At 41.8% G+C, this 144,179-nt stretch overlaps 3 protein-coding genes across 8 annotated transcripts in view; all 3 read right to left on the bottom strand.

Moving 5' to 3' along the window:
- Positions 1 to 9,599, bottom strand: part of eif2ak3 (eukaryotic translation initiation factor 2-alpha kinase 3) — a 43,497-nt gene extending 33,898 nt beyond the window's left edge. For both annotated transcript variants that reach the window (XM_086152449.1, XM_086152439.1), the window contains exon 1: positions 9,140 to 9,599. In XM_086152449.1, coding sequence (XP_086008575.1) covers positions 9,140 to 9,444 — 305 coding nt within the window. In that variant the 5' untranslated portion in view covers positions 9,445 to 9,599. The remainder of the gene's footprint in view (positions 1 to 9,139) is intronic.
- Positions 9,600 to 12,620: 3,021 nt separating this feature from the next.
- Positions 12,621 to 18,027, bottom strand: rpia (ribose 5-phosphate isomerase A (ribose 5-phosphate epimerase)). Its single transcript, XM_086152426.1, has 9 exons — positions 17,753 to 18,027; positions 16,670 to 16,730; positions 16,287 to 16,342; positions 14,727 to 14,786; positions 14,402 to 14,466; positions 14,243 to 14,311; positions 13,450 to 13,591; positions 13,159 to 13,258; positions 12,621 to 12,950 (listed from the first exon to the last, which is right to left on the bottom strand). The coding sequence occupies exons 1-9, from the start codon at positions 17,939 to 17,941 to the stop codon at positions 12,853 to 12,855; spliced, it is 840 nt and encodes a 279-aa protein (XP_086008552.1). The 5' UTR covers positions 17,942 to 18,027; the 3' UTR covers positions 12,621 to 12,852.
- Positions 18,028 to 23,853: 5,826 nt separating this feature from the next.
- On the bottom strand, positions 23,854 to 141,699 carry slc4a11 (solute carrier family 4 member 11). Of its 5 annotated transcripts, XM_086152406.1 has the most exons (22): positions 141,679 to 141,699; positions 141,433 to 141,478; positions 86,955 to 87,005; positions 79,749 to 79,865; positions 72,577 to 72,620; positions 69,645 to 69,873; positions 60,223 to 60,255; positions 54,407 to 54,488; positions 54,113 to 54,236; positions 50,294 to 50,503; positions 46,517 to 46,601; positions 45,825 to 45,950; positions 45,185 to 45,298; positions 44,200 to 44,332; positions 43,105 to 43,178; positions 39,038 to 39,296; positions 38,270 to 38,376; positions 35,700 to 35,865; positions 33,513 to 33,686; positions 30,592 to 30,787; positions 28,756 to 28,925; positions 23,854 to 26,628 (listed from the first exon to the last, which is right to left on the bottom strand). In XM_086152406.1, the coding sequence occupies exons 2-22, from the start codon at positions 141,455 to 141,457 to the stop codon at positions 26,562 to 26,564; spliced, it is 2,586 nt and encodes an 861-aa protein (XP_086008532.1). In that variant the 5' UTR covers positions 141,458 to 141,478; positions 141,679 to 141,699; the 3' UTR covers positions 23,854 to 26,561. The 5 variants fall into 5 exon arrangements, with proteins under 5 accessions (XP_086008532.1, XP_086008506.1, XP_086008515.1 ...); XM_086152380.1 differs by lacking the exon at positions 141,679 to 141,699 and having other exon boundaries at positions 141,433 to 141,589; XM_086152389.1 differs by lacking the exons at positions 141,433 to 141,478; positions 141,679 to 141,699 and adding an exon at positions 114,099 to 114,327.
- Between the last annotated feature and the right edge of the window lie 2,480 nt (positions 141,700 to 144,179).

Genomic DNA, 144,179 nt, shown 5'->3' with positions numbered 1-144,179 from the left:
GTTGGTTGTCAGGTAATTTTTTTTTCACATTTGTTTGTTTTACTTCTTAAGGAAATTTGATATAAATTGTTGGAGATTTCTAAATAATTTTTGCTCATTTATAATAACATTTTCATCCATTTACCCCCGCCTCCCAGGGTTTGATTTTTTCTGGCTTGAAAATTGCAATGACTATATCAAGACTCATTTAAGTTTTTCCAGGGTTTGTGGGAGCCCTGCTTATCTGCTAGACTATAAGTATATTGAACGCTGGTATCACCCACCTCTTCCATCACTAAGACTAAAGAGGAAACTGCTACCTCAAGGAAATAATCCCATATTGATTTAATCTATTGAACATCTCTAAGTCATGGAGAGTGAACATGTTCACCCTTAAGACATCTGAGACCCGGATTGTTCAACAGAGGAGGGAGATCTATATTAGGAAGGTTTTTCACTGAAGTGACTTAAACACTTGCTGCTTTGGATCAGTCAGTTGTTTTATCTCTAACCAGAGTTAGGGAGTTTTTACATAAAAATGCAAATGGGATCACTTAACAGTAATGAGCCATGTGTCTTTCGGCACCATCAAAGCAAAGATTATCTCCCCAAAACTGCTCTCAGCATTATCAGACTCGTGGTTGAACTGACGACGGCTGGAAAAAAAAAAAAAAAAAAAAACATTGTTTTTCTCCTCTCAGCTGCCAATAAAAAAATAAAAAAAAACAGAGTGCTAAAACATGCTTGCACAAAACGCGATTGGCTCCTGAGACTTTACCAAAATATTAGGCCCATTGGTTGTTGCTAAGCAGTCGGCTCGCTAAGAGGGTGGACGCTTTCTACAGGCTTGCTCTCGGCTCGGCTGGGCTCCTCCCTCCTCCCAGCCATGCTGGGAATGTAAAAGAGCGAGAAAGAAGAAGTCGCTGAGAGCATCGAGTTCAACTTCACACTCTGGAAGAGGGTCAGAGAAGAGATAGAGGGAATTCATTCTGTGAGAGAGAGATCAAAAGCTTTGGCAGATTCTTTGTACTCTAGCGAAGTGGGGGGAGCAGAAGGGGAAGGCACTTCAGACTTTAGTATCAGGATTGTAATGGATAAAATGAACAGCAGCAAAAAAAAAAAAAAAAAAAAAAATTGAGGAAGGGGCTGAAAATAGTCACAGAACCACAACAATGAAAACAAGTGAAACAAAATAAACAGCCCCAGTGTATCATGTATGACTACAGGCAATTTATTTTCCACGTCTGAGCCCCCGGGATGCTGCCGCTCGACTCGCCACCAAAGGGATACTGTGTCGCCCTGCGGGGCTGCTACTGCCGCTACAGCAGAGTGTGACAGATGCGGTGCCGGAGATACAGAGGAAAGATGTTGGGGAAGCGGAGGATGAGGAGGAAAGAGAAGCGAGGGCTGCCAACGAGCTGAGGGTCGTTAGCGTCTTTGGCTGTTAATGCTGTCAGACTGTCACAACAGTACAGACTGTGTCTTCCATCACAGTGAGTGCGGCAAAGCGGGGAGCCAATTAGCCTCAGTCTCACAAGCCTCCAAGCTCCTCAGAGACACCGGGCTCAGTCTGCGCACACCGGCCACACTGAGCTGCTGGTAAACACACCCCACTGAAACACAACCAGGATGTTTACACAGCCCGAGTCTCCAAGGGGCATGAGACACGGGCCACCACCAATCCAAACAGCCAGCTACTTCGCAGCAGCCAATGACCGCAATGTTTTTCTCAGCACTCAGCCAATGAGAGAGCAGGACAGTGTGCTGCAAGCCAATGGCAGGAGAGGACTGCTTGTAACCATGCAACAGCGAAGTGATAGACGCGCGCCTGAAAGAGTAGAGTTGTGCTGCCGCACAGCTGCCGCGCGGCCGAGGAGAGCGGGAACAGAAATACGAGAGCGTGGGGAGCACGTGGAGGAGAAAAGTTATGGATGCAGCAGTGGAGCAGCCGCGCCCTGCATCGCCAGCTGCACCTGCAGGGGAGGGTGGCGGGGGTCTGACATGTTAAACCAGGGCGAGGACCTGCTGTGTGTTTTCAATATCCAATCCTCAGTTTTATTTGTTTGTTAAATGCTAAAGGTTTGGCAGCAAAGTCTGGAAATATTTCAAGTCCTTCTAAAGACAATCAATTGGCTTAATCCCATAATTCATGGCGGGATATTTTAAGGTTTCAAAAGGACCTGAAAATGGATAGAGGAACAAAGCATGTATCTAGAACACTGTCACAAACATGCAATCAGGATATCTGGCTATAAAGGGATGAAATATTTCAGGTGTCATGTGACCTGCTCTTCTGTGTATATTTTGACTTTGTACTGCTGTACATTTGAGGGAACAGTCTTTCTTCAATTCATGCACTGTGTAGGAGAAAAACTTAGCTGATCTTGAAATTTGTCCTTGGACATTGAACTAGGGCTGGGCAACATGAAGAAAAATAATGTGAATAAAAATTCTGTATGTCATTCTGTACATATGGAATAACAAATATTGATTTTAGATTCACTTTATTGCCAATTATTTTTCAGATTCTGACTAATTTGGGGGAAATTCTTGTGATGTTTTTTTTTCTGATAACATAATTAAAAATTTTACTTGTTACTTCATTATGATTTTTTGTTTGTTTTTTAATTAAGAAGAGAACATTATACTGTCCTAGACATTTTTGCATTGCTGTTGTTTGCCAAATGTTTTGCGCTGGATGCACTATTGTCCTTCAGGGGTTTAAGAATTGTCACCTTTCCCTGAACACTCAGAAATCAAAAAGTTACAATGTCTGAGGTTGAGCTTGTTGACATGTGACTAGAGGCTGCCATCAGTTTACCCTTCTTAGGTGATAATCACAGCTTCCAGAGTGCAGCACAAGGCTTACTGAGAGCTGAATGTTTATATAACCTGATAACTGATAATTCTTTAGAGCCTTTGTCAGAGCAGATCAAGTCTGAGTGCCATGTTCAGTCCATTACGGATATCACCCTCGCATCTATCAGGGTCACTGCAGTGCAGGCCCCCCTCTGCAGAGGGAGAAAGAAGGGAGTGGTTTTAGGAGGGGGGAAAAAAAAGACTTTGCATGAAAATCACACACACACACACACACACACACACACACACACACACACACACACACACACACACACACACACACACACACACACACACACACACACACACACACACACCATTTAGAAAGAGTTAGAATCCCACTCTCTCTCTCTCCCTCCTTGTGTAAGTACACTCCATTCTGCAACCCTGTATCATCTCACACGTGGTAAAATCCAAACTCCACGGCGCCACACTCCAGCCAACCAATTGGCAGAGCCGCAGCTCCCACTCGACGATACTATTGGTTGTTGCTAAGCAGTGGGGAGAGTGAAAACAAGACAGCATGGTCCTAGTAACTACCATACAACTCCTTGTTTTTCTCTCTCTCTCCCTCTCTCTCTGAGTATCCCACCTATTTTTTTTGCCCCTGCCCCACCCATACTGCAGTGCTGCAGGATGGGTCCTGTTGACCTACCATGAAATAGCCCTCAGTCATTCCTGTTGATGGTGATGGGTAAAGAAAACACATTAACAACACAGTGGGTCCCATCTAACAACATGCCGTTATGAAACAACATTTACTGTGACCTGGGTTCCAGTGCGGAGAATATCAGGATGTCAACATCTTCAAACTGAACTTTATGTAACTTGTGAATGAGGGCTATCAGACAGTGGATAATCAGGGGTAGCAACAGACACACAGTTTTAAAATATGGTTATATCAGGAAAAGCTGATATGGAGAGGACTAAAAAAAAAGTAGATAACAGGGATTCAGTGGCTTAACACATCTCTTCAGTATAGGGATATTTTAAAGAACAGAGCTTAAAGGGCTTAATTAATACTTTCCAGAGGGAGCTCAATCATCCGCATCTTCCTGACCTGTTATTTTGGGGACAGTTTCTATTAATAAAAAACCCACAACATCTCCCTGGTTACAGAGAGCAGATTACTGAAACAAACTCAGAAGTGAACTCTCCATGAAAAAAAAAAAACTCTTCTCCACCTCCTCTACCTAACTATAGCCAGACCCATGCGGCCAGCTCACTCAAATTCTGAGCACTAGCCGGATCCTTTGACGCAATTGGCTGACAAAGTCGCCTGGCTTGGCTGATTGGCTGTTGCTAAGCAGTAGGCTGGGGGGAGCCAGCAGGCAAGCAGGGCGGCCCAGAAGAGTTGTTGCCGCTTCAGGGCCCAGGGGGGGCCATAGGGGGTGTTGGGGGGGTGGGCATAAGGGGTTGGAGGCTCGGGGGTGGGTTAGTGTCAGCACTATGGGGGGTGGGGGGCAGGTTCAAACAAAGATGCTGTCCTATCTTCTCTCACCTCCAAGTGATCCCCGAGGTACTTTAGGCCCCGATGGAGTGACTGCTGGAGGAAGCATCAAACCTGCAGTGCTGTCACACACACACACACACACACACACACACACACACACACACACACACACACACACACACACACACACACACACACACACACACACACACACACACTTCATGGAGGTGAGCATACTCCACATAAACCTGTTCACACACACTCTAGAGAGGCGTTGGTATAGAATAGATGGCGGCGAGGTGACAGCCATCAGCTGACATGACAGCAACTCCCTCACAGACTGAGAGCCGGATCAAACAAACATGTAGAATATTTATAGATTACAGGATACAGGAGGCGGAGGATGCCCGAATTATAAATCTACAACTGACACAAGCTTAAAAAATGACACCTGCGCGGGAACACATGCTTGGCATGTCCGCATTAAATCTCCTGCCCTGAAGTAAAATCCTCAGGTTTTAAACGGAGCCATAAAGAAATACAGATAATAAATGACAAAAGATTTATTGGTCATTAACACTAAAACATCATGATGATAGTCTAATAACTGAATTTATTTACATTTTCTTTTTGCATATAAATTCAAGTCACATAGTTGTACTGTCTACATCCAGAAACAGATAGCTCTCTGTCTCAATGTTTTAATTTTCTTAAAAATTTGTTTCTAATCTTTTTTTGTCTATGTATAGAGTATAATGCCCTTTTTCCCCTTCAGCAAATGTAAAATAGTTTTATAATTAAAATTGACAGGTGGCTAAAATAATAAATAAATAAATAATTCGAGATGGGGAAGAAGTCCTTGAAAAATAAATAAAAAAACAACAAAATAAATAATATTTGAAACAAAAAAAAAAAAAGAAAAAAAAGAAATACCAAGAAATGACTTGAAAATATCAAGTAAATTCAAAAAATTGACAACACTCCCAGAACATATTTAAAAATCAGCAATAGAATGTCTGAAAAATCAGCAAATAAATTCCAGTAACAAAATCAAATATAAGGCAATAAGAATTACAACACAATCTGATGTGGAAAAAAAAAAAATTGTAGCTATTCTGGGTAAACATCACCAGATACTGTGATACATGTAAAAAAAAGCTTGTGAATATGGTGATATTGATTTTTTCATTCTGTCAACCTCTACTTTCTTCGGTCTTCTAGCCTGCAAACAATCTTTCAAAGGGTGTGTTCGTATTCATATCAAAGACCAGGCTCTTATCGCTCAGCCTGGTCACTTCAGCTGCCTCAGGTAAACATCACTAGAGGAGCAGGTGATAATATCTTGTGAGATTTTCAACATTTTTTAAATTCATATTAAAAAATCAATCAAAAAGAAGTCACTTCTATAATTTTGGGGGTAATTTATGTGTACTTTGCGAGCATTTTGCAAAACATTAACCCTTAACTGTTCTCCAAGTTTTACGAAAATATGACTATGAAATGTAAAATGTGGACCAATATGACTGAGCATCTCTTTTGCTCTTAACTTTGAGCAAACAATGTTCTCAGTGAGTAGGTTAAAGAGTTCACCATGGCTCATTTGGAGAAAACTCATCAAACTCATGTTTAATTTCAGGTGTCAGTGATCAAGTCCAATGGTAACTCCCCTACAGATGTCTAGAAATGCCAAGGGAGGGCATTCAAAGTGTGTGTGTGGGGGGGGGGGGGTAAGAGAGAGTTAATACAGGGCAAGAGACAAAGGGAGCGAGTTGGCTGATACGTCATCATCATTTTCATTCCATTATTATTTCAGCAAAAAATCTGTCACATCGTTGGTCCTTGTATTACAGACATTACATCAATAATTCACCCGTTCATTCTTGTTTTATCTGCCTTGTGAAAACTTTATCATGTTGACTTTTAAATATTAAAACTCTCAGGGCTTGTTGTTGGAACGGTGTATATATATCTGACATAAACATAAAATGAATTTTACAAAGAATATTTCCATTTGAATTTCATTCCTCTTTTGGGGTGAATACTTGAGATTTTAGGTCCTTTATCACATATTTTGATTGTTTTACTGTTTCTGATTATTTTAGTTTTTTTCTTATGATTTTCATGTGTTCTCATTAAACCAAAAAAAAAACAACATCAACTGAGGGACTGATTAAGAAGTTTTTGCAAGGCAGTGACAGTTTGATTTTCTAGAATAATAAATGTCCAGCAATTCAAGGGGTCCAAACCCAACTACCATTACTTGTCTCATCATCCGTATGAGTCAAATTTGAAAAAACAAATAGCAGAAATTCCATTATTTGAGTTCATGTTTTACACATCAGTGAAATTTGAGGTCGTCGCATTCAGCTTTAGAAAGAAAGATTTGCATCTTATGGACCAATCAACTAATGGCTGAGACAATTGAGGGATTAATCGATATTGAAAATCATAAATGTAGTCTCTGCACTACCTCAGAGTTAGATAATGTGCCACGAAAGCAGAGAGTGGGGATAGTAGTGGATATCTGGTTCTTGGGAAAAAAAAAAGGCAAAATGTGGAGTTTGTGATCCAGAGGCAGAGGGAAAGAATGCAGCAGCAACAAACAAAGTGGGGGGTGGAAGCTCCTTGGATGGGTAGAGCAGTGGCAGGGTGAAGCTACAGAGTTTCCCTCAACTGCTGATAATTTGCATACACACACACACACACACACACACACACACACACACACACACACACACACACACACACACACGCACACACACAAACACACAAACGTATGTGTGTGTGTGTGTGTGTGTGTGTGTGTGTGTGCACGTGTGCGTACATGTGCATATATGTGCGTGTGTGTATGTGTGTGTGTGTGTATGTGAGTGAGTGACTGTATGTATATTGAAATAAAGTATAAATAAAGTTTTTATATTTTTAATTTTTTTGCCAGTTTGCTTGGTCAGTGAAATAAATTAGAAAAAAGTGATTCCCAAATCATTAGAATGGTCAAAACAAAGATATTGGCAGTCGCACGAGTCTGGAACAACATTTTTCTTTCTATTTTACAGTCCCCAGTTCAACAATATCCGTTATACTGTATATAAAAGCCCAGACTGGCCGAAATTCCCATCGCACTACTGGGGAAAAAAAAAGAAAGAACAAAAATGTTCTCACCATTAAGATGGAACAGTAGCAACAAGGCTCAGTAACATCACAAACCCCAAAATTCAGGCAAGGTTTCCAATTTCACCAGAGATCATGGTCCGCCTCATGCCCACCGAGCCAACAGCATGTTTAAAATACTACAGAGAGAATTATTTAGCGAAGTCTTCGACGAAGAAGAGACACAGGAATCATGAGGATAAAGTCTAAAAAGCTTGATGGGAATGAATGGGAATCAGAGGGAGATGGCAGAGAGCAGACTGCAAGGTGGGCGTTTAACCTCCTGTTTACCAAGGAAGACTAAATCACGGCCCTACCCACTGCACCAAGACCCATCTCAGCTGCAGCTTCAACACCTGTGACTGAAGTCAAACTTTGCCCGGCAGGGGGACTCCTGCATTCCCTGACATAATGACATGCCGTCAAGAATATAACCCGCCTTGTTATCGGCCATGAAACAAAAACATCATCTTCCCCTTGTTTTGATTTGTGGTCGTTGTTGATACGTTGCAGTACATGGTAGAATATTTGCCCTTCGAATTTGACATTTGCTCCCCAAATCTGTGCCAAAAACACATCACCTCCAAGGGAAGAGGGGATTCAAATCTGAAAAAAACAACTGACACTTTCTTTGGACAGTTCCTGTGTTAAGTCTGTTTTTGTCATCTCACTGTTTTTGACTCTCACTTGGAATGATCTTTTATAAAAACCCACGATGTGCACCTCTCTCCCCATAGTTAAGGAGGCGAGCAAAGATTGAAATAATCTGAAATTCAAATTTGGACAAATTTGAACCAGCACTTGCAGTCATTTTGGGATCTCAACGGAAATGACAGAATCCAAGCCCGGCTTTTATTTTGAAGGCGGCACGGAATGGCACACGAAGACAACAACGGCGGCGGGATACAGACTGTCAAATGAAACGTGTATTGACGAACAGTTTGCGAGCCTATTTCGATATTTCGTTCAATAAACCGGACCTTTAAGAGAGGAGGTTTGGGTTAAGCGTTTCAACCGGTTGTAAACGAGATGCGCCGCGGAACTCACAGAGTATCCGCTCGAAAAAGTGGGACGTCTCACTAGAACGAGTCAAGTTAACTTTATCTGTACACCACAATATGTACACAATATTTCCATAATAAGAGTTTGTAACGGTCTAGAGCAGGCTTTTGCAGTCAATGCACCTAACTGCACTTTTATTACATGTAATCAAGTATTTTTGTGAAAGTCAAAGCCATATTTTCGACATCCCTACATCATTGAGGGGAGAACAATCGCGCTCGCACCGAGTCCCATTATCGGACACGAGGGAAAACGCTAACCATAAATACGATTTCCCTGCAATTTGGGCTTTTGACAGTTTCTTGGGTCGCCTCTTTAACGAGAACTGATCGTAAACATGGGCGGCTGAGCTGGAAAATATATAAATAAACAGAGTGCCGGGAAAACTGAATTCATGACAAGTTCTGGGCGCAGAGTTTGGAAAACTATCAGCCAACAGTGAAAGACGATGCAAGCGAAGCATAATGTGCGAATGCTAGCTTTAAAAGTTTAGAGCTACGACAAGAAAAATGAGTTCATATTTCAGTTGTCTGATGGAGAACTGTTGAGTAGTTAAAGGTGAGTGCAATGTCAGTTACACTTCGAACTGAAATAACACAATGTTTCGTTGTGAGAGCCTTTTTTAGGTGCCGTTACCTTGTTGCCGCGCCGTTTCCGCCACTTTCCCCGTAAGTTTCATCGTTCTCCCCCGCAGAACCGTTCTCATCGTCCTCCACGGTAACATCTGCTCCTACGGTCTGGGCACCGACGTTCTTCAAGCCCCGCTTCATGATTCTGGACCCATCCTCAACGGTGCCTGGGCCCCGGGCGGCGATCTGCGGCTCCCTCCCGATGACGGAGCCCCGAATTTGCGGTGTCCCGAATTCGATGAGCACGTTCAGCAGCAGCAGCAGGAGCACAAGGGTAATGCTCACGTTTCCAAAGTGAAACCCCCTTTCCATTTGTAAGACTGGCACATTAGTGAAATATGAGATTTACATGCCAGTGGCCTTGTAAATCTGAAAAATAAAAAAGCTGAACTGAAAGAAAGTGCAAACGAAAAGAAAATGCCGCGGTTTCTCGTAAAACGCCCTTTACCTCTATTCTTTATGTAAACATAAACAGCCACTGGGGTACCATGTTATTCCCTTTATAAATGACTCACTTGCCTTGGTTACGATAAGTCCCGCCTTGTTTCTACACAAGGATTGGACGGCGAATCTCTGACGTCGCTTAAAAATGTATGTCCACGATTCTCATTGGACAGAATGCTGTCAATCAAACAGAGGGGCATACTAAGCAGAACGTCATTGCGTCATTCGGCTGTCATTCACACGGACAGCCCACAAACTGGTCAGCCCCCCCAAACAGTGCATCTCATTCGCTGAGCCACCTAGCAGTCATATCCGCGCAGGCGCATTACTCACTGCCACACGACAGGAGCGAAAGGTGACGCAAAAAAGTCCCCGATGGCGAATTCTGTCGCGGTGGCGTGATTGGTGGGATGTGTCATCGGCCGTCCAATTAGAAAGGTGTACTGATGAGCAGTAACACCATTGGTCGGTACAGGCCCGTGCACAGCTCACTGAAAGTCCCGGATTGGACACCTGAGTTCACCGCTGGTTGACAAGTCAGTCGACGTTGAAGAACCACGTGGCTTCCGCGTGCATTACAGTTCCTGTTCCTGATCACGAGTTAAGGTTTCAACTCTGATGTTTTTCTTTTCTTTTTTTTTTCCAAACAACAATTCAAAATCACGAATCAATCCGAAAATTATAAGGTAATATAGAATAATAAAATGACATTATAAACTAACCACTTACTTCTGAAATGAAATATCTAATCATAATGAAATAACAACGTAACTTAGAAAGATGTTAAAGAAGGCTTTCTCTAAGACTATTTCACTTGAACAGCTGTGTAACTTCAATAAAACCTTTAAAAAAACATACGCGCACAGATATATGCATGTGTGCATGTCAAGTGAGAACAGACTATTCATGTTTTTGAACTTCTGTAAAACTAATATGAAAGAAATGAGTGTGAAAAAAATTAGTAATTGTTAGATCCGAGCTGCTGTGGTTCAGTTTGTAGAGAACAGCTGTTTGCTCCTTCAGCACTTCCATGCGGCGGAACCAGGGAACTTCACCAGGATGGATCAAACATGCTGGTCCATCTCGTGGCCATAGAAAGGACTGCACTGGAGGATTTTCGTCTTTCTAATTGTGTGAAGAATGATGTCTACACAGGGGATAAAGTATAAACTTGACATTTGCAATTCTTCTAAAGCAAAAGTGTTCAATAATTCGTTGAAAAAGTTATATATTTCAAAATAATTCCTAACTTTCTATCTCTCTAAAGATATGTTTATGAATCCTTGAACCAGTTCAAAAGTTGTCTAAGGCTGCAACACTAAACATACAATGTCATTGTGTTTACAGTTCAAGAATGTGAATTTAAATGATCCGTGTGAAATTGGTAGTACATCCACAGCTTTGACTACAAATATCCAGACAGTGACAACGTTTAGTCTCCTCTTCAATCGTGTGTGTTACCATCTTCTGCATAGATGTCCATAATACCATTTGGATTATTGATGGAGGTTTGTGGTCTGTTGCCATGCAGATCTATGAAAACAGAAAACCTCAGACCCGCAAGTGGATCACACAGTTCCGTCAAAACGAGACGTCTGATATCAAACTTCATTTTAGATGATGTCATGAGATATGATGTCCTCCCTCACCTTGCTACCACCTCATTATCCCACTGGCACCAGAGGGGGCACATACCAAACCATGGGATCACAAAGTTTGAGATTCCAACTTCAACTTTGGAATCGCCACAATAGTTTGCAAGTGGTAAATTTTTTACAAAATTTTGTCTGACACAGCTTATTTCTCCATTAATTCATTCAGGTCATTTTGGTATGGTAGTCTAACATTCAAACTTCTGATTTCTTTCTGAATTCAGTCCTTGAGATGGAAAATTTGTTTCAGATAAAATGATGATTCACGTACTAACGTTGAATTAAAAAAACCTACAATACAATACAGACAATATTGCCAATACACACATCGACAAACTACAAAATCATGTGACCTTCAATCGCCAGAGGTAACACTAATACTTCAGGATAATTGAGTCAAACAGTGAAAAGCAGTGGATTTTATTCCAAGTGAATTGACAGACTTATTAGGTAAGAGAAGAACCATAGCTTTTAAAAGTGGAAAATAAAACAAGAGTCAGTCCTTAGGACCAGCATTTATCCACCTTCACAACCTGGACAAACAACAGTGGCCTGTAGAGTTTTGGTCAGTGGTGTTTGGGAAGTGACAGATGATGCACTACACATTCCTACCAGCATAGTCACATTGCTCTTGCACTGACAGGACCCGAAATGTACCATTATATTCTCAATAAAAAACAAAACAAAAAAAAAGGGCTGTGGCAAAACAGACAAAACTCCTGGAATCAAATGAGAACTGATACAGGAGGTATACTTTCACACTAAGGTGACAACACCATGACACTTGCCATCTTTCTCAAACTCTTAGCAGATAGTTTGTTCCACTTTTATTGTGAGCACCACTGTGTAAAATGTGTGAGATGGTTCGTTTTTCAGTCACCCTTTTGATTTCAGCGTTGAACCAGGTAACCTCTGCTGGTACTGTTTTTCTTTGTGTAAAGATCATGATTAAAAAAAAAAACAACTAAATGTCTGCTGTTGATCCTGCCCTCAGTGTGACTGTCTCATGGGATTACATCAAGCCTGTTCAGTTCGCCTAGATGATCTCAATAACAGGCAAGTCTCTACAGTCCTGTTTGAAAAACCACAACTCGAAAGGCTTTATGATTTTTGTAAATTCAATACTTTGGTGGTATGGAAATGTTGCCATGACATCACATTTGTTAAAAAAGACAAAAACGTACACACTGTCATAAGGCTCAGGTCCAAGTGAATGAGATGATGAATTCATGGTTCAGGTCCATTCAATCAATTTCTGTACCCTCTGTTTTTATATGCATATTAATGAGGACATTAGGATCTTTGGGAACAAATGAAGCTGCTCTGCGTTCACACTGAGGTCAAAACACTGAAATAGCTTATTTATGGAGGGAAAAAAAAGTCACCAAGGCATTTAAACCAACTCCAGCTGAAGATTTTACTGCAGCCAAGATGGTGCTGATGTTCAGACACAAATCGAGTTGGAACCATTAAGTCAAGGCACATCTCGGCAGGATGAGGACAATCCGGTGATTCTGTGGCAAAATGGTGTGTTTGAAACACAGTCCAACTGGCTGTAAATAAACAACGCGGCACTTGTGGCAGGAGAGGACAAAGGTCACAGACAGTAGGGAATTGGGACGCTTCAATGGACTTTGGCTTCTCGAAGCTGCACACTTCCATCCTCCATGCCAAAATAGGCCCAGTTGGCCATCCCAACAAAGAGCCCCGTCTCCACCACACCTGAGGAGGACATACACTTGAATGAACATCAGCATCTCCAGCTATGCAGGTATAGATTTTCAGGTTTGGTCTTGGTCACAGAGCCTCGATGACTGTTGAAAATTGTTTTTGGTCATTTGTACTTTCACACAGTTGTTTCCAAAATCCTCTATAAAGCCAGTGACTGAATTTTTAACCAGATATTTAAACTGATCAGCGAGACGCTCACCTGGGATCATCTTGATGGCAGTGTTCACCTCCTTCCAGTTCTGAGCTCCCTCAAACTTCCAGTCCAGGATGAAGTTGCTGTTGTCCGTGACAACAGGACCCTATGAGCCAGAGGCCAGTTAGACATGAATCAACACTTTACTAAAAAGAAATTTCCACCAGGGTTACTCTAGCTGATTTAGCTAGATAGCACAGAAAAAGTCCTCGGCACACATCATTATGAGAGACTGGGTGGTGAAGAGACCCGACAAGCAGCTACCCAGGCAGTTGTTCGGAACCAGTGGGTTCTTACAGCCTTACTGACGGCCATCCTCAGGTTGGCCTCCCCTCCGAAGTGTCGGACAACAGCCCTGGAGACAGGAACGTAGGCCATGGGAATGACCTCGATGGGAACCCCCTTCTTCCATTGTTGGCCCAGAGCCGACGAGTCCTTCCTGTGGGGAGGGGGCAATGTCGATTGTCTCTTTTAAATTAAAATATTCTAAACGAAATTTTTGTATTTCCTTGAATAGCTTGTCAATGTTCTAACTAATGCTGAGAGAGCCCTCCAGCCAGTGTCTTTTGTTTTTGGTGATTTGAAATTCAGTTCTTGATGATTTTAGAAAGTTTCTTGCTGATTTTGAGAAAAATTATTTCTAACATGTTTTGTGGAAAATAATCTTTTGCTATTTCTAAATAATTCACAGCATGTGATTTCTGAGGGCCCTGTGCCCTGCCACTTAATTTCACATTCTCACAACAGTGCCAATTACAGACACTGAGGACATTGTTTTCAATAACGGGCGCAGTAAAACTGAAGTTGAATTATCATCCACTGCCAGGACAAGACTGATGATGGGAGCGTGCTCACAAGGCTGCAGCTGAACATCAGTATAAACCTTTCACTTAGTGCTGATCTCAGCTTTTTGATGTGGAAGAAAAGAGGTCTGACTTTGGAGACGCTGCCTGAGAATCTCATTCTAAAAGGCAAACCCTTGTCTTTTCCTGAGTGCTGAAACAAAAGACACTGGCCTCAGAAAAAAAGTCTCATGACAATGATTCCAGTGCCGAGGGGCTGAACATGGTGAACACACAAGAGAGCAAACCTGAAATCGGCTATGACGATGAACTGTTTGGCACAGCCGGCGACAATCTTCTCCTGGGTCAAGCAGCCCCTGTGGGACAGAGATGGCAAGGAGAGTGAGGGTGATGGAAAACGAAAAAGGCCACAGTCGAATCAACAAGGAGGTCCCTGTTCTGCTCACCCTCCACCTTTGATCAGGGTCAGATCAACATCCACCTCATCTGCACCATCGATGGCCACGTCCAGCTGGATTAAAAGTAGAACACAAACGTTAGTGGACCACGACCAGGGGTCTTCAGGCATTTCATTGAAGCGTTTAAACATGAGAAAAAAAATCTCTTTTGTATCAGCACAGTAACCGCCATCGGCTCCACTCTAGTCTAGGAAACAGCTGCAGCCAGCTTTCATTGCAATATGTAGGCGCTGACAGGCCTCTGAGGCAGAAAGATTTGGTCATGCTGGCTGCTGCACAGCCTTCACTTCCATTAGTGGCGAGTGTATCTCACCTCCGGGTGTCGGTCCAGATCAGACAGTGTCAAGCCGTGTTTTAGAATCAGCTGACGGGCCTGAGGGGGGGAGGACAAATAAGATGAGGAGATGACAACATGAGACAGCCTGAGACAAAGCCGGGTAAGGAATTCAAAACGTTATACTCTCTTTTTAAACTGTTTGTGCAGTCTTAACTTCCTTCACAGTGGTGGTCTTAAGGGTCAAACGAGACCCACCTCTACTTAAACTGTGAAATAAAGCAGCCTAATTGTGTTTTCAACCCAAAACCTTTTTTGCATGAAGAAACAACTTGTTACCCATAGCATACTACAGAAAATGAGTTTTCTCTTTTCCGAGTGTCGAAAGACTGAATTTAGTCTGTAGATAACATTCAATGTTATCTCAACATGGCGATTTCTTTTTACCTCCTGGTTTTTCTGCCCTTACACATGCCAAACAAGTCATTTTTGAACCTAAAACCACACAGGGGGGAAATTAACCAATTCCAGGGTTTCCATTCTGTTCCAGAGATCATTTTCAGTATAAATGTAGGATTTAAAAGAAAAAAATATAAATATGTTTTGGATATCCTGTTAAAACTTGGTATCCAGCCCTCCGTGGGCCCCTTACTGTGGTCAAGGGGTTTGCGTGTCCCAGTGATCCTGGCAGCTATGTTGTGGAAGGGTTTGTGACCCTGGAAGGGCAAACAGCTCCCAGGTGAGGCACCAGACAACAAAGTATGGCTCAGAAGACACCCCATGAAGAGGAAGATCATTGGAGCCAGTTTTCCCTTGCCCAGACACGGGTCACCAGTCATCGTCCCCCCCCCCGAGCCAGGCCCAGGGACGGGGCTTGGCAGCGAGCGCCTGGGGGCCGGGTCTTTATTCGTGGGGCTCGGCCGGGCACAGTTCAAAGGAACGACACCCTGGGCTCAGCACCCACAGGCAGGGCCAAGGGGGCTGGGTGCAGTGTGAGCTGGGCGGTAGCCGGAGCCGGGGACCTTGGAGTGAGAAGTTCGGTCATCCGGGAGGAGCTCGGAGTAAAGCCGCTGCTCCTCTGCATAGAGAGGAGTCAGATGAGGTGGCTCGGGCATCTGGTCAGGATGCCCCTTGGATGCCTCCCGGGGGAGGTATTCCAGACATGTCCATCTGGGAGGAGACCATGGGAGAGTCCCAGGACAGGCTGATGAGACTATGTCTCAAGGTTGGCCTGGGAACACCTTGGGGGAGAGGTGAGGTCTGGGCCTCACTGCTCCAACTGCTGCCCCCATGACTTGACTCCGGATAAGCAGGGGAAGGTGGTAGGATGGATAGATGGACATGGAATCCACATGTGTGGACAACACGTGTTCTATAGAAATTCAGACAGTATTCCCATAGGTGGACAACAGATTTCTCAAAAACTACATTCAAAAGATGATGGTTGTTTTGCATCTTGTCACTTTATTAGTTACAGTTAAAAGGACTAGGATATATAAAAAAAACATTGCAACATTGAAATTGAGCAATACAATCCTTTTTTATATAGATTTTTTTTTTTTTTTTCGTAAAAATCCATTTCGAGCATGTTAGACTCACCTGGAAGGAGGTGGGAACACACACAATGTTGAGTTTCTCTTGACGCACTTTCTCCGCTGCAATAAACAAATTTATGTTATAGTAGCAGAGACATATAATTTTATATAATTTTTCCTGGGAGGATGTTTTTGGAATTGATGTTGTGGCAATTTAGAAAGTAATGTTTGTCACACTACTCCTCATAAAAATAAATGAAAGTTACTATAACTCTCTATGGCAAATTTTTTGGCCATCACAAGTCAAGGGTCTAAGGGCTGATTCTTAAAAGATTGATTGCCAATAAACACTGACAGAACTACTATCAACTCTCTCTAACACACAAAATATTTCCAAGCCTTAAGTGGCTACAGTCTAAATTAGCATTTTCTGAAGGTTTCACCCACCTAGCCTGTCCACAGCATAAACAATGGTCGAACCACTGCCAACTCCAACCACCTGGTTGTTCTGTTGAGAAAAAATTACAACTTAAATCACACACAAATTTCAAGGCAGACAATTGGTAGGTGGATCAAAGCAGAGTTGAGTCTTGAGCTGCTATTTAAGTTACTTCATCAGGAAGAAGAAAAGAATAATATTAATAACATCTTTCCTCTGGATCTTGAGTCAAAGATCCAGAGGCCCTAACAGAGGCCCATTGAAGATAAAGCTTTGAGAAAAACACTCTAAATGCAATAATACAAATGATCAATCAACCTTTAATTATTTGTAAATATTTTTAATGCGTCTTATAACATCACATCTAAGTTGTTTAGTTTAAACACTACAGTACATATTTATTTATTTAGTTCTAACCATATAAACCAGGTGATTTCTGGTTGTATTTAATATTGTGTATGAATTACATGACAATAAAATATTCCACGCTATTCTAGAGGCCTAAAATAAAGTCCCAATGTTTATGTCACAACCATAATCTATTAAGATGGGGTGTTTTCAATTGGTTATCAAATTCTTTTTATTACATTACTACTATCTCTGTTTTTTACCTCATCAAGTAACTTTTTGATGCCAATTTGTTTGTGTTTGTGTGTGTGTGTGTGTGTGTGTGTGTGTGTGTGTGCTCCCCCACGTGGAATCACTTTGCCTGCATAATGTCGTTCTTTCTGTTCCCCTTCCTCGTCCATGCTCGACTACAACCTCCTGTGTCAAAGCTGTTGCAAGATGTGTTCTGTGTTTCTGCTCACAGGTGTCTCTCGGGGAGAGCTTGGGGAGCTAATCTGGCTGGTTACAGATTACACTTATATTTAGTGCTAAATATATTTAGTGCTTTGGGGGCTAATTCCCTCCAATACGCGCGGGTTAGGTAACTTAGCAAGAAAGGGCTAAAGGGGGAAGCTAACTTAGCTAGCTACAACCACCCGGATGTGGGTAGTTAATTTGAAGGGAATACCGTTATGACTGAGCTGAATGTTGACTAACGGACTTCCCGGCGTGTGTGTGTAATAAAAGTGAATTTTCCTTGTCACCTGGACGTGTTTGTCCACCGCGGTATACGCCGCTAGCTTCTTCGCCTCTTCTGCCATGACGTTAGCCGCCGACGGACCGGAGAGACGCGAGCGTGTCGGGCTTTGAGGAACCGCTAGAATCCGGTTCGCCGGGTAGGCGAATCCGGCTGCGAGTTGAGAAACGGCGAGTACCCTCCCCTTGGATCTCATGACCCGGCCCACCACAATACGCAAGACACGTCACTCCAACAGCGGGAAGCGGGAGTGGGCGCGTTTCAGTCCGGATGTCTAGAGTCCACGCCACGCCATTGTGTTCGACTGTCAACAGATCATTGGTTTTGCCCGCTGCCTCGATGAGGGGCGGGACGGCTGCGCATGCGCAGACCGTAACTTCGCCAAGGAGGGAGGTTGCACCTCCTGGCAGGAGATAATGATGAGAGCCATCATTAATATTATATTTGTAAACACATCAACTACAGTTAACGTGCCTATTCACCAAGCACTACCCCACTAATCGCACTTAGCCCCCCCCCCGCAAAAAAAACAAAACAAAAAAAAACCGAAGAAATTAATGTATGTATGTATATGGTTTTGAGATGGCTATTTGGTAGAATGGTGACTTGCGACTACTGGTACTTTGGATCTTCGGTATTGAATTGCAATTTTCAATTTTGTGAGTCGCTTTGGATCAAAGCATCTGCTAAATTATTGTAATGTACAGTGGATTGACCGTCTGTATTCAGTTGCCATGACAGTGTAAGTGGACATAGAATAAGGACATTATCTACATCAGAGAAATAATGGACAAAAATCTCATAAATGAGCACATATGTGTCTTGGGGTAACTCAAGAGTATCTTAAAAATGGCAGTTAATTCAGCAAGGATTTTCTTGAAATAAGCAACAGATTACCAAGAAATAATCAAGAATCAACATTAATCTTGGCATTAAATGGCATAAAATGAAATAAGCAGTTGCACTGTGGATAATGTTAACAATTTTATTTTTCATACAAAAGCCAGATTATTCAAATCAAATCTTTAAAGTGATGAAGGGCGTTAAACTCAGATCTGGACAAACTACAAACTGCTGTAGATGTTGAGTGTCTGACGTGATTTTCTGTGGCAGGAAATTGATTTCCAAAAAACAACATGCACCAATTTCCTCACATCTTGAGTGCGAGATAATCCATCATATCCTGAGAACAACAGACAGATAACAAAATCAAACAAAACAAACATAGAGAATACAAACCGAATACTCAATATTAAAATAATCGCTTTCTCTAATGCAGCCTCAGGGTGGCACGGGCCAGTGTCTCCCTGAGCCGGTCCCAAGCCTGGATAAATGCAGACGGTTGCATCAGGAAGGGCATCTGGCGTAAAACTTTTGCCAAAACCAAACATGCGAATCAAACCTAATAATGTCATACTGGATCGGTCAAAGTCTGGGTTAACAACGACCACCCCGATGACCCCGATGACCCCCGATGTTACCCCGATGACCTACAGGGTAACAGTGGAAATTGGGCAACTGTGGGTCGAAAAAGGAAAGGGGGAATGCATTTCGGGAAGGAGGGAGAGAAGAGGAAAGACAAGAGCCTGGGACTGAGAGAAGGGACTTTGAATATCGGAACTATGACAGGAAAAGGAAGCGAGTTGGTCGACATGATGCAGAAAAGGAAGGTGGATATACAGTGGGGCAAAAAAATATTTTGTCAGTCACCAATTGTGCAAGTTCTCCCACTTAAAAAGATGAGAGGCCTGTAATTTTTATCATAGGTACACTTCAACTAAGATAGAATGAGAAATAAAAAATCCATGTTTCCACGCCATGCTTCCCAGTAGGTACGGTGTTATTCGGATAAAACTCAGCATTCTTTCTCCTCCAAACACGACAAGTCGAGTTTTTACCAAAAAGTTCTATTTTAGGACATAGGACATTCTCCCAATCCTCTTCTGGATCATCCAAATGCTCTTTAGCAAACTTCAGACAGGCCTGGACATGTACTGCTTTAAGCAGGGGGACACATCTGGCACTGCAGGATTTGAGTCCCTGGCAGTGTAGTGTGTTACTGATAGTAGCCTTTGTTACTTTGGTCCCAGCTCTCTGCAGGTCATTCGCTAGTTCCCCTCGTGAGGGTGTCTGGAGTAGCAGAGAAGTATGTTAGACTGGTGCAGGACATGTATGCTAGCTGTGAGACAGTGGTGAGGTGGGCTGTAGGTGTAACAGAGAAGGTCATGCTGGAGGTGGGGCTTCATCAGGGATCAGCTCTGAGCCCCTTCTTGTTCGCAATGGTGATGGACAGGCTGACAGATGAGGTTAGACAGGAATCTCCATGGACCATGATGTTTGCAGATGACATTGTGATCTGTAGTGAGAGCAGAGACCAGTTTGAGGAAAATCTAAAGAGGTGGAAGTATGCTCTGGAAAGGAGAGGAATGAAGGTTGGCCGCAGCAAGACAGAGTATATGTCTATGAATGAGAGGAACCCGGGTGGAACAGTAAGGCTACAGGGAGTGGAGATGTATGTATGTGGAAAAGAGGTGAAAAGACGAATTCAAGAAGGTTGGAATGGGTGGAGAAAAGTGTCAGGGGTACTATGCGATAGAAGACTATCAGCCAAAATGAAAGGAAAGGTGTACAACACAGTGGTGAGACCGACAATGCTGTGTGACCTAGAAACAGTAACAATGATGAAAAGATGCTGAGGTTCTCTTTGGGAGTGACCAGGACGAAGTCTATCAGAGGAACAGCACGTTAGATATTTTTGAAAGAAGGTCAGAGAAGCCAGACTGAGATGGTTTGGTCATGTACAGAGGAGGGATAGGGAATAAATTGGTAGACGGATGCTGGAATTGGAGCTGGCATGCAGGAGGTCTTGTGGAAGACCAAAGAGAAGATATGGATACAGTGAGAGAGGATATGATAGTTGGTGTGATAGAGGAGGATACAGAGAAGATACAGAAGATACAGAGAAGAGGGTTAGATGGATAAGGTTGATTTGCTGTGGCGACCCCTGAAGGGAAAAGCCAAAGGAGAAGAAGAAGAAAAAAAAAAATAATGATTTTGTCTGGAAGCAGAGATATAGCCTTTTGATTTAGGAATCAAAGATGCAGTGAATGTTTTGTCCTGATAGTGGCGTAAGAGGACTACAGATAACTGTCCTTCCTGTATGGTGAGCTGTTACATGATTCCAAGTTTGCTGTTTTTTTTTAAATAAAAGCTCACCTCCTACCTACACATGGCCAACTGCATAAAGAAACTGGGCCAGGGCCTCTTCATTCTGGCGTGAACGTGATGATGGCAGTGGACAGTTTTTGCCTCTCAGTGCTGGAAGAGACAAAGGTCAATGGCATAATGTCAGAAACAACGGCTCGCTTGATGAAGATCATCCTGATTGTGATTTTAGAGGTTCGACATAAGGAGGTAGAATTTCCTCAAAATGTAATACTTCCTGTATTAAAATCACACCATTGGGATTTTGAATACATAATTTTAACTAAAACGGAAAGAAAATCACTGCCTGATTTTCAAATATACCACCATGCGTGTTCCTCTAGTGCTGACTCATTTCTTGATATTACTTATGTAACATCTTGGTATATTTCAGGGTCATTTCTTACTCATTTTTAGGTAATTAATAAAATAATTTTTCCCGGCCTTTTGATATGTGACTTCTTACTATTTGTCTTGCAACTTGAAATTTTCAGTAGAATACTTGATTTTTTTTGTTTTAATTGTATTTATTTATTGATTTCTTTCTTTTTTGGGGAGGGGCATTTTCTTGTTTTTTTTCATGGTAACATTTAGAGGGGCTGAAGACCAGGTTGCCTTGATCAAACTAAGGTCTTCATTTTCTGCTCAGAGAGACATCTGATGGCTTTACGTATAAATAATTAAGCAGTGTTATTTACAACAAAGAAAATCCCTGTCATTGTTGCAAAGGGGGTTTCCCCCCATCTGAGGCCAGAGCCGGAAAAAAGGTCAATATGTGAACGTCTCCAAGTGGTCAGCTTTCAGATTCCGGGAGCCTGTCAGTGATGGTGACAGCAGGTTGGATGGTGAGTCTTTGGTGTTTTTTTTCGATTGCAGTCTTGACAGGCTCCTCAGAAAAAAAATCTTTATTTCACGGTGTTCCAGTCCAAACACATCACTTTCCAGGACCCCTCAAGGACATTTAGAGCCGTAGACCAGACGGTTTTTCAGAAACTAAAATATCCTTCTCTCTCTCTGCAGACATCTCGCACAACTAACATGTCCTCTGATTATCAGCAAACAAATTTCTAGGTAAAGAATTGTTCACAGAGGCAGTTACTGTTTTTTATTTTTTATTAATAATTGTTAAATAACTTCTTGTTAATAACCAAGTTGATCTTTTTCAACCACTTAAGATTTTCAAAAGCTTTTCTTCATTTAAATAAAAATAATTCCCTCATTTTCAAACAAAAGATGTTCACAAACTTACAAACCATTTTCTTTCCAGCAACATAATTACATGTGATTTCCTTCTGAAATTTTTCAGGATTTATTTTTGAAAAATGTATTTTCTAGTAATCTTTAATACTCAGGTGTTTTTCTTTAAACCACTAATGTTTTTCTTTCTTTTCCAAAAAATCAATTTCCAAGTCATTCATTGTTCATTCAAATAAGGGTGTCTGTAGTCTTTTGAGGCCATTAATGCGGTTTCTCCAATTTTCTCATGACTAAAAAATCTGTCATATCATCTCCCTGGTTTTTCTAGGAGACTTGGGACAGCTGGGTTTTATTTGCAGTAAAAAAATACAATAAAAACAATGATTACACATGGAATCTTACATCACTACTATTTATTTGGCAAACAGCTTGAGATAGTCTTTCTTTTCCAGTGTACAGTATATCTATATATCTCTCTCTCTATATATAGATATGCTGTCGTAAACCAACACATACTGTTTGATTTTTCTATTTTTTTTTCATATTACAGCTTACAAATATAGCTGATCTTTTTGACAAAATTACAGATTGTTTTGACACCTAAATTAGTATGCTATATAAAAACCCACACAGCTTACATTCATGAATAGAAAAAAGTAGGCTATATGAAATCAGGAGCAAGGGGAAAAAAGCAGAAGAAATAAAAATCAATTAGTACCCAGAAAAAAAAAAAATCAAAAACCACTTGACGAGATTTTTTTTTATTTTATTTTATTTTTTCAAAAGGAATCCAATCAAGGAGGGGAGAGTCAAGGTTACACAAACAAAGAGGCTCTCACTGTGACACTAATGTAAAGTCCTCTGTGAGAAGATTGCTGCTAGAGAGGGGAAAAAAGGAGGGGGGGGGGGAGAAAATCATCGGTACAGAGAAAATATCAAGGAACGACAACAATACTGTCATGTAAGTAGAAGTGTTTTAAATCTCTGCACTCCAGTCCAAAGTTAGAAACTAAGACCTTTTCGCCGGGTTGGATTATGGTGATTATAAGTCGATAAAAACTAAAACTCTGGCACTGCAAACTGTACATGTCCCTTCAGCCTCCCCCGCCCCCCCATTCTCCCACCCCCTCATTCTAACCAGTGCCGCCTTTTAAGGCTTAAAGTCCGAGGATTATGCAAATAAGCCCTCGCCATCCTTTTCCCGCCTCACTATCTCAGCCATGAATCGGACATCTTTCTTTTGCATCTGCCAGACAAAAAGTCAGGAGCAGTGAGGGAGCTGCCGTTCAGAGGTGGAGGGTGACAGGAATGGGGTGGGATGGGTGAGGGGGTGAGTGACCCCTCAGTTAGAAGCGATTATCTTTTTTTAAGGTATGCAATAACGGATTATTTTTTTCTTGTACCATGAGGCTGCACTGAAAAATGGCCATTGTTTTTTTCAGTTTGTTTTTTGTGATTTTTTTTCTTAAAAAAGTACAGCTGGCCTGTTGTGGTAGTTTGACCGGATCTCTTGTGGCTTTATACACAGTATTGCTGAATATTGAGCGCTGCATTCGGTTATTACTGAGATCTCACGTTTAATTTTTTTTTTATCTGTGTGTGTGTGTGTGTGTGTGTGTGTGTGTGTGTAGAATACGCATGTCCGTTGGCATCACATTTTGTATCAAAAAACCCAGATGAGACATGCTTCAGAAATCTGTGTGTGCATGAGTGTGTGTGTGTGTGTGTGTGTGTGTGTGTGTGTGTGTGTGTGTGTGTGTGTGTGTGAACAACAAGATAATCTCTCCAGATTATTACATGACAACGTCTGCAAGCATTGATCTAATCATAACATCTAAGGAGAAAACAAGACCGGATTACTCTAGAGCTCACCCTTTAAACACTTGTCCACGTAAAACGAAATCAAAATATAAGAGAAAAAAAAATAGAAATCAATCAGGATGCAATTTGTTGATTCTAAACTCCTTTTTTTTTAATTTCTTTTTATTGTTTTTCTTTTTTTTTTTTTTTTTGGGATTTTTGAGTAATTTCCTTGATTTAACCTGCACATGTTCATGTCTTCAGAACTGCAGAACTGCAATAAGACTTTGGACATGGAGCTGGAAGGGGATTTTTGAGACATAAACACTGATCAATGTGCAACCCTCCCCCCCCAAAACAATCTTAATGTGGAATGTCAACGGAGCAAAAATAGATTATATACTGAATTACATTTAAAAAAAAAAAAGTAAAACAAACAAAAAAAAAAAACATTACCATCCAGTTTGGGGTAAACACACATCACTCGTCTCCATAAATAAATATTCTATTTTAATCCAAACCTAAAATATATATTTATATATATATTCATTTTTATTTACTGCCATTAATATATTCTACTATCTTCAGAATTTGATAGATTATCTGTGTTTTGGTTTGTGCTGTCACTCTTAATAATTACAGAAACTATAGACTGGTGGAATGTTTTTTTTTCTTTTTCCCAGCACTTCAATTCCACCTTAAAAGTTAAGACAAAAAAAATTAGGACTTCTAATGGGGCAACGGGACCAGACAGGACAGATTGACATACACACACATTTAGACACCAGTCTCTTCCTCCCCTTGAAAGGATTATTCCGGTGTTATTGTTTTTTTTTTTTTTCCCAAACTTCTGGGGAAAAACGCTGGCTTTTTCCACTTTTCACACCCCAAGGGTGACCAACGTTATTCCATACTGGATTAAGATTAAACAGAGCTGGAGCTAAGTTATCAAGGTCCTCCAGATCACCGATGTTATCGTGACTGTCCTTTGGAACCCTGCAGGCGGTCCGTCACCCCCAACCTTCCACCCCAGCATGTAGCTAGGCTATCCAGTGGTTGGCAAAAACAAATAGTGTCATGAGTGATGTCAAATTGGGTCAAAAGTAATTTTCAAATTACACATGCCCAGTCAGATTTGGGGTGGGCAGGTTCCCTGGCTCCCCTGCCCCAAGACCACCCTGTATTTGCTCTGGAAATTATTGGCCATTTCAGCGAAAGTGAGGAAGACAGTCGCTGCTCGTGAAGGAGGTTCAGGTGTCTCAGGGAAGGGGGGTTGTGGGCTCAATGGGATGACCTCTATGGCGCCAGCAGGGGGCTTTGTCCCCTCAGGAGGTGCCGTTCTGGTGAAAAAGAGCTGAGCTGGAAGACAAAGCTCTCGGTTTTAACCAGTTTGTTTTTAACTCTTTCCTCAGTGACTTTTAGTTTACGCTCGACAAACCCGATGACTCTCCGTGCTGTCAAACCAACGGACAGCAGTCCCCATGTGACAACATCACTGCCGGTTCCATCGCCCCCCCCCCCCCGGTGCCACGGACACCCCCAATCACTTTCAGGTACCGGTCGATCTCGCTGACCTGCTCAGCTCTCGTTCCAATTTTTTGTTTTCGCGGCTTCATCCAAAAACACCAGAATGATCCTTTTGAGTTGATTTCACTGGAATGATCTTAAAAATTAAACACCTCCATCCTTCTTGAGGAAAAGAACAAAACAAACAAAAAAAGACTGTTGTTTCTTAAAACTGCACAGGCACAGAAAGATAGAAAGATGCGACGCAAGCGCAGTGTTCCTACCAGCTAACACACCCATGGAAAAGTATTTAAGTACGCATCAACACAGTGTAAGCATGTAGAATATACCCATATATACATATGTGTGTATATATATATGTATATATAGATAGCTTCAGATAGATAGATATCGATATATATATATATATATATATATATATATGTATGTATATATATATATATATATATATATATATATATATATATATATATATATATATATATATATATGAGTGTAACAACACAATGAGAGGGCAGAGCGATAAAAGGTAGAGGTGATGCCGACATTGTGGCGTTACGCCCTTCTCAGGACCGGACACCAGCCGTTTCATGACTTACACTGTATCAGCCAGTAATTCAAGTACTTGCCCACAGGTGGGGAACACAGGGGAGGACGCTGCACTTGGGGCAGAGTCGAGAGTTATAGCACAAAGAAAAGGGAGGGAAAACATGGAGGTATGCGGGGCCGAGCGGGCAGGGTCGGATGGAGGCGAAACAGCGGGAGTCCTGGATTGACCAGTTATTCCAACAAAAGCTTATCCTCGCAGAGTCCGAGTCGTTTCGGTGCTTGACGTCTCGTCCTCGTCAACCCCAAACCCCCAGCATCCCCGGCAACCCCTGCACCCCGTTTCCAGTGCTTCACCTGTAAGAGTGTCCATATCTGATACAAAAATCTAGCAGTCGTTTTTTTTTCTCCTTTTGGCTTCCGTAACAGTTTTGCATTGAAAAATATGTTTGCTTGCCCCCCCAACTCCCTCTCTTTTTTTAAACTTTTTTTTTATTCCAAGTGTCTTATTCTGTGGATCCAGAACGCGACTCCACCTGTGGCTACATGTGTTGGGCATCCATTATGTCCAGGTATTTGGCCTCAATTATATGAGGAAGCACGCTGATCCTAAACACACAAAGCAGAGCCGGTTAGAGCTGGCTACAGCAGGAATCAGAAGGACAACATTACACTGAGAAACACCCGCAATGTCTGTCGTTAGAGCTGGCCGTATCGTACACTTAAAAATAGCACTTTTTTTTATCTTTATCATAAAAAAAAAAAAAAACACAACACAAAATGTTTTTCCGTATTTTTTCCCTTGAACGTCCCCTCCACATACCATTCGGAATGACTTTAATGAAAATATTCACTTAATGATAAGTCTAAATTGTTCTCATGCAGATGTTTTGAAATTTGCAAATTCTTTTCAATTATTATCATTTGTTGTGTTTTTTGGAAATCCAGATTAAGTTGTATTTTAGTCTGAATATGGAATTCCGAAATTACATTTCTCTTGATTTATTTTTGAGATTCATTTGTGCTGCTTTGTATTCCCATCATTAATTGATCACTTCAGGCTGAATGTGCAATTATTCATCGTGAAATACAGTGAAAGTTGCATTTGAGGAGGGGACGGATTGGCTAAAATAAATAAAAAGTAAAAACAAATTGAGCTAGGGTGAGATGCAATCACAAAATTCTGGAGCCACTTTAAAATAATGATACATGTCCTTTGATTTAAAAGTATAAATAAAACAATATCCTTTTGGGCCATAAATCGGTTAAAAATCTTAAGACAATGAGGAAAGCTCATTTTCTCTGATATCCACTAAAGAAAATATACTTCCAAAAACCACTAAACCTGTAAATTTCTTTCTGAAAAGTAACAGGAATGTGATAATCAAACATACAGTGGGGAGAACAAGTATTTGATACACTGCTGATTTTTCAGCTTTTCCCACTTGCAAAGCATGTTGAGGTCTGTCATTTTTATCATGGGTACTCTTCAAGTGTGACGGAATCTAAAACAAAAATCCAGAAAAACACATTGTATGACTTTTAAGAAATTAATTTGCTTTTTATTGCAACACAAGTATTTGATACATTAGAAAAACAGAACTTAATATTTGGTACACAAACCTTTGTTGGCAATTACAGAGATCAGAAGTTTCCTGTAGTTCTTGACCAGGTTTGCACACACTGCAGCAAGGATTTTTGCCCTCTGCTCCAGACAGATCTTCTCCTGATCCATCTTTCCACTTTCTTATAATTGTGCCAACAATTGTTGCCTTCTCACCATGCTGCTTGCCTATTGTCCCTAAGTCCATCCCAGCCATGTGCAGCTCTACAATTTTATCCCTGACGTCCTTACACAGCTCTCTGGTCTTGGCCATCGTGTACAGGTTAGAGTTTGTTTGACAGGGTGTGGACTGGTGTCTTTTATACAGGTAAGGAGTTCAAACGGGTGCAGTTAACATAGGTAATGAGTAGAGAACAGGAGGGCTTTCTTAACGAAGAACTAATAGGTCTGTGAGAGCTGCAATTCTTACTGGTTGGTAGGTGTTCAAATACTTATGCAATAAAATGCAAATTAATCATTTCAAAACCATGCAATGTGTTTTTCTGGATTTTTGTTTTAGATTTCGTCACTCCAGGTGGAAGAGTACCGATGATACAAGATACAGATCTCTAAATGCTTTGTAAGTGTGAATGTTGAAAAATCAGCAGCGTATCAAACACTTGTTTTTCCCGCTATATAGTTTTTCCATGTTTAGTGTGACCATAGTAACACAAGAGGGTTTTGGCCAAAACCAAAAAAATATCAAAGGAGTTGGATGGACTGAAAGGGCTGAAAAAAACTGTTGAGTGAGATGGAGTTTGTCCTCTTGTCAAATAGAGACAAAGGTTTTTAAAAGCATCATATGTTGATGGAGGTGAGTAGGTGAATTGACTCAAGAAATAAATCTAAAGGCTGTATTAGATGGGAAATGGCTGCAGAATCTTCACGTGCTATAGACCACGTTACATGTGCACGTGTGCGCTTCCCCATCTCTAGTGACCACAGCGCCAGGGATGGAGAAGCAGTACCATTCCAGTGCCCACCCCAATTAACCAACCCCCACAATGCTGTGGTGGACAGCAACGCCTGCTAACTTTAATTTCCTTTCGCGGCTTTTTCTAAAACCCCCGTGTAATTTGGTGAGACACACACACACACACACACACACACACACACACACAAAGGCGGCGTACCTGATGGGGATCAGCAGGATCATGAGCAGAGGGAAGATCATCTTCATGTAAGGGATGGGGTACATGCCGAAGGAGCAGAGCACCAGCAGCTGCATCATCTGCAGGAAGGTGAAGTAGTGGATCTTCCTCTGCGGCACTTTGCGGATGTAATGGGTGGGCGGGTAAGATGTCTGCAGGAGGGCAGAGGATTTGCCACAGATTTACAAAAAAAATCTCTCTTAATGTAGAGGCAGATTTCCTCAAAAAAGTGAAGTATGGATTACAGATTTGGTGAATCATCAGCTGGGTAAAAAAAAAAAATCCAAATCTGATTTCAAAGAAGGATGGCGCCTCATTTTTTAATTCCATTTAACAACAGTTTCTGAATCAGGCTAAAAAATAAAAAGATATGCTAGGCAATGATTCAAACAAAGTATAATAAGGCATCACCTTATTGTGTAATCACACCTCCATTGTGTAACACCCGCAAAATGTGCAGCACATTCTTATAAAGACCTTAGAGGCAAGATCCCTACAGTTTGTTATTGCATATTTAAATGATTGCAATAAAATGTGTAATGTGCTTTTCAAAGGCCTTCAAGAAAAAGTAATAATGATGTTATAACCAGGCAATATAAAAATATGTTCTTTAAAGACTAGTTCTTTAAAGTGGATCCCACGTCTGAAATATAAAATGGAGATTATATTTATAATTCCAACCAGTGCCAGTCAAAAGAGACACTCTGTGACACTAAAATACACTTCAAAGTGCAATAAACTGAGTTTTTTTTAAAGTAGAAGTCTTAGAAACGTGATGGATGAAACGGATCTCTGTCGCCCCACCAGCTGCCTCCATCCTCCAGTGCCTCTGCGCTTTTTGTGTTCTCGGCCACTTGAAGGCGCTGGTGTCGTGAGCTAACCGAGCAGCATTGTCTTCATACAGGAGTAGGATGAGAATTAAGATTCGCAAACGTCAATCGAATTCTAGTACGGTGTCTGGAAAAATCTAGAGAAATCCATTACATCTTTGAATGATCAGGAGATCATGGCTGTAAAATAACTGAAAAATGAGCCGGGTATCATCTGGAAGTTTACCCTGATAATGATATATCGGGTTTGAGATGTGTGAATATAAATTTGAAATTCATTTGAAAATTTATAGGAAATCACCCGAAAATCAGAAATGACCTAGTTGTTCTAAGAATTCAAGAAAAGTCATAATGAGCCATTATTAATTAAAGGAGCAATTGCAATTCAAAATGTGGACAGATGGCAATAAATTACATAACAATTATGAAAAAAAAATCCCTAAAAATGATCTGTGAATCAAAAAAATAGTCAGTTGCAAAAATAAAACTAAACCAAAATAATATGAAAATACAGAGAAAAAAAAAACTTTAAGATGCCTGAACAAACAGGTTGCAGGAAAATAATACAAAAACATATAGTGCAGTTTTTTGGGAATAAATAAATAAGATAAAACTACAACAATCTGTGAAGGATAAGGCACCAAGAATGAAAAAATTAACCTTTGTAGATCAAATATCCGTATGACTGATAAGACTATATAAAGAAAGAGTGGTCGTTTATTTATTGGTGATTTGTATTAATATACGTCTTATTGTGGTGACGTTAGTTGGCGGTGTCCTCTCCGGATTAAGTCCCGCCCCCCGGGAGATTCCTATGGTACTTCAGGATGGCTTGCTGATGGCTTAAGCGTTTGATCTGCAGAGCGCCACAATTCGCATATGGCAACATCACACCCACCCGCCCACACCCACACACACCCACACACCCACACACACACACACACACACACACACACACACACACACACACACACACACACACACACACCTGCTCCTTGAGGAGGAGGGCCATGCGGTCGCACATCTGGTTGCCATCGATGGAGGTGAGCGCGATGTAGAGGAAGAGGCCGTACAGGACGGGCTTGGGGATCCACTGCAGGGGAACGGGCAACAACAGCACCGACACTCCGATGAAGATGTTGGCCGTCAAGGAGGTAAGCCGGGTCTCCTTCACCTGGACGATGCTGAGGCAAAGTGGGGAGGGGAGGGAAGGTGCACGATGAGATGGAGCAGTTACCGTAAAGCAATGACTTACGATGAAACCGGTAATTTGTTTTCCACATCTTTTCATATCAGATCTACAGCAAAGTGTCTTTTACTTAATTTATTTTTCTATTCACTAACTTGAAGGAATAAAACTCCTGGGGAACAATGTTTGGAAGAAACAGGCTCATTATTTTAGAATAAAACAATAAGAGAGGATTCGTAAACTATAGCCATCATAGTTCATAAGAGACTGATGTAAAGATACCAATTGTTTTTTTTGATGCAAATCTTTCAAGTCAATGGGTCACATGACATGAACATCCAATCACCACTGAGTACTGCCATGTAGGTTTCGCAACAATCTTTTTGTGAGAAATAAGTCCACAAATAACACCTCCCTCTTTTTTTTTTTTTAACTTCACACTGAATTAACTCAGTCGATTAATTATTAAAATTACAATAAATGATAATACTGCACCTTGGTTGGGACTAACTAACATAAATAAATAAATTACTTTAAAAAAATAGGTAAGAAAATCTTATTTAAAACAGCTTCGACAAGAAACAAAATAAATCAAGACGCTTCTGTGAAACAATCGTCAAACAAATGGGCAAGTTGGATGGAGTTGTGTGTGTGCATCCTTTCGCGGGCACACACAACATTTGCAATCCTTGACTCATCATCTCAGTGACAAAAGTGACGGAGTGAAACAGACACAGAGAGACTGATGTGACTCATTTTCAATAGGATTAAAGTGGATGTATGACTGTACGTGCATCTATGTGTGAGTGTATGTGTGTGAGACAGGACAGATAACTTATTGAAAATTTTGAGGGGCAAGTTCCTTATCAGGCACGTTAAATGTATGTGGCTCCCAGGCCAAAACAGACCATGCATTTATTTAGGTGGTCTTGGCAGCCATTTTTCAAATGGCTGCTTCCATCTCTTTGGCGATAACATTTGCACACGCGTGAAAATGAGAAATAGCCTTTGCGCCGACTTCCCCAGCCCCGGGGCCATCTGCCATCCACCCCACAGGGTGCTGGCGGGGAGGCTGTGTGTGTGAATTTGTATCTGAGTCTGTGTGTGTGTGTGTGTGTATGTGAGGAGGGGCGGGAGTGGGGGGGGAGCCGCCGGCCCTCCATCACTTGTGATGCAACCGGTCTGCTGCTGGTGTCTTTGATTTATAGGGATCACAGAGAGGGGAAAAAAAACCCTGAAAAAAACAGCTGCTGCTCAGAACAGCAACATTTCTAACATCTGGGTGTCTTCCCAGAAAAAATAAATGATAAAGTTTTAAAATTAATAAATCAGCGAACCAGCTCCTGAGGCTGATGTGGCTCAAGAGTTTGCCATGGTTTCAAGCAGATTTTACATTTTCTTACAAGTCAAACTTTGACACATAATACGTTTCTATTGTTAGGTGGATTCAAAATTACATCTATTCTGATCGTTGTATTTGACAATGAAAAAATATGTACCATCATTCAAGTTGTATTTTCCACATTATTCTTCTGACAAAATGGCACTATTACACTGGAAGGTAATCTCCTATTATGGCAAAAATAATAAATGTAAAAAAAAAAAAAAAAAAAAAAACTGCTGAAAAGATAGGAAAAATCATTGTGGGACAAAACATCCAGGTTCCATTTCCTCCTGCAGGTATGTCCTGCTTGCATCCCCAATACAGAGCCAATCGCAATCGGGTGGGATGGGAATTAAAACGGCCTATATCAGCTTGTCAAGAGATGATGGCTGACGCATTAAACAACCGGGCCGGTTCATTTACATTTTGTCAACATCTCTCCTTTCTTTTTTCACATTGGCTATCTAGTCCCATGTCTCTGTACTGTGACTGCTTGTAGGTCGTCCAACGACAGACGGCCTACGACCTTTTTTTTTTTAGAAATAGACATAGCAATCCGTGGATGACTTGAAAATTCTGTCTTTTTAGTGTTTGAGGATGTGCAATGCTGGCAGACCGAATAGAGATTTGAAAAAAAATCTGCACGCCAAAAAGTGCTCCAAAAGTAAAGACAATTTATTCTACATATAATACAAAAAAACGTATTCTCTCTCGACGTTCGAGCAAACACAGGCTCTTTTGACCAGAGATATGTGTTAACAAAGATGTTATTGGGGCGCCATTTTTAAAGGAATGATCATGTGATTGATTCTCTTCTTTTTTTTGCACCTCTAGTAAGATATGGCCTGTCATTTTTAACATTATAACATTATCTGCACCATTTTTCGAGATCAGACCCTAGACTCAGCTTCAATGACGGCATACTACAATTTCCTTTGGCCATCACTGATTGTGATAAACAAATTCGCAGGAGTCTGTGTCCAGCTCTTCATATTTCACGTGAATTGTGTCAGTACAGGTGAATTATCCCTTCAAGACATGTGTTTATAAACAGAGAGCAATTTACTCCTGATTATCCACTACTTTATTAGCTGCAAGTATATTCTGAGTCTAATTTTTCCCATTCCAGGGCGATGAACTTAATCCTCTCATCCTGTCTAAGACCCCACCTCCTCACCTCCTACTCTTTTGGCTAGAATGCCGTTAGCCACCTCGTCATCATGCACTTAGGGAGGAGCAGGGCATGGGAGCATAAATTACAGCCGCAGCCCGCAACTCCACAGACGACCTTTCAACGAGTGCCCGATTAGCGGCCGGCGGGGAGGAAGGAACTTACGTCTCGTAGAGGTGGCCCCCTTCCACCCGCTGCTCCACGAAGGCCAGCTGGCGCACATGGAGGGTGGAGTGGGGGAAGGCGGCATGCATCCAGGGCAGCCCCAGCACGGACATCAGGATGTTGATGAGGCCGGAGAGCATCAGGTCCCAGTGATACGCAGTGCCCTTCAGCAACCTGCGGAACACAAACGGAAGGTGACACACCGGGAAGGATGTGCCAGCGACCCAAAAGCAATCGATACTTTCACCAGACTGGTCACACATACACACACTGATAGAGATATTAAAAGGATGACAAATTTTGCAGCAAGTGCAAACACACACACACACGCCTGCTCGTGTGCACACATAAAAAGAGCATCCTCCTCCTGAGGTGAGTGGTGCCCTTCATCACAACCTGAATCAACTTGCTCACATGTTTTGATAATCATCTCTCTTAATTTACAAAGAAAAACCAAAACCATTCTCAAACCCTCTCCCCCATCTTCTGTACAGAGTTTTTACAGGTCGGCGCCAACCAAATAAATAGCAGGGCAGGATGTTAAAGCTAATCTTTGTGAAGCCACTGCTGTGCTGCTTTTTCCATTTCTTCAGTTGTTTTCGCACAAGGGTGATATGTGTGTGTGTGCGCTTCCGCGTGTTGGGAGGGGGGGGGGGGGGGGGGTTGCTGTCCTTTTGAGTAGCTCAAATGAGATTTGGCGCAGATGTTTGTAAATACCACAGTGCCATCATGATACATTAAAGCCCCCCTCCAGCTGAAGTGTATATTTTCACATTAGTTATTGAAAGATAATGTTGTTCCTGTAATATTTCACTTATATCACTGTGATATTTCTCAGTAATAGAGTTGAGGTGGATCCTGTTCCATTACTAAGAAACACAAGTGTGACCTGGAAACCGGCTGCAGGTAATGAAAAACTGAGCGGTGCAGATGCAACCAACTGATCAGGTCTTCAACAAAATATTGATCAGTAAGAGTTCATACACTTCATACATTAACATCGATCGATTTGTGAGCATCTGACATGTTTAAAACACATTAGTTAATCGATAAATGTTACTTGATAAAATACATATCACATGTGTGACACTGAAATGTCTCACACAGCAATTAATGTTCACTTGTCTTATTTTTGCATAATAACACATAAGTAACCAACTGATCATCCAAATCATATGTAAAACATTGATCTGCAATACTGCCATCAGCCAACACATGCAGCTACACTGAAAAATCAGGTGGAGGCAAATATTGACTCTTTTCTCCACTGTTTTCATCCTGACTTGCTGTTGACTTCTTCAGTTCTGAACTGAGGAAGACAAAAAGATTTTGACAAGAATTCCTGGTATGTAATGAGAAAATATTCATCATAGTTCCCTCTTTCTGGAAAATTCTTAACAGTATTCTGTCCTTCCTGTTAATTTATCGGATGACCCTTCAAAGGGTCTGGGTCTGGACACTTTTGGAACAGCTGTCCCCACCCGGACACATATTCATCGCTCTCGCCAATGAATCAAAACCCTTTCCTTCACCCGCTGTCCTGCTGACATGCCCTTGAGCCCGACATTGAAATCCACTACAGCCATAAATAAGTCTGAGCACCAGATTGCGGGGGGAAAAAAAAGACAAAGCGAAACCTGAAAAAAAAGCATAATAATTTATTCAATAGATACTCCCAATGGACTGAAATGGACTGCATCGCAAAATTTCTGAGAATAAGGCATCAGAAACACACAGACAGATGGCGTAAGAGCAGATAAAAATAACCTGGTTGCTTCAATAATAACCGTCGGCACGACAAAAACGAATTAAAACAAAGAAAAGACGATGCCAGTCTAGGGAAAAGGACGACGAGAAAAAGGAGGAAGGTTTGTTTCTTGTCAAACTGCAACTAATTAAATCTGCGCTAACCAGAGTGCCCCCATTGACCAGTAGAGGAGGATAACAGGAAGTAGAGGCTGGTCAACACATCTGTATCAGTGTAGGTGATCAATACTTTACAGGCCAAAGAACCGATCAGTTTGTCCTATTTTCACTCCCAGCTGGACGCCAGTGTTGTTAGAACAATTACATTATGTTGGACGTAGGTTGTGACATTGGATTTACATTCAAGCAATAGTTGATGTTGATATAAAAAAAAAGGCTGTGCAGAGGAGAGGGACACTCGCTGGGAACCAAAAGTCTTACCTGTTCTCTGGTGCGTTGGTCAGCGAGACGACGATGTTCTGGTCGATGAAGATGAGGAGGGCCAGGAGGAAGCCCAGGCCCATGGCGCTGACTACATTCAGGGCAGAGAGCCGCTCAAACGGTGCTACGTTGAAGATCGGGCGGTTGTGAACCCTGAAGACTGGAACTGATCAGAGAAAACGGATATCGATTACTGATATTTCATTGATGGCTGTATATTGATAATTGTTTATTTTCGCCCAACTAAAATATCATGGGGTTTTTGCCGTAATAAAATAACTCTGATCCAATTACTATTTTCAAGCAACTTATATTGGTTGAAAATTAAATGTTTTAAAAATACAACATTTTATTTTTTTCATTTATAGGTTATGAAAAGGTGGACTTAGAACATTTTTTTTCATTTACACACTCAATCTTTTTTTTTAAAAAAAAAGGCATTTGCATACATTTTGCTTTCCCAACATATTACTGGTGTTCTTGAGACTCAAAAAAACAAACCATGATGTGAAATCATCAACATCGGCTTGTGAAGTTTATTTTCCATTTTAATCAATTCTTTTTAATTCTTGTTATTTCAAATGTTGCTGTACTTTCCTTTGGCTCACTTTGCATTCACACAGCACAACACGGACCAAACCATGCCAATAATATTATGTGGGGGGTGACAATCGCTGGCCTGTACAAGTGATGCATCAACCAGCTGGATTACCTGCCGTCAATAAACACCAGAGAAAAACGAAGAAGAGAACTGTTCATCTCTTCTTCGTCAGTGAAGAGAACTGTTCGTCTATTGGACAGAACAATGAGGAGCACTTCAATCTCACTGGCTTCCTTGTACCGTTCCCCGGAGAACAGCTGCTGCCTTGGCAACCATGAATGGAGGCTCCGTAAAAAAGGTAAACAATAGAAAATCTTCAATATGTCTTGGCCTGAGCCGTAATGACAGACAATAAAAAATGAAGATTAAAAAAAAGGTTTGGCGACCCTGTCTGGGGTGCATCTTCCAGCCATTCAGCCTAGTTTAGGCTGGAAACTAAATCCTTATAGTGTAAATGTTTTCCAAAATGGCGCATTAAACACACAAACAAGAGATGTCCTGTAAACATTACAAGACCCCTATACACACACAAACACACATTCATGCAGACGCACACACACATTCATGCAGACGCACGCACACATTCATGCAGATGCACACACACTTGGCTTGTCTTTCTTCATTTTTCCCTTTATCTGTAATGATGTTGAAACTATTATGCAACACTTTAAGAAAAATCTCAAGTATTTTCTTATTTTAGAGCAATGAAATGTCACTTACTCACTAACCCCACACCATCCCCCAACCTTGTTGTAGCGGAGAGATAAAAAATTAATGCTCACGCAGATGCCAGATCTACTCCCCTCCGTCGGCCACGTTTGCCCCAGTTAACACCTTCACCAGTTCATTAAAAACTCTTCTGAAACCCTGGTGGCCCCATGTGTGGTTGTGTTGTTTTCAGTTTCCGGGGGGGGCGATCCCATCTCTCCGGGGACGCCAAGCCTTTCGTTTTTTTCACTCTGGAGACCTCCGAAGTTTCGGATGAGGCCCTGAAACAGTCTTGGGGGGATCGTGATGAACAGTAACACATGAGTTGCCAGCTTGTGTTGATAAGAAGGAGGGAAGTCAAGTAAGGCTTCATGGGGGCCGTCATCATGTGCAAAGTTTGCAGCGTCCCACTATTTTGGCTCAATGAATGGTTTCGACTTACTGTAGGCAAGGCACTACAGTGATGTTGAATGGCGACTGGCAATGCAAAGTGAGAAAAATAACAATCCTGTTTTCTACGAGGGGCATGAAAGACACTAGGATAGTCCAACTGAGTGGAAATACCCAATGGAGAGGAAAAAAGATGCAAAATTATGGCAAAAATAATCACAACATAAACAAGATGGAACCAAATATTACAGTTTGGTTCATGCCCAGGAATTTTTGTGCTGGACTAAACCACACTAAGGGCCTAGTCTGAGTCATTTGTTTAATCAATAAATATTTGGAGAATGGTTCATTTTAAAAATTTTGTGTTCACAATAATACTGTGTTCAAATTTATGATTCTGACAAAAAAAATCCTGTTAAAATCGCAAAATACAACAGCACAGTGGCACGGTGGTTAACACTTCACTTCACAGGGATGTGCCTGGTTTGATTCTGATATGGCAACTTTGTGTACTGACTTATATACTCAACTGAATTTAAAGTGAACACTCAACTGAATTTAAAGTTAAAAACAACTTATCAATTAAAAAGTGTGCAATTACATTGTAATTAATAGAACCATAGTTATAGTGATGTTCTTGCAATTTTTTTCTGTCAAATATTGATGTGCAGATTATAAAAATATATATTATTTGATCAGATTAACATTGAATATACACTAAATACTTCATATACTGTTAGTTTTATTTTTGTCCTTTTTTAACAGCCAACTATGAAGCAAATAGATTCAACTTGAGTTTCCTGCTTTATGAACCCCGGCAAAAACACCTCTGATAGTCAGTGAGTCAGAGAAAAAAAAAAAAGATACTAACGCTCAATATCGCTGAAAAGGTAGGAGCCGATGAAGGAGAACAGCAGCACTGATATGGGCAGGGCGCAGTCTGACAGCACCTCCCTCACTTTGGCATGCAGGAATGGACTGAAAAAGAGAGAGAGAGTGAGATCATGGAGGGATACAATTACAGAACAAAGACGGGCCTATCTGTTTTGCTTGAACAGTCCATTTTGGCTGGTAGATAGATTAGGGCAAATCTTACCCTTGTCGATTTACAATATTCTGATCTTATGGTGGTGATAGCGATATGACAAAATGACAAAAAAACAACAATGTGAACAACACATGGGGATGCTTCTGGGTGTCTTCTGCCATGTGCCAGAGTCCCAAGAGTACAGTTCAATACGATATGATGCGTTCAGTGCATGCATGTAATGTAGCTTTAGCGAGTGTTGTTGTCAATGCTGTCACAACATTGTAAAAATTGTGAAAAGTTTTTAGAGCACATGTTCAATTAAATTGCAGTTCATACAGCCTGAGAATGTCCCTTTTTTTTTTATTGTGCTGGTACTTATACGGCATAAATACATATTTAGTTTATGCCTCTTGACTTGCACTGGAAACGCTGTGACGCGTCTCCATGGTAAGGCAAGAACTGTTTATATTATTGCTTATTAAATCACAGGCAGGGAAACCATGTGCTCTGTGAGAGCCTGTGCTGGGAAAAACTTCGATGCTATCCCTGTTGAGCTGAGATCTCACTTCCAAACACCCCTTCTCTTTATACGCAGGGCGGCGTCCATACCTGCGCTTGAACTGGTAGAGGGTGTAGCCCATCCACAGGGTCCCCATCATCAGCAGCAGGCAGAGGACGGGCTGTTCCCGTGTGCACTGGATGAGGGTTTCGGGGAGGCCGTTCAGAGTCGGACCCGGCATCGCTGTCGCCCCAACCGCTGCTGCTGCTGCCTTGTTGCTTCCGTTCCCCCCGAGAGGGACGCCGCTCTCTGGGAAGTCGGCTATACTCCTGTTGGTCAGCATTGGGGGGTGGTAGTATCTCTGAAAGACTGAGGTAGCACCCATGGAGGTTTGATTAGCTGGGCCATTCATGAATCAGATATCATTTTTTTTGTCACTGAAGTGCAAAGGGCTAACACTGGGTTAGCATTCTTTGCGGCGTGAACCTGCAGCTAAAAAGACTAGAACTAAAACATCCAGCTATTTTCTTTGCATCATTTGACCTTGAGCAGCTATTTCCAGAAGAAATAAATGAGGGAATCATATCTATGGGCAAACAGTCGAAAGTTACTCTTGTTCACATAATAGCATGCTCCTAAGCTAGTTTTTAATCACAGAAGCTTTGCCCTAATTTTAGAGCAAAATGTGCAAAAAATCCAATGGAAAGACAGCTGCCATTCTTGTATCCATGCTACAGAGACCCATTCCTGCTAATTAGCTTAGCATAACGAATGAAAACTAGTATCTTCACGTTGTCTCTTGACATACTTGAAAATTGTAATGAGTAATTTTTGATGACGACAATTCTACCAAATTTACTGATTTTTTTCCTTATGTCTGAATACATTGTGAATAGGGAGCAGCCTTTGAAAAATAAGAATTTGGCAGAGAAAGCCATTGTCTTATTTTCTTTCTTCTTCATTCATTCACTATCTATACCGCATACATTGCACTCATGTTTTTGGATTATGGTTATTATTATTATTATTATTATTATTATTCTTATGTAATTTGATTACACTATTAATTCCCCCAGACACTGGTAAGGCAGAGGACAGTAATATTAAAAGAAGTACTTTATGTACTGTGTAAAAAAACAAGACAGAGCACAAATACCAGTGTTATCATTCAAATAATGCAGTTCTATTCTTGATCAAAAAGTGTGAAATGCATACATGCACACAAAATTCCATCAAACAAGAGGACGTTACAGGGCAAACAAAGTTGCACAGCAGTCTAGATACACTCGCTCATATTGCCAGGAAATATTTGGGATAAAGAGTGTCATCAAAAATAGCACGGGTTAATGTTATGGTAATGACAGATGAGCTCCCAGTGTATTTTACAAATGAAAATTGAATCGCTGCACTGGCAATCTCTAAAACAGTTGCATTGGCAATAAATTACATTTCGCTACCGTCACCTCATTTTTGGAAATTAAATTGTTTTTGAATATTTATGACTGACCAGGGCGGGGGTGCAGTATAGGCAGTGTGGCTGAGAAGTAGCTGTGGGCATGGTGTCGGAGACCAGATTGATTTATTTTGCGCTCAGTATCTTGGTCTGTGTCTTATCACTCTGCTGACCCACCAGAGGGACAGAGTGATAAGTCCCATCCTCCCCCCCATCAAGGAGGCTTGTGTCTCACTTCTGTGCCGGACAATTTGCACACTTATTCCAAGTCACGGCAGATCAAACCCCTAATAGAAAGGACTGTTCTAATAACGGACGCCAGCCGGATCTGGGGATGGCTTCAAATTGTTCGATCTATTCCAAATGTCTGGACAGCCCCCCCCCCCCCCCCCCCCCCCAAACTGGCGTCAAACTCATATTTCTGTAATCTGGTAAAAAGCAATTGGTCTTGGACATGAGAGGAGGAGGAGTTTGCACATTAAACAGGCTCCCGGATTTTAGGAATCATGGATATTTTTTTTTTCCAGCTAACTCCCAGTGGCTCTCGCATCTTATAAAAATCCATGACACGTCACTTTCGATCCCCGCATCCAGGCGAGGCAACAGATGAATTTCTCATGTCCTTGCTGTGCTCAGAGTTAGAGACACTCATTTAGCTACAGTGTCCCCACATAACAGAAAATGAGGTTTAAATTATTTAATATCATATATTGTATAATAGGCTCCAGCATTCCCCGCAACCATGAGTGCAGGATAAGCGGCAGATGATGGATGGATGGATATACGTAGACATATAAACCTTTATATACATATGCAAAAATATGTATACACAAACACACACACAGTGGGGAGAACAAGTGTCTGCTACGCTGATGATTTTTCTGCCTCTCCCACTTACAAAGCATGTAGAGGTCTGTAATTTTCATCATAGGTACTCGACTGTGAGTGATTTTATCTAAAACAAAATTCCAGAAAATCACATTATATGATTTTTAAATACTTAATTTGCTTTTTATTGCATGACAACTATTTGATCACATACCAACCAGTAAGAACTGCGGCTCTCACAGACCTATTAGTTCTTCGTTAAGAAAGCCCTCCTGTTCTCCACTCATTACCTGTTTTAACTGCACCAGTTTGAACTCCTTACATGTATAAAAGACACCGGTCCACACCCTGTCAAACAAACTCTAACCTGTACACAATGGCTAAGACCAGAGAGCTGTGTAAGGACTTCAGGGATAAAATTGTAGACCTGCACATGGCTTGGATGGGCTTCGGGACAATAGGCAAACAGCATGGTGAGAAGGGAACCACTGTTGGCACAATTATTCGAAAATTGAGGAAGTTCAAGATGACTGTCAATCTCCATCAGTCTGGGGCTTCATGCAAGATCTCACCTCGCAGGGTATCAATGATCAAGAGGAACGTGAGGGATCAGCCCAGAACTACACGGCTAGACCTGGTCAATGACTTGAAGAGAGCTGGGACCACAGTCTCAAAGAAAACCATTACTGACACACAATGGCGTCATGGATTAAAATCCTGCAGCACACACAAGGTCCCCCTGCTCAAGGCAGCACATGTCCAGACCCGTCTGAAGTTTGCCAATGACGGTCTGGATGATCCAGAGGAGATATGGAAGAAGGGCATGTCGTCTGATGAGACAAAAATAGAGCTATTTGGTCTAAACTTCACTCGCCGTGTTTGGAGGAAGAAGAAGGATGGATGAGTACAACCTCAAGGGCAGCATCCCAACCGTGAAGCATAGAGGTGGAAAGATCATTCTTTGGGGATGCTTTTCTGCAGAGGGGACAGGACGACTGCACCGTATTGAAGACAGGATGGATGGGGCCATGCATCGCAAGATCTTGCCCAACAACCTCCTTCCCTCACTTGTGGCTGGGTCTTCCAGCATGACAATAACCCAAAACACACAGCCAGGGCAACTAAGGAGTGGATCCATAAGAAGCATCTCAAGGTCCTGGAGTGGCCTAGCCAGTCTCCAGACCTGAAGCCTACAGAAAATCTTCGGAGGGAGCTGAAAGTCCATATTACCAAGCGACTGCCCCGAAACCTGAAGGATTGGGAGAATTTCTGTCTGGAGTGGAGGGCCAAAATCCCTGCTGCAGTGTGTGCAAACCTGGTCAGGAACTACAGGAAACGTCTGATTTCTGTAATTGCTGACAAAGGTTTGTGTACCAAATATTTAGTTCTGTATTTCTGACGTATCAAATACTTGTCATGAAATAAAAAGCAAATCAATTACTTAAAAATCATACAATGTAATTTTCTGGATATTTGTGTTAGATTCTGTCACACAGTTGAAGAGTACCCATGATAAAAATGACAGACCTCAACATGCTTTGCAAGAGGGAAAAGCTGAAAAATCAGCAGTGTATCAAATACTTGTTCTCCCTACTGTATACACAAACATATACATGTGTTATTTAAATGTTTGTGTATAAAGTGGGGAGAATTTCATGCAACATTTCTATCAATAAATGTTAGAGATTTTTTAAACTATGCTAATCAACACGAATAAAGAAATGAAATTGTATATGGTTCCAAAATGAAAAAAAAATAGGGTCTGCCTCAGGATTTGGGCAGCGTGTGATCTGCAACATTAGGCTTCATTAGTCAGAGCTGAGTCATCGCAACCAACGACGGAAACAGAACAGGGCATGTGTTTGACTGCATGTGCACATGTGAGGCATTCCTTACTTTTCACTGTGCCTTTGACGGCATCCACCACAAAGGCAATGGAGATGAAGAGGGCGATGACCTCCTCCGTCGACCTGATGAGACAGCGGGACAAGATGGAGGACATAGGACTTTACATCGTCGTCTTTACATCTGGAAATCCAACATGTCAAAATGCATGTGGTTACAACTTCATTTCTGCTATTATCTAAATGATCCAAAATTTGACATCTGACACTAAATCAATAACCTGACATTTAACAGGAAAAGCTACAAAGGGTCAAAAAAATTCTAGTAATTTCTTCATGCCATGAAAAAAAAATGCATTCAATCTCTGTTTGATTGTTTTTGACTATTTTGTATTCAAGTTAATTCCTTTGTTATTTTCATTTCATTTCTATTAAGTTTTTAGATCATTTGTAATTGCTTATTATGATTTATTTATTATTTATTTATTTATATCAATTGTAACATTTTTCAACAAATTTTGTTATGTTTATTTCTCACCACAATAACTCAACAGTTTTTTAAGCAGTGAATGAGCTGTATCCATCTGTCAAGACATGCTTCCCATATGATGCATTGTTAGCATAACAGATACTTCTACAATGTGCAGATCTAATTGTACAAAACTAAAACAACTCATACTCATGAGAACTCCATCCAACATCCAAACTATTCTTGAATCCTGATATTTCTCACAAGATTCAAAAAATGAGCCCATTTATTCCGACACAGCCTTTCATGTTTCACATGACCGTTCGGGGACAACCGGAACCAAAATCACAACCTCCGATCGGATCTGAGAGCAGAAATGATGCTCGAAGAAGCCAATTTTTAAATGTGAAAAGCCACAAGAGGCTTTATTTAACCTTTCACAAGCAGACGAAACTGATCCATTTGAAATTGAACCCATATCGCGGCCTTTTTTTAAAACGGCAACATTGATGGCAGCCAAGTTGAGCTTTAATTACCGTGCAGCAACCATGTAAAACAGAACAACAAGGAGAACAAAAAACAGCTTTAAATACCCAGACGAGTCACGGTGCAATCATGAAAACTGGCGGGGAAGGGAAAAGAAAAATCAGCCGTGAATTTGTCAAGATTCTGACTTACCTTTTAAAGAGCTTCATGAGCAGGCTGAGGTTGAAGATGCCTCCCAGGATGAGAAAGAGGCAGTTCCACAGACCGATGCAGGCATAGAAGGCTGGGAAGTCCAGGTTGTAGTCATCGCAGATTCCTCGGATCACTGAAAGTTTCCACGTGGAAAGATTCCATCAGCTGATGCCACAAAACCACTCTTCATCTCTGTGTCTTAATTAATGGCTGCCAAAACCGAGGTTCCCAGTTGTTGCCACGGCTACACCAGACATGACCAAAAGAAAAGGTTAATGAGGGGTCGTCTGATGGTCACTACTATTGACTTCTTGTGATGATTTAATTTGCGTCACTTAAAAAAAGCAGGAGGTCTTAGCAAATTCAAAGGATGTCCTTCCAAACATGAAACCATCTCCAGATATTACAGTACCAGAAGTTTGGATTATCTCACATATCATTAATGGCTATAAGGTCGCTCATCTATAAAACCCTCACTCTTTCATGTCTACACCGCATCCTGCCCTCTGGAGTCGATCTTGGCTGTCACAGGGGCGAAAGGCAGGATTTAACCTAAATGGGTTGCCTATCAATCACAGTGCCACAAATAGCAACATTCACACCTACAGACAGTTCAGAGTCTTCAGTGAACCTGCTGCCTGCTTTTGGGCTGAGGAGGGTTGACGGAGCCCCTGGAGAGAACCCATTGAGACCCTTCTTACTGTGAGGTGGCAGAGCAAACCCCTGAGCAATAAATAAATGACTTTGGGTAGTCGACATACAAAGTACTTGTATTTCTGATACTTTTTAATAGTCCGCTGACAGAACTGTCAGAACTGATATCGGTTTGCTAGCTCAAGAGATTGGATGAGGACACAGAACTCCTTCCCAGCCGAGGGGAGCTTGCCCCTACTCATTTTTGACGTAATCTTCTTACCCCGCCTCCCACACCCACTGACAAGATAAGTGTTCTGTGGCTGAGCTCAGCTCGGCAACTGAGACCTACCACTGATGAAGATGGCAAGGGGGGCTGTGGTGAGAGGGATGACCAGCGGTGAGCCAGCAAACAGCGAGTAGATGACCCCTCCGATGCTCTGGCCGATAATGGTCTTCCGGACATCTGAACGCCAGGGGACACACACACACGCAACTCATCAAAATACTGCAGTTGTTAATAATAACAAGGGACTCGCATTCTACACTTCCTCTTCACATCTAGTTCTTGTTCCCTCAAGCATGAAAATAATCTCCGCTGCAAAAGTTCAACTTTTTAATTCGTTGAATGCTAGAGTTCCACTCTACTGAAACCCTTCTAAAGGATTTAAAACAGAAAAAAAAAGAATACAACTCCACCGATGAATTTTTTTTAATAATACAAAACAGGGCTTGTTGACATATAAAAATGATTGGGATGCAAAATCAAACTGCCCTTTTCTCCCTTTTCCCTAATATCAATATAAAATAATATTTTAAGGCCAAATTCCCTGGCATGAAATGTGTATTTGTGATGTACTTTATTGGAATTATCTGAATTTACCATTGATAATTCTAAATAATCTTAAATAATATCTAACACATTAACAGCACACGCTAAAAGTGGAAAGTGGAAAAACATCAGACTGAGTGGGTGTTTCTTGCTGATGTACCAATCTCGCCTCGTGTGCTCTCGTCATTGAGCGAGCCGAAAGCAATGGCGGGCAGGAGGATGGCGATATAGAGGAAGATGGCCGTGGTCATGTACTTCAGCAGGGTTTTGTTACTGCCGACGATACCTGGGCGGGCGGACACACACACAAACACACACACACACACACACACACACACACATACGAACACACATACGAACACAAACACGAACACACACACACACACACACAGAGTGAGTCATGCTTATTGCTGCGATAGAGTGGAGGAGGCTCCTCTAATTGTCTGAGTTCATGGCTGAGAGCCTCCACTGTAATGCAAAGCTTCCTGCTGCCCTCTGGAAACACCAATAATCCGCCCCATTTTTTGCAAAACAGTGGCAGACTAAACCAAATGACGGATGAACCTGATCAGGGAACACTCAACATTGAGCCAACAGGAATACGGTAACAATTTGGTTTTGCAATAAAACGCTATGGGAACGTTCAGCTGAGGGGTCCGTGCTGGACCGCTGTGGTGTGTGTGAATGTTCCCATGGCGGCACGATAACACCTGACAATGTGTGGGCTTTCAGCGAGGAAAAGCGAGCTCATGGACACGGCTGCAATACGCCCGTGGCAAACACAGCTGTTTGACCAATGGCAGCTATCAATGGCAGCTAAGGAAGATGGGTCCAAGTCCAGTTGTCACCCACCATCGGTGAAGTCAGATGCGTAGAGGGGCAGCCTGCGGCACAGGTCCTCATAGATGCCCCGGCCGGCTTTGAAGAAGTCTTTACACTGTGGGCAGAGGGGGAAGAGAAGGTGGGGCAGGGGAGTTAGAAAGAACAACTACATGCACAAATAAAATAATCAACAAAACAAAAACCAGCTTAGACTTCAGTCTGGCAGCCATGATCCATTATTCAGTCATTAAGAGCCACGGGCCAAATGACAAGATCAACCACACACACGCGCACGCACGCACGCACGCACGCACGCACGCACGCACGCACGCACGCACGCACGCACGCACGCACGCACGCACGCACGCACACACGCACGCACACACGCACACACACACGCACACACACACACACACACACACACACACACACACACACACACCACGAACCACATGGACAGACATATACTGGCACACAACCATATGACCACACATATGCCTGAAAAAAAATGAAACTTCTGTTTTTTTTTTAATTATTATTATTTTTTTCAATGTTCAATTTTCTCCTCAGAATGAAGACTTAAAAACAAAAAAACAAAAATCTACAGAACGTGAACGTTCCTAGGGCACGTCACGCCTTGTTTTTCATCGGAGCGGAAAAAGAAAGACCGTGCGGTGATTCTGTAAACAGGTTTTACACACAGTATTCTGGGTACGCTGCAGTGCACACACATGCGCAAACAAACTCATATACCAAAATAATATATATTTCTATTTCATGTAAATAAATATTCATCCTGCATGTTCACCGGCAGCAATTATGATAATGCCTGTCAAACTCCATAAACCGAAGTAGCTAATGGAGCGTCTGTCGCTTGCATGTGTTTCACACACACTTCCTGTCAGCACGGCGGCGGCTTAAACCACCTGATTAAGGCAGTGGAGCAACAACTTGGGAGAGCGCAACGTTCTCTTGTTTTATTTTTAATTTTTTAACAATGTGCTGATTACTGTTTATCAAACGGCTTATGACTAAGTCCCAGGAATAAATCTGTATTTATTCAAAACTCCAAATCCAAGGAGTTATGAAATTTTTATGACTGCACTCCAAATTAATTTGTTTTACTTTGTGTCTGACTCTAGAAGGGACCTTGCTTACATAATCATGAGGGTACCTGGAATGAAATAAGCAAATAACATTAAACGCAGCAGGAAGACATGTAAATTTGGCCCAAATTACATAACCTGAACATCTACAAGACTTGTGCGAGATCTAAGATCAGAAAACATGTGGAAACTCACTGTCATTGGCTTACTGTTGAGGCTCGACTTAGCCCGGATGGGCCACCTGTCAATCACAGGGCCATATATCTACCTATCCAACCATTCAGCCTCTCTTTCATACCTCCGGACAATTTACAGTCAACAGTGTTTTTGGGCTGAGAAGCAAAGACAGAGAACCAACCTGGAGAAAACCAACAGAAAGAACCCAGTTATCCATGGGATTTGAACCCGGAACCTTCTTTCTGTGGGGCAAAGATGCACAATACCGCACCACTGTGCAGCCTTAAAGTGGTCCTAGATATTATAATATTCTTTTTTCCACCCTCATTCATGTTTTTCCTCACCCGACCCTTGAACACACATGTCCCGATCTCCAATCAACGAGACCAATCGGTTCTAGACGAGGACCTCTAAACAATGGTCCCCTGCATTTACTTACTTCTTAGTTAATTATTAATCATCTTTACAAATTAAGGTAAGTTAAAACACGCAGCCCTTAAGCGGAACTGTTGACAAACACATTGGGCCGTATACTTCTCTGCTTTGGGACCTTTGGGGAAATAGTATGGTGAATTGTAATGGGAAGTCATTTTTTAGCGTCATCTTTCAATCAAAGTTGTCTGAACAGAGCTGAGAGCGAGACAAACGTCTCAAGCTGAAGCATCACGGACAATGCGGATTTAATAACGATCCTTGTGTCTCTACTGTGACAAACAGCGATGCTCAGGCTAATAAACACAGCTGACAATGGAAGAGTTGTGAAATGTCTCCATAGTATATCCAGGAAAAGTAAAACGAAAGGTTCTTGCTTCTTAGACTGGCTTCAGAAGCAGGTTAAATTATGCGGGTCTTCGTCAGAGGAATGATCTCCAATTACCCGACTTTTTGTTTCCCTTGTTGACCGGAGAGCTACGCAAATACAAGCAGCAGCTGCGTGTGTGTGTGTGTAATGTAAACAACACTGAAACAAGCCAAGGCATCAGCTGGATCTCAGCAAAGGAACATGTGACTTGTCAGTGTTTATCCATTGAATCCCGGTGCATCATGGAGTCATTTATAATTGCACGTGTGTGTGTGTTTCTTTGTGTATGTGTGTGCATGTTCTATAAACAAACGTCTCAGAGAGGAATTACTGTCCGTCTGTTTGCCATTCGATCTTAACACAGGCCAAGGTTGGCCCTTTAAAATCGCAGTGCAGTCCTGTTTCTGACACAAGGGGGGCGCTCCCTCACTCCATCACCCAATTCCGGCTTTCTCCTCATTTCTCTCTCTCGCTCCTTCCCTCTGCACCTCCATCTGTCTTCCTCTATACATCCCTCTTCCACTGAATGACACTGAGCCCTGGGATAAACAGCGAACAACATGCTACGCTAGGAAAAAAAAAAAATTGAAAGCACAATGTGGAGATGTCCGCGAGGCGCAGCCTGTCAATGACAACATTAAGAGGAGATATTGGTCCATGGTCCTTCCTCTTGTAGCTTTGTATGTGTGTAACACACATACAAAGCTACAAGAGGAAGGTGTGACAGGAGTGTGAGAGATGCAAGGTCGTTCGCCCGCTGAGACGGGCTGGTAGAAGCAGATGCCGATTGATTCAGGGGTGAGAACGAAGAGCTCAGCCCTCCCACCGAGAAAGTCCAGGGGGGGGGCACACTGAGGGAATTTTCTTTCATTTTAGCCAAAACGTTGAAACCCTAGACCATGTCAAAGTGTGTGTGTGTGTGTGTGCGTGTGTCTCCCATCGAGAGGTTTGGAGCAGGTTCAAGAGGAGACCTAACTGACGCAGCGGTGTACCGGGTCGACAGAAGTTTTATTCAGTATGCAAGTTCTGTCAAATCCCAGCTTTTTGGGCTGCACAGCAACTTGTACTTTTCAAATTAAACCATGAATCCCAGCAGAAAACATGGATTTTATTTTGAAAAAAAGAAAAGGCTGACTTCCTGTTCCAGCCGTTCCGCTGCGGACAAAGCCAGCCTCGTCAATCCTTGGCAGGGCACTTTTTTTTTTTTTTTTACTTCAAAAAGCTCGTGACCTCGTCACCAGCATTGACAAATAATGCTGCAAGACAGTGTCGTTATGGAAACAACCGCCATAATCACTCTAACTTGGCAACTTCTTGGAAATTCAGAGACGTTGAAGATTTTTTTTTTTCCCCGCCGCATCCAGTCTGCTCTGATTTTGAGAAAATGGGATAAATCGACTTGTTGCAAGGGGGGTGTCAAGATGAAGGCCATCCTCCTCCTCATTCGATCATTTGAGTTATTCACCAACAAACCCTCCTTCCCAAAGTATCAGTGCGTCAGGATGTTCATTTTGTATATATGGCACGACTTAAAGGTATTTTACTTAGTGTTACTTCATGGCATCCACCCCCTGTCATCCAAATATGGTCATTTCTGTTATAAAGACCAAGCTGGCGAGGGGAGGACTGCCGTGTCAAAAAGTTTCCCTGGAGGTACTTTACTTCTGGGTGGCGAGTCTTTTTACATGGCGGACATCATTTTAAAAAGAACGAGAGGCTCACCATGAGGGGTTTGTGGCTGCTTGGGTCTGTCTCCTCCTTCCCCAGAGCTGTGGGCTGCTGGTTGACCGCTGTCAGCTGGTGCCGCTGGAACACCAGCGCCTCCTTGAACTCCTCCTGAGTCTTTGTCTCCAGTAACTTCTGTCTGAAGGAGATGTCGGAGAAGAGGGTGGCAAAGGTGCGGCCCAGCTCCATTGCCGTTTTGGTACTTTTCTGAGGATAAAATGTGGAAATGTTGCAGGTAAGAAAAACAACAACAGCCAGAAATCCAGCTTGGTTTGCTCAATGGTTATTAACTGATTCTTAGGGTATAAGTAATCAGTTAACCAAGCATTAACACAAGCAGGTGGTTATTTTATTTATCTTTTGTGGTTATTTCTCCATGTAGCAGCCACAAACCAGGCGATTTACCCTCCGGGTTTTTCACCGATATTCTGACATCGAAGCGATAAGTCGATCCTCAGGTCGATAAAATGCCTTTCCTGACAACCTTCTAGCATCTGAGCAAGGTCACAGTCACTCAGAGAAAGATTTCTTTTTTTTTAGAGTGAAAGTATCACCTCTGTTTGAAAGAAAAAAGACAAAACACGGAGGTGGAGCATATTTCAAAATTAGTTTGAGAGATGGAGGACTTCCAGCGTACCAGCTCAATTGACAGGGAATTCATCCTGTCTGTACTGAATTTCTCTGTAAGAACCTGAAGGCATCACTGTGACACTGCAGTAATAGGAGATGGATGGAAAACCCTAAGAACAGGATGTTCTAAATTTAATCCCCCCTATTATAACACTTAAATACCAATTATGGTCTTTTTTTCAGTTTAATGAAATTCATCAATCTTTTTTTTTCTTTAACAGAGCCTGAAGAAAATTATGTTTCAGTGCAGTCGTTTTTTAAAATGTCCACTTTTTGCTTAAAACTTGAATGTGAAAGGATAAAAGCCAATCAGAAATGTGGAATAACAAACAAACAAACAAAAAGCGGATTGATTTATTATTTGTCACTGGTAGCATGAAAACCCCCAAACAACAAGTCCAGTTTACACCATGGATTCATGAGACCGCCACATAACTATAGCAACAACTCTTTGCACTTCATTTTTGAGTGATTAATTTATCGCCCCTTTTTAGTTGCACCCATTTTATCAGTTCGACACACTTTGTTCCCAAAGAAAGGGAAACTGCAGTGGTTGGAGATAAAAGCTCCGCCTCCCCCCGCTGTCAATCATTGAGGGACTTAAAGAACACAAGTCCATCATGGGGATATCTCAGATGCTTGAAAGCGTCTGTCGCACTGAAACTCCAAAGGACAAGTAAGTCCAAACAGAACTTCCAGGCACTGAGAGGCTACCCTGGATCTGACTACGATGACGATGACGACGACGACGAGGCCCTTCTCTGCCTTCTCATTTAGACACAAACCAAACAGAGCAAAATTCTGGGGCAAAATTCACGAGGTACTGCATGGATTGTAAGACGTTAACAATATCTTTCATTCTTGTTGAAAGGCAACTGGTGACTTAAGACATATATAATAAAAGTTTGACTTGTCCTGTGGCATATTCCAGCACTGTGGGAGGTTTATCTCCTTTTGAGATCAGAACTCGGCCAAACGCTGACCAAAAAAACAAACTAATGAATGAATAAGTGAATATGTAATCCCCCAACCCCCACCCCTTCCTGAGCGGGCAGTTTGAAGAAATCCCTTTAATTTTCTTTTTTTTTTATTTCAGATGGTGGTGGTGGGCGGCGCTAGAGGCCGGGAGGGCGGATCAATGGTTTGATGGGATGGAGCAAGGGTGCAGGAGAAGGTGCTGGGGGTGGTGGGGGAGAACCACTGTGTGTTAACCTAAAAGATCTGACTCATTGACTTCAAATCTGGAGCTGTTCGACAAAGACTATTTTGGGGCAACTTGAAACTCTAAGCACAGGGAGAAAAGAGCTTCAGGTTTTCGGAACAAATCCTCTGTCACGTACACATTTTTCTGGACAATTCTTGTTTCTCCTGTAGTTTTATTTCTCTGGTTGCAAGAGATGATGTTTGGGTAACCAGTTATTTTGTTTTTCATTTTTTCCACATGGCAATACCAAACCAGAATGACAAAACAAAAAAAAAAAAAAAAACAAGGCCTCTTTGATATACCAATCAGTTTGTTTATCCTTTTATTAATTCCTTTATCCTTTGCCACACTTATCCCTACGTTCAGTTAATGAGAGGCGGAACTTAGCCTGGACTGGTCAGCTGTCAACCAATCACAGGGCCACATATACAGACATTCAACCATTCACCCTCACTTTCACACCTACAGGCAATTCAGTCTTCATTGAACCTGCTGTTTTTGTCCTGTGCAAAGGAGATGGAGGAAGAAGTTATTGCTATTACTTTGCGATTATTTTTTGATTTCCTCTTTTGGTTGTAGCATATGATACCAAACCCTGAAGTCAAACCTAGTCAAATCTTTATGCTTATTTTTTTTTTTTTAAATGTATCGTTGCGGTTGTAAAGAATTGTACCCTAAAAAGGAAAATGAAAGTTTCAGCTTTGATTTGTAATTGAGCTGATGTCACTACGTCAGTTTGGCGAGGTGTTCAAGTACTTTCAAATATCAATATTCTTTACCAGCCCTGAAAAATATTGACCCCAGCTCCAGCTTTTTGACACAAGTGACATCATCCATAATGTGACGTCATCGCTCATCTGTGAAATTCACGATGAAAAACGAAAATGTCTATTTTCTTTCCACCTGCCCTTTGTTTTGTAAATGAGCAGATTCTTCATTTTCGGACTCAGATTTAATGAGCGTCTGCGAAGTCTGAAAACTTCCGAGGACGAGGCAACGAAGCGCAAACTGGATGTACTTTGCTTTTTATAAACACAAGCTGGAGGAAAAAAAAAAGAAAAGAAAAAGGAGAAATAAAAAATAAAGCCAGAGGATGTTTAGCAATTACTGGAGTCACAGCAGCAGGATATTTCCACTGATCAGATGTCAAGGAGGATCGCACTAATCCATCAAACACAATGGGGGGGTTGGGGGGAGTGAAGATGAAAAAACCCCAACCCAAACAAACATCCCCTCTCCTGCGACTCCTCCTGTCTAACTGCTGGTGAATACAGTAATGATTTGACGGAGGAAGGACCAATTGGACGGAGCAGCAAACGACCAAAACAAAGGTGCCGCCGTGGGGGGGTTGGTCGTTTGTTTCCGGGGGTAATATATACATATTTTATGAGAATGTGGACATTCAAGAACAAAAAAAATAAAAATCAAATCAAGATGACATCTATTTTAAGTGATAAAGATGTTGATTTAACCGCAGACACACGGGTTCGGGGTACGAAGGAAGTACATTTAACGGCAGCAAGATGTTGATTTAACTTTAGACCGATGTCGATTTAAGGTCATAGAGAAGTGTATTTAACAGCAGACGGACAACGAAATTAACTTTCAACAGACATCGATTTAACGGTAGACAGATGTTGATTTAACGTCAGAGAGACGTCGATTTCTAGTTTTTTAGACCCACTTCGCTCCAGGCAGATGCAGCCTAAATTCAAATGGATCTGTTTTCATTTGAGAGAAATGAAAATTAAAACAGACAAAATTAAAAGAAACATTAACCTTAGCTGCATTCTTTTTATTTGCAACCAACAGGTTGTTGTCCAGAGACTGAGACGGACACTCCCCTCGACCAAATATCACTATCCAAACAGCCGAGGAAGAACGAAGAGACTGTTTCCATCAGCTCACATTAACCGATAAAATCCTGCAATCAATATGTGGGGTGGAGCAGCATAATAGGTTGGGGCGGGCGGGGCAGGTACCATTTTCAGTGGAGCCAGTATCAGGATGACATATCGGACCTCGCAGCAGTTTTCACCCCAGTTCTGAGGCCTTATCAGGCGGGAGATGCAGACGTGACGCCGCTGGAGGTTCTTCACGTTACAGCTGTGACCAAAAGAGAAGGGAAGAAAAAGGGAGAGGGAGAACATGGGAATACCTCCTCCAACAACTGAACTCCTTTGTCAGCAGTTTTGCACGATACTTGTGCATGAGACTCCAAGTGTGCATGTGCAGGTGGATGCACCTGCACAGTACACGTGTACACACACACTTACAGGATGCAGAGCCAGGACTGCTGGTACTGGACCCCGGTGGCCGTTGCCGTCACCCCCTGGATCGTCTCTGACAGCAGGTGAACTGCAGGTCAAAGGTCAAGAGGTCAAACTACAACATCTGCCAAAGCCAAGTGTGTGCCAAGTGTGTGCGTGCTCATGAGCATGCACGCACGCATGCACACCTGTAACCTAGAGCATTACGGCATCTGCCCGTGCTCAGAAAAGCAACCTGCCACAGTTACATTTATGCAACCTAATGGTTTCTGTCAAAAATCTTCATTAGAAATCCTGAGTGGTGAGTAGTGGTGTCTTGTCATGTGATGTCCGCATCAGAAGCATCTAACGAGCCCATGCTGGTCTCTGCTGTGTGCCGAGGTCCCCTCCCCCCCCAAGCTGATAATGATGGTCAGCGCTCAACCCACAGAAAAAGAAAAACAAAATAAGTGGCGCTCACGTGCTTACTTAACAGGAACCATAAAACACAATCACGTCCCGATAAAAAGGAGTCTCCACTCAGACTCCTCGTGCTGAGGGTGATGAAGAACAGCTTTCTGTCTGTCTGTGTGTGTGTGTGTGTGGGGGGGGGGGGGGCGTCTTCCCCAAAACCCCTCTAGAACACTCTTTGGCGCCGAATTGCCGCCACTTAGCAAATTATAGAGCAGAAATATTTACTTTTGTGAGCGGAATCTGTGTGTGTGTGTGTGTGTGTGTGTTAGTTAATTTGTATATCACTCATATCCCCCCACTCTCTTTCTTTGGCGCTCTCTCTCTCTGTCTTTTGTCTCCCACTCTGTCCCTTTCCCTCTCTCCGCCATGCTGTCTCATCAATAAACTATCTTCCATTCATGTCAGAAAATGATGGGCATCACCATGACAACAGTATCAATGCGCTCAAAGAGTGAGCGGGCATTGAAGGTGGTGGTGGTAGTGTACAAAGGATAGAGGGAGAGAGAAAAGGCAGAAAAAAAAGGATGAAATGAAGAAGTGGTAGAAAGAGGGAGGGAGACAGAGGCAGAGAGAGAGAAAGAGAGGGAGAGGGAGAGAGAGACAGGAAGAGGAAGAAGTAGAAAGAGAGATGGAGAGAGAGGGAGAGGGAGAGAGGCAGGAAGAGGGGGATATGGAGGTAAAGAGGGAGAGATGGAGAACAAGAAACTGGTTGAGGGGGAGAAAGAGGTCATTACAAAAGGTGGATAAATAAGATGGGAGGCTCGGTGAGGGAGGCAGCGAGAAAAGACAAAGTCAATGAGAATAACAGAGAGAAAAAGAAGGTGGACCTGGGGGGCTTGAGAAAGAGAGAGATATGGAGCAGTGAATTAACAGCGCTGATCCTGACAGACAAGAAACAATCAAACACCATTCTGGTCCTCACTGACGTCAGGGGGGAAGAGAGGGATGCAGATGCAACAAAAGGAGAGATAAAAAGATAAAAAAGAGAGGAGAAAGGGGTTAACAAAAAGGCAAAGAGAGCGAGGTACACTGTGTGTGTGTGTGTGTTTGTGTGTGTGTTTGAGACATGGTGTCAAACAATCTCCATAGATCTGCTTACCACAAATGTTGACAGCCCATGTGTGTATCTATGTGTATGTTTCTGTGTTTTTGTGTTCAGTCCAAAGCTACAATGTCTATAATGCCCTCTGGTTTGGCTGTACACGGAACTTCTGCTTTTTTTCCTTAAAAGCACAGAATCACCAAAACACAAACAATTTAAAATGTTGTTTCAGTAGTAATAATAATAATAATAATAATGAATATGTTTATTGTATTCTTTCCATGAAATTGCTGTTCAATTGATGAAGAAAGAAGGCATGAAGACAGATGGAATGAAATACACATTAAGTGTTTTCTGCCTCTCCTATAGAGTGATTCAATGGAGCTAGAGGCTAACAGTATTGTATATAACTTACTGCATGTTTTTGGACTGTGAGAGGAAACCAGGAAGAGAAATAGCCCTTGCGCCAAGAGTCTTTTTCCAGACCTTTGTAACACACAGAAGGCTAGAAACCTGGGAGTGCAGGGTATGCCCGGGCATATGAGACTTAACCAAGTTTCTAAGTTGAAAGAAGGTGACTCTGGTGACCTCTTTAAGATGAAGGTCGGAGGAAATCTTCCTGTCGTCCAAGGCCAGAGAGAAATGCGGCAAAGATGGCACAGATAATCAGTTCTGTCTTGGTGGAAATCAGAAGCAGGAAATGTGCCAACCAGCTCTTAACCAGCTCTGAACAATTAACGTCGATTCACATGTTTGTCACTGTAATTCTCATTTAGCAAAAATAAATATGCATCGAAAACATTTATTTTTTTGTCACATGACCAAACAAGGAAAAAAATGTACCTAATTAAAACTGCAAGATCAAGGCAGACGGAGGGGAAACATGTCTTTTACCTTGAGGAGATGTATCCAATGTTTCTTTATTTTGGTTTAATTATCTTTCTTTGCCTCTGGAGTTTAACTCACCATTGAGAATGATCACCGTTACCATGACAACAGCAGCCAAGCAGGCTTTGGGGGAGCGCTAGTCAAACCTGACTTCTCCCTTCTTTTTTAACCAAGCAAAACACACTGACGCTCAAAGGCATTGCTAGGACTAGACCAACTACATTTCCTTTTAAATTGAGATTTAGCATTTGTCTTTGCAATTTTACCATTTCAATTTTCTTCAAATTTTGATATATATATATATATATGTATATATAGTATATATAGTATAGTATATATATATATAGTATATAATGAAAACAAACAAATAATAAAAAACTCTGCTCACTACTGCCATCCATTTTCAAGGACACGACATTTCAACAAATACAATCTGAACCTAAAAATGACACAGATCCCGTGCATGCTTTTGTATGTGTGCGTGTGTGTGTGTGTGTGTGCATGTGTGCGTGCATGTGAACACACAGGACACGCAACAATAGAACACAAGTACCTTGTACAACCTTTAAGTTTTTTTTTGTTGTATTTTCTTTGGAGGATTCTATATCCCGCCCCCTCTCGGAAGAGAACACACCACATGTTACATCACCAGCTGAGGTGAATGAACTCGATTTAAGATGTCTGTGTGTGTGTGTGTGTTTGAGAGAGATCGTCATTGCGATCGCGCAGAAGCTCAATTAAGACCGACGCATTTGATACTTGTCAGTCGTGTGAAGATTTCTGCTCAGTTTCATCAGATTTCCACTTGGAAAACGAGTCGGGGTGAGAGAGTGGGGGGAGAATGTGACAAACGTCAATGCGAGCGGTGGAAAAACTTGGGGAAGGCGAGACGAGGCAAGGCGGGACGGCGGGATCGCCCTCTTTGATCTTTGGGTAGGCTTGGCCAATTCTTTTTAACTGTCTGATCCGAAACATTTGCTCTGAGGGGGTGAAAGAAAATCTAACCAAACAACAACAACCAACAACAACAAAATAAACAGGGCGAGATTTCTGCAAAGCACACAAGGAAAGGAAAAGCCTTTGCTTTGAAGGGAAGGGATGGATTGGAGAATGTGCCAACAATTTGGGGTCAGAGTGTTTTGACATCAACAGGAGGAAATTTTAGGAGATAGGGGTGTGGGGGGGGACTAAACACCTGCCCCCCACCCACCCCCCTCATTTCTCATAACTAATTCATAAATCAGTTCAACATTTCTTCTCTGGTTTCAGAGTAAAGCCCCACCTTTATTGGGAAGTTGGGCTGTGTCACATCTCCTGATTGGTCCCCTGAAGCTAGCTCGCGCATCGACCCACACACGTAACTTTTTTGTGCTTGTGTGCTTCAAGTGGACTCAACATCCTGCTATTCTGACTTTCAGTGCAGCAGATGTCGGAACGGATTGAAAGTTAATTTCAAGGCAGGGTGGTCTGCAGCCCCTAAGGGGGAGGGTCACTTGAATGGACCTGTTCCTTGAACGGGGCCCCGGAGGAACTAAGATTTATGGCTCGGAGGCCCTTTTGTCAAGGAGAGTCCTTACATCCCGCCAAGAGATGACCTCCATAAAACCACGCTCATCTTATCGAGCCCGTGGGCTAAACCAGATGCGAGCACGCACACGTACACAAACAATGAAATGATATGTTGGGTTGTGTAGGAGGTTCTGAAGAAGGTATACAAAAAAACACAGGTATGACTTTCAATATGAAACACAATGTAAATTAGCTGTACATCATAGATAATCATCATGCAGCACACGCAGGCGATGATGTCGCATGGTGATGGGAGTCTGTGGGTGTGTGTGTGTGTGGAGTGGGTGATAGGGGTCGCGAGGAACTGGGTCATCGGCAAAATCTTGTTAACTTGAGGACTTGGTGAGGCTGAGCCGCCACTGAGGCGGCGGTTACGTCAAGTGCAAAGGCTAAATTGCGCAGAGGTCGAGCCCTTGTTATGTAACGGGCTGAAAAAGACATAAGGCGCGACATCTCCAAGACAAGACGTAAAGAGACAACAAAGAATAATTAAGTAATAAGACGTCGCTTCAGTGTGTAATACAAATATAATATCCTACATTATGCAATCTACAGCTGAAACGCTCAATTTTTGCATTGCTTTTGTACATAGTGCATGATTTTATTTTATTTCAATGTCATTTTGACAAAATAGAGTTGGTTTTGATGAGATGAGAGATAGTCTCAGCAAAATTAAATGAATTTAAAACAGTTTTTTTTTTTTTGCAGAAGTAAAATTTCTGCCATTCAACTTTATAGGTTGATGTCATTCTTGGAATAAATATTTGCTATTTAATTCCACAAAATAATCCCATTTCACTTTGACAAAGCTTATTTTGCAAATCAGCTGCTTATAAAATCCTGGCATTGTTTTGTGACAACGTTTTTTTGTGAATTTTTTCAGAAGTGATGCGTTGGGATTACATGGCCATTGTTACAGCAAATAATCTCAATGCCGATAACCGTAAAATTTCAAGACAATTTTATCTAACTCAACACTAAGGTTTCTCTTTATTAGATGCTTAATTTTGTACAAGACAACTCAGACAACTAATTAGCCTCTGCTGTAAAAATAACACTTTTTGCCACATTGTTGCTCACTGCTCATTGCAAATCAGGAGGTCATTGCTTGCGGATTACAATCTTTGATTCATTTTGCTCAGTAAGCGTGCCATGCAATGCTCTCAAAAGGTATGAAAACACTTTAACAAAACAGATTACATGTAGTTCTCAGTCTGTCCTACACTGCAAACACTGCATTATATTGACATTATAAGTAGGTTAAACAGGAGTAAGATTTTGGGCTTGTTATAAACAATACTTTAATGCAGATAAGTAAGATTAGATTAGTAAATTTTTAAAAGGACTACTACTAGTGTTTATAAAGGTTTTAAAAGCTCAAAGATTTATTTGATGATCAATAATGACAAGAACAATGTAAATAACCATGTTATAGGATGTTAGTGTCACCTAAAAAAAAAAGCACTTATTACGAGCGCCCGCTGTATGAAATGTAAATAAAGTGTTGCGAGATCACTGTGATTATATCCATCTAATCTCAGTCTGATTGTTTCATTCATTTTATCACTTTCAGCTCGACCTTGCGGAAAACAACCCCCCCCCCCCACCTTGTTTTCTTCCTCATGGGGCTTTAGATAAGAACTAATGGCAGCGGCCCTGTCGTTGATTTGAGGGTCGGCTGAAGAGGCATCGATATTTGTGACCTGGGGAGGGGCCTCCAGTGTTTGTAATCATTTGACAACTCGATGATCGACCCAGTCCCAAGCGGCGGGCACAGACACAAGGCTGATGGTGATTGGTACACAAGCAAACCACTGATTGCCACGACAGTGGCGGCAGATGACATTTTCATCCAATTAGCAGAGCTTACCGTCGTCAAAGAACACAAAACTTTGAGACTTGTCTGCATGTTGAGGGGAAAAAAGAACAGAAAGTCAGTTTATCCATTTTATGTTTATATTTAACCGCCAAGAAACATGTCAGTAATGACAGATTTACCTCGGTGTACAAGCACGCACGCACACACACACAAAAACTCTGCAGCTACCAGGCGTGCACATATCTCCGTTGAGCAGAAACTTCATTTCCTGCCCTCCTTTTACTTCATGCATATTAAATATCATTTTCCACCCAAAAATCCCTCAATGTCTCGTCTTTTGTCGGCCATCTTATCTTCATTACTGTCTCCACGGGCTATTAGGGGTAAGAGGAAAAAAAGAAAATGTGATCGTATCAGTGATAGAAGAAGAAGTCTGGCGACGAGAAGAGAAATCCCAAAAATGTCGACCGGGATGCGAAAACGAGGGGTGCTGTTTCACCTCGTGGTCGTAATCACAAAGGAAAAAAAGCTTGAATTAAGTAAAAATTTTTTCGAGTGGGTTTGATATCTCAGCCATTTGGCTACAGGAGCCGACAGAGTAGAAAGAGAGGAAAAGAAAAACAAGAGCCAAAAATGGGAAATTATGCTGGGTGTGTTTATGAATTCCTGAGTTTTAATTTTTTTTTCAGATTGTGCGAACATCTTGGAAACTCCAGCTCAATAAATGTTTAATGTGAGTAGTTTAATATACAGCAAATGTCCAGAGGGAAGTAGAGTAGCTGCTGCTGATTGGCTCCCTCACATTGCCTTTGGCCATTTTCACCTTCCTCTGTGACGCCGCCGGAATGAATCCCAAACGGGGATTCCTACACCGGTAATCATGAAGGGGCAGGACATCCCTGATATCCTTGCCAATCACAGGAGAGAAGTGGAGCGGAGCCAAGACAGTATCCAAATGCATCACAATACAGACTGTCAGGAGGGCTCAACAGCGGCTGTACTTCCTGAGGAGGGTGAGGAGGTTCGTCATGTCGCCGAAGATCCTCAGCAACTAGTACAGCTGCATTGTTGGGAGCATCCTGACCAGCTGCATCACTGTGTGGGAGGGCAGCACCACTGCTCTGGACCGCAGATGCATACAGTGAGTGGTAAAGACTGCAAAGAGGATCACCAGAACCCCACTGACTTCTCTGCAGAGCATCTACCACCGCAGAGTCCACGGGAAAGCCGCCTTCATCGCCAAGGACCACGCCCACTGCCAACATGGACTATTCACACTCCTACCTTCTGGCGGGAGGTACAGGAGTGTGAAATGTAGAACAACGCGATTAAAGAACTTGTTCTACCCGACTGCCATCAGTCACTTAAACAGCTGACAATCATTCTTCTCCTTGCACAAGTTAAGTCTACTTTAACACTTAATCTGCACTCATCCTTGCACCTGCACTTTATGTTTTGCACACCAAGCTGCACTCAAAAGTCTTATTGCACTATATTCTACTCACTGTTCCATTGCAATGTTCACATTCATATCTATAATCGTACACTTCATGCTAGCACATATCCCAATGCACTGCAGACAGCAAAGTGGGAATTGCACTGTACAGGGAAACACATTTCTACACTGTACATGTGGCAATAAACGGTTTGAGTCTTTGTTCCAGTGGTAACCAGGACCTTTTATTTATTTTTTATTAATGAAAATATGCTGTAAGTAAAAACTACCCCAGCATCACCTGACATACCTATAAGGTGTATTAAGATTAAGTATTCAGTCACACACACACACATTTTTTATATATATATATATATATATATACCCACACACACACACACAAAACCATTTCTCTATACAGTGTGTGTGTGAGTGAGAGAAAGCGAGAGAGCGTTTGTAAAGTATAGTTATTTTTAGTAATTTAAAGTATATTTATTTATACTTCCTGTTGTATTCATTACGTATTCTCATCTTTTCTTAAATTCGTGTTAATCCTTTTATTTTGTGCGCCTCGAACGCTAAATGGGTGAAAAAAATATTTAGGAAGAAAAGTTCCTTCCTCTTCCTCTCATTTAGGATAATTTCTGTCTGTCTAGCAGCCTGATTTTCAGCTAGCGAATTAAAAAAAAGACAGAGGGATTATGCAAATCGGTGTAGTGTGAAAGTGTGTGTTGGGGGTGAGTGCGATCAAAGGTGACAGCAATTTAGGGAGAAGTTATGGTGGTCGCCTGTGCACAATCGTTGTGTCGCTTGCCATCAAGCAAAAGTGACAATCCTTAGAGGAAAATTACTAACAATTAATCCTCCTGTGGCATCACCTTCTGCATATCATTATCATTAATTGGCCAGTTAAACCTAGGATTATCAAGTTGGATAGGCAATTTTATTTACATGGCCTCTTGGGACCATTGTGAAATGTATACTTCCTCCAACCTTCTTATTTTTTCAATCAAAGACTTGCGATCTATAATTTAACTGTTTTATATCTCAGTCTTGAATTACGTCAATAAATTGGTTGCCTTTAAAATAATTGAAAAATTACCAATATAAAGTAAAGGAGGTACCTAATAATTAAGATGCGGTTCTTCTCCTAATGCATTGATAAGTGGATTATATTATTATCATTGACAAATTTGGGAGAAATTAGCTTAAAACTGTCTCAGCTAGTCAAAATGTTTGATGGCAAAAGGCTGCAGCGTGAATTATGCTGAGGAGAGGAGACGGCTTTTTCTTTGCAGATGATGTTCTGATTTAAATCAAAAGCTGGCTTTGGAGAGCGGGGGCGTTAAAATTTCCTCCAAGTCGTCCGGAACCTCATTCGTACAAAAGTCTTTGATTTTTTTTTTTTTTAAATGATCAGTGCATTGCATCATCAGCAGGGCCGCTGGATAGTACCCCATGCACAGAGTGTTAGCTCGTGTGTGTGTGTGTGTATGTGTGTGTGTGTGTGTGTGTGTGTGTGTGTGTGCGCAGTGTTCCCTGGCGAATCCCAAGACAATGTGGAGGAAAACCAGAACAAGTTGGCCTCAGAATAAAAAAAAAAAAAACGAATAAAAAAAAAAAAACCTCAGTTCAGTCGGCACTAATTAGCTTTGTAGGCTTTCATCTCAGCATCTTTGTGATCCTGCGTTGTATTTTTTCTCAAGACTGTTAACACAGTGCATGCACATACACACGCATACAATTACACGTGCACACATGCTGCTGCCACGGTGACGCAGATACGAACAAGAGTCCATGCCCGAGGAGATACCAACGACAAGCTTACCTATGATAACCATTGCTTCCCCGGGAGCACAACCTCTTTGTCCACCCCACCCACACCCCGATGTGTGTCTATAATTTTTATTTTCCTGACAAGAAGGCGAATCACCAAATTTGCAGAATCATCATCACAACACTGTTGTGTGTGTGATCCATTGTGACCATAACTGTTACGCTGCTGTGACAAAGGAATTTCTGCTATGGGGATCAATAAAGTTGATCTTATCTTATCTTAAATAAAACCCAGAGCCTGGGTTATTTAATGTTTGATAACCAACTTTCAAACTAATACAAAACCCAAACACGCAAAAAAAAAAAAAGCTGATAATATTTTGTTTCAAACTCTTCTTGAAACACACAGGTGTTTGGTCTAAGGATTATTGATCAGGTGAAATTTTGATCAATATTTTGAAAGCAAATTTAGGAAATAAAACAGCGTCAAGAGTTGCCAGTTTGTCGTGATGGGGGGGATGGTAGACTCCCTCTTATAGGTAATTATGTTTCTTGTTACTGCACTTTTGTTTATTTCATGGCTTTTCGCAAGAATATTTTTCTGAATTGATTTCAGGTACCTTTGAATTCTTATAACAGTGGTAATTTTTCACTCAATTCTCCTTTACAGTGCTGGAATAATTCTCATTGATTTTGAAGGCACATTTCAATTGTCAGGTGATCTATATATAATAATAATAATAATTATAATGATAACAATACATTTTTATGAAGGTGCCTGTCTTGAAACCCAAGGACACCATACAGGCATGCACATACAAATGGCATTTCCTCATTATTTTGGGGCATTTCTAGTTGATTCTTTGGATCATTTTTAAAAGTATTTTTTGGTTATTTTCATCTTGATTTGGTAATCTTGTCATTCCTTTGCTACTTTCTGGTAATACTTTGCTGATTTTTACTCATACTATTACAAAAAAATGTATTTAGGTAATTTGTTCAGCTCAAAAAAGGTGGCAAAATAAGTTTCACCAAAACCGAAATTATATAATTAAAAGTTTTTTTTGTATGGTCTCGGAGTGTGATAGCTGCAGTACCCCTTTTGGCCACACATGGGCACTTATCTGGTTTCTCCAGAACTTTTAATAGATGTAAAACTGTCTAATTGTCATTTATAAGTCTTTGTGATGTCAGTACATCAAAGCAACATAACACTTTAGAAATGCAAATGTATTGTATCTTGCATTGTCATCAAATATTAATAATAATAGTAAATTAATAAATAGTAAATTAATTTTAAATAACCAATTTCAAATATTGAAGTCACTTGCATTTATTTACTAGTTGTATTAATTTTGTGTCCATCCAGCCATTATATATATATATATATATATATCGATCTTATTTTTGAATCAAGATGCTAGCTCATCACCTGAAGCAAAAGGAAAAACGTAAATGACTGATATACAGAAGAAGATCTTTATGGAAATTTCTCAAATGGTAAAAAAAAAAAAAAAAAGTATTAATCCGAGGCAGGAATTGCATTCACACACTTAGTTAGTTTGAAATCAAATAAAAAAAACAGAAGCGTGTTCACCGAAAAAAATAAGGCCGGGAAAAATTGCCGGAAAACAAGGCTGCCTGGTGGATTAATTACTGATTCATTAGCTTTAATGAAAATTCAAAATCGAGTCCTTTTTCATTTGTTTGGGTCCTAAACCATTTCAAGAGCAGCTTGAACCCACAAGGGAGAAGTTTATTCCCCACCAAGGTCACTGGCCTCTTTGGGCTGTGTTCTGGGTGGAAGTGAGTGAGGCTGCCAGCACCATTACTCCCACCATTGCAATGACTGCCATCGCTGTGATTGCCTTCGCAACAACTCCCATTGCCACTGCCACAGCTCAAGAGTCTCGGAGCGCCGTTTGAGATGCTAAGTGAGTGATCGATGACACAAGTCAATTATCAGCCTGGGAACACTTAGAGGTGTGTGTGTTTGTGTGTGGGAGGGATCTCCCACACACACACACACACACACTTAAATTCATTGACGAGCTGCTGACAACCACGGACAGGAAGACAACGGACATGCTGCAGATGACAAGTGGCGAATGATCAGCAGCAACCTCAGCTCTGCCCTTACCTTGGCACGGCCAGCAAACAATGTAGGGCAAAATGTGCATGCATGTATGTGTGTGTGTGTGTGTGTGTGTGTGTGTGTGTGTGTGTGTGTGTGTGTGTGTGTGTGTGTGTGTGTGTAAAGCAATGTGCAAATTGTTCCTGACACATTTGCCACATTGGAATGTTCTAATTTTTAGAGGTGATTGAAAGTAGATTATACGTTTAGATTAGAAGTTTCATAAACAGATACCTATTGATCTGTTCAAGGCTGATCTGGATCAGAACCAGAACCCCCGTCATCATCGGAATCACAATCAGTATCAGAATTGGGTTTGGAATTATAACCACTCTTAGATTTACAAGTAGGGTCACAACCAGGATCAGAACCCATATCTGCATCATAACCAGGACTGATATCAGAATCCCATCAGGTTAATGATTTGGGTCAGTGTCAGAATCAGAATCAACCCTGGAACAAATATCAATATGAAGTTCGGGGTCACAATCAGAATTACAATCTGAGTAAGAACAAAGATCAAGATCAAGATCGGTATCAGTATCAAGGTCAGGATCACAATCAAGATTGAAATATGAATTAGATCAGAGATCAGGATGAATACCAATATCAGAGTCCAGATCAGGATTACAATCAATGACAATTTAGATTGAGATCAAGATTAAGGTCAATATTTTTTCACATATTTCCACACGCTCCATTGCTCTGGTCAGTTGACCCCAATTACAAAAAATTCCCCACCTATTTATCGCTACTACCTGTATCCTCAACACTCCACTTGGCTCCCTCTCATTCACACACATGTATTCTGGCTTGCTGCAATTAACCTTCATTCCTCTCCCTTCAAGAGCATACCTCCACCTCTTGAGCTTTTCCTTCACCATCACCCTGCTCTCACTAATGATCACAATCTCATCTGCAGCATCATCTGTCCATGGCAATTCCAGTCTAACCTCATCTGTCAACCTCTCCATCACCACTGTAAACAAGAAAGGGCTCAGTTCTGCCCCCTGATGCAGTCCTACCTGAAGTCCAGACTTCTCATAAAGTACCAGTTTCTCTCTGTTGTATGCTTTTTCAAAATCTACAAGGATACAATGCAGCTCCCTCTCACCTTCTCTCTACTTCTCTACCAGCATTCTTAAGACAAATACTGCATACTGTAGTACTTCCAGGCATGAAGCCATACTGTTGCTCATAAATGCTGACTTCTCCTCTCAGTCTAGTTTCAACTACCCTTTCCCAGAATTTCATGTATGTCTCATCAACTTTATTCCTTTATATTTTCTGCTGTTCTGCACAGCTCTCTTTTTCTTAAAATTGTCACTATCATACTTCTTTTCAAATTACTCAGGCATCCTCACACTCTGAGATCCTGTTGTATAATCTAACCAGAAATTCTACTAATGCCTCTCCTGGACACTTCCATACCTCCACAGGTATATCACCAGGACCAACTTCCTTTCCACTCAGTTCTTGACTCAATTCATTCATCAATTCTTCAAAGAACTCTTCCAGCTTCCCATCACTCTTCTAGCAATACATTTCCCTCTCTATCCTTAATCCCCCTCACCTGCTGCATGTCCTTCCAAACTATCTCTGTTTTACCCACCTGTATAAATCATTCTCTCCCTTCTTACTGTCCAACATAGCATACAAGTCATCATGCGGCCTTCGTTTGGCACTGCCACCTCAAGATTTACCTTGCGCTGCATCTCCCTGTACTCCTGTCTGCTTTCTTCAGTCCCCTCAATGTCCCTCAGCCTCTTTCTCAGTACAAACTCCTAAACTTCCTCATTCACCACCAAGTCTCCTTCTTTGCAGTTGTTCCACGATACACACAAAATGCTCTCTGATCTGTCTCCATGATCAGATAAGTGACAGTTGTCTAGTCATCTGCAAGGTCTCTCTGACCACCCAGAGCCTTTCTTAACTCTTTCATGAAAACTGTACACTTCTTTTTCAGCGTTCAGCACTTCATCCTCTGGTCTGCATGGGTCTTCTTTACCTTCCTTGTCACCAGATTCATGCAACAAACCACATCCTGCGTTGTTTAGCTACAGTCTCACAGACCACTACTTTACAGTCACTGATCTCCTTCAGATTACCTTGTCGATACAAGGTGTAGTCTACCTGCGTGCTCCCACCTCTGCTCTTATGAGTTACCCCATGTTCTTAAATCTTCTGAGCAAAAAGTATTCACTACAGCCATTTCCATCCTTTTTGCAAAGTTTACCACCATCTGACCCTCTGTGGTCCAAACCTGCCCATCATTTCTTTTGACCTACGTGTCTACTGAAGTCTGCATCAATTATCACTCTCTCACCTATTGGAATATTTTTCATCACTGTCTAACTCACTCCAGAATTTTCCGTTCTCCACTAACTCCCATCCCACCTGTGAGGCATAGCCACTAACACCACCAATGGTGGTCACTGTTAACCCAGGCCTTGACCAATCCAGTATGGAGGTCCTAGGTTTGATTCACATAGACGTTTTTTGGCATCAGTTTTATGCCAGATGCTCTGTCTGGCACAATTCTCTGCATTCATCCGAGCTTGGGACCAGCTCAGAAAGACACTAGCTCATGCCTGTCTGAGGCTGCGTTTTGTCGGGGTCAAAATCAGGATTACGATCAGTCATTACTTAAATCAAGATCAAACTCTTGATTAGAGACAGAATCAAGATCAGGATCACGGTCAGAACCGGAATTCAGCTCAGGGTCAGAATGATGTTTAAAATCAGAATTGGAACTATTGAATAATAGGATCAGGATCACTATCAGCAACAGGATCAATATCAGTCAAAATCAGGATAACAACCAATTAGCACTGTGATCAGTATCAGAACTAAAGAAGAATAAGAAAAGACCTAACATGTGTCCATATTAATCATAGCATCAAATGACTGCTAGCACTGAAGTTTCTTCAGGAATATTAATTAATCCCAATAACTATTATTGATTATTTGACGTGAGGATTAAAATGCCGGGAACCATTTTCAGTTCTTGTGATGCATAGCCGTTTGCTTTCTGTCCTATCTCCACCTTGAACTGACAAGGCATAACACAAAGCGTCACATCCAAAGTCCATTTAGCGCATTCCCATATCGCCCCATGTTGTTACACTGCAGGGTCTGATGTCTGCTGCCACGGTTGGCGCGCGGCGTGGCCAAACGCTGGGCCTGAAGAACTGCCGTCTGGGTCTGAAATTAATTACTACATTGAAAGTGCAATACGAGTGTTCTACAGAGTCTTGGGTCATCTTGGACCCTCCGAGCTCCAATTAACCTGGGATTTTCGGGTCCGGGAGATTAGTGCATCTGCACGCTGGAAAAATAGGAAATAAGCTCAAGGCGAGGAGAAAAATGCAAAACTCCGCAGTGTGAAATAATTAGCCTGTGTGGAATCAAAATGTTTTGACTTATTTGCAAGCAGAGCTGCCACAATTTAGCAATAACACAGTAATTCATGACTGCGTTACACTTTCCAGAACACTCGAGAAATAGTTGATCGGGGGAAAAAAAAAAAGAAATCAAGTTACTTTCATTACAACCTGCAAATTGAAATCATCAAATTAGATCTTGTATTATTTCAATTATTGATGTTTGTACTAAACTGTATTTTATGGGAGTGAATTAGGATTTTTTCACATTATATCAAAGGGATGATTTTATTTTTATCAAACCGTGGATTCATTTTTCAACATTTATGTGAAATAAAATAACTACACCCTAAAAACCAAATGTATCCTCTGTGTGTAGATACTTTTGTTTACATATGGCCAAACTAAAGCTGCAAAATAGTCACGTTATTTTCATTGCCCTGAAGTCTCAATAACATACTTTCTCCTTCTGTTGTGTCTCTTAGCGTCCATCGACCAAATGACATCACTTCCTGTTTTTCCAATGATAGAACACAGCTCACCTGTGAATCGATAAGCAGCTGTCTGCCAACCTCTGACCTAGTGGTCACATGTCGCACCATTAAAATGGCAGCCATTCAATTATGTTTCTAGCTAAGGCTACATGTTTTCAGAGCTCTGCTGGATCTAGCTGTGCGACGAGAAGAATAAACTCACAAATAACAGACACACATACACGCAACATCCTCGCCACATCGCCACTCACCGTTGACGTCTTGGGTCCCCGCGTCTGTGAAAAGCAAACTCATCACCTCCTCGAAGTTGCAGCTGGGCTCTGAGGCGTGGCATTCCTGCCCCACATGGTGCAACATCCGCTTCAGGACGTCGTCCAGCGAGGCCGCCGTCTCATCAAGCAGGATGCTTGCCCGTGCTAGGAAGCCGTCGAGGTCCCGGTGGGCCCGCACCTCCTCCTCGAAGTTCATCAGCTTCACATACTGGGGATAAAGGTCAAGCAGAGGTCAGAAAGAGGTCAGGCAGATCTTGAGAGCGGTTAGACAGAGGCCATATGAACAACAGAGAGGGTTCAGGTAGAGATCATGCAGGCCAGAGAGCGGTCAGATTGAGGTCAGATGGATGTCAGACTAAAGCAATAAAAAGGTCATTCAAGTTGGACAGAGGTCAGACACAGAGGTCGGTCACATGCCTGACGATTCCAGAATTTGGAAGCACTGATGATCCTGGAGCGTTGTCTAAATCATTACTAAATTATTACTATTACAGTATTATTACTATTACAGTATACTGCAGAATACGTGACTTGGAAAATTGTACTACAAAATTTGACCCATAAGTAAATGTCTGACAATTTTTTTTTTTTTGCTGATGTGCTCCTTTCTTATTTTTCTTCCCCAATGCCAGTATAATTCTTTGAACGCCCAAGGATTGCACTGCCACAAAAAAAAAAAAAAAAAAAAAAAAATACAATTGACATCAAAAGATAAAAAAACACCACCAACAGAAATCTGCTTGAATAATAAAAAAACATGTCACATGGCTATTCGGAAATTACAAATTCAGTTAATGAAAGTTTATGAAAATTAATGAAAACTGATAGCGATATATAATAAACTGCTATTATAATATAATAAACTGAAAACTAACATAACTTACGAAAAAAAGGCAAAAATCGCCCTAGAATTTCAAATGACTGGAGAATCTTAACATCAGCAAGGGATTTCCTGAAATTTGAGCAAAACTAATCCTGCATTAAAAAGCGACATAAAGACCCACAATAAACTACCTGAAAATGTATCAATTATTTACCAGAAAAATATGAGACCAGATTAGCAGGGGAATTGCAAATAATTCGCAAAGGACTCTTGATTTTAAAGTCATTGACAGGAAGCGGTTTCCTGCCCTGGAAAAAAAGACCTGACCCGGATTTCCACTCTTGGCCTCCAACTCATAGCGCTTGAACTTTTCCCTGATATGCAGGATGTAGCAGAGTCTGGGAGAATGTTGAAGGGATGGTGCAAGACAGACAAGAACGCCAACGCAGCTCGATTAAGAGCCCCAGAAACCAGCCGGCCCTTGCCAACATCGACCGCCACATCGACTCCGACCCCGTGGACAAGTGGATTCCCCGCTGAGCTTTTAGACTCTGCGGCCAAAGTCTAAAAATACTTTTCCTCCGTTCACTTGTGTCTTAAAATCGGGGCTTGATATTCATTTTTTTAGAGCTGTAATTTTCCCATCCTTCTGATGAATCAATGAATGTGGAAAATTCTGGAAAAACAAAATATGAAATGTTGAAACCTAAATGACTGACATCTGGAGCGAGGTTTTTTAGGGGGTTTCTTGTTGAGGTTGAGGGAATACTTGGTAATGCTGAGGTAACGTTGTGTGATGTTGAAGCCTATTTTTAATGCCACGATTTAGTTGGAGATCCTGGAGAATCCAGGCAGGGGAATATGGGGAACCCTGGCCAGAGGCATCAGAACCTTGAACCTTCTTGCTGTGAATTATGTAAATATAAAGCTTTAAATGAGTAACACAAAGTTAAAGTAATGTTTGTTCCTTTTCAGTCGGCGTGTGTGTGTGTGGTGAACAATATTGACCCACAGCATAACTTTCATGTATATATTATTCATATTGAATCCTTCTCGCAGAATATTTTCTCTTTCTGGATCAATTTTTCCCTCCTTGTTCTTCACATGATCAATAAGACAGCTTTATTACCGCTGTATTTTTTTCCATGAAAGACCCTGAAAACAAAGATGACTTTATTTTTTTTTATATTCTTTTTCTTTTCTCAAAAGTCCCTTTGGTGTGGCTGAAGGAACGCAGATCGATGAAATCTGCTGTTGCTGCTGCTTCTTTATTTTTGGAGTGACAAGTCTGGTCAGCAGACTGAAAGCCATATTTAGGATGAAATTCTAAATTCAATAACAACTTAAAACCAACTACTAATAAAATTTAGAATTTATCCCACTGATTATTCCAGGTGATGCAGCATATTTTTATTGATCTATTTCTATTATTTAAAAACATTTTATTGTGTGTTTCAATGTGTTTTTTATATACATTTTTCTTGCTGATTTTTGGAGGTAAAGTTTATTAACAGACTCTGCAGGAGTGCCCCAAGATGCTCCCTGCTACCCCCCAAATGGCAATTTTCTAATTGATTTTTTAGGAATATTTTTTGTTAAATTTTGGAAACAGTAAATTGTGATTCTATCCGCTGATATTTTTAATTGAGTAATTACATCACCTTAATAAAGAAGTTTCACTTGTTCTATATGGTGATGTTTGTTTTTCCAACTCTTTTTTATTAAGTATAACTATTTGGTAAAATTACTTTTCTCTTTCATTTTTTCTTCTTCATTTCCTTGTGGTTTTGAAATGATTATTTTTAACCGATCGAGATGATTGGAGGGTGATTTACACCGATTATTCAACGTAGACAATCCCTTATAATAATTATCTTTTTTTGTTTGCTTTTTGTTTTTTTTACACGTTCAAGGTCTTTGAATCAAAGTTTGTGAACATGTAAAGACTTCAGTTATTTTCTTGTCCTCCCAAATCTAAAATTAAAGATGCCATGTACACAATCACAGAATGAAGTAACTGCTTTGTTCCCTTTCCAAGTGTGTGCATGTGAGTGCTTGTGTGTAATACTCTTCTCTCACTCTGCCTACCTTCCTGGAAGTGTTCAGTAGTACGCAGCCGGAGTCATCAGAGTCTGAGGAGACACAATAGGAGAGAAGCAGTCAAGACCGTTTGTCTGGGGTTGGAACACACACCTAAAACTGAACCAGAACCTGAACAAAGCATGATCAAGTGTACGCTTGTCCCACTTCCCCTTCCCAATGTTTCCTGACTGCTACATGATCAGGTGGATTACAAATAGATCCCAGTGCAGCATTTGATTTGATTGATCAAATGATACTTAACGCAAAAAGTCACTTTTCAATCGATTTAAAAACACACAACATAGAGTGGAATTCTGATGCACTAAAGCATTTAATCCTTTCCCTCCGCTATTATTCATACTATACTTTAACATTGCTAAGTAATTTATCTATAATTGCATCTAAATGACTTTGAATGCACACGTCCATAATCTCAGTTTTATATACGAATTAATGTCTCATTAATCCCTGCTCAATTTCCAGTGAAACAGTGAAATATATATATGTGTGTGTGTGTGTGTGTGTATATATATACAAACACGCGCGCACACACACACACACACACACTAAAAATTCAGTCACAATTGAAAACATGAACTTTTGTGCATTATCTACTTTATCCTAACCCTTAATAATTTATATTATTTATAATTTATAAATCACCTGACTTTGCATATAAAAATTGTTTATATGTAAAGTTTAAATGAGTTTCGAAAACCAAATGTCATTTCTTAATAAACTTATATTTTTCTCTCACACACATTTGTGTATATCGGTATATGGTCATATATTTTCGTTAAGACATTCACACAATATTGTAATATAATGTACATTTTATAAGGCAACATATTTGTAAAGACCCACACACACAAGAAAATGAGACAGACATGAGGAAGGATGAATGAATGAAGGTCGTTATCTTAAAGACGCACACACACAAACACACACTCAGTTTCATTCCTTTAGTATTTCCACCGGCTGAAATGAAACATGTGTTTGGGGTTTATTTGATTCCTGCTGCAGAACTCGTGTGTCTCCATCAGTTGAAGACAGGGATCGATATTGGAGTCACCAACGCACGCACGCACGCACGCACGCACGCACGCACGCACGCACGCACGCACGCACGCACGCACGCACGCACTCCTGCCTCCTTGATTCTTCACAAAATTTAGGATTCAAAACCCCCCAGTGGCATTGGAAGGCATGTTCCCATCATCAGCCCTCATTGCAGAAATTGCAAATTCTGAATAAAAGATGACAAGCAACACTCATCGGGAGGGGGTTCAGAGACCTCCTTCCTTCCCCCCATACCACCTTTTTTTTTCTACCAGAGCTGGATATGTCAAGAGGCATGTCTGTAAAAGCTCTCATTGAACAGGGATTGGAGGTTCTCTTTTGATAAGGCTTTAATACACACGTCTGAGCCGCTGCTCTGATAAAGTACAAAGGTCTGGATTTTCCCGGCGTCGGAAGAAAGAAAAAAAAGGCGACGGGGGGATAACAATACCGAGGCTTAGGGGTCTCTCAAAAAGCGTGCCATCGCTAGCCTGCTGACTCCCCATCAAAAAGAGAGAGAGGGGGAGACAGAGACGCCGGCGTTACATAATGCAGTTATCGCGGTTTACTGTGGGGAGGACGTTATTAGGTTACCGTGGGCTTTCCTACTTGCTGCCACGTGACACGCTGTCTCAGCTATGTCTGGGAATCGATTGCCCCCCGCTTCCCCGTTACCACCACAACCACCCCCGTCCTCTGCAGGAAAAACCCTCTCTGCGATGAAAGCCAGTCAGCTTTAGAGAAAAAAAAAAGAAGAGAAAGAAAACAAAAAGATGAATACGAGTCGTTATATCAGGCATAGATGGAGGGGATTTTCTGCGGCAGAGAGAAGCAAAGGGGTCCCTTGATACGAATGGCGGAGAATGAAAGACTGTGTGGGGAGGAGGAGAGGAATGAGGTACGACTCCCCGCTATCTACCTCTGTGACAAGGCTAAGGTGGGGAGAAGGGGGGGAGCAGGTGGTGGGGGCGGTGGCAGAGCACGTGTCCTGTGCTGTGGATTTGGTTCATCAAAGCCCTGCAATCCCCCATCCCCAAAAAAAGGAAGTGCGGGCTGATCTGCACCCGGGAAACAGCTGCTCTAATTGCCGCCAGGCCACGTCTGCAAGCGGATATTCACACGTTCATACGGAGATTAGCTTCCGCCCAATCAGTTCCTCCCGTCTAACCGTCGTCGTGCGCCTCAACGTAATCCAAGAGAATTAGCGATTTAAGGAAAGGATGTGCTCGAAGCAGCGGCGTTCACACCATCAATAGGAGTTAAGTAATAACTCCACAATTGTAATGTCAGAATACAGTTGGATGGGGAGGGGGTCATGGATGCATGACCTTGACAGGGTCTGGGGAGGGCAACGCCTATGGCATCAGTTATCGATTTCACTGATCTGTCAGTGTTATTAAACGGTATGGTCACTATTCAGTCAGGCATCATAAGACGACATTTTCTGATGTCGCAGAACATCACTCCCAGGCACCAAATCCAGTTACTGTCCTGTATCCATCGTGTCTGCCGGCAAATGAATGACAAGTAGTGTTGACATTCTCCCTCCATAAATGAATGAATATATTTATTGATTCATTGATTATCTGTACAGCTTATATTGCATTCTTGCCAACAACAGACCCCAATGGAGAAACCTGGTAGCCACGGTTGGCTCTACGCATCTCGTGCAAGAGGACTAACTAACTAACTTATATTGCATTCAGGGTGGCAGGAGCCTATCCTACTGTCATTGGCTGAGACGCAAGGTACGTCCTAAACTGGTCACTTGTCAATTGCAGGGTGAATTAATATATAAAACTATAATATTCGTGACCTCTAAGTTTAGGTACAGCTCGAAGTTTGAATCTCTACTAAGGTCACTGGTTGTTGTGGCGATGCAGATGTTATGCAAAACATGCGAGAGCTAACAACATTGCATGTGACTTCCTCTTATGTTTCTGCATTCTCATTTCCAACATTTAATGACTGCGGGTGTCACCACTCCTGGGGCGTTTTACTGATACTGACATTTGCTGGTATGGCAGTGCAACCGCATCTGCGTTCGGTAATTATTTTTTCAAGGTCAGTTTTGACTGAGAGATAAAATTTCAAACAACCTGTTTATGACCTATTTCCTTCTGTAAGCCCACTGACCTTGGGCCTGAGCGGAGGAAGTTGAGACACCCATCCTTCCCTGCAACTTTCATCCAACTCCAGCATCCGGCCAAGTTGACTGAACCCAGAAATGTAATCATATAATTAATTTCAAATTATGGTGGTTTGGGGGTTGGGGCTGCAGCTTTATGACAAACTGTTGGGGGGGGGTTGTTAATGTGCAAGACAATATTGTCACAGCCCCATTTGGACAGGCCCGTTTGTCACTTTTCCACTTACTAACCCGTCACGGAAGTGGATTCCAGTTGAGCCAGGTGCTAAACTAGCAAGGTGCTAGTCAGACATCGGGGGCAATCGTGGCCATAGTGCGCTGTGGCCACCATTATGGCAAGTCATCATTTCATCTTTGCATTGGCTGGGGGACAAAAGTTTCCGGTTGGTAAGAGATAAATAAAATGATAATCATTAACCCTCTGGTGGATGATCTGCCCGCCCACAGAAGAAATCTTGAGAAACCTTAAAATGTACCAGCTATCATATTAATTTGAGGGGCTCTACCATTTAACTTTTTTTTCCACACTGTTTTTTTTTCTTTTTTTTCTATCATCTACAATTTTATATAAATTCCTGCTGACATTCAGACTCTCACTGGCAATTTTTTTCTGAAATTGTCAGATAATTTACTGCTTATCTCCGGAAATCCCTAGCAGACGATTTTTATTAGAATAAATTAAATTAGAACACAATGAAGGTCAGACACAGCGGACTTTCCCGAAGTGTTTTTAAAGTCAATAACTGAAATGGGTCTTCATGGTTTTGACACTGATGAGATTAAATGAGCTCAAGATTTGTTTGTCTGAGGATTCTGGATAAGTGAAATGTCAGAAGGGGGAAACTGGAAGGTAGGGACAATTTTCAAGATTGACTTTTTCAAAACAAATAAATTCAAAAATCTCAGCAGGTGTTTTTTTAATTTAAAGTATAATTATTTTTATTGGCACCTTTTGTCAACTCCCTGTTGGAATTTTTTTCTGATTAGATTGTAAAAGGTTATTTTAGGCCAAATTGCAGATAACTCCTATTCCCCTTGTCTTTCTTTCCGGGGGGATTTCAGTTTTTGTCCTTTTTGTTGAAGACTCACTTTTGGTGATAGCTTCAAGCAAAGCAAATAACATCTTGCAGACATGATTATGAAGATTCCAATCCAGCTCTCTATGATCATTTGGCATGGAGAGGATATCAATGCATGAATGAATGAGAGGGCCTGGGTTCCTGTGGTATCAAAGGGAAGGATATCTGGAACATGATCCTAATCAACCTCAAATGGATGCAAAGGTAGACCCTGAATGCTGTCCTGGGAGGTTGAGCCCTGGGGCTAGAAAGCCACTACATCATCCGGTTGAGGAAGGCGTTATTAAAAACCCAGTAAGGATTCACTTGAACCACTTTATCCCATGTTCAGGTGGAGGAGAGTTTGGGGGCGCAGCTGAGGAGCCGGCTGGTGATTGGCCGGGCCCCTCAGACGCCTGAGGTCATCCTATGTCGGTAGAATCCCAACCACTGACATGGTCACCTGTCACATGTCTAGCTGTCTCCCTTTCCCCTCATTTCCCCCCAGAGTGTTGCACCTGTGACTGTCGCTGCGGCAACGACAACCCGCTGACCCGCAGTAGGGTGGTGGAATCGGTTGGATCGGAGATGGGGTCAAAATCATCTGCACCTGCAGCTGAGGAGCCGCCTGTCATGTCAACACCTGCCGCGGCACTCGCAGTGAACTGACGGGCCGTCAGAAATGACTTTCAACTCGGATGGAAGTCACCATTTGTCACTTTTAGGAACTTATAGGATCAAAAGCATTGGAAAACATTTTACCTTTAATTACATTTGAAACTTTTTCCAACAATTAATTAAGACGCATTTGAAAAAAAAACAAACTATTTACTGTCCTTAATACAATATTTAAAATCCCCAATATATATATATATATATATATATATATATATATATTAAAAAAACAAACAAATCAAATGAATGTTAAAAAATAAAATAGAAGATTTAAAATATCTAAATGAATTCCAATAATTGAACCACAAAAATAAATAACGAATAAAAATGCCATTAAGAAAAACATACAATTATTACATAATAATTATTGAAAACTCTGAAAAAAAATGGATATTAGAAAAAAAAAATCATCGCAAGGAAATACAAGTAAATAGTTAATACCAAACACTGTACAGATGAATTTGAATTTTCATTGTCTACACCACTAATTCTGCAATGGTGGATGCAAAGGAGTGGAGTCAAAGGTTCATGGAAAACGTACCTGCAACCTCCAGCCACCACAAAACACATACACATCCTTTGCTTGATGCTTTCTACATGACCACATAACGCAACTACATCACCGTATAACGTAGTTTCGAACGCAGAGAGAAACTCACTTACCTGACAGTGTGTTCTTCTTGATGCACAATTTGGGAGCATAACACCAGCTTCCTGCTAGTTAGTATAGCATGAAACATGGGCGGCTAGCCTAACCTCCTCATACAAGGCAACAAAAATAACTCCGCAAGGATTCGGCCTGCATGTCGCGACCGGGGGTAGAAAAAAAATGACGGTTTCTTAAATCCTGCATGTTTCTTTCATAACTAATTCCAAAAATAAAAAAAATAAAAATCTGAACTTATCCTCTCACCTGCCGCTGTAGCTCGACGTACACATCTGTCCCTTCGTCCATGACTCCCTGTCAACTGTCGCTTCAACTAAAATTAAAATGAAAATTTTGTTCAACCAAAACCAAAAGAAAAGAAAGGAAACTGCTTTTAACTTATTTCAAGCTCACTTTAAAGTCAAAATGATAATCATTTTTAAACGCAGTGGACATGTAACCTTTGTGTTGGCCCTTTGCTGCTAATGGGTTCACTAGTTAAGTGTCATCTTGCAACTGCTCCCAAATTTGTGATAAAGGGATTTAACTATGCCAATTTTTATCAAATGTGAATTCCTGTTCAGGAGCCTCTCGATGTACTGCGGCAAGCAAACAGACTAAAATGCTCGTTTTGTTAATGGCGTTTCAGAAGATCGGCCCAACCCCATCATAAATCCCAGAGGTCTATTTTCTTTTCCCTCACTTTCCTCTCACTTGACATTCTCTAGATCATAACCCCACCCCACCTTTTTCACTCTTTACATTTTGACGGGGGGGGGCAGGGTATCGCTTTGTCATGTGCCGGTGGGCACTCGGGGTGTGTCATTGGATAGATGAGATTCTTAAGATTGGAGCAAATCATAAAAAAGTGAATGCTTTCCGAATGTAGTCATGTGGAGTAAATGGGTCACAGGAGTCGAGGGAGAGGCAGTTCAAAGTAAAAGTACTGCAGTACCTCAAAACACATCTTACAGTATTCATTATTCTTTATTTCTTTTTAAAGGTTTCTGTTTTCATTTCCAAATTGAATTTAATTCTTTTTTACATTAACCCACTCAGTCAATGAATAAAATGTCTAAACAACATAGAATGGACAGTGGGAGTGAGCTAATTAGTCAAAATGTAAACGTGCAAGAAAGTGTATCAAATCTGTAATAACAAAATCAGGCACAATGTCAAAACCTATTTTGTTGATTTAAAGTTCAATAAAAAGGTACCGCAGTTTAGCCCTGTTTATTTATTTTTTTCAATTTATATAATTGTTACTTTCAATATACATTAGTCTGCCTTTTTTCAGGAAATTCAAGCAGCTTTTCACAAGATCATTGATTGCCGATTCAGCCAAGGTGTCAACCGTCTGTTTTAAAATGAAAATATACAGGTTGATAAACAGCGCTAGATTAGCACATTTGCTAATGTGCTGGGTGTCTTGGATCAGTGTTCCAGCTTCACTTCATCTGTGTTAGTGGCAACTCTTAGATATTGAGCGCCTCTCTCACCCCCAGGCTTTCCCGATCCCCTTCTTTCCTCTCCACACACACTTTGCACTCTGTCCTACCCCTCCCGTTGGTGATCCTCCTACTTTACTGACCTGGCCCCGGGCTGATCTGGTTGTCATAGAGGTGGATGTCATCTCCGCAGGCAATCAACGAGTCCTGTCCCTCCTCTCGACTGTCGCTGCCCTCCTCCTGCTCTGCCTCCCGCTGCTCTGGGGACACAACAGCACAGGGTCACCTCTTGGACATCACCTTCCACAGAATCCAGCATGAAAGTATTTTATATCTCCGAAAGGCCAAGGAGCGTGTAAATCGGGATTTTTGAGGAAAACCGGGGTGTTGCGCAGTCAGATAATATTCATTTATTGAGATGAAGGGGATTATGTCCTCTCACACCTTGAGAAGAACCAGAGTGAGCAAATTCTTACCTTTCAAACATGTCCCATGCCCCCTCCACCCACCAAAAAAATTTGGAAAAAAGAGCCATCATTAGTTTTTGAGGAACTGTGATCATAAATATAGTCTTCTCCTTTCGGCTTTTCCCTTCAGGGGTGCCACGGCGAATCAACCTTCTCCATCTAACCCTATTCTCTGCAGCCTCCTCTCTCACTACGTCCATAAATCTTCTCTTTGGTCTTCCTCGACACCGCCTGCCTGGCAGCTCCAATTCCAGCATCCGTCAACCAATATAATCACTATCCCTCCTCTGTACATGACCCGACCATCTCAGTCTGGCTTCTCTGACCTTCTCTCCAAAACATCTAACATGTGTTGTTCCTCTGATAGACTCATTCCTGATCCTATCCATCCTAGTCAATCCCAAAGAGAACCTTAGCATCTTCATCTCTGCGACCTCTAGTTCTGCCTCCTGTCTTTTTGTCATTCTTACGGTTGATCATAAATATAGTCAAGATTTTGTATTATTTATTGTATATTTAATCTTTTTATTTTCCATGCCAATAACAACAGTTTAATTTGGCACAAGTGAAAGGTGACTATCGGTTCATTTTTTTTTCTTATCAAATAACAAACTTGAGCCACAGATGTTACATCTTACTCCTTAACGTTGGAATACGTACTATTACAGTGTAATACAGCAGCAGGGGATTGTATAAAGCGCCCGGGCAAACCGTTTTAGCGTTGCTCGGATCATTTAAGGATTTCCAGAAGGATTTTAAAAACGACTGTCAACATATCATCAAGATCATTCCACCACAGGAGGTATAAATACTGAAAGGTGCATTCAGACCTCTTTAGCAACTGACGCCATCTACTGACAATGCCTTTGGTTCCTTTGGAACCTGTGTGTGTGTGTGTGTGTGTGTGTGTGTGTGTGTGTGTGTGTGTGTGTGTGTGTGTGTGTGTGTGCGTGTGTGTGTGTGTGTGTGTGTGTGCGTGTGTGTGTGGTAGCACTGGAGGTGGGCCGTGATGTCACAAAGGGGATGCATGGGCATCACATGACCAACGCCATACAACATCAACATCTCAATGCACTTTCAGCTAGTGTGACAAAAAAGGGAACCTGTCAATGAATCCATCTCGATAACATCTTTGGCAGAGATGATTCATCTTCATCAGGTTACCCAAGCTGTGCCGAAGTCTTGCTTGTGAGCCCTGATCACCCAGCGCTGGGTCGACATTGACGAAAGACAAAACGTTCTGAGTGGATCATCGTCAATAACAACTCCTTGCTGGAAATGTTTCCATTTGCACTCACTGGCTAATATTTGCACTCATGTTGGACTTAATATTTTTGCTCTAATTAAAGCCTAAAGGTAAGCAGGTAGTAGCATCTTAGCACACTTACATGCTACTTCTTTGTCTCGAGATTAAACAGCAGTTGGCTGGAACAGCGACTTCCAAGGTTCTAGATTCTGTTCCCCCGATGTGATGTTTTGGCATCCAGGGTTCTAGTTCTTATGCTTTCCTCTGAGCTCACCTTCTTCTGTAAACACTGGTGTGTTTAGTCAGTTAGCTAGCAGTTTCTTAGAGCAGGTCACGTGGCCAACCCTTTTCTACACAACCAGCATTTAAACAGCACGCTGGAGTCAATCTGTAAGAGAGTCCTGAGTGGACTTCTGTGTGACATCGCTACTCCCAGTGGAACGTTGCTGTCCATGTGACATCACTGCTCCCACCACTTTGCTGCCCCCTAGAGGATGAATAAGAGTCTGCTGCATGAGCTGCCCCTTGCAAACAAGAGTGTCACTGCCTCCAGTGAAACCCAACATCTTTGGCAAAGAAAGAATGGCAAAAGAGGAGGGGCTTAAATCAATGAGATGAAGGAAAGATCAGTGCTATGGCGCTCTTGACTGGAAACAATCTTTCAGGTCTCTGGGGGCATGGTACTCAAGTCCAAACAGTGGAGCATGTTCCAAGAACATTTGGAACATGTGTACCCGGAAGAGTCGGCAGGGGTATGGAGGTGGTAACGAGGGGTCATTTCAGCTCTTTAAGGGCAACGGAAGGTCACGCTTGACTCACAGGGGTGCTTGTAACGCGGAGAAGAACGCAGAACCTCCAGGAACGCTAGCCTACCACTTCATCTCTCCTGGTTATATTCTATTCCTGATCAGAGTGGATCTCTGGGCCAGAGCCTGGGAGCACCATGCACTTCCTGCCAGGCTTTTGCCGTCACGTGCAGATGCATGTCAGCGTGCTATGATACTTTTAAGGAGGCTGCCTATTCTTTCATTTCCAAACCACCCCTTGTGACACCGAACTAGCTGTAGACTCATTGGAGTCAGTGACCTAAGAGCCATCAAACATTGGGACCTCTGCCCCGTCTCTCTTTCAACTCACAATCGATCTCAATGTGTCAAATAACCCCCATGTACATGAAGTGTTTTCGGACAATGAGACAATAGGGATCTGCCTAGCACTGTTACCATTAATATAATTAAAACAGATAAAATAATAACAGGATGACCTGAGCCAAAAAACAGGAGGAAACACAGCAGCTGTTTCAGGGAAACACCGGAGGAAGGAAACCAGTGCATAATAAGACAAATAAATCCTGAGAGACAGATAAACAGGACGAGGAATAAAATATTAATAAATGTGTATATTTGGAAACATTGCTCTAAATAGTCAAAGGTTATATAAAAAAAAAAATTAAAAAAATCAGAAGTGTGCAGGAGTGCAGAGAAGTGAAAAATGCAAATAAGGAAATTGAGAAAGCAGATAATATTTAATAAAATGTTAAGGGGATAATAAAATGTTAAGGGGACAATAATCATACTATTACTACACTATTGTTGCTGTTGGAAAAACCCATGCAAAGAAGTGTGCGCACACACACACACACACACACACACACACACACACACACACACACACACACACACACACACACACACGTATATATAAATGTATAAATTATATTTTTTGGTGATGGAACTTTTTTCCCTAAGGGCTGCAGTTTTGGGGTTGGGGGAGGGCGGGATGACTCATCCACTCCCCTCCAAAACAGCAGTGCCTTTGCTCTGTCGTCTGGTGGCGACTGGCGGGCTCGTGGCGCGTGCTGAGATGGTCGCACTGTGTGGAGTGCATGCCGTCCGGTGACCTGTGCTCTTTATCTGCTGACCTTCTCCACAGGGAGCCCCCGCTGTCACGTCCCCCACTGCCCCCCAACTCTGCTGGGGGACCAAATCGTCCCAGGTCTCTTGACATTATTTTAACCCCAGACATATCATCGCCCTGGCAACAGCCCCCTGTAACTCAGACTCACGTACTGAGGTTTGACTTTCAAATCACCTTGAGAGGAATGGAGGGAGAGTGGTACTTCATGCAGAAGAGCACAGTACAAGCTCTATGGGTTCCATTTCTAAATGTATTCAATTGTGAGTAGCTAAACACACACACACACACACACACACACACACAAACTTCCAACGACATATCTCACTGTTTTTCAACCCCCTTTCTCCCGTGACAGGAACATACCACCAGAATGAAGCACATCAGATGGATGAGGAACAAGGAAAAGTATGTGTGTGAGTGTGGTTGAGTTATGTACTCTGAATGATTGATGTGTTGCAGCGCACTCTCCAGCAGCGTTTAACGTGTGTGACATACAGAACCGGGTTCTGAGAAACGATCAGAGGGACAGTCTGTTCTGACGGTAAATCACCGGAACCTGAGCCAACGTTGCAACGTTGTCACACACACACACATACACACACACACTTTTGTGGGAACGCAGTCCAAACTGGATTAAATATATCTAATAGAGTCCAATGGAAGGCCACACTGTACTTTCAGTATTACTGTTTTAAATACTAATACATTTCAAGAACCGTATTTTCCGCACAATAGGGTGCACCTAAAAGCCTTAAATTTTCACAAAAACCGACAGTGCGCCTTATAATCCGATGCGCCTTATATATGGATCAATATTGGTTAATTATGGCTATCGTAGTCAGGGGCCGTCGCCGAAGTAGCAGCGGTATAAAAGGGGAATTCAAGTCCCACACCACTTGTGTGTGTATAAAGATCCCAAAATGGCACCTTTCAAGAGACACACTTACGATGCAGAGTTAAAACTCAAGGCGATCGGTCACACAGTAGAACACGGCAATAGAGCAGCAGCGAGAGAATACAACATTAATGAATCAATGGTATGGAAATGGAGGAAGCAAGAAGCTGACCTGCGCCAAGTAAAAAGACTAAACAGAGTTTCTGAGGAAACAAAGAGAAATGGCCATAGTTGGAGGACAAACTTGAACAGAGAGCAGCAAGTCGAAGCGTCTCTATAGTCACTACGCATGAAGGCAACAGCGCTAGCTAGCGACATGAACATCAATTAATTTAGAGCTGGTCCTTCTTGGTGCTTTTGTTTTATGAAAAGCTTTGAACTGTGACAAATGGGAGTTGGAAAAACATTTTCAGCGAGGGCAGCGCAAATAACGGTAAGAGCTACCGGTATGTACGGTAACTTATTGTGAATGCACTAACTTGTTTTGGGAGTGAACGGAGTTGTCAGAACGTCGGTTTGTATTCTATTGATGAAGTTTGACTGACTGATTTATCTGACTGTTTTGTTGACCTTCCCTTTAGCGCAGCTTCATCTAGTGGATGCATAACGCAACCCCTGCTGCTACAGTAGTTTCTATTATATGCGCCCTATATATGAAAACAGTTTTAAAACAGGCCATTCATTGAAGGTGCGCCTTATAATACAATGCGCCCTATAGTGCGGAAAAAATGATATAATTGGTATTATTTTCTTTTACCCAAAGCTCCAGTGAAGAATGACTGGTAAATATTTGACACAATTACAATGTTTTCAAACTCCAGGCTGTTTATTCTGCTGATACTCAATTCCAGCGATCAATTCGAACACAGGGGCTTTATACCAATGAAAGAAATAACAAGTTCAAGTTTTGAATGTTCTGGAGAGGTTAAAATCAACATCATTAGAATGTTAATTTGTCACGTTCTCACATTAGCCGATGAATAAGAGAAGTATCTGTGGAGGGCTGATTATGAATAATGTGTAGTTTTAAGTTTTCCATTCTCTATCATTTCATCCAGGTAAACTGGATTCCCTCTGTGAGAGATCATCGGGTCCTGGCTTTTCTTCAAGTTCTCAGCTTCATGCCGTAGCCCAAAAACAGGTTCACTGAAGACTAAATTGTCAATGAGTGTGAATGAGAGTGTTAGCGATCAGATATCCATGTAGGTAGATGTGTGATTGCTTGACAGGTGACCCATCAGGGTTAGACCCTGGCTCTCTCCCACAGACGTCCAGGATTGGCTCCAGACTCACACACCCACCAAGACCTTGTAACAGGTGTTTTTGTAAAAAGGAAGGAAAAAGCGATTTGAAGAGAAATAATGTCCCTACATTCAAATGATCGTTTTTAGATTTGCCTGCGTGTGAGCGTATCACATGTCAGACACCCAGCATGAATAAATATATAAAAGGCTAAGACAGAGTTCAGTGATAGAATTTCTCTTTGACAGTGCATTCAGAATCAATCTGAAACAGCATCCCCGGTGTGACCTTTAGATGTCAATTCAATAACTGGAGAATTTCAAAATAGTTGTTTACTTTCCCGCAGGTCATTTCTAGCAAATGAATAATTTCTTGGTAGTTTTCAATAATTTATAGGTTTTAAATGTACTTCTAGGTTTTAGATGTACTTTACTAGATGGATGATAATCATGATATAGATAAGATGTGGCATCAATCCTGGTTTATTGATTTACAATTAAGTGACACATTGATAATAAACCAGGAGGAAAAGCCAACAATATCACTTAGACTCTGTCAGTTGCAGGTGCATTCAGGTCCCCAATTTAACCACTGAGATTAAAATGGAAATTGAAGCTGTGTGTCTACCCAAAGTAACACAGCTTTGGTTGAAATGCTGATAAATGTTGCCTAATAAGGGCAACAGATTCTGTCAGCCTGCAGCCAGTGGTGTGTATGCATCTGTGTGTTCGAAAGGATGTTGAATGAACTGAAGGGAAGGGGAGTCCTGGAGATCAGGCAGCTGCAGATTTGGCCCCGGCCTTAATTGGGCTCCTCTCCTCGACTGGGGGGTGGTGAAAGCAGTGTTTATAAGAACAGCCCAAGAAAAGTTTGACAGCTCAGGGCGCTACAGCTCCCAATCCCCAACAAGCACGTGATGTCATGGGCGTGCATGAGAACGCACAAGCTTAGCCAATCCTAGCGGGCACTGAGGGCAAGAGAGGTGGGATTTAGCTGTAGACAACAGGGCCACAAAGAGACATCCAACTCTCTCATTCACAGTCAGCAGATGCAGAGGCCCTCAGACTGTGTGTGTCTGTGTATGTAGGCTACACACACAGCTGTGTTACAATATTCCAAATGGTAGTACATGGGTTTGTAGAAAAGGGTGTGTGACACATGTGGAGCCACTCCCAGCTGCCATCGGTGGGGGCCAATGGATCAGTTGTCAATCACAGAGTGACATATAGACATCCACCCATTCACTCTCTCATCTACATCTATGGGCAAGGAAAATACCAGAACATATCATGGTTTCAAGACCCCAAAACACACAAACGCCATAAAGAGTTTAACTCCTCCTTGGTTTTGAATATGAGACACATGAAAGACAAGATACTGAGTCATAATTTTTTTTTAAATATAATATGAATAGGTACCTTTTTCCCCAAATGTGTTGTCCTTTTGTTTTATATTACATGAGTTATCATAGAACTTTCTGCTATATTTTTTAAGTAATTTGTGTGCGTGTGTGTGTGTGAGAGAGAGAGAGTAAAGGCCTGGACGGCAAAGGGCGTCCAACCCAGCGGAGGCTCAGACTCACCCATTTCTTGAAAGAAGTATCCATTCTTGGACATCCCGGAGGGCGGCACCTCTGCAGGAGAGACCAGAAGAGAGAGAATCACTGAGGTGGGTCAGGGTGAGAGGAACACCCACCCATATGCAACCCTCATTGGTTATTTAAACAAGTGAATCATTAGGGATAGCAACTCATTAGTAGCTGTTTCAGATGAAAAAGTATCTCATCCGTGTTATAATATTCATGCATGCCACAAAGATGCCCTACCACCAATCAAGAGAACTTTTACAGAACTAGGGGTGAGGATTTCTATTCTGTTTACAGTTGCAGTATCATAATAGTAATTCATACTCATAATTATGTGATTATTGAGTCATAATTGGCAGCTGCATCTTAAACTGTTTTCAGAGCAGGTGGCTAGAAGTGGTTTATTGCTTTTGACTTCTATCTGGATACATGGTGCTCTACAAACAGATGTTTTACAAATAATATATTTGGGTGTTTTTCAACTAACTGTTGGCAGTGTGAAAAAAATACAAGGGGCAAACATCTGAAGCTGTTTCCAAGGAAACAAATATTTCATTTGTCAGAAATATATTCTTTTCTCTTTTTTGTTGTTTGACTTTGTTGGTTTTGTGCTCACACACATACGTTCAGGTTCTGAATAAAAAACATTCTATGATTCAGGAATTTGGTTTGCATGGCATATGGACATACGTGTGTGTGTACGTATGTGTGTGCATCTGTGTCACCTGACTACATCATACCGATTTCATTGCATGAAGTGTAAAATTCGGAGAATAATTACAGCAAAGACCGAATTTTCTGGTCTGACATCACAGCATCCCTGTGTGATGTCACAGCCTCTATGTGACATCACAGCTTCTCCATGTGACATGGCAGCCTCGTTTTGACATTCTGGCTTCCCCACACCAATCATATCTCCCTATGTAGCTGAAAATACAGCTTAAATCCCTCTTGTCACTCATTTATCGCATTTTCATTTGCCGCATAATTTCCCGCCACCACGTTTAGGCCCAGTTGGCAACATTGGTACGCATGAGAGAATTTGTTTTCTGGCAACGTGTAGAGTTCTGAAAGGAGAACCTCAAGCCTTGAGTGCTCACACTGCTAGCAGGAAGCGATAATATTCGGCATACTGATTTGATCAGTGTCCTCACAGATAAACTGCAGTGAAACAAAAAATAGTTTGCAGTAGTATTTATGAAGACAGAACGACAAAAAAAAGAAATGAAAGAAAAAGGAAAATGAAATCTCTTTCTGGGATTAAACTTAATCTGGTGTTGAGCTTTACTAAAAGGAGAGCGGAATGTAAAGTGATTGGATGGAGAATGGAGTGTGTGCACGTGCGGGTAACGAAAGGGTGGGTTGAAGTTCATTGAGCTATAGTAGGCTTAGATTTTTACTTTTTTTAAAGCCGATATAATTGTGTTCCTTTTCAGAGATGGACACAACGTTCCTTTGTTCCCCAACGTAATTTTCTGGAACCATTTTTCTGGGGCCAACTGGGAGAGACCGATGTGCAAACTTGGCAAGCACACACATTTTATCGAGGAGTGATTCGGGCGCCCTGACCAACATCCAGAAAGTGACGTAACCACCTGAAGTTAGAGGAGGGCGCCCTGGCATGGCACAAATTCAAGTAAAGGTTTTTAATTAATGTTATTTTACTCTGGAAACTGCATGTACCTGTATGTGTGTGTGTGTGTGTGTGTGTGTGTGTGTGTGTGTGTGTTGGGCGGGACTCATGAGCATGGCAACGGGAGGATCATTTATCATTACAACAATGAACTAAATCAATCAGGCTGGGGATTGTTTGCTTTTTTTGGCGACTGTTTATTTATTTTCTTTTCCTTCCTGCATTTTACTTTTTCAGCCATCTTCCTGTCAGACATCTTCTTTTGCAGGAGGAAAAATAAAAATTGCAATTTTTTCATGCGTTATTTAAGGCTTTGAGATGTTTTTGGGTGCTTGTGTGTGTCGTTTACTTTGCTTTTTACATTTTTAAGTAATTCTTTGCTTCTTCTATTTTATCTCAATTCTGAGGTTGGGGAAATATTTGTAATATTTCCATCCTTTCTGTTTTGTATATCTTTAATCCCTGCTTGGTTACCCAAAACAACCAATACTTCCTGCTGTACACACACACACGTAACAAAACAGAGCAGAACACAAGTGACAGAGGTCATTTCAGGAAGTCAGTTTCTGAACTCTCACAACTGCAACTCGTATTTGCACTTCAGTATCAGTAGTGTCTGAGTGATCGGTTGACAAACCACCTCCTAGCAGCTGGCATGCAAAGCTGGGCTGACTATCTCTGTTTCAAAGCTAGATTCTGTCTCCTGACAAAAAGTGCTAAATTGATTAACATGAAACTTGTAGTTACTCACTTAACCACAATTGTAGAAACCTAGTATTTGGATTTTGCTTCCTTGTTCTACGATAGTAGGTCAGACAAAAGGGTTTGTGTGTCCAAGGCCTTTGGCTCGCCAATGTCTGACAGCAGAGATTACAGCTGAAACAATACAACAGAGTTGTATTTTATTTTTTGGGATTTTATTGTTCTTTATTAATCCCTTGCAGGGAATTCCTCTCTGCATTTAACCCATTATGGATAAACCATGCAACCAGCAGTTGGCGGCAATCTAGCAGCCCAAGGGGAGCAGTTAGGGGTTAGTGTCTTACTCAACAACACTTCAAGACACTAGGAGGAGCCGGAAATCGAACCAGGAATATTGGATTCCAAGGACGATCGCTCTACCCCAGATGCCACACCGCCCCCAGACATCGATGGTAGTGGCTTTTTGCTCAGCTCACGGTTTCCGCTTACTAGTCTTTCTTACAGAAAGTAAAATATACTGCAGAGTGACATCATCTCCTAACAATCTCATACCAGATCGGTCGAGTTTCGGGTTAACAACGACCGCCATTGGTGCCGATGACCTACAGGGTACCAATTGGGGTTCTGTGGGTCGAAGGAGGAGAGGGGAAAGGTATTTTCCGCAGCAGAGAGAGAAGAGGAAAGGCAAGAGTCTGTGACTGAGAGTAGGGACTTTGAATATTGGGACTATGACAGGAAAAGGTAGAGTTGGTCGACATGATGCAGAGAAGGAGGGTGGATATACTGTGTGTCCAAGAGTCCAGGTGGAAAGGTAGTAAAGCTAGAAGCTTAGGAGGAGGTTTTAATTTGCAGTATCATGGTGCTGATAGGAAGAGAAATGGAGGAGTTATCTTGAAGGAGGAGTTTGTAAGGAATGTTCTGGAGGTGAAAAGAATAGTCAGTGTCAGATAGACTTATGAGTCTGCAACTGGAAATTGTGGGTGTGATGCTCAATGTTGTTGATAGCCCTGTCCCGCAGTTGGGATGTGAGTTAGAGGAGAAGGAGAAGTTCTGGAATGAGTTAGATGAAGTGATGCAGAATATCCCCAGAGATGAGAGAGTGGTAACTGGTGCAGACTTCAATGGACATGTTGGTGCAGGGGGATGAAGACCTGATGGGGAGATTTGGTATATAGGATAGGAACACAAAGGGACAGATGGTGGGAGACTTTACAAAAAGGATGGAAAAGGCTGTAGTGAGCACTTTTTTCCAGAAAAGACAGGAACCTAGTGTAACTTATAAGAGCGAAGGTACGAGCACGCAGGTAGACTACATCCTGTATAGACGAGGTAACCTGAAAGAGATCAGTGACAGAGAGCGTAGCCAGACAGCATAGGGTGGTGGTTTGTAGGATGAATCTGGCAACAAGGAAGCTCAAGAGGACAAAGGCAGAGGACAAAGTGGTGGAAGCTGAAAGTGGAGGAGTGTTGTATGGTTTCCATGTATGGTTTCTGGCCAGATTATTCAACAGGATCTTAGAGAGTGAGAAGATGCCTGAGGAATGGAGAGGAAATGTGATGATGCCCATTTTTAAGAATAAGGGCGATCTGCAGAATTACAGCAACAACAGAGGGATAAAGTTGATGAGCCATACAGTGATGTTAAGAAAGAGTAGAGGAAACTAGACAGAGCAGAAGTAAGCATATGTGAACAACGGTATGGCTTCATGCCTAGAAAGAGGACTACAGATGCAATATTTGCTTTGAGAAGGCTTACAGAGAAAAACGGGTCAGAGGAAGTTGCATGGTGCTTTTGTAGACCTTGAAAAACCATATGACAGGGTGCCAAGAGATGAATTCTCTGCAGATGACATTGTGATGTGTACTGAGAGCAGGGAACAGGTTGAGGAAAATCTACAGAGGTGGAGGTATGCTCTGGAAAGGAGAGGAATGAGGGTTAATCACAGCAAGACAGAGTCTGTGTGAATGAGACAAACCCAGGTGCTAGAACCCAATAAAAGGGTGGGGCTACAAGGAGTGGAGTTCAAGAAGTCAGAGGATTTCAAGTACTTTGGGTCAACAGTCCAGAGGAGTGAAAAGGATCGATAGGATCAGGAATGAGTCTATCAGCACATGTTAGATGTTTTGGAGAGATGGTCAGAGAAGCCAAACTGAGATGGTTCGGTCATGTGCAGAGGAGGGATAGAGAATAAATTGGTAGACAGATGCTGGGATTGGGAACTGTCAGGCAGGAGGTCCAGAAGAAGACCAAAGAGAACATTTATGGACGTAGTGAGAGGATATGAGGGTTGTTAGTGTGAGTGGGGAGGATAGAGTATAGGGTTAGATGGTGGAGGTTGATTCTCTGTGGCGACCCCTGAAGGGAAAAGCCAAAAGGAGAAGAACAACACATCATCACCTTCCTTCTCGCTAATCGAATTGCAAATCATCATCACAGAGTTCCTGCCAGGCCAATGATGCTGAAAAACTTTGTTCACAATGCACTTCACCACTAGTGCCAGCTGGGCTAACACTATGGAGGGACATTAACCAGCAGCATGGTCACCAAAAAGCGGAAAAGGAGGGAATTTTTAAAATCACATTCTACCACTGTTACAGCAGCTCTGTCCATTGTAGCTGCCTCTGAATGGAATATCCATTGGAGTGCTACTCTGAGGAGAGCTGCCCCTTTTTGGGTGATTTTCAGTCAGGTTGAAATCTCCGAGTTCTACCAGTAATTGTGCTAATACTTTTGTAAGCCATTTGTAACAACAGGCATTGCTTAAATAAAGGTCTGTCAATAAAAATCTATGTTTTAACTTATACTTTGTTGCCCTCTTTATGTTGTGGAACATACCTTTTATGAATAACATCCTTTTATGCCATTTCTTATTGCACAATATATGATAAGATAATGCAAATAGCGTAATGCACCTACAATTGGACCTCTGTGTCATACATATGGTTTTAAGCATGAAAGTTGTTCGACTGAGAAGCATAAATATTAACACAATGATGGCAATGGTGAAGCAGGCTTCTCTCTTCCTCAGAGATGACTGAATGTGAACTGACACTGCTTTCATGAATGAATGGTCAATCCACTATGGTCAATGTGGTTAATTTCACTAGTCACCTGTTAATTTACCTTTTCAATGCGTCGCCTTAGTCATTAGATGCAAGATTAGATGCAAAACATACTGACAATGAGAATCTACTGAGATGTGCTGGATCATCAGTCCAGCAGCTGCTCTTGCAGAACGTGCTGCTAAATGACAGGAAGGTGAGGTTTAGCTCGCCTGGTGTTGTCGTCAAGTGCCTTGTGTAAAATTACTTGATGGGAGAAAAAAAAAAAAAAAAGCTGGAATGGGCTGCATGGTTTTATTGTTCTTTAATTGTGTTTTGTCATGAAGTCCCGTCACATGCCCATGACTCTCATCAAGAGACGTGTCGCTCCTATCTGGACGGAGACGAAATTTAATCGAGTGATTTATTAGCCCAATGCGGCGACCTTCAGGAACATGGACGGCTACTGATGTAGAACCTGTTCTAAATGTCAAAGACATTTAAGGTGAGCTTCTCACAAAGTAAATGCCAGGACATTTTAAGATTTAGCTGGTAATGCTGGACCTTAACCTCGGCCATACCTCACATCTGTCACGTCATAAAATAACATCGCCTATCATTAAAGTCCACCCTTTTGCCCCCCTGGCTGCCGAAAACTAAAATGATGATTCAAAGGAAAGGAAGTGCTTATTGAAAAGCGGAGGGACCCCGGCGGGGTCAGTGAGAACCTTCTCCATTCACTCGGGAAGTATTTACCACAGGATGTTTTCTGCCACTGACAAGAATCTGCTGAAGTCAGTGCTGTTTGCCTTTTTTCTCCTTTACCAAACACAAAGAAAAAAAAAAAAAAATATATATATATATATATCACACAGTGAAAACACAATTTCCTTTTCCCCTACCATCACCTCTGTGAAGCTTATACCAGGCGGACATCAACAGTCACTCATCTCAACCTGAAATTAACTAAACCTTGTTCTAACATGGGAGGAAAAAGCAGGACCAGAGAGGAAATTGTGGACGAGGGCTAGCAGGATTTCCACTAATAAATGTAAGACAGTTACAAGTACAGCGTTATTACACAGGTATGAAGGGATTTCAGTCATACATTTAAATACATCATAAATAAAATGTCATCAGTCACATGTCTGTATTAAACCGTCTTCTGATGGAGTCTGTCACTCAGAGGGTGTCATTACACACCACTTGAGCACAGAAAAATGAGCCGACCAAACTACAAGGATTGTAAACCAGAGGCGAGGGAATGACAGTTGAACTACAATATCCTGCAGAGTTGCCTTTATCAGGCATAGAAGGACCCAGAGTCCCTTCAGGAAACTGTGTTTTTCAATAAAAATGAAACAAAAAGAGCCCTGAGACATCACTGCACTCTGACCTTCACCTCTCCTTCAAACCAACTTGACTGGAATCGCGGAAATGACCTTCAGACACATCATACTCCTCAGCACGACAGGTCCCCAAACAAGGATCTTTTTAAGACCATAAACATCGAGAGAGGACATCAAGGATATACACACGCACACACACACAAAGCAAAAACCAAGTCATCTGCATCCTGCTGTTGTAAATAAATCCTCTCCTAGTAGCCAAGGGTTCCCTGCATGCCCATGTATTCGCCTTGACTGTTGTGCTGTTTATCTTATGTGCGCTCATCGCCTGCCACCAACAGACGGGGACGCTTGTGGCCGCCTAGTCAGCGAGCGCAAAGTGCTGGGGGGTGACTCAGCGGTACGTCACGGAGGCATGGAGATGCAGCTTAGAAGTTTTTTGGATTAAACGGTGGAAAGCGGGGTTTGTCTCCTCGAGCGCGCGCACACACATGCCCACTCCGTCGCCGGGCAGCTTATTAAAGACCTCAACAGGCTTTACGCTCTGACAAGCTGAAGTTGCAGGGATGCTCTTTTGCGGTTAAAATTTGTCTGCCAGTTCTCCTGAATGCTAAGTGGACTTCCAGCAACTACATTGCATTCTTCTCCAAAACCTCACTGGTTTGATGGCGGATGGTGCTATTGATTGGCACGGTGCACCTGGAAAAGGCTGCAGGCGTCGATACCCTTCAACACGTCATTTAGAAATTAAAGAAAAATTTGTAGAATAAGCATTTGCATTAATAAGTATATATAGTTAATCTGCAAGAAGTTATTTGGAAGGATCAAAATAAAGATTAGAATGCAAATCAAGGTAAATATGAAGATCAACCTTAACATTTTTTAGCTAAATCTTGACTAAAAAAATCTTGGATCTTCAAGACAGTTTTTTGAAAATGAAAAAATGCATCTTGTAATTTCAACTCAAACCCAAGAATCTAATGAAATCCATTGTTTGCTACTTATCCTGCACTCCTGCTGGAGCCTATCCCAGCTGTCATCAAGCGAGAGTCTGGGTACACCCTTGACTGATTGCCAGTCAACCACATATACTATCAGACAACCATTCAATCCTCATTTGGGGCAATTTTCCCAATTTTTTTCAATTACCCCAATGCATGTTTTTGAACTGTGGGAGAAAACCAGAGGAAACCCATGCAGACACGGGGAGAATATGCTCCCTTGTTGGAATTGAACCAGGGTCCTTTGTGCTGTGTGGCTGAAGCGCTGATCACTGTGCCACCGGGACGCCCTAATAGGGAGTTGTATTGCAAAATACATAATTGAACAGATCAGTTCGATTTCTTTTTCTGGTTCTTTTCTTTCTTTGCGTAGCTGGTAATAATGTCGACATCTGTCTGGTTTGCTTCGAGAGTGAAGCCAGGAGATACGTTTAAAATAAAACTTTAAAAGAAGAAATGCAGAAGTAAATCTACCTCTTCAAGAGCGAGATGCGGGTCAGTCAGCGTGGGTGCCAAGATGTGAACATAACATGCAGCAGGAAAGTGGAAGCCTTCACAACCGCAAGCAGGAAGTCGGGTACATGCGAGATGTTGGAGGGGAGCCCCGCCCAGCCACTGGATTCTTACTGCAACTCTATTTATGCCTGACAAACATGAACCAGCCATGTTTACAGAGAGAGTTTCTTCATGCAGTAGGCAGCCTGATGAAGATGAGGATGCTGCTGCTGCCGAGGGAGGTCGACTAACGCCGCATTCCACAGTTTCCTTCCATGAAGTTGAGGGTTTTGGTCTCTTCTGTGTTTTGGAAGGTGTTACATGTGACCACAGGGGCCGGGAGTCATCCCCTTCTAGTTAAATCAGGGTAGGGTTCTCACTTAGGACATACTGAATAAACTTACATTCCCTTCTCCCCATTGTCCCCTTCTGAGCGTGCTCTGTAAATCCTGAGCAGGTCATGTGTTGCTGTCTCCTGATGGATGACATCTCTGACGACCAACACTTTTGTTTAATCTTTGTTGATGCTCATGTGTTTGAGGTGAAAGGAGGAGAGTGTATGTGTTTTGGACTTGTTGAGTCCACAGTGATCAAGTAATAAAAACAACACATTTCCATACACACACAGAGGATGTATAAACTGCCTGTAGCATCGAGTCAAACCAGCGGCGCTAACTGCGCTCGGCGCTGGTTCACCTGTTCCATAACAGAACCCTACAGGGTTCTACCAGATGCTGTGAAACCCCCCGTGGTCATGGGTCCTGCTTTCAGATCTGTTTTATCAAAATGAAAAGAAATTGTGATGGAAACATGAAGTCCAAGAGATGGAGGGAGGAAAAAAAAGCCTCCATTGGGTGCACTCAGGGATGGTTCAGGTGATACAGACACCGCAGGCAATGATGTCCCTGTCAATGATTGTGTGTGGGGTAACAGACCATAACAAAAATGACCTCAGGAGTTAAATCCACCTTTAAAACGTAATGTCATTCGGAATGGAACACATGCGCACACATCCACACACCCACACAAAATGCAGATGGTTGTGTTACAAAGGGCATCCAGCATAAAACTTTAGCCAAAACCAAACATGCAAATCAAACCTAATAATCTCATAGCGGATTGGTCGAAGCCCGGGTCAACAACAACCACCATTAGTATCAATGACCGGGGTACCAGTGGAAATTGGGCAACTGGGGGCCGAAGAAGGAGAGGAGGAAGGTATTTTTTCTGCAGCAGAGAGAGAAGGGCAACGGCAAGAGTCTGGGACTGAGAGTAGGGACTTCTACTAATATCGAACTTTGACAGGAAAAGGTAGAGAGTTGGTCGATTTGATGCAGAGAAGGAAGGTGGATAGAATATGTGGTCTGGAGATCAGGTGGAAAGGTAGTAAGGCAAGAAGCTTGGGAGGAGGTTTTAAGTTGTACTATCATGGTACTGACAGGAAGAGATATGGGGTCGGAGTTATCTTGAAGGAGGAGTTTGTAAGGAATGTTCTGGAGGTAAAAAGAATAGTCAGTGTCAGATAGACTCATGAGTCTGCAACTGGAAATTGAGGGTGTGATGCTCAATGTTGTTAATGGCTATGCCCCACAGGTGGAATATGGGTTAGAGGAGAAGGAGACGTTCTGGAATGAGTTAGATGAAGCAATGGAGCATATCCCCAGAGATGAGTGGTAATTGGTGCAGACTTCATTGGATATGTTAGTGCAGGCAAGAGAGGAAATCTGGTATTGTATGAGGGAGTCTGGAGTGGCAGAGATGTATGATAGACTGGTGCAAGACATGTATGCTAGCTGTGAGACAGTGGTGAGGTGTGTTGTAGGGGTAACAGAAGTTCATGGTGGAGGTGGGGCTTGGTCAGGGATCAGCTCTGAGCGCCTTCTTTTATACAGTGGTGTTCGACTGGGAGTGACGAGGATCAATAGGATCAGGAATGAGTCCATCAGAGGAACAGCACATCTTAGATGTTTTGGAGAGAAGGTCAAAGAAGCTAAACTGAAATGGTTCGGTCATGTGCAGAGGAGGGATAGATTATTAATTGGTAGACAGATGCTGGGATTGGAACTGTCATGCAAGAGGTCTAGAAGAGGACCAAAGAGAAGATTTATGGACGTTGTGAGAGAGGATATTAAGGTAGTTGGTGTGAGTAATGAAGATGGAGTAAATAGGGTTAGATGGAGACGGTTGATTCGCTGTAGTGGTCCGTGAAGGGAAAAGCAAATAGGAGAAGAAGACTCAGCATCTCAACTGGGCTTTTGTTTTGTTGACAACAGACCAATATGGCAGTTCTTTTCCTTTGGGCTGCACCCTTTAAGGATTTCCACAGCCAATTTTCTGTCTCCATCACACCCTCTCCTCTGTATCCTCTTCTCTCACACCAACTAACTTCATGTTCTGTTTCACTCCATCCATTACACATCTCTGTGGTCTTCCTTTAGGCTTCCTGCATGGCACTTCCAGCCTCAGGATTTTTCTGACAAGTATTCACTATCCTGGCTCAAAACTGACCCTCCCCATCCTTGTAACTCCAAAAGATAACCTCAACATCATCTTTTCTACCCCCAACTCAACTTTAACTGGAAACCTCCAGTTTAACATACTTCCCTGCCACACCTGACTTCCTCATACAGTATCACAGATTCTCTCTGCATCAATTCATCTAACTCACTGTAGAATTTCTCCTTTTCTAACTCACTTCCCATCGGTGGGGCAGAACCATTAACAACATTGCACATCATTGTTTCAGACTCTTCAGTCGATCTGACGTTTTGTTTACCTCCAGCACATTCCTACTAAAATTCAAGATAACTCCTCTTTCCTTTCTCTCCCTATCAATACCATGATAGAAAACCTTACCTCCTGCTCCTTGATTTGCTACCTTTCTACTTGGTCTCCTGGACACAGTCAAACATATCAACAATGTGATCAACAATATCTAGCTTGTCTTGTCATGATGCTAATATTCAAAGTCCATTCTTTTGGTCCCAGACTCTTGTGTCTCTTACTTGAACCTGCAGTAGTCACTCACTTACTGTAAAGAGCACCGGTGATCAGTGAGGTGCATACCAAAGTCAAACCCAACTTGATGCTGACCATCAGGGAATATCAAGCAGCCATGGCCGCCTCAAGAAGAAGAGACTTCCCAGGAAAAGATTGGCGCTTTTCTACCACATAGTTCCAACTCAGCTCAATTTCATTGTTTCCTCCATGACTTCAGAATACCTCCCCACTCTGGCTGAGGCTGTCAAAGCATGGTGGTGCGAAACTCCCAATGTCGTTTTGAAAGAGACACTTAACAAAAACAACGAGGATGTGGATACAATGTGTACTTGCTGCTCAGTCTGTGGCATTTTGTCACGCAAAGCAAAAGAAGTGACAGAGAAAACGACAGGCAGCCAGACGCAGCAGCAGCAGTCATACTAACATGTAGTCTGCATTCTCTGGCCAATCAGTTGTCGTCACCTTTTTATAACAGTACAAGTCGGAACCTCACCAGTGGGTTAAAAAAGGGTGGGGTGGGGGTTTAGCTCAGAGACCACTGGGTCAGAGTGCTGACCTATTGGCCAACTATGACATGACCAGTGATTTTAGGGAATCCAGTGGAGAGCCCAATCGGAGGGGTTTTCTGTCTAGTGTTCTTTGTTTGGCAGTGAAGACACCTGATTTCACAATTTCACCTGCAAGAATGGGAGAACACAGTCTGCCTGATCATTAAATCCCAGAATTCACTGTCCCTGGATCAGGGCATCAGTGCAATGAGCAGCAATCAAGCTTTAAATAAGACTTTGCAACCAGTAAACTAAGCTGGAGGAAGGTTCTTGGGAGAGACACAGCAAAGGCGCCTGTATTCATTACTGTTGCTAAAACGTTTGTTGATAGTCATGTGACATCCTCTGTTCACCGTCCCAAATAAGCAATTCATCTTTTCCTCATTATGACAATGCATCCTTTTGCCACACACCATCCGTCCCTCATAAAACAGAGCGTTGGTTTTTATGGCCCTGTCTGACTCAGCCGTAGGCAGCCGATATCAGCTGCCGAGTACAATAAGACCAATAAAATCAGATGAGTGGCACTACTGATGGTTAATCAGCCAAAAGCATGATCAGTTTGTATACACTCCCAGATGGACACCAATGCTTTTCAGATGTTGATATTCGGTTGTGGATACATTGCGATGTTGGATTGAGCTCCTGATGACCAGCTGATGTCAATATTGCATTGTTTAGAACCTGCAAATGAACCAAAATATGAGCTTCTTCTAAACGTCTATATCTTAACGCCCACAGAGAGACGTTTTCAATTGTGAAGGCATATTTGCACATTAAATAAATTTCCGCCACTTCATTGACTAATAACGTTATGCTGATTTTTGATGTCTTCCTCAGGTTAGATTAATATTCAGTGCAACTTCTTATTCAGCTTTTCAATTGAGTTGATAGACTTATTCTTATTATTCACGTCAAATCAGTTGGGTTCCTGGAACAACTATGAACTGAATCCCCATCTGTTCCTCATCTCCATTGCCATTCTTTACCTTAATTACTGCTTGTTTAAAACAAAAACAAGACCCGAATCAAAGTTCCGCCTCCTAATTGTATTCTTTTGGCAGCACGTGAGCGAGCGAACGTCAGCGGTTTATCAATAATTGGCCAGTAAATGAAGAGAAAACCTCAAGCAGCCACTGCGGAAGCGGCTGCCAGGCAGGCATCTGAGGTGAACGCCGCATTATTTGATGAACATATTTTATCCTGAGAACCTTGAAAATACAATGAGTCATGTCAGAAAAGGGAATAAATCAAAAAAAAAAGAAAAGAAAGACAAGAAAAGCAACTTTTATCAGTCACTTTCCTTGAAACATAAATTTTCAAATTTAAGGGTAATCATGAGCCAGGACTCTGCAGCAAGTTTTAATGAGGGATGCCTCCATCACCAGCAGAGACACAGACGTTTATCATCGCCTTTCAAACAACCCAAGGAGTAGGTGGCTTTCAAATTATTAATATTAAATTGGGAACTATTGATTATGTCAATGACTGCAAATATAAATAAGGTCCATGATCTCAAATAATACTGTTTATACTGCAGAGCTTCTCTTCCATATCTTTTTTTTTTTTATACAATAAAGCACCAATTTTGTTTGTGTGAGTGTGGAAGGTATGGGGGGCTTCTGGCGCTTTGGCAGACAGCTGTGTCCCCAAGCTGATGACTGACGTTGATGATGTCACAGTAGAACACTAGCCACTCATTTGGCCATGGCTGAGCTGTCTGGCAAAGCAGGTGTACTCTGACCTGACTGGGTGAAGCTGCATGTGTGTGAATGTGCACACGTGTGCGTGTGTGCAGCCTGCCAGAGTGTTGCATGTTCAATAATACATTCCTGCATGAATATGCATCCGTCAAATCCGGGCTGCCCCCTTCCTCCCATCCCCACAACAGACGCTGTGCCATCATCACAGGAAATTTGTACAAATGTGTGGTCTGATCTGCTCTGTGTCGGGAAAAAAAACCCCATAAGATAATTGGAATTTCTCCCAGCGCAAACCGACACTGGAAACGTCCAAACCCCAGTGAGTGGAGTTTATAAAATAGAAGAAATATGTAGATGCAGCAAATGTGAACTGAATCACTTTCAACAATGTGAGATTTTGGAGTATTTCATGGTTCAACATGCACACACGGAATGCTCCAGCGTTGCCCTGGACATAATTAATTTTGAATAACTGTCTAAATGAGAATTTGAGTTTGTGAAAAAAAATTCTGTCCCTGCAGCACTTAAGCTTTACAGGACCTGTTGTTTTGGTGAATGTTGAGATCTGTTTCCTAGCAACTGGGCCGAGGGAAGGGGTGACCCTCCAGTCCTTTCACCTGAGAGGGGGCCTGATCTGGTTCCCGAATGAGTGAATAAGGACGGGCCACTATCTGGTGCTTTCTGACTTGATTTACGTTTTAGCTTTAAAAAGACGTAATGGAAAAAAAAAGAATAAATTAATAATAAAATCTTGTGAATGTGTGAATATCAGCAACCCCTAGAGATTTTACTCAAATTTGGAATCAGGACAAATTCTCTCCATGTTTGCTATGAATGCATTAAAAAACAAACTGTGTTTGTTGAAAACATTTTAATATTTAAATCATTTTTAAATTGCAGAATCAATATCAGCAATGTTAAGTTTAATTTTACATGTAATTTTTTAATGGATTATAAATAAAATAAAACACCTATAATGGTGAATTGGTGCAATCAAGAACTGAAACTAATTTCATCCAGATTTCTACTTGTTTCTCATTCTTTTTTATTTCAGTTAGTTCTTGCAAAATCCTGATGCAACTTGTTGATATTTGATTACATTCTTGAAACCACAATTTGGAATCGCATTATATAACAAATGCTCTGCTGATGTTTTGGGGGGACAAAAAGGATATAGTTAGGCTGTTTTCTCCTTGAGTTTCTGGGCAGTTTCTTGCCTAATTTGAGAGATAATACTAGTCCTGCAGTTAAAAAATTCACAGGAATTTTACACAATAAGATCTTTTTTCCATTTATGAAAGGATCCTTGAAGAAACCAGCCTATTTCTCATAGAATATTTAGTTTATTTTTTATAATTAAAAAAAAAAAAAGTCAATTCTATTCAAAATACATAAAACACATACCAATATTAGACTACAGTAAATATGGTTTAGGAAATTACATTATTTATTTGTTGGCACTTTCAAATAAAAATAATTTCAAAAAATTTTAAAAACCTGTTATTAAAACCTACTGTTTGTAATAACCATTTTATAAATAGGTATGAGACAGTACGTCTGCTTGTCGAATGTCTTTGGGTTCCGGGCAAGTTTAAAAAAAAAAACAGCAATGGAGCTTTTAGAAGTACATTTTTCACTGTATCCTGACAATTTACAGACCAATGGACTAATTGATAGCTCGATAATGAATATAACCTTTGGCGAGCAAGGGGGTACCCAGCCACTGGTGTTCTTCCACATGCACATGCGCACATATGCACCCACACACAGTTACTGGCCAAATAGCTTGCTGCTGAAATTGGCTGCTCTGTATTTTATAAAGGTGGTGGTGGTGTGAGTGTGGAGTGTGGGGGGGGGGGGGGGGGCAGACCACCAGTGAGGGGATTCCTTTTCCTGCTAATTGCTTGCACATTCGCTTCTTCCTTCAACTCAATTAAAGCCAGACCGCCATCTCCAAGCCACCCTCCTCTCCTCCAGTTGTCCAACGCCCTGTCTCAAAGCCTTTCATGTGACGCCTCAACCACCATCCCAACACCACCACCCCCGCATACAGAGTTTTAGCTAAATTGATGTGAGGCAGCAGGAGACAAAATGCCAGCACAGACTGGTGTTCTGTGCGGTTTCCACCTTTTACACAGAAAGGTCCTTATTGAACGGCGGATTCAGAGTGAAATGCAGCAAAGAGGGGCTGGATCCTTTACATTACCGTTATAGCAACAAGAATTAGTCAATATGTAATGGCACCTTAACAAAATATATACGTCAATTGGTGCCGTGATAATCCAAAGGCTTGTTTTCAGTGAACTGCTCCTCCCTCAGGTTTTACTGAGCCTCAACAAACAGCACGCCAAAGTGTGCATTTCCATCAGGGCTATTAATCGTGGTAACAAAATTGAAAAAAAAATCAAAAAGCTAAAAAGAAAATTAAACAGGAGGTGGGATCAGAAAGTTCCCCTGACAAATACTGATTAACCGCAACATTTTATACAACTATATCAGAGCATGCATTTCCATCTGGACTCACTACTTTCAGTAAGGTTTCAAGTAACCATGGCAACAAAAATCGAAGATAGCAGAAGATTACCCTGAAACAAAAAATGAAGAATATAATTCAGCCTTCAACTCAACAAGTAATTGACCAAAAAGCAAGAGGAATTCTTCAAAAATTATCCAAAAGATTTGCTGAACAACCTGAAATGAATTAAGCTCTTCATTATGTTGATCAAATGGTTGGCGGGTTGGGGCATGGGATTTTAAAACTCATGCCTGCCCCAGAAGGAAAACTCCACAGCATAAAAAATGACTAATATTTTACCAAATAACTAACAAGGATTTTCTTGACTGACCCACAAGAGCAGTATCAAACTCCTCAACTTAACGTTATTTAAAAGCTAAATGATACGAATGCATGCTTCATCAGTGACATACTTGATGCATTACGAAAGGGCTTAACAGTAACATGATACAAAACTTCTTGTTACTCAGCTAATTAGTTTAGAATTGAATTTCTCCATAATCATTTAGTAGGTTTTTTTTGTTAATAAATGCACTCTGTACTACAATCTAAAGAATAACATTCATTCATGTCATTTCATAATGACAAGTAATGAAGGATTTTCTCAGACTACGTTAAGATCTTACTGCATAGCAACTGCAGTTATTACACAGGTCTTGATATAAACCTTTAATCAGTGGTTTTCTAGACAAAGTAACTCCCTTTGCCTGACCTGAAGAACATAAATCTAAATTACATTTACTTAAAAAGGCTAAATACCTGATTAAATTATAGAAACCTTGCGGCTGAGTGGAAGAACTGATGATCATTGATCTCTGGTGAAAAAACTCAAGAGCTTGTGGAAGACGACACAAGGTCCTAAGCAGATACTCTCCACCAGGGGGCGGCGGCACTAAGACACATTAAACAGACTTTTGTGAAAAAATAAAACAAATAATTACAGAATCTTTGTCACTTAATTAAATCAGTAAACATTTCCTTTTTTGATTTTAAGGTCCAGATGTCTGGTTTTGTATTTTTTCTCAACACCAGGGTCTGTTTAGCATATGTCGGCCATATTTGGAGTAAATCTATCAAAGAATAAAAAAGCGTGAAATTGTTACCTAGCGATTCCAAGGTATTTTGCCAAAAAGTTATTTCATCATACATTATACCAGAAGATAAAAACAATAAGATGAAGTCAAAACAATTTCTTTTTATTCTGCGGCAAAAAGGAGAAAATCCTGCCAAACAGGATGATGTTTCTTCCTCGTCTTCTTTCAACTGTCACTGGAACTCCAGATCAATGTTAAAATAACAATGTTAAATTAAAAAAAAAAAAAAAAAACAGCACAAACGGCATGTCCCTTTACTGACTGCACGTGTCTGGACGAACACTCTGTTTTAAACCAACACCAAGATGCACACATCAGCTAACTTACATCATTCAGATTATTATTGTTTTCCTGTTTTTTTCCCCTCTGATTGGCAGGAATTTGTTTCCGCAGATGTTTAACATGATCAGCGTTTCCTGACCTAAAAATCTTACTGCGTTCAAAGTTGCGTTGCTTCTGCCTGCGACCGGATGGGCAGCTGAACTGACACAACACCATTTAACAGTGCAAATGTTTAACGATGCTCCTGGTGACCAAAGATAAAGAGCCACATGTCGCCCGAAGGTCCCGCAACACAGGCCCGTGTATAAGTGTGTGTGCGCAGTGTCTGTGTTGAGCAGCTGCAGAAACACATGGGGGATGAGGAAAGGATACCTGCGTGGTGCCACATGATGCAACTTGCCTCTATGCTTCAGACTGACGCTGTAGTGTGAGTGGGCCGCCATGGAGAACAAGAGTGTGCACGTGTATGTGTGTGTGTCTGTCTATCTATGTTCTCCCCATACCGCCACACTACTGATATTTCTGCTTAGGTACATGCAAAAAAATATGTAAATAAAGTTTAGTGCTTCCACCTCACAGCACAAAGGACCCTGGTTCTTTTCTGTGTGGAGTTTGCATGTTCTCCCACTGGGTGTCCTTCGGGTGCTCTGGTTTCCTCCCATAGTCCAAAAGCATGAGGTTAACCGAAATACACTGCGAAAAATGCCCAGATGTGTGAATGTTGTTTCTCTCTATATAGGGGCGGCATGGCCCAAGAGGTTGAGCAATCGTCCTTGGAATTGAACATTCCGGATTTTATTCATGACTCCTCCTAGTGTGTCGAAGTGTTGTTGAGCAAGTTGCATAAGTCCTAAACTGATTCCCTACTGCTAAAGGTCCATCCATGAGGGCTTAATTGCAGAGGACGAATTTCCACACAAGGAATTAATACAGGATAAATTATTGTCATAATTATTATTATGTGGCCCTGAGTTTGACTGGTGACTAGTACAGGGTATGCTCCGCCCCTCACCCAATGACAGCTGGGATAGGCATCCAGCATCCCCGCAACCCTGACTGCAGGGTAAGGAGAAGATAATGGATGGTACGAAGCTGCAAAATTCTTGCCTCCTCAGCCATCATAGGAAAACTACAGGAAGGAACAACCCCTATATGAGCTGGGTACGGGATTCATTTTTTGTGACACCATGTTGGTGTGGGGGCACCCTCGAAATCCCCTGCCCACTGGCCCAGTGTAATTAAACTCACCCCTTTTTTTTTTTTTTGAACCAGCAAAAATGAGAAATTGCTCATTTGTGTCAGATCTATACTAGAGTTGGTTCATTAATAATAAGACCTAATGTTGGCAGGCTGTCATGCTATATAGGAACTTGGAGGGGCATATGTGCAGGCGTGCAAAAGTCAGCGACCTTGGTACAATGAACCAGTGCACAAAAGTCACCAATATTTACTTCCTGCTGCACTGGACGCCATACAGCGTATGAGCTTCCCAGCAGATCACGTGCCCTGAGAAAACACCCTAGGACTTTTAGATGTTTTAGAACGGGCAAAGTGACTCATGTCCAGAGAATGTGTTATCTTCTGCCCATCACCTTGTTTAACCCCAGTCCTCATATGGGGACCTAAGAGTTAGAGTCCCCTAAACCTCATACTCCATTCTACTTCACTCTACGACACGTTGTCCTTATATAATGAGACCTTTAGTGCCTCCTACGGGCAGCAAACGCACACACTACTGCTAATTATCCCTGCAGCATGTACAGATATTAAGGTGGGGCCAGTTCTTTTGGTGAATGTCCATTAACTCTCCTACTTTAATGTACCTCAAAATACTTGACAAATATGGGCAGGCACAAAAAGCTGTGATGCCCCAGAAAACCAGGAAGTGCAACTTTGGGGAAGTTTGAACTGCGCTGTAAAATTAGGAAAAGGAAATTAACCCACAGTGTGCATGTGAGGGTAACAATTTTTCTCTGGTTTTGTGAAAAGTAGTTCCACTTCTACTGCCTAAACTCGTTGCTGGTAAACAGAGAAGAAAAAGGGGGGGTTAGGTCTCGGGAGTCATTCAGGTGACACTGACAATTCAGCTTTTCCTCGGGATGTTTCCTTAGAATGTTTTCCAGGTTTTCCAGGAGGCGTGCCAGCTTTGGAATCAGTGGGATTGCAACGAGTCTGTTGAAAAAAGCCTCAGCTTCAAAGTCAGTCAAATGAGGGTTAGGGTTAGGGATGTTCGTCTGACAGCATCGTGGTGCGTTCAAGTACAAACCCCCAATTTGGACTACATACAGACTGGATTTTTTTATATTTTGTGTGTGTGTGTGTGTGTGCGTGTATGTGTGTGTGTGTATGTGTGTGTGTGTGTGTGTGTGTGTGTGTGTCCGGCTTAGGAAGGAGCCGACCCTCGCTGATGTGCATAAACATTGCCCAGGCTGCCAGCCAAACGTCTGCTTTACCAAAGATCCTCCTAAATTTTTCCAGAGCGACAAGAATTTGTCCCCAGAACCCTGGTCTCATATCATCACTTAAAAAAATCCTAGGTCCTAACATGAAAAACAAACAAACAAAAAAATAAATAAATAAAACTAATGATTCCAAATGATCATGCCTTCCCTAACTGCGTTTCTCATCATGACACTTTTCTTGGAGGAACCTTCGAGAGCGCTCATCCTGGGCAGCCATATCTATTTGAAAAAATTAAAAATTAACGGTTCTCCAAGTGAATCACAGTGCAAGAGCACTGTCCACTGTCCTTCTGATACCAATATCCAATCATTCTCCTTCCTGAATGTTCTCTGCTAATGGCCGGAGCCCTGTGCTGCTTCTGAACTCCAAGCAACAATAGTGCAGCTCCTGCTTTGAAACATGTTATGACTTGCTTTTTCAAGAAAAAAAAAAAAATCCAGACACCAGAAGTCTGATCTGAAACACACGCACACACGCACAACACACACACACACACACACACACACACACACACACACACACACACACACACACACACACACACACACACACACACACACACACACACACACACACACACACACACACACACACACACACACACACACACACACACACACACACACACACACACACACACACACTCCTCACAGGCGCTAACTTCACCAAGTAATGAGCTGGCTGCCGTTCCAGCTGAATCACTCTTAGCACACACATGTGATCAAATAAAAGTTTTGGTATCTGGACGGTTAGCACATGAAAGTTTCAATATAGTAAAACCTTTTAATTCTTCTAAATTAAAATGTTGGAGGAGCATCAAAAAGCCATAATCTCACTGGATTTTTCTGATTAGCCCAAAGGTTGTTATAAGAAGAGACATCAGGTCAAAAATCAAACCAAAGTAAAAGCTTCAGTGGGGAAAGAAGTAATTTGGCATATCCCATCCTAAATCCCACCCAAAAAAGCAAAATTCAGACAAAAGATAGTTAGCGAATTTTAATCAAATCAAAATATTAAGTTATTCAAAAAATGGTTATTATATATTTTTATTGGACTGAACTCAATTCACCACTGTCACACATCATTATCTCACTTGGTCTTTTCTCGCTAGATCTCTGTGTTTTCCCCAGTAGCTCACTTTATAATTTCCCGCTCTATCACTTGGTATTATCCCCACTTGGTCAATATGAATTTCCTATTTAGCTCACTCCGTATGTTCCTGTATGCTCACTTTGTGCATCTCCACTAGCTCATAATTTTTTCCTGTTAGCTTGCTGGCCTTCAGTGGATGCCTTCATTATCCTAAAAATCTCCTATTTTTAAAGACACCACTGAAAAACATGCTGCTTTTTTGTTTAACGATGTACAATGAGAGGATGGCTTTTTTTTTTTATGCTGCCCTTGGTGTTCCTCAGGGAAGTAGTCTCAGATCTGCGTGTCAGGAAGCATGAATTTTCTAAAAAAAAAAAAAGATTATTAGACTCAATTGTGTATTGATATGAACATGCCATTAAATTACACTTAAAGCATTGAGCTAGAGACAGATAAAAATACCCCGATTCCGTGTGAACGTCAAATTGAAATAACTTCAGTTTGCCCTGCGGCTTGAAGGTGCCGCAGCCCCTCCACTAGAGCGGGGATCCTGCAGTGTGCCCACGCGTCAGCCTGCATTCACAGCCATTCCAACGTATAGGACACATACTCGGTTCATTCAAGAAACCTGCCAGGCAGGTCGGGTAGGTATTTAATGGGGTAAAAGATAAGTGCCAATGATAAGTGTACAGTAGATGCACGAGTGTGCTGCTAGTCAGTCACATAAAGAAGTAGTGATAATAAAATGAAATAAATTAAAGCATCACTGCAGGAAGTTTTGCAGAAAAATAGACACTCAAACATCTAGTTCATTATTCAACTTACAAATTCTCATTAAATGAAAGCTTCAATTTTTCTTAATTTCTGATTTATTAAAATTTCTTTTGTTTATTTTTCTTGGATGATGCAAAAATTGGATGGAGGACCACGTTAAAGTCGTATTGAAACATGGATTTCACCAAACAACCAACTTAATTTTTTTTTATCCCATTAAAAAAAATTGTATCTACTCAATGCGGAACTGGAACCAAGCACATACGCACACACACAGACACACCTAAGCACACACGCAGCTTTTGGGTGGATCTCGACCGAAAACAAAAGTGAGGGCTAATCCCATCATCACCCGTGTGTGAAAACCCAAATGATCAATATTCAGGCAAAGACCTGATCAGTTAGTTGTATCTACAGCTGGGTGCCAGCTTTGTCTAGAAGTTGATATTTGGTTAGATGTAGGTTGTGACATTTGATTTACATCCTCACAACCAGCCAACGTTAACACTGGAGTGTTTTTGAAATGTTAACTCACTTGATATGACAGGCTTTATCTTGAAAATACACATGCAGAATCAGTCTCTGTCCAAAAAGGAAGCTAAAGCTTTTAATACACACCTGAGCCTGAAACAACACACTGGTTTGAGGGTGTTTGCATTTGTGTGTGTGTGTGTGTGTGTGTGTGTGTGTGTGGGTGTTTGCATTTGTGTGTGTGTGTGTGTGTGTGTGTGTGAGCAGGAACTGTAATGTGATGTTCGTCCTGAGTTGCATGCCACATTTGGTGACACGTGTACATTATTCTTTTCTGTGTGTTAGCCAACAAAAGTGAGTACTATGTTGTGCTGTGTGTATTTGTGTGGGGGTGTGTGCATGCTGTCAGCATGAGAATGTATCGATGTGTATTATTTAAAGATGGCAAGGAGTGGAAATGAGGTTTGTGGCTGTCTCGTCTTTACTGCACATAAATGGGTCTTTGTGATATTAGTGTGTGTGTGTGTGTGTGTGGTATAAAAATGTGTGTATTTCTCCTCTGCCCAGATGGCTGTGCTCAGAGGCTGGAGCTACTGAGATGCGTTGCCAGCAGTGAATACTGATCAGAGATCACTGTCACATCTACAGAACACACACACACACACACACACACACGCACACGCATGCGCACGCGCACGTGCACACACACACACGCGCACATGTCATCCATCTTCGCTTGCACACCTCCACTTCCACATGGTAGAACTACTAATTCACACGGTGGCGATGCATCAAACATGCTGATGCTGTGCAGGTCATGCCCCATCGCTGCTGATTGTGAGGCTGTCTGTCACGCCTCTGGCCCAGCGCCATGCCGTTGGCCATTTTCATCATTCTATATCCTTATATTTTGGATAAAAATCCAACTGGTTTAGGAAAAATAACTGCAGTGTGTTACAAATTTACAAATCCAGTTATGCATAATTTCTTTACTCAAGATTATTAACTGGAAATATAATTCTGCAAATAAAACAGGAACAAATAAGATTGAAGTGACAGGTACTTTTGTTTCTTTTGTCAATTCATCCATATTTAGGGTTGAGTGATTAGAATATGGATCTAAATTGAAAATACATCTTAAAACCCTGATCCCAGTTGCCAATATGTTGGGGAATTTGTTTATCAATTCATTTCTCCCTTTGATATATTTTTCGAGTACTTTTCATTGACTAATTTAATTATTTTTTCTTGCATACTTCTCAGACATTGTTTAGATAATTCTGGCTTTTTCTTAACACACACACACACACACACACACACACACACACACACACACACACACACACACACACACACACACACACACACACACACACACACACACACACACACACACACACACACACACACACACACACACACACACACACACACACACACACACACACACACACACTCACACACACACGTTTCAAAATTCATGCTAATTTATATTTGTAATGATGTTTCATGGTGGATTTTTGCCCAGATCTTCTTTTGTGTTTATTTTTGTTTTTTATTCTTTTTCATACAGCAGAATACTAACAAACCAATAACTAAGTGCATTAGCCTGCAATACCATTTTGCAAATTTCATCCAGACAAAGATCTGTTCTATCGATCTGACATTAATCCCTTCATTTGGGTACCTGGTTGGTTCTCACTCCGCCGTGTTTCTTACAGTGAGTAATTTGTATTTTCTGTGCTTTTCCATCCTGGCAGAGATGGTTTTCTGAGCATTTGAAGCTCAGATCAAATCTTGAAAGTCGGGAGTCTCAAGTTTTCTGTTGATGTTACGAGAAGTATAAGCGTAACACAGCAAAAACAACAAACACTGAGATGCTGCTTTGAGGGTCATGTGACCCTGATAGTTGGAAGATGTAGGTCTTCATGAACTTTTTCTTTTTTTTTTTTTCTATAAAATGGTGGGAATTGACACACGGAGGACTAAATTAATGTCTAATCCTGCACACATTAGAACGGCATCAGGTATACAGGAATAATTTTCAGACATGTTGCAGAGAAATTATTAATAAAAAGAGAGAACCTTGAGAAATGTATCAAACTGAAATACTGAATAATAACTTGAAAATCAACAAGAAATGGTTTTAAAAAAAGACCCTCAAATAACCAAATAATTACTTATTCCATCAATTTTAATCTGGAAAGAGTCTGTAAAATCCTCAATAAATTACATGAAAGAAGTTGCAAGCCTTAGAATAAAAAACAAACAAACAAAAAGGTAAACAAATAAATGTCATCCCTTTTTCAATTCATCTTAAAAAAAATGAATTCGGACTTAATATCGGGTTCATGAGGGACAAGGGACAAATCACGTTCAGCTCACCACATCACAATCGATGTGAAGGAAAAAGCCATTTATTTCGGGAACAGGAATCAGGATGTCAAATTGATGCGGTGGCAGAAGAAGCTTAACAAAAATTAATAAATAAATGAATCAAATATCTCGGAGTTCATCGTAACAACAAGAGGTTTCATGTCACACAAACGTAGAAGAATCAAGATAATTTATTTTCAATGTTGTCATTCTGTGATAAGCAAATGATTCTGCCAACAATAGTTAAAGTTTTGCAGCAGAACCTGCTCTCTAATCTCCAGATTTGTCTTTTTATAATATTTTATAATGAAATTATCTAGCTGTTAATTGTCTGGGCATATTCTTGTTTTTTTGTTCGTTTTTTTTGGTTTGGGTTTATGAAGAAGCAGGAAAAAAAACGGACAGTTGAAGAAAAAAAATATCTGTAGCACTGGTAACTGAAAAAATTACAGGCAATTGCCAAAATAAATCTAGTGATGTTCTGCCAAATCCAGGTAAAACTATGGGGAAATGATACCAGAAAACAGGAAAAAAAAAGAGAAATGTGGAATCATATGGAATCATGTTATTGCAGCAAAATAAGGAATCAATTACTAAATCTGGAAACTAAAATTAAAGAATTTGTAATGGGGGTAAAGGGGCATAATATAACAGAAGGAAATAACATTGAGGGATTGTCAAAAAAAGGCAATAAAAAAATAAAAAAGTGAGGAAAAAATATCAAAGTATGGGCAGGAAATTACCAAGGAATATTAATGTAGTAGTCTGTGGTAGTTCACAACTGCAGTAATAGCCTTTCACTCGATGCCTGCGAGTGGCTCTCGGTTCCCCCGTCAATTCCCGCCTTTAGTTATCCAGGGGGCAGCGAGGTGACTGGGAGCTGGAATCAAATCCCTCGACAAGAATCGGCCATCGACTGCACAATTCTGTGCAGAACTTCATCCCCAATACCAGAACCACCGAGTCGACTGTGTGACACTGAGTGAAATAAATGGGGTATGGCCTGATCCAGTAAATAACGCAAATGCAAATATGCGCGCGCGCACACACGCACACACAATAGTTCTGCCACTGGGCTCACACCACCTCTCCGCTTCTAACCAGCTCCAAAGCAAGATTAATGCAAATTATTCGTCGGAGGCTGAACCTCGGCAGTGTCCATCACGCATGACACACGCTCGGCGTTGTTTCGCGTGCGTGCTGCGTGTTGCTCACGCACGCAGGCACATGCGCGCGCACGACAATATCCTGACAAGGAAAATGTGTACGAACCCCCCAAAAAATCCAACTCGGAGAAGTGGACCTTGCATATAAGCACGGAAATGTAAAGGAGGATTTGTACGTGTGCATGTGTGTGCGCGCGCGCACACACACACGCACGGGATCATAGACCGCGCACGTGCATTACCCCACCAAACATTGTCATTGCGCAAACACACACACACAAACAAAGGACACGCACAGCGAACCGAAGAAGGCTCTCGATTAGAGGTGAAACGTCTTCATGGAAAGAAATTCAAGTCCAGGTGCCGCGAAAAGATTTTCGACAAGAATTAATCATTACCCAGATGGCTGAGAGCGTCCCTAGACAAGACACAAATGCACACGCACACACGCACACGCTGTCAGCCTCGGCATTCCTATGACAAAAAAAAAAAAGCAGTGCGAGGAAGCACCTTCATCTCCCTCCTCATCACTACACCTCCAAATAGCCTCTGGGCTCTCAGAGGACTTTGAGCGAAGGGAGAACTCGCCGCTCTCCCGTGGCTGTCACCAACACCAATCTGTCTGTCATTGTCCGTCCCCTGCATGCACGCACACAGGCAGGGAATATATGGATGCACACGTCTAACCCCCCCCCCCCAAAAAAAAAATTTAAAAAAAATCAGCCAACAAACAGGCGTGCACGCACACATATACGCACACAAACACAATTTATACATATAAATTCTGGCACTCGTCTGGACAATACAAGAGAGGAGGGAAAACGAAATAAATAAAAAGTGCAGGAGGCGGTAAGGGGGTTCCTTTCTGCATTCCAGCGGCTCGACAGGTAAGGGGGGGGGGGGTGGAAGGAGGTGCAGCGCAGACCCTTCCTCCTAACGCCGGGCAAGTCGAGGGGGGAAATTATGATGCAGGATCGTCTCCTGACGCATTCCAGACATAAACAAGGAACGCACATGAAAAAAAAACAGCGGGAGGAGGAAGAGCGAAAGAGAGACGGGTAAGACTGCGTGAAAACAACTGGCTTCCTACAACCACACCTCCAACAGCAAATATTCTAAATTACACTCATTTTTAAATGTGCATATGTATGTATAAATATATATATATTAAAGTGCACGCGCCGAAGTAGTAGTAGTAAACAAAAGGAGGCATGCACACAAACATCTGCAGCCCCTCAGCGTGGAAGGGTGCTGCACATTTCTCTCGTCTTTTTTTTTTTGTATTTTTTTTTTCCTCTCAGCGCCGAGACGGAGGGGTGTGGGGTGGAGGGAGGGGGGATCTCAGGTTTCACAAGGTAGGGAACCCCGAGGAAGCTCCCGGGGAGGGAGGCTGCGTCGTGCGCCCGCCAAAGCGGCGCCCACATCGTCCACTTACCCAAAGGCACGAAATGTAGAACTTTGTTGGTCTCCATATCTGAGCGAGTGGTGGCGAGCGCACACTTCCTCTCGCTCTCTCTCTTTCTCTCTCTCTCGCTTTCTCGCTCGCTCACTCCGGCCGCCTCTCCTCCTCCTCCTTCCCCCCCTCCACGAGTCAACCCATCATGGTTATGTTATCCTGCGCTGATGAGTGTGAGATCACCTCTGCTCCGCGGCTCGGCTCCCTCTCTGACTGTCGCTCAGACACATGCAGTGACTCAGCCCCGCTCCGCCTGCCGCCCCCCCCCCTCCTCCCGCAGCAACGGCTGGGTCCTAGTGCCGGCCTCTCCTCCCCCCTCCACCATCGCCATCTCCATCTCTGCCAGTGGCCATCAGCCTATAGCCGGACTGTAGACTTGGCGTCGGGACAACCCCCCCCCCCCATCCTCCCGCTGCTGCTGCTGCCCCCTCTCCTCCCTGTGCATGCAACATGTAGCGCTTGTGTCAGACACACTCTGGTCCTTGCAGTTTTCACCGGCGGAGCAGGTCTATTTTTTTCAGTAACTTGCCTGTGTCGTATCTTGCTGATTGAGGCATTTCCTGCTGCAGCGGATTTTTTTTAAATTAATTTCCAACATTTCAATCATCCTCACTGATTTTTGGATCATTTCATATTTTAAATTCTGAATTTCCAACATTTGTGCTAATCCCTGAAGGCGTCCTCAACTCAATGATAAACAGCCTGTTATGACGGAGTTTATTATTTAATCTGATTTCCAGGTCACAGCTTCTTTGAGGGCTCCTGGTTTCAAAGGTATTTTTTTTTCCAAGGATCTGATTGTCGATTCCAAACGATTGTCGATTTTTGCTGGCCCTTTTTCTTGCTGGTGGTTCCTTGATGTTTTAATGAATTTTTGGAGTCTCTTTCCCCCTCTCTGTCTATCAGAATTCATTCAATTGAGCTCAATCAAAAACAAAAGGACTTGACTTAAAATGAGTTAGTTTAACAAGAAGGATTGAGTGAAAATGTGAGTCACGCTTCTTTTATGTATGAAATAATACAGGGTGGGATTTGAACTGAATCTTAAAGTCGGCTGATTACAGTTAAATAAATGATATCAGAGCCAGAATCTTGGACTGATGTCAGGCCAATGCCAAGCCAACCTTTAATCCACAAAAATTTTAAAATCCAATTTGAAATCATGTGATCTGTTTATCACCGGGACAAAAATATTTAAATATCAGCCGAATTTAATTTCCAAATATCAGTTAGTGGCTTCAGGAACCAAGTATTGAACTGTGGCACAGTTTGATATGCTTTTTTTCTACCCTAAATCGACATAAACACTGACATCAAAAAAGAAAAGAAGCCAGAAGCTCCAATTTCAGAGTGCAACATGAACTCATCCTGGCCTGGTTTCGAGGCTCCTTCACCCAATACAAGGCCTGGATTCGAACAGTAAACAAGAAAAACACACACTCATGACTCGCGTGTCAAGAAATCATGTGGTTGCCCCCCACCCCCCACCCACCCCGACTCCCGGGGTGGGAAACATCCTCACTTCCTCCAGCACTGGGACAGATTCCAACCTGCCGCCAATTCCCGGTTGCCTGAACAATAAATATCACACAGCTCAGATTATCTTGATCATTATTGGTGAATATCCTTTCTTCTGCAGGATAGGCCGAAAAGAAAAGACATTTAAAATTCCAAATGTAACTGCTTTTGTTTTTAAAGTCAGTCAATTTTTCCTGATATTTAGCCAATTAGTTATGCATTTTGTGATGGTTTTCAGCTGTATAGCAACAATTGTTTTAATGTTCTGTTTCTCCTGGTATTTTGAATTCCAAATAAATTAGCAGACTTCCGATCATTGTCTTATATTTTCTTGGTAATTTTTTGGCTCAATTTTAACAGGATTTTCTGGATATTTTTTCTTGAGCAATTTTGTTCAAGGATATGTTCTCACTAATTGTTTCCTTAAACTGGGCAACATCTTCAACGCATCTTAGCACATAAGCCAGGGAAGGTGATCGCCTGATGACCAGGCTCAGCAGGAGCCATGCTAACATGTAGCGCTCTCCAAGGGATTTTTTTTTTGCTATTTGTTTTTTTTTTATGGCAGGTTTGGAGTAGATTCTAGCCACAATTCTGTGGTAATTTCTAGCCAATTTTTTGGGACAACTTTTCAACTCATCAACTTTTATATTAGCGAATCAAAAATAAATGTTAGGTGAAAGTGATGAAAAAAAACCTTCAACTTAACAGGAAACAAATAAATTAATAGAAATATAACTATTATAGTCTCACGATCACATGGTTCAGTTTGGTTTTTTTTTTCCTGTGGATCCTGTCTGACTGTCAGACAGTGAATCACTTCACCCCTAGAATACATTTGTTTTCCGAGATATTACATTTTTAAATCCTGGAAAATATTCAACGTCGAAAAGCAGCAGCTGCTTGGAAAGAATCTGAATTATGAAGAACCTCCGGCGTTTCCAAGCACATCCTAGTTCACTGGAGCAATGCTGAAAGGTGACTAATAGGACAGAGACCAAGACAGGCCACAACACCCAGCAGCAGACAAGATGGAGCCCCGGGGTTTTATTAATGACCAAGTTTCAAATACTACAAGTACGTCAAAACAGTTTGTAAAGATAGTCCTTTTTGGTTCGATTCAGCAATCTTTACTTCAGAACTAATACCAGACTGCCAGTTCTGAATACAGCGGAGTGACTAAAAGTTCAAGATACTTGAGTTAAAAGTATGTGAATAAGTGCAAGTAGCCCCCCTGCTGGCTCCTGACTGAGACAGTAGTACTTTTTTTATTGCAAAAGGTCAAGGTAATTTCTTTGTTGAGATGGTTCATTTCATTTGTTTTGAGGAGGTGAGGAGAATCTTGAGGAGAATCTTTATTTGGGTGGGCAGCCTCGGTTGCCATGGTTACTCTAATTCTTCGGAAAAATGTTCTGATGGACACAGTTTTGGGTTCGTATATGGACACTTGAGGTTCTAGAGCTCTAGGAGAAATAGTTCTGACATTCCCTGCAGACAGAAACCTCAATTTACGAGATTATTTAGATCAGGGACTGAGTTTGTAACTCAATTGTTCGTATATCAAATATATCCGCATTGAAATGAGTTCAAACGCAATTAATCTGCTCTAGCCCCCATCTCTGTGACATGATTTAAATAAGGAAAATGTACTTTATGAATGACAAATGTATAATGATAATACATAAGACAATGTAAAGAAATAAACTGGTTTTATCAAGTGTATTTACCTTAAAGATCGGGCAAAGATACTCGCGTAAGAGGTCAGGAGAGGTTATCCCATTTCCTGCTCTATCACTTAACTTAGCTTAATAGCTACACACTTAGTGCTACAATGTTGCTTCACTTTATCATCTTTGCTTCCTTTCTTCCTTTCAGCTTTTTCCTTCAGGGGTTGCCACAGCGAGTCAATCTCCTACATCTAACCCTACTCTCAGTATCCCCTTCTCTCACATCAACTAACTTTGTGTCCTCTTTCGCCATATCCATAAATCTTCTCTTTGGTCTTCCTCTATTCCTCCTGCCTGGCAGTTCCAATCTCACCATCCATCTAAGAATATGCACTGTACATGACAAACCATCTAACCCTGGTTGTCTGATCTTATCTCCAAAACATCTAGCATGTGCTGTCCCTCAGAGACTTATTCCTGAGCCTGTCCATTCACTAAATTCCCAAAGAGAACCTCAACATCATCTCTGCTACCTCCAGCTGATTGCTGTTTTTTTCCCCTCAATGCCACTGTCTCTAAACCAGTGGTTCTTAACCTGGGTTCGATCGAACCCCAGGGGTTCGGTGGGTCAGTCTCAGGGGTTTGGCGGAGGTCAAGACACACATTGGTGATGACATCACTGGCTGCAGGTGATCACGCAACATAGCTTGGCCTATCCGTGCTGCAGGGATTTTGGCGCGCTCAGTTGTAGTAACTTGTGAGTGTCGTGATGGTACGTCATGTGATTTCTTTCTTAATATTTGAATCCCTTCATACTAATTATGTCGGGCAAAAAAAGAAAGCGGTCGGAAGAATACGCACAATACGGATTCACATGTATGACGGAACGTGATTGGAATCGATGTCCTAACTGCATGATTTGGAATGACAAGATGAGCAATTCTAGTCCAGCACCGGCAAAACTAAGGGAAGGCTTCCTTAAGCTGCATGGAGATGGGAACTACAAGAACAGAGCGCTTGCTGAATTCAAGGTGAAGGGAGCCAGATTCAATGAAAAGGCTACTCTGCCTGTTCTTTGTACCCATCAACGAAACGATCCTCGATCCAATAAAGAAGGGTTCGGTGAATGCGCATGTAAAACAGGTGGGGTTCAGTACCTCCAACAAGGTTAAGAACCACTGCCTAAACCAAACAACATTGCTGGTTTCCCCACGGTTTTGTAGACTTGTTCTTTCATTCTGCCCGCTACTCTTTTATCAGACATTACCCATGACACTTATCTCCAGCTGTTCCACAATGCTTGAACCCATTTCTTCAACTCTTTTGCACACTCTTCATTGCTCTTGACTGTTGACCCTATGTACACTGCTCAAAAAAAATAAAGGGAACACTAAAATAACACACCCTAGACACCTGAATGAATGAAATTCTTATTAAATACTATGTTCTTTACATAGTTGAATGTTCTGACAACAGAAATCACACGAAAATTATCAATGGAAATCAAATTTATTAACCCATGGAGGTCTGGATTTGGAGTCACTCTCAAAATTAAAGTGGATAAAAACTCTACGGCTGATCCAATTTTGATGTAATGTGCTTAAAACAAGTCAAAATGAGGCTCAGTAGTGGGTGTGATCTCAACATGCCTGTGTGACCTCCCGAAAAATCCCTGGGTGTGCTCCTGATGAGGTGGCAGAGGGTCTCCTGTGGGATCTCCTCCCAGACCTGGACTAAAGCATCCACCAACTCCTGGACAGTCTGTGGTGCAACATGACATCGGTTGATTGAGGGAGACATGATGTCCCAGATGTGCTCAATTGGAGTGAGGTCTGGGGAACGGGCAGGCCAGTCCATGGCATCAATGCCCTTATCTTGCAGGAACTGCTGACATACTCCAGCCACATGAGGTCTAGCCTTGCCTTGCATTAGGAGGAACCCAGGGCCAACTGCGCCAGCATATGGTCTCACAAGGGGTCTGAGGATCTCATCTCGGTACCCAGTGGCAGTCAGGCTACCTCTGGCGATCACATGGAGGGCTGTGAAGACCCCCAAAGAAATGCCACCCCACACCATTACTGACCCACTGCCAAACCAGTGATGCTGGAGGATGTTGCCGGCAGCAGAATATTCTCCATGGTGCCTCCAGACTGCCACGTGCTCAGTGTGAACCTGCTTTCATCTGTGAAGAGCACAGGGCGCTAGTGGCAAATTTGCCAATCTTAGTGTTCTCTGGCAAATGCCAAATGCCCATAGTATTGGGCTGTAAGCACAACCCCCAGCTGTGGATGTCAGGCCCTCATACCACCCTCATGGAGTCTGTTTCTGACCATTTGAGCAGGTACGGGCACATTTGTGGCCTGTTGGAGGTAAATTTGCAGGGCTCTGGCAGTGCTCCTCCTGTTCCTCCTTGCACAAAGGCAGAGGTAGCGGTCCTGCTGCTGGGTTGTTGCCCTCTTACAGCCTCCTCCACACCTCCTGATGTACTGGCCTGTCTGCTGGTAGTGCCTCCATACTCTGGACAATACTCTGACACACCAAACACCCTTGCCACAGCTCACATTGATGTGCAATCCTGGATGAGCTGCACTACCTGAGCCACTTGTGTGGGTTGTACACTCTGTCTCATGCTACCACTAGAGTGAAAGCACTGCCAGCATTCAAAAGTGACAAAAAAAAAAAATATATATATATATATATATATATCAGCCAAAAAGCATGACAAGAGGTCTGTGGTCACCACCTGCAGAACCATTGCTTTATTGGGGGTGACTTTCTAATTGCCTATAAGTTCCACCTGTTGTCTATTCCATTTGCACAACAGCATGTGAAATTGATTGTCAATCATTGTCGCTTCCTAAGTGGACAGTCGGATTTCACAGAAGTGTGATCTACTTGGAGTTGTTTAAGTATTCCCTTTAGTTTGCTAAGCAGTGGACTTAAAATCCACCATTTTCTTTATCTCCACTCCCTATAGCCTCAATACTCCACTTGGGTTCTTCTCATTCACACACATCTTGCTGCAACTAACCTTCATTACTCTCCTTTCAAGAGCATACCTCCACCAATTTTTTCCTCCACCTGCTCCCAGCACTCACTATATAACACGTCATCTGCAAACAACTATGCCACACTTAATTGATAAACTTAATTTATCAACAGGGTGAATGCCGATCCTCTCGCTGGACTCGCTTGTCCTCTCCAGATGATGCTCATGGTCACGGCATCCAACCAAGAACAACTTCATCTCTTCATGGAAAGACAACATGCACATATCGCTCATGTTTTTTTGATGATTTTTGCTGGGCTAACCACTGGCCAGCAGATCAAACTGTTTATACCTCATTTCATGGACAGCGGCGGCAACTTCTTCATAACTCAAATCTCAGCTCACATCGCAAAAGAAAAAGAAATGATAAAAATAGTCAATTAAGTGACAGCTTTTATCTCGGAAAAGCTGGGTGTCTTGTACATCATGGTTCCACTGTACGTTGTTCAATTCTTTTGAAAAATTGTAAATTAAAATTTGAAATGTAAATTTAATGAACACTGGTGGTGATGGGAATCATTCTCCCCCTGGATGACTAGAACATTTCGGATGACACAGAACTTACAACTGACTTTACACACTGTGAGACTACAAGGGGCAAAAAAATTAGGTAGTTAGAAGTTTTGAGTGATTTTTCCTTTTTTGAAAATAACCGGGAAGTTTTTACAGTCACTTCCTCGAACCTGATACTTAGTGGCTATGTGTCAGCGATGCAAATAATAACCTCAAGCGTCTCGAAGGGCTTCCTCATTTTATGTCCCGAGAACAGTGGGAGGCATCTGATGGGATGACAAAACAGACAGGTCCTATGACCTGCTGGTGGATGAGATGGGGCCCTGGGGTTCAAAAAATCTATTCTAAACCTGCAGTTGAACATAATATTTTGCTTTTGTTATGTTATAAACTAAAAATTTTCACTATTTTACAAAGATTCTGGTATTGATTTTTTTTATTTGTTTATTTTGGAGCTAAATTGTTGTGGGAGGTTTTGGAAATTAAAATCTGTTTGTTTCTAATTTTTAAAATTGACTATCATGCTACAGCAAAACCATAGGTAGTTTTGTGTCTCATTTCAAAGTTTTTTTTTCCCCCCCGTCAACTCAGTGAGTTTCAAGCGTCTGTGAAAGTCCTGTTGTTTTTTTTTTTTTTAGATTATTTTCATATGAATTTTACATACTTTTGGCATATTTGGTCATTGTGAGGACATCTAAGGTCATCACTTGGAATTCCTATTGAACAGTATATAGATATTTTTTTTTGAATCAAACAAAATTGTAAAATAAGGTCTAATTTCTTTGTTCTATTCATCGAGTTACTATTACCCTGTGAAAATTAAGACATACTCATTCATACAATAGTTCATTACTCTACTCCCTATTGTTATCTATGGGATAACAAGAGGCGGGGTCTAATCTGGATGGGTCAGCTGTCAACCACAGGTCCTTCAACCTTTCACTCTTTCATTCACACCTACAGACAATTTAGACCCTTCAATGAACCTGATGTCTGTTTTTTGACATTGGATGGAAGATGAAGAACCTGCAGAACCTAAGCAGAAGAGCGTGGAGAACCCAGAAAGAGACAACCCAGACATAGCTAGCTAGCTAGCTGGCTAGTTTTTGCGGTATCAAAAACGAGCAGCTGGGCCGGGTGTGAAAGAGCGGCGTGCTGTGATGCAGGCGGGTGTATCAGGAAGTGAATTTCCTACCCTGATGTGAAAGCTCAGTGAAAGGTCAGCCATTTGCATGCGCCTGCATGGCGGGGAGCGCAGTGTGTAGTTTTCACCCGGCAGCTCTGCTTTGCATAAGAACCATCACACTCTGCTAGGGCAAATGTGTCACTCTGTGATCTGGGGATGCGCCTCAAACTCCCTCCCGTCCGCCTGCTCCTGCCTTCTCTCCCTCCACCACCACCACGAACCCCCGGGGATGGATGGAGTTCTTTCAACCACTGGCAACCACCGACTACAACACCTACAAAATGTGTAAATATCTAAATATTCAAATTTCAAATCAGACATATAAGTGAAATGACTTGAAAGTTAACAAGAAGTGATATAATAATTACTGAAAACATTTCTAATATTACATCTATAAAATAACCTAAAACAGTAAAAAGAAACACATTTGAAGGAAATTGCCTCAAATTGAGTAGGAAGCTACACAAAAATATTTATATAATTCTGCATAATAAACAATCAAAAATATGAGGCAAAATAGGGTTCGATGGAGAAAGTTGATTCGCTGTGGCGACCCCTGAAGGGAAAAGCCGAAAGATCAAAAATATGAGGCAACATCAGAATTAGAGAAAACTTGGACTATGTCATTCTATACGCAGCAGGTGTATACAGAGCAAAATTTCATTTGCATAGGCAGTAGCTTACAATATCTAGATATAAATTAAAGTACAAATAGGTACAGTGTAGATGTCCTTGAGTGTCTAGAAAGTTGCCTTCAAATGCATTAATATTATTGTCATCCTATATATAAAAATCTGCAAGAATTCTCCAAAATATAAATTTCCTCTTTGAAAATTCCTTGAAACACCAAATGAATTTCATGGTTATAGACCGAATTTCACTGGCCGACTTTCACCTCGGTCGTTGAAAATCATGGTAATCCGAGCAATTTTCAGATCACTCTTCTTCTAGTCTCGGTCTTACAACAATATCAAACGTGTTTGATATCATTGCATGTCTTTCAGTCTTGACAGTGACTTACACAATCATCAGCCAACAGATGAGGTCTAACAAAACTGGAATCAGGAAATCTGGTAGACAGACATCACCAGAGCGGTATTGGTGGTAGAGATAGAGTTTCTGCAGTATGGATAAATGGGAACAGTGAAGCAGATCCCAATCAATGATTGGAGCGGATGATGTAGCTGCAGCCCAGCTGCCCAGCTTTTACAACATGTCCAACGTATGACGGCCGAGAAGGAAGTGACAGGTTGAAATAGAATTTCTGAAAATATACAGAGAAAACATTGCTTGGTAGGAAAAAAAATGCTGTAAGAATCTAGTTGTAGTTGTGTAAATAGTCACCTTGTAAGATTCAGTCTTTATAAAATCTCAATCTCAGCAGAGTCTCTAAAACTAACATTTAGATGTGAGCAGGTATGAGACGACTTTTCCACAAGTTTTTTTTCCAAATCTTTTCAAAGTCTTCTAATTTCATGGATAACTTTAGATAGAGGACTTTATTGGATGACTGGTCCTGCCTGCTGCAGGAAAACAAACACCACCCTTCCTTCATCCTCATCCTTCACACTCACTGCTTTTCTTCTTTATAAACACATTTCACTCATATTTCTAGGCTCTTCAATACAGTAAATGTTATCCTGGGATTTTAAAGCCATTTGCTTGATGACATCTTCTGCCCATTTTAATGTCAATCCCTTGCTAATTTAAGCAATATTAAATTGAATTGCAGAATTTCAAAATTGTTTCCTAGAAAATTCCAATATTTTTTTTGAATCATTTTAATCAAACCTATTTTGGGGTTGTTGGTTTTTTTCCCCAATTTTGTTTTAATTTCTTATTTCTTTAATAATTTGAAAAAAAAAACAAAACAAAATAATTTCAAGTAAATCCAATTTACAGGAAATTTCTTGCACACATTGAACTATCAATTTTACAATACTCTCCACTCAATCATTGGGTGATTTCTTTTTTTGTTTGGATTTTTTTTTTTTTTCCCCCCACTAGAAATATTCTTTCCTTCTTTAATTTTCTCTTACTCTTTACTCTTCCTATCTGCTACGCTGGCATGAAAACAAACTACTGCAGAGGTAGGGTGAAAACATCCGCTTCTGTGTTCATACAAATTAAATCACGGCTTCAAACCTCCAAGTTAAATACTTTCCGGGTCGACGCTACCTGCCAGATTGTGGAAGTAAACAAATGGCAGCATTACAACTCACAAGCCCACCCCCCACTTCCCCATTGGTCAACCAGCATTAGCAGGTAACCTGGGCCGTATGCTGCGTTCAAGATTCCCTTACACCAGACCCTCAGGGCTTCTTAGGTTTAACTCCATAAAAAAAACAAAAAACCTCTGGGCTCTTTTTCTTTTTTTAAATGTGCGTATTACTGTATTTGTCCGTGACCACTGCTTTTAGCCACATTTTTTTTGACCACAGAAAGAAACTCCGTTCCAATTGGTGGATCCCCTTTTTGTGTGCCCAGGCAACAGGCAGGGTACTCCATTCCCAGCTGCATTCACTGTACAAAAAAAAACAAAAAACTAACTAATTGGGTAGCCAGTGTTTAGGTTAAAATGAGCTCTTGCACATGAAATAGAAGTCTCAAATATGAGGAGGTGCCGTTTAGGGTAATACAATGTTATTAATATTCAAATACATACGACTACATGGAATGGGTTGTCAGGTGTTGTGAACTGAGGTATTTCTGTTTCTTTAACAATTAGAGGGTCTGCTTTGTAAACAGGGGTGTGCAGGACTCCACCACAGTGAACCAAATTGGGCCAGCAGAGGGAATCTTTAATCTGGATCCACCCTGGCAGTGTTCTCTGGTGCCACAGGAGAACACCTGGAAATTATATTCTCGGAGAAGAGCAGAGAGCAGCTGCATGAAAAACCAGTGTTTCAAGGGGAAAAGCGAGATTCATTCAACTGCTGCTGGATTTCTTTAAGATACAATGGAAAAAATAAAACCCACCTTAAATCTTCAATACATTTGCCCTTATCTACCAAAGAGTTTAGTTGTTGCCAACTGGTCCTCAGTGGCAGTTTTCCCTTAAATAATTACCAATACCGGCCCCTTAAAGATGAAACTGCGTGTGGAGAAAAAGATGATGGGGTAGCAGAGGGCTGGGAATGGGCACTGAGGACTCTTGCTGTCACCAACCGCCACGCTTTTTTTTTTCTTTTTTCTTTTTTTCCCTGACCCCTCCAATTCCATTTGGAGACGCAAACAACGAACACCATTGTAGTTACAAGCCCATGACACGGGTGAAGAGGAGCCATGGCAGCAGGGGGCACACAAAAACCGTGTTATGACAGGAACTTACCCTGTCTAGACGGTCAGGTAATATGCCAACCGGAGTGACTTCAGGCAACAATCTTAATATTTTAAAGGGAAATTGCTGGATCAGCTTAGGGTCTGAAAGTCAAGTGAGTTTGTGCAGCTGGACGCTGGTATCTATTCGTTATGTTATATTTGACGACCGATCAGCCAGAATGACAGGAATGTGACACCCTTGAGACTGACGGGATGAAGTGGGCGATCAGCACAGGCTAAAGGAACAGGGAATATTGGTTCTATTTTGGATTCTATCCAACAATAAAGACCTTTCAAATGCCCATGCTGGGCATTCCTTTTTTCTCAAAACTGCTATTTCTGACAGTTTATAGAACACACCCCACCCTAAAGACGGCATGCCATCCACAGCAGCGTGGCTGAGGATGATCTAACGTGGATAATTTGAATGGCGTCAAATAGTGGCAGGCGCTCCTGGTGAGGAGTTTATATAATTCATAAGCTCGAGTGAGAATCTGCCTGCGGTTCTGCGGCTCAGCTGCAGTTGGGGCTGATGTGTGACTCGTTTGTGTCGATGCCGTCGCCTCAAGCTGCGCCTTTCTGTGTTAATAAAATACCGACTATGACCCGAGCGGCGCCATGCTGGGGATCGGTGGGAGCGATTGTCCCTTTCTCTGCCAACAGTTGGGCCCACGGCCTTGGAAACCCAGCATTTAAGTGGAAGTAGTTGTGCATCACTCAGGTACAAACAGAACATTTCCCTTTTTTAGGGAGGTGTGCCTTTGCTGGCTGTGCCAACAGCGCTTCCCCCTTGTGACATTTGAGCTAACAGAGCTACAAGCCTTACATCAACCACTGGGTGGCAATGTCAGGCTAGCTCACCATGCTGATACTGACACTCAGACGGTGTGATTGGTGATGTGGTCAAGCCACCAATCTCAACAAATTGCTGTCTCTAAGGGTATCATGCTAAGCTGACTGATCAACGCAGCAAAACTCTTCCCCGTCAACAAAATCCCCCAAAAATAACATGCGCAGCCCACCATATGAACACACCTGTAGACATGAATCAGTCGTCCTCAGAAAATTCAGTTTGCGTGATGTTTTACTTTCCTGTCTGCCCATGTATCATTTTTTTGCCCTGGCGGATATTGAGTTTGGCCTGTTGTACCTACTGTTTTTCTTTAATAATGAAATACGTTGCGTTCCTTAAGTTCTTGACTGCCTGCAGTCTTCTCTACCTCCCTCCAACTCGATGCAAGTGACCTCTCATCGGAGGCTGCTCATCCATAATCAATTATTTTCTGGACTTTAATTGAATTGTGACAGTCAGCGGTTATATTGTCTTGGAGGAAAATAGAACATATTCCTATTGGATTAAAAGGGATTGCAGAAATGGGATTTTTCTTGCAATGACAGTGCAACAGATAAATGAGCTGTCACATGATAAAATAAAATTTAAAAAAGTGGCGAAGCGATGTGTTGGTCAGTGCACCTCTGAGTTTTTCCCTTTGATCTCCATCAAAGGGAAATGCAGCTGGATTGGGCGGAGTCTCTAGGAAATGTTAATTTCTGACCAGTGTGACTGCCAGGAGGGGTGGGGAGGGCAGCAGAAATGTAAAGCCATGGGGTGATGGAGGCGGAAGGGGCCTGCAACACAGAGTGCATGCGTGTGCACCAGTGATGACCTTGTAGCAGCTAAAAAGTAGTAAGGTGGGCAGAGATAGGTTAGCCCAGACTTGGGCATTTTACGGCCCCGGGGCCACACCCGGCCCGCCAAACTATTTACTTTGAATATTTTAACAAGAATTTCCAATCAATATTGAATTTAGAAACTTATTTTTTCCTTTTGTTTAATTTTAGATGGATGATAACATACAAAATAATGTCGGTCAGCATAGTTATATTATCATTAATGATATTTTTAAATTGAAATAAAATTTCAAAAAATTGAAATACTTAAATTGAAATTTTTATTTTTTTCATCTAGTTGGCATAAGAATTAAATAAGAAATGTGGCCCACCAGCCAGAATAATTGCACAACCCCATGTTTAGCCGTTGGCAAATCATCTGCCATAATAACAAGGGCCTCCCTGCTGGCACGTGGGTTTTATGTTTCAACCAACTCTGTTGCATATGAATCAATAAATATTGATCCCTGATAGATACAGAAGCAGTCAGAAGCCAATAATTCATCCAATCATTTCACCTTTTCAAGATGAAGAAAACTACTGTTATCTCAGGACAAAAAAAGTTTTTTAATTTAATTTTATTTCTTTAAGATCAAGAGAACTTCTGTGAGTGACGGTAAATCCTCAAACAGACTGGCAAAATAGAAAAAAAAAAACACTTGAACGGCTCTATGCAGTGACCTTGGATTCAGATAAAGCCCTGGTACAAGTGCTAGAGTCTTACAAGTTTCTCAATATTTTCAACCAAAGAATTAAGACTGAATAAAAAAGCAAGAAGTTATTTGACGTATTTTTTCAGACTAAAGGCAACTGAATAGAATGAAATTAAACTAAAATTAGCATAGTATATTTGATTTCAGAGTTACCCCAAATTGATAATTCAAGATATCCAAACTTTCCAAGATAATGGTCTGATCCTTGTCCATAAACCCTAATAATTCTGTCCAGATCTCAAGAACACGGTCAGTGTCAATCATGATGCGTCTGTTTGACCTGTGAAGAAAATTTTCATATTTTCTTAGACTCGCAAATAACATATGGTTCTTGAGTGGTTTCATTTAACAGCTAATGACAATAACACACAAAGACTCAAGATAGTGTCTTGAACACATCATGCCAATATGATCTTTTTCGACTGGAATAGTGTTTTTATGAGGCAGGGTATGCTAACATGCAGTTAGTCTTCACTTTCTGAGTTTATTGATTCGAGTGCACAAAAAAAACCTGCAGATAGACACACAAATCTGGCTACTAATCCCAGTGAAAAGACTATAATTAGCTTTGTTTTGTGAAGGTATTTTTCCTCATCTTATATACTTCATACCTCCATGCTGGTGTTAGCATTAGCATTTTAACTTCTGTTCCAGAAATGAGGCAGATTTTATTACCATTGAAACAATTTCCAGACTTTTCCACTAAATTTCATGAATGTCTGCAAAAGCATGAGGGAAATTAATGCACGTTACCACCTAGGACTCCATGGCGAAGGAGCTTCGCGGTGCCAGACATGCTGGCTCATTTCGTCCCTCATTAAGTCCAGATCCAAGTGTGCTAATGAGTTGAGGTTTTAGTGTCAGAATTCTGATAGATCATTAATCCGTTACTCAACGATGATCTGAAGTCACTGCTTTTATGTGCATCAGTCATTCCTATGAATGGAGTCGCATTTGAATACCGCACATGTCACAGTCAGCTCACAGCAGTCAAATCTCTGCTCGGAAATCCTTTTTCTTTTTTTTTTTTAATTTCATATGAGTTAAAAGCTTCCAGTGTCATAGCTCATTCACAATTATTCCCATTAAGCGCATTAATGCATTTCAAAAAAAAAAGTAAATGAACAAAACAAACTCCTCCCCTTCCCCTGTTTCTTTCCTGTGATGGTAAGAGACATCTGTCTCAACTTGGGTCTTGTTACACGATTTGAAAAAAACTCAAGGCTCAAATTACGTCCTCTTAAAAAAGACATTTGACATTTCTGAGTGCAATTTACCGTCAGCCAGCTAATAATCCACATATAGCCATCACGGGAAGGAGGGTAGAGGAGGAACAAAAAAAGGGGGCCATGGCAGAAGTCACATTTAAAGGAAATTGCTTTGTATTTCAGCATCATGCAGCACTGTATGGCCTCTGTGTGTGTGCTCACATGTGTGTGTATGCATGCACGCACCGTCCTTTTTGTCCTTGTGCCAGATGTCAGGGATGTGGCACGCGGCTCATTAGGGTGCCAGCGCATCTCAGCAGTGGCATGGAGATGTCTGATGGGCCTTGTTTCGGGAGAAGCAATGGGGCTCCCAAGGAGGAGCGATGGGATGATGGTTTGGCGAGTAATGATGCACAAACAGCGGTGAGAGCTATTGTCTCAATGAGTCATCAATCAGAGGGGGGAATCCTGCTACAGCCTTTGGTGTAGGAGCAACCTTCATTTACAGGATGTGTTCTTTTTTTTTCTCCCCTCTTTTTTTTCACATCAGAGTTTGTTCAAGGAGAGGTGTGTTTTTCCAGCGCTAGCACAGTGATAATCATAACATCCATCCACCTTCTACTGCTTATCATAAGTCGGGTCGCGGGGGCAGAAGCCGGAGGAGAGAGGCCCAGCCTTCCCTCTCCCCAGCCACATGGTTCAGCTCCTCTGGGGGGGATCTCAAGGCATTCCCAGGCCAGCCTAGAGACAGTCACTCCAGCATGTCCTGGGTCTTCCCCGTGGCCACCTCCCAGAAAAACATGCCCAGAATACCACCCCGAGGGAGGTGTCCAGGAGGTATCCTGACCAGATGCCCGAGCCACCTCATCTGACTCCTCTCTATGCGGAGGAGCAGTGACTCTACTCTGAGCCCCTCACAGATGGCCGAACTTCTCGCCCTATCTCTAAGGGAGAGTCCAGCCATCCTGTGGAGAAAACAGCCGCTGCTCCAGTCTTCCGCCTCGACAATGGAAGCAGTGGGACTCAATGATCCACGCAGCCCTCTGAACGTGTTTGTACTTATGGTGGAGGTGGTAATTGAAACTTGTTCTGACAGGGGACTGATTTGCTGCCAAGTGCACATATGGACATTCTTATGTCTGAACATGGTGTTTGTTATGGACATTCTGTAACAAGCACAGAAGTCTAGTAACAAAATGCTGCTCAGGTTCAGATCTAGGGGAAGGGCGTTCCTCCCAATCGCATCCTTCCATTTCACAGTGTTGTTGCCCATGTGAGCGCTGAAGTCTCCAAGTAGAATGAGGGAGTTCCCAATAGGAGTGCTCTCTAGCAAGCCCTCTAGGGACCCCAAGAAGGGTTGTTTGATGCATAGCCGCAAACAGTCAGAACCCATCTTCCACCCGAAGGCGGAGGGAGGCCACCCTCTTTTCCACCGGGTTAAGCCCCAATGTACAGGCCCTGATATGGGGGGCAATCAATACGCCCACACCTGCTCAGTGCCTCTCACCAGGGGCAACTCCAGAGTAAAGGAGTCCAGCCCCTCTCAAGAGGCCTCGTTCCAGGCCCCAGGCAGTGCGTCCTGGTGACAAAACTGCAGACACTACCAGAGCAGCTTCCTGCTATTCTGTCCATGTTTGTGTGCGTATGCTCTCGAGCAGTAAGTATTGTCAAGGGGACGAGAGCATATTTCAGGTCACAAACAAGCTTCAGATTTAATTTGCAGAAGAACAACTTGATTATGTTCTCTCAGGCAAAAATAGCTCAGGGAAACATAAGCGAGACGACACAGGTGAACACACACACACACACACACACACACACACACACACACACACACACACACACACACACACACACACACACACACACACACACACACACACACACACACACACACACACACACACACACACACACACACACACACACACACACACACACACACACACACACACACACACACGATATAATGACATTTACAATTCAACAAACTGTGCCCTTGTTTGGAAGGGTGTTCAACTGTGAACACTTTGCAACTGTTTGGCATCAATCTGTGTGCAGTTGGGTTTAAAAAAAAAAAAAAAAAAAAAAGTGAAAGGGAAAAAACTAAAATATAAACCAAGGCTGTGTGATTCCATTCGTAGCAGACTGTGCAGTGACCTTTTATTCAGTTGGGGGAGGGGGGTGGTATGACTGCAGTAACCAGGCTGAATCAAGTGGCAGAGCAAAGTGTGGACTGTACTCTCTATGCCGGAGGCCATTTTTTCCCTCCCTCTCATTCTGTCGTGACTTGAACAGATCACCAGTGCAGATCAGTGCTGTATCAAGACTTGCTTGGTAGGAAGCTGCTAGCAATAAGGCAGATAACAAAAACCTGCAGTGCTCTGCTTTCTTGGTGAATTATTTCTCAGACTACTTGGGATCAACATAACAAAAATTATATTAAAAACCTGGACTTGAATTAGTTTGAAGGAAAAAAATGCACTTCACAGTGACTAAGTAGCACTTAAATACGAGATTCCTTTATCAACAGCCCCCTATTTCTGTGGTTGCGGTTTTTAAATTTTCATCCAAGTCAATCCATGGATTTATGTGATGGACGATTCTTTTTTTAGTAGTAACCATGACAGAAATGGACAATGAACACCACTTACTTTGACAACCTGCTTGGGTAGCTGGTTCCACTTATCAGACAAAATATTCATATATAATCTGCAACAGGTGTTTGGTTCCTGTTCCTTAATGATGCAACACCATAAATGGCTCAAGGATTTTGCACAAATTCAAAAAGTTCCGCCACTTTTCAAACCCTGTTTCAATTTGCAGCTCAACACAGCCCCTCTTTGTATTCAGTGACACAGCTAAGTTAGGTCCATACCCATTGAGCTTTTAGGAGGCGAACAGAAATACAAATGGGGCGGACCGAATAATGGGGTTCCTCACAACATCCCTGAGTGTGCGGTGTACCCTGACATTGTCTGTATCTTGCAGGTGTGAGGTAGATGAGATCAAACATCAATCTGTTTGTGTAGTTCGTACTCTTGAATCAACTAGCGGAATTAAAGAAACATGACTCTGGGGCAACAGTTCTCAAATAAAAGCAAAACTTCTGAGATCAAAAAGGAATGTCATTCAAATTGTGACTTCCCACAATTGCTAATGAAAGACCTCAAACTTCATGCAGACTGAGTCACACAAAAATCGAAAGTCTGGCCAATTTTGGTCACACGGTCTTTAAGGAAGACAGAGGACAAATGCATATTAAAAAAAAATAAAGAAAAAAAAGGAAAAATGCAACATAGCTTCCATTTCAAAAGGCAACACACAATTTACCTGCAAATATGGCCACCTAGTAGTGTCACAATATAAATGAAATAGTAAGGAAATATAAATTGGTGTAATAGAATAAATGTAAAAAATTGCTATGCTGATCAACAAAACCTGTGTGACAACCACAAAAAAGACCCTCTTTATTCCTGTACATTAGGTGATAAATACATTTTCAAATTCAGACAAAGCGCAGAGAAAGGTCATATTAGACTAAAGCATCTTGCGGTAATTCCAGCCGCCTTGAAAGAAAACCGAGACGTTCCGAGATGCAACGAATGCAGAGAGATCTGGTCTTCCTCCTCAGACTTCCAGTGACTGTCCACACGGTCAGGAAGGCAGACGCCTTCCTGAGAGTCAATGACACTTTAAAAAAGAGAATATGAATGTAGAGTTGCAATCAGAAATATTCAACTGTCTGATCTAAAAAGACCACTGATGCATTTGTACCAGCCCTCATCAGGTCATCTAGTAGGTGTCTTGCAGTCCCACAGGGGTTTCTTTCAAATGACCTAAGTTGTTATGTGCCCTTGATTACATTTTGTGCTCTCTTCCACAGACAGGCACGTTTGCAGCAGTTCTATGAGTTATAAACTTCCTTACAGGGCTCCCAGTGGGGTCTTTCAGAATGTTGAAATTTTTTAGAAGTCTGGCACCCAGGGCTCTTCAGGTGTGATGAAATAATCTCAGCCCTCAGCATTGTGAAAGCTCCTTTCTCTTTCCCATGATTGCAACTCATCTCTAATACCTTTATGGGCAGGGGTTGTATATGCATTTCAGTTGAAGCAAATTATGGATCATTATGGCATTTTCAAAGGCTTAATTATGTTTCAACTCTTAAGGCCTAATATAGGAGTTGAATACTCATGTCATGGCCACATTAACAAAATATACTGTTGTAAATACTTCACCATGAATTTTCTCAGTTGACTTTGTGTCACTCAGCACAAATATCTATGGGGTAGAATATTTGTGTGTGTGAGAGAGAGAATTAAGTGCTTTAGTTGGCTTGGCGCAGCGACACAGCCACACACACACACACACACAGAAAACAGGAAGTATCCTCTCACTGTCTATAAACACACGTACACAAAAAGAGGCTGACTTTTTTTCGGTGGGTGGGGCAGCACTTCTTTTCAAGGACGTGCTCTTTGACCTTCCATTGTCCTGAGGTTGGCTTGGCTTAGTGTAGCCACACACACAGAAAACAGGAAGTATCCTCTCACTGTTTATAAACACACGTACACAAACAGAGGCTGACTTTTACAAAAGACAATTGTCACAGGCAGTTCATCATCACTCTCAATCTCCCATGACAGCAAAAGCAAACAAATTATGAATAATCCATAAGTGGGCAGATAGTTCTTCACAATATCACTGCGTGATTGTTACATCCAAATAAATTGAGACAAGAACACAATTAGCCGATATGACAAGTTCTACAACAATGCTATTCTCATTTCAAATTCCAGAACTGTGGGTCCACAAGACAACTAATGCTCTGTCGGCACTGACTCTGTGAATCTCAGCTTTCAATCCCAGATTAGATTTAACACAATAATCCGGTGATGTCATGAGCCTCGCCTCTGTTCTGCTGCCATCAACATGGAACTACAACTGGGATAAATCAACTGTGATCACCGAGTGTTTGAATGCTTGAAAATTGTACATAGATGTGAATGAGAGAATGGACGGTTAATTGTCTCGATATGACTGGCAAGTGACACACCCAGCTTAAACCCTGCCTCATGCCCCAGTGATGGTTGGGATTGGTTCTACCCCCTCTGTTAATAATTTTGAACAGCAGTTAAAGAAATCAAAACTCAACTTAAATAATGGAGCATTTAGAAAAAAAAAAAATTCAGTCATTATTTTATTCATTATTTTGACGGTAACTCCCCCATGGGCTGTTAGTTGGACTGATCCAGCTCCGGTTCACTAGGTGGCAGCAACATACAACTGAAACATTACTATAGGAAAGGGGGTCATTGAGACTTCCACCACGAGGAAGAGGAATTGTGTGACTGTCACAGCCAGACGAAGGAGACGCCGCTAGTAAAACTTCTGTCAACACTGATGTTCTGAACTCTGCCACTCTAATGGTCAACTTTAATCCTGATCCAATGCCAGCAAGAACAACCTGCATAGCTCATTGGAGTGTGTTGTTGGCTCGAACCATCCTTCCCAAAATACTCCATCCCTTTAATGATGAAAACGATGTTTAGGCCAAGAAGGGCTGAAACTTTGTCCACCATAATGGATCACCATATCTTTGATTGTAGTTCTGCTCTGCAGATGACCCAAACAGCTGAAATGCAAAAATAAAGACTTTTGCCAACTGCCAGGGGAGCAGTGTGCAACATTCCGTTCCTCATTCCTCTTCCAGGAGAACAGTATACCATGCACACAAAATAACACAACAGTCTGGCGGCCACAAGTGCATGCTACGGTTTCTCAGTTGACCCCCCCCCCCTTGCTCAGCCACTCTGGAGAGCCCTGATCCGAGGCATAACACCTTCAGTTCACACATGCACACGCACACAAACGCTTCTAAGCCTCGGAGCGTGGGTTTCTCAAATATCGGTTTGCCAAAAATTGGATTAAGCCTTTCCTTTATCAGGTTGGCAGCAGGGAAGAGGCTAATAACAAGCAAATTACTGCAGGATTTGGATTTAAACAGGTTTTGTCTCGTGGGGTGGTTACTTTGTGGCTTGATAAGCAGTAAATGACATTTACCACACCCAGTTTGTCTGATAACACTTCAGAAGTCATAATGAGCGCGGCGTTCATTGCAAAATATAGTGACATATCAAGATCACTCAACAGGACCGATGTCTCACACACACACACACACACACACACACACACTCTGCTGGAAACTACACAGGATGACACAGCAGTGAACCCCATGAACACACACACCACTCACCATTTCCTTTGTATGGGTTTCCCCCCCCACACACACACACAGAATAATCAACAGGAAATGTTTGCTATCTTTTACACTTCCAAAGCCCTCTGAGGGGTGTGTGTGTGTGTGTGTGTGTGTGTGTGTGTGTGTGTGTGTGTGCGTGCCTAACTGTTACTGCTGACACAGACACATGCTCTCCAAACCCAATGTAAAAGTTCAGATATGATATTGGCAATTCACCTGTCCACAGTTTCGGTAAATAATGTCCTTTTTTTTTTTTTTTTTGTTCTCTCAGTACCACTGGGATGGATTCGGATTCATCTGCACGTGTCCGTACTGTGTGAGTGTATGTCACCTAGGTACATTAAACATTAAATGGCTTCTATTTATGGTCCTCAAAGCGCTTTACGATGTCACCTCATTCATCCATTCATACAGTTACACTCAAACAGGGCCCTGGACTCATGGCTGACGCTCTTGCACTTCTGAGGAGTTATAGAGTGTGAGTGTGTCTGTGTCTGTGATGGGGTGGGGGCTTAACACATAAGTGTTTTATTAAAAGGCTGCTCTGACATCTGAGCGATGTCCATACATGTGGGGGTTTACGGATCACACACACAGGAAACAGGAAGTGGGGTTAACAGGAAATACCAGTAGATGGCATTTTTTCAGGGATATCTGTCTCTTTTTGACCTGAATTGCTTCGTAGTTTAATATGTTTATAAAAGATACTGTACAATAATTAATGGTTCTTCTGACCCTCATGAATATAACATTTTTAGAAGACGGTTAGGAAATAGTTAGAATACCCAAATAAATATGGTGGAAAAACATCTGTGCACCCATGAGCGAATAGTTTAGCTGAAGAACAGAAAAGAATCTCACACAGGTGAAGAGACGTAATCACATCCTGATAAATGTCCTGCTGACATTTCAAATCAACTACATGCAGGAAAAAGACATACTCAGGAGGTCCTGTGAAGGAAGCTGGCGTTTCTGGATTGGACAAAGAAGCAACATCTCAGATGATCAAGAACCGATCAAGATTGCAAAGAACACTGAAAGAAATGTACAAACACGAAGGACAAAATAGGTTCAGTGTTCTTCTCCTAGATGTCTGGGGTTGCACCTGGTCAGGCAGCTGGTTGAGAACCACCCAGGCATGCATGATTGTAATTGTGCCTGGAAACTAACTAAACTGAAGTCTGATTCAATTATGAAGTGTGTTCCTTCAAGATCTGAACAACGCAACAAGACTGTCTTGCCTTTGGTGTTGTCCTGCCTGTGGCTGGGAGGGCAAACCAGAAGATGTATACAGGGAATAGATTAAGCTATTTTCAAATACAAATTACGCCCCAAAAAACACAGGTGACAGACAGCAATTTCAAGAATATTTCAAAAGCCTTTTCTTGCATTGTCAAGAGAAGGTAACTAGATACAAAGAGGAAGTGAGAACATTTAGCTACAGGTGATGATATCACTTTATTATAAACTCAAAAAGAAAACAGGTATGAAGGTCTATGAGGTCATGGACACTAACTTAATAGCTGCAAAAAACACATTTGACTGGATGAGGTGCATTACATCCATGGATGCGTAGACCCTGCGTGTCCTTCAGCTGACCTTTGAAGATACATTCACAGCATGAGTGGACGGGGGTTTGAAATCTTGCACTTCACAGGACATGTCAGTAAAGCAGGACTTAATGTCTGATTATTGCTGTTTTGCACCAAGGAACAGAATCAAAGAGAGAGAGAGAGAGTGTGTGAATTTCCATTCTCCTTATTGATGCCTTGAGAAGCTAAAGAGGAGTTTGTCATCTACCTTGTAAGTTCCTAAAATAATTCCACCACCAATCAGACCAAAGGCTCTCCTCCAGAACCCCTGGACCTCAGCTGGAGAGGTGGGGTCTTATTTCCCTTTGTGCTTAAACGAAAAAAATGAATAAAAAAAGAAAAACCCTCTAATAAAGCTGCAGAAAAATATAATCTGATGTCAGATTTAAGTTGGTTTTTTTTTATGTTTTAAATCTCTGGCCGTCTCTGCCAGTGACAGTCATTTGCTGGCATTCACTATTCAGCATTCCATCTGCAGAGGTGTTCCGTTTCATCAGCTAGGGATGAAAGGCTGCCGTACTCTTCGCTTTTCATATTTTTGAGAGGGGGCATGTCAACGCTATCAAAATAGATTAATCCATTTTTTTTTTTTTTTGCAAAAACCTCTTGCTGCAGAAATGTCACTTTACTTCAAGAACCAAAGCAGAACAGCCGCATCCTGCTCAGCAAAGATTCAGTTAGTGGACAAACATACCGTGCAACAGGGACAGAAGAACAAAAAGGCATCCGTCAGTAAAATGTTCACAAACAATACATAATTTATCACCTGGAGTACAACATCACAGTGACCTCAAACAGTTTTCATTCAAAACAGTAATCCCTGAATTTCACCCTTAAAATGGAATGCATTTTTGACTTGTTTCTTCACCTTCAACAGGCAAAATGGCTGTGCAGGTTATCCTGGTGCAGATGGTCTTTTTTTTTTTGGTAACTGCAAAAAAAAAAAAAAAAAAAAAAAAAAAAAAAAAGGGGGGGGGGGTTAAATTATGCGTGTGTCCCTTTCTCACTGATACCAGAAGTAACTGCGGGGTGAAAGCAGGGTGATAAACCATGATTGACAAGTAGAAACAACAACAGAATTTGTAATCAACTATGACCCCTGCCCCCTCCACCTGTCACTTTTGTAGCACACGGCATGTAGCGGCAGCGCTGGCGGGTTAATTCCCCTCCAGCTGGGTCAACATGCCGTTAAAACTGGCGTTCAACTCCCAGCGGGGCCAAGGAACACGCTGGCACTCTCAGTTCTGCCCTAAGGGTTTGGGGGGGCTCACGATGGAAGTGCTAGGCAAATGGAACTTACACACACACACACACACACACAAAAGAAGTAATCCTGGTTATTGCAGTTATACACCCCAATAGTGTGGCGTTAACAGTATTCGTGGAAAAATTCAAGGTCACGGGTGTGTCACAGATCTGTGTGTGATTTTGAGACATTGAGCGGTGTTCTCAAAGTCAAATTGAAAACACAGAAATTAAAACCCAACTGTGTTTCTTCCAATGGAACTTTCTTGGAATTCTCTCCCCAAAAACACACATCTTAGTTCTGAGTATTTTGTTAAATTATTAAATACCTTAAGGGTATAGATGATGTAGTCTGTGGACTATACAACAGGAATTGCAGCACAGAAGTCACCACACTAACTCACACACAAACATTTTAAAAAGTACAAAAAAAAAGATCTATTCACAGGAGGGGTTCTCTCTTTTATTGGGTTATTAGTAGTTTACTAACTTTCCGATTAATTGCTTCACCAGAAAACAAGTCAAACCAATAAAAGGTGGAAAAATTGGATTTAATTTCAACCTTTAGGATAATTTGTCTTGTATTAAATACAGGCACACGCCATGTGCACTGAAGTGTTAATCTTAAAAACAAAGCACAATAAAAACAAAAACACAGACTGGATTTATCCATCAAACGTTATCTTAACCTGCATTGTTAGGGGGATGCTGGAACCTGTCCCATCTAGCATTGGATGGGATGCACTGCACATCGGCAGTGGATCGCAGGGCCACATACACAAACAACCATTCACACATCTGGGCGATTACTCCAATTGACCTCCTGCATGATTTTGGACTGGGGGAGGGACCAAGAACCTGGAATGCACACAGACATTGATGAACATGAAAACCACACAGAATTGAAGTGCATCAATGACCATGCGCCTCCAGTGCCTGAATGTAGATTTGTTCATTGGTTAATTCAGATTTCTGATTATTGACGAAGAGTTAATTATGTAAATATATTTACATTTTTCAACATGCAGTCAAGCAAATTTTTGTTGAGTCCTTTCCATTTAAGATGAAAGAGACAAAAGAAACAAAAACACGCAAGTAAATTCCTGTCACAAGCTCTTGAAAATCAGCCCCAGTGACGTTTTGTTTCGTATTCCAACAACAAACAAACAAACAGAAGACAGCGAGTGTTAAGCATTAGAGTGGAAGGATAAAGACACCACATTTCACTGTTTGTCGGACTTATAGCATCTTGTTTGTGTTTTGGCAGTGATGTGTGTGTATGTTGACTTGGCTCTGTGGCTCAACGTCCTTCTTTGACATGTGGACAGGCTCTGTCTCCCAGCATACTGATCACAACAACAAAAAAAACAAAAGAAAAAAAACAGAACTTGAAAATACCCCGAGAAACTTTAACGTAATACAAAACACTTTACAACAAGGGTGTAAAGTTGACACAAGTGCGCACACACACAAAGTCCTCCTCACCCCCCATCTGAAATGTCCCATGTCCATATTTTATATCAATTTCAGCCAAAAACTGAAATTAAAAACAAATTTTAGATTAAAATAGAAGCTATATCATTGTTGAAGTCAGTGTAAAAAAGAAAACGGTGATTGTTTTTAATTCATTATTCTCAAAAACCTCAGAAGTTTTCATGTTAACGATAGCTGTCATTTTTAAGTCTACTTTAGAAGCATCTGTAAACATGTCCGTCCTCTGTCTGACTATGCATCCTCAGCACCCACCTGTCCCTGTGACCGGTAAGGCACAACAATCCTGTTAAAGTCCAGGAATCCTTGGAGCACTACATGGAGCATTTCTTTATACAAGGACAGGTCCTATCTGGTCTCCAAGCATGGTTCCCAGTCAAGTCTGAGGCACTCTGCATTTAAAGACTCTCCAGGTTTTTCCAGGGGAATGCATTTTAGATTTCTGTTGTTCTAATGATTGTCATTCTGTATTTTTAAATTTCCAGCTGGAAATGGCAATTTTTTGAAAATATAACTTTAAGGTTACAGTTTCTAACCATACCAGAGACTACCTGAAAGTTTTAGGGTTTCAATATATCATGGAAATAAAAGTTACATACACTTAACACTTGAACCGCTAGCGGTAAAATGTACCTGGAGCTGCCTTTAAGTCTTTGTAATTTGTTTTTCTATGACATGTTCAAATTACACAAAACATTCCCTCCGACCTGTCTTTTACTCCCATGGCCCTCCGCTTCTCATTTGCCACTGCCCCATGTACCACAAGTGCCTTGCCAATTTCCTCCCATGAACTGTAAAGCAAGTGTTTTTAGTCCCACTGCAAACCAAATATCATAAATATGCTGATAATTCACACAACCTCTCCAAAAAAAAGGCACCATTTTACAAACGCCTAGTTTCAAGTTTTAACTCAACACTGCTCCAAATGGTTTTCAGTGGTCTTGCTCCATTTGTTTTTTTTTTTTTTTCAGTTAGGCAGAGACCAATTCATCTGTATACATCTGTATCCATGTCCTCCTGAAGCCTTGCATGGTCACGAAAAGTATGATTAACAGCCTTGGCTGTTTAATTTTTTTTTTTTATCTAAATCAACCCACTACATATTGATTAAACTCCAAGCTATTCTCCTTGTGCATAAACCCCTCCAACCACGAAACTCTCCTGTCAAACGTTATCAACAAAATATAAAAAAATAGATATAAATAAAAATATATAACACATTCTGAAAATAAATAGTCAGGTTCATTTCCTGCTGATACTCATGCCATGTGTTGTTTACTTTCCAATAAGCTGGTAATAAAATGTAATTTCTAGAAAAATACACAGTATTTCAAAATTTTAAAAAAAAGATAAGACAATTTTCCTTATTTCCTCCAGACATATTGGTAAGTTCCTGCTACATCAATTAGCAATTTCCCTTTACGTATTGGCCAAGTATTACAAATGTTGAAATATATTGCACGGAGGTCACTATTGGGGAAATAATTGTCATCTAGAATTGAATCCAAGTCGGACAGCCCTGGCCTACTAAAAGATCAAACCATAGGGTGTTGTATTCACAACAACAATAATAATAATAAAATTGACCCCCCCCCCCCCCCCACACACACACACACATTTCTGCATTAATATCAAGTTTTTCAGCAAACTCGAGGAATTAGAAGAAACCACGTGACTAAGCTAATGGAGGGATGAATCAAATTCCCCAAAGAAATAATCCCGGTTGCGACCGTGCGGACCCTCCGCTCATTTTTCACGCCGCGCTGGAAGCGGACGACGTCAGGCAAAATGTATTTAAAAATTAAGAGTCAAGAAAACTTCATCTTGAATTAAATGAAACATTTTTTTTTGAGGAGGCGTAAGAGGAGGCGTCCTACCTGCGGTGAACCGATTCTCCGACATCCCGGTCACTTCTTCGTCCTCCTTCGCGGTTTTCATGTCGATACCCGGTTAGAAAAAAAAACAAAAAATAAAAAGTGCAATTAAATAATAAATGTGGTGCCGTGTCCCCTCCGCCTTCCCTCCACTCCTCCGGTACCGACACCCACAAACATCGGGAGATGGAGGGGGGGGGGGGGGGGAGACAACAAAAAAAAACAAAATCCCGGTTGATTCGTACCTACATCGAGGTTACGTTAATCAAGTTAATTAACGCCGCTCGAGCACAGGTGTGGTTGGCAGCAAGCGGCACGCGCCCGGCGGGTTCCTGAGCCAGTGAAGCCCCGCCCCCTCCTCTTCCTCCTCCCCCCCCCCCCTTCGCCCGCCCCGCGCACCGCGCACCGCGGCGGGCAAGACGCGGCTGCGCGTCCGGACGCGCCGGGCGGAGGACCGGGGACGGTGAGAGCGAGTCGCGGACGGGGAGGACCGGAAGTGGCTCACCGGAAGTCAGGATTTGAAAAGGTGGACACATACATACATACATACATACATACATAGATGTAGAAAAAAAACATACATACATGTAAAATCTATTCCACCATTGCTTGTACTCACAACTGCTTTGGTTTGATGTACAAGCTTTTATTGATAGGAGAATTTGATTCTCACCTCAACTGCAAGTTAAGGACAGTTTCTTTCCTGTTTTAGTCAGGGAAAACACCCAGTTGATGGTTAAACGTATGTTTGATAAGCAATAGCTGTTGTTGGCCACAGCCATGCCACACAAGCCTGCAATACAAGTAACTGTTCACGCTCAATTCTGGGTAAAAAACAAAACAAAACAGAATCTTTGCACCCCAAACCACACCCAAAAAATTCCCAGTAACCCCAAAATCACACAGAAAAAAAAGCATCGACATAAACCCGAACATTTGTGGCTCGCTACACTCTGAAGACTGCACCGAGGTTTCTTTTGTACAACTTGTTTTGCTCTTGGGAAAATTTCATGAGCAATAGCTGTTGTTGGCCACACGGGCCTGCAATACAACTAACTGTTCCTGCTCAAGTCCAGGTGAGAAAAAAACAAACAGAAGTCATTGCACCCCAAACCACACCCGCATCATTCCCAGCAACCCCAAAATCACACAGAAAACAAGCATCAACATAAACCCCAGCATTCGTGACTCGCTACAATATTGACCAAAGAAAATGTAGCAGCTTCACAATGGATCACTACAGCACCATTATAAATGGCCTTCAGAATCTGATGGCAGTACGAACCAATTTTATTTTGGAAAAATTTGTTTAAATATCTGAGTCTGTGTGTAACAGCATAGAAAGTATTTTAGTTATACTCTTTATAAGGCTGTCTGATTTTTGTATCCATGTATATTTTTGTGTTTCTCCTGGCGCCACCGATTTGTTGTATATACAGATTTGAGAATAAAAAAAGAAAGATAGACACATACGGTTCGGACTCAGTCTAGCTCCTCATCCATGTCATTTACACATGTCAGTGTCAATGTCGGATGAATGTCCAGATTATTGGTAGTGGTCAAGGAGCCTGTCATCTGACAAGTTTGCTCGGAGTTGAATCTGTGATCGGATTTATGATCTGGAACATGAGATTTGGGCCAAATAACTGAATATACGGTTTACGATTGTGACTGAAAGAGGCTACACACACACACACACACACACACACACACACAATCAATGTGTTTAGTAATATCCATGGAAAGCGGTTCTATTCAAAATGTTTACGGCAGAGATTTTGGATTTAACTTTTAATAATATTATATTTTACATGGCTTGATTACATTTGTTGAAATTTGGTTTGTTTCTTTTCCTCATTGAATTTGCTGAGGCAAATCAATTAGATCTTAAGGAAAACAAAATGTTATCAAGAAACTGGTTGGTGATAAAATTGAATAATAATTCTGGCGCTGATCAATGTCATGCCTACTGCTCATGGTTCATCCATGATGGGTTAATTGCAAAGAATCAATTTCCACATGGGGATTAATAAAGGATAAATTATCATTAATCCCTGATGAGATGCATATTCAAATATCCATCATTATTTAAACCTTTAAATCAAAATACAACATCAATAAATAAAATGAAGTAATGTTTTTGATCCACCCCAGGTTTTCCTTTTTCATGGAACCTCAGGAAATCCCGTCTATGATAAAATCTAATCTCCGGAATCCAGAAATCCAGATTAGGCCGCTGCTCAGCTTCTCCTTAATAGTTTTGGGCCTGAAAGCCCTCAGGTAGATTTTCTCTCTGTGGCCAAACCTCCGTTTGAAAAAAACCTTAGAACCTTGATTTCCCCTGCCGGCAGGACGAGGTTGCAGGCAGGGCTCAAACTTCACAAAATCCAGATTAGGAATCTTGTGGTGTAATGTGATCAGATTACAGCCGCAGGCATTCAGCTGAATCAGCCTTTCACTGGGATTAAAACAAAATGGCAGGAATTCGAGGCCGGGTGACCTGCTGGGATTCAGCGGGGAGTCTTCCTTGGTTTCCTCTCCGACTGAGGGTTCCGAGGCTGCAGCTCCATCGGCCGCGGCATAATCCAGTCCGCAGGTCGATAAGAGTTGTTTATCAGAATCATAACAGCCCCGAGCCAAAACAGGTGGCTGAAATATTTGAAGAGCAGATCGAGAGATCTGAGGGAAGACGCCTGAAACGCCTGGAGTCACAGGAAACAGGAGGGTTAGCTCCTGCCGCAGACGCTAAC

The sequence above is a fragment of the Fistularia commersonii genome, chromosome 1, assembly GCF_037954325.1.
Source record: "Fistularia commersonii isolate RoL2024-O1a breed Wild chromosome 1, RoL_Fcom_v1.0, whole genome shotgun sequence".
NCBI lineage: Eukaryota > Metazoa > Chordata > Actinopteri > Syngnathiformes > Fistulariidae > Fistularia > Fistularia commersonii.
This window is presented reverse-complemented; position numbering and strand designations above follow the sequence as displayed.

Bases quoted from the DNA above. Each gene is read 5' to 3' on its own strand.
- rpia (XM_086152426.1), bottom strand. From the start codon at position 17,941: ATGAGATCCAAGGGGAGGGTACTCGCCGTTTCTCAACTCGCAGCCGGA. The intron at 13,592-14,242 runs GTTTGCTCTCTT...CCCTCCCCACAG, and splicing joins ATCGTCATAGCCGATTTCAG to GAAGGACTCGTCGGCTCTGG. The intron at 13,259-13,449 runs GTAAGAACCCAC...TCTGGCTCATAG, and splicing joins GGATGGCCGTCAGTAAGGCT to GGTCCTGTTGTCACGGACAA.
- slc4a11 (XM_086152380.1), bottom strand. From the start codon at position 141,493: ATGAAAACCGCGAAGGAGGACGAAGAAGTGACCGGGATGTCGGAGAAT. The intron at 60,256-69,644 runs GTGAGTGGCGAT...CTCAACATGCAG, and splicing joins GGGGACCCAAGACGTCAACG to ACAAGTCTCAAAGTTTTGTG. The intron at 44,333-45,184 runs GTAGGTCTCAGT...GGAAACTTTCAG, and splicing joins CCTTGCCATCTTCATCAGTG to TGATCCGAGGAATCTGCGAT.